This window comes from Varanus komodoensis, unplaced genomic scaffold, assembly GCF_004798865.1.
Source record: "Varanus komodoensis strain SLA01 unplaced genomic scaffold, ASM479886v1 scaffold15, whole genome shotgun sequence".
NCBI lineage: Eukaryota > Metazoa > Chordata > Lepidosauria > Squamata > Varanidae > Varanus > Varanus komodoensis.
This window is the reverse complement of record NW_025335440.1, coordinates 22143637-22278092: the sequence shown is the minus strand read 5'-3', so window position 1 is coordinate 22278092 and position 134456 is coordinate 22143637. Positions and strand designations below refer to the sequence as shown.

The 134456-nt window shown below is 43.7% G+C and overlaps 2 protein-coding genes across 3 annotated transcripts in view; both read left to right on the top strand.

The window, feature by feature from the left end:
* Positions 1-16104: 16104 nt before the first annotated feature.
* On the top strand, positions 16105-121264 carry MYO3A (myosin IIIA). Of its 2 annotated transcripts, XM_044425270.1 has the most exons (35): positions 16105-16272; positions 22187-22321; positions 35813-35917; positions 37147-37246; positions 45976-46052; positions 48747-48892; positions 49465-49530; positions 50597-50752; positions 61721-61820; positions 62582-62698; positions 63401-63505; positions 63598-63681; positions 64486-64688; positions 66659-66757; positions 67451-67565; positions 72916-73042; positions 74545-74755; positions 76915-77062; positions 83918-84071; positions 84768-84856; positions 85766-85895; positions 88250-88329; positions 88466-88507; positions 89115-89192; positions 91417-91622; positions 92690-92801; positions 94686-94848; positions 96375-96461; positions 98137-98260; positions 99156-100407; positions 100722-100860; positions 110680-110789; positions 115575-115615; positions 118275-118418; positions 120877-121264. In XM_044425270.1, the coding sequence occupies exons 1-35, from the start codon at positions 16105-16107 to the stop codon at positions 120989-120991; spliced, it is 5328 nt and encodes a 1775-aa protein (XP_044281205.1). In that variant the 3' UTR covers positions 120992-121264. The 2 variants fall into 2 exon arrangements, with proteins under 2 accessions (XP_044281205.1, XP_044281206.1); XM_044425271.1 differs by lacking the exons at positions 16105-16272; positions 22187-22321; positions 35813-35917; ... (3 more) ...; positions 49465-49530; positions 50597-50752 and adding an exon at positions 51191-51274.
* Positions 121265-127562: 6298 nt separating this feature from the next.
* Positions 127563-134456, top strand: part of GAD2 (glutamate decarboxylase 2) — a 46199-nt gene continuing 39305 nt past the window's right edge. Inside the window, exons 1-4 of the mRNA XM_044424900.1 lie at positions 127563-127638; positions 128572-128631; positions 128943-129095; positions 130492-130725. Of these exons, the coding sequence (XP_044280835.1) occupies positions 127563-127638; positions 128572-128631; positions 128943-129095; positions 130492-130725 (523 nt within the window). The remainder of the gene's footprint in view (positions 127639-128571; positions 128632-128942; positions 129096-130491; positions 130726-134456) is intronic.

The window sequence follows — 134456 nt, the reverse complement described above, 5'->3', positions numbered from 1 at the left end:
GTTAGGATATGCAGAATCTGTTCCTAACTCTCTGTTCTCAGTCCTTTCCCATTCATCATAAACTCTCTGGACAAGCTAGAGAAAAAAGTCAAGCCAAGAGGACAACAGCACAATGGAGCATTGGATACCTCGTGAGATTGCAAAGCAACACCTGTGACTGAGTTGGCAAAACACAACTCAACATGGTCAGCCAGCCCTTGTGGGTCCTCATGCTGTCCCACCTCAGTGTTTTCCATGGGGTGTTTCCAGTGTTTTAGGTAATAAGCAACTCAGAGAAGTGTTCTTCTTGTATAACTCTTCTTGGCCACAGTGGGTTGTCTGTTGTGTCATCTGAACCTGGGAGATGCTTTTATTAAGGTTATTGCAATTGGTTATGGAGTGACTTGGCAAGACTAGCAAGACAGTCCTGTGTCACTTGTGTTTTTGCAATCTTGCCAGTGACTGCCCTTCTACCAATGCCAAAACTTCGGAAGGGCTGTCCATTGTCCCAACTTTTTGATTTTTGGTGCCTGAAATACGTGGAACTAAGCTTATATTTTTTAAATATTAAGATCATTTTTCCTCAAGTGAACAGGTATATACTTATGGCTATCTGTTGTGAGTCTTGACAAAGTTGCTTATTGGTAAAGTTGTGTAGACGCAGGGAAGAAATAACAGTGAGGGAAAGGAGGGACCCTGTGGTGAAAGTCAGAAGCTCCAAAAATGAGGCGGGGGGAGCCAAAGGGTGGAGGCAGCATTGCCCTTTGCCAAAGAGGGTCTTAGTTTTAAGCACAGAACTGACATTTTTCAGTGTCCTCCACCTCCCTGTGTTTCCAGTCACTTCAAAAAGGGGCGATATTAACTGCCCCCTTTTGGCTGTTCCTTTCAGAGCAGGAGCTTTGGTGGTTCGTATGGGAGAGCTGCAGGAAGACCACTGAGGCAGGAGGAGGAGGAGGAGGAGGAGGAGGAGGAGGAGGAGGAGGAGGAGGCATGCTCAATCCTGCCCATGAGGCACCCAACTGTCGATTCGGCACCTCGTGAACTGGGTGGCTTACACACTTGCCTGTAGCAGTCTGGCTACCGTGTTGCATGCAGCCACTCCTGGTCTTCTAGGTATCACTGAGCATTCACAGAGCCCTTCCACAAAGGCCCCTCAGTTCGAGCGAGTCTAACTTCCACAGTGCTGGGCTTCCTGCCTGGGTCTGGTCAACAAAGCTGTGCCATCCGACAGCTTCAGGATGCTCCCCAGAGTCCCCACTCTGCCCTCAGAGATGTGTCCTCAGGGAAGTGGTCTGGTCTCTGATTCTGGAGCACCCAGCCGCTGCCCCGCAGTTGGCACAGCTCTTTGCATGCCAGCTGCAGCGCCAAAGTTGTGCATGTGTGACTTTGCAGCTGGTGTTGGGTGGGAGGGTGGGAGGGGAGGAAGGAAGCTTGACGGACTTGTGCGTGCGTGCGTGTGCGCACATTCACAAGCACATATATAGATGATGTGTCTATGTTCATGGATCTGTATATACATACGTGTACATGCATTTCTGTATAGTTCTACGTGCATGGTTTTATGCATGGTGACTTCTCTACTGTGGGGTGAGCTGTAAATTATCCATTTGATTTCCATACCACCCCTTAGCCAAAAGAGGCACTCTGGGCAGTTCACGCAAACAGGCGTCTCCCAACTGCTCAGGCACAGAAATAAAGCTTTTGCTCTTGAAGAATGATGCGAAACATTTAAGCACCAACAGGCCTCCGCTTTCCTCCAGCTTTCCCATTATCACCCATCATCTGTGTTTTCCATTGTTACTCTTCTGCTTCAGATAGCTGCACCCGCTGGCCCTCTGCCTGCTTGCTGTTAAGAGATTAGGGTCTTTCTCTCAGTCTAGCACCATGATGATCCCCTGCTACTACCACCATTTGTAAATCAGTGGAGCAAGAAATTAAACAGACATACCAGAAGCACCAATCCTAGAATACCAATAACAAAAGCAGTCTAGATCTTGCTTGTTATTGTGCATTTTAACAGCAAATGGAGCCTGCATTTTCCAAAAGAGAAACGTTTACTTATAGTTTCCAATCAGCTACCTAAAATTTAAGGATCTGTTTACCTAGTTCTCCACACACTAAATATTCATAAGGCTTTTTAAGGCAACTTGAAGCAATGAACTAGCTTGGTTTTATTTTTCTGTTCAGGGTACTTGACATTTTGTTTGTATTTTTTTAAAATCAGAGATTGCTCAGTATTCTGATTACCAGTGACCTAAATTTTTACATTTTACAATTTGATATTTTAAAAATGAGTTAAATCAGAAAACTGAAATTTCACCATTGTTATTTCAAAAAGGAGAGCCTGCTTCTAGCAGTCAGGGAACACAGAGAAGGCAAGTATTGTATTAGTTGAAGAGTTTACACCACTCAACTTGTATGATTTAGATTGCTCAAAACATTGGTAGAAATACTGGGCATATACCAAGTTCTTACCCTTGGATATACAAGCAATTTAAGGGTACAATTCCCTGCCCCCTAACAGTCATAACCCCCCAAATGTGCAAAAATTCAGTGCAAAGCAATCAAATAATCAGTCTGAGAGAGCCAGCCTTGAGCTCTCAACATGAACTCTAAACACTGTCTAAATGGCCCTGAGATTTTTCAGATTCCCTACTCCAAGGCAGGACGCCTCTTTGACCTCGGATTCAGGCATCAGAGCTCCAACCCTGGTCCTCCGATCAGGTGGAGTAAGTGCAGAAAGAACGGCACTGGCTACTTTGGAGGTGTGAGCTGATCTGATTTTTTTGAACATTATTGTTCCAAACATATATATTTACGTGCGCACTCTTCACACGTAAAGCAAAAAGGCTTTTGAATGCCTTTTTTGACTGAGAACTCCATCACAACTTTGGGAGAAATACACATTTCTCATGCAAAATAATCTCCCCCCAGTCTCTAGTTATGACAGAAACTTTTGTCATTTGATAAAAACACAAAATGTGTTCGGAGAGATATGAATGATTGTGTCCAACCCCTGTGCTGCAAGATCCTTTCCATCTTTGTTTGAGAAAGGTATCTAAGAAATTGACCTAAAATGACTGTTTTATGAAATTGCATTAAATTGTATTGTATTAAATTATAATTCAACAAATCAATTGATAAAGGCTTAGGTAGGTTCCTCAGTGGCATGCTATCCTATCTGAGAGGTTCTCTGGATTTGGAGACCAAGTCCTTGGTTTTCAGCTGTATATGTTTTAGCGGTCCAGAAGAAACTAAAAGACTTCCATCTTCATGAATAAGCAATGTTTGACTTATTTATTACTGAAACTGAGAAGCTCCTGGGTATTCATTGTAGCAAGGCTTGCGAGTTTGTTACCTGGCCCTACACTTATTATTAATGATGATACATAGTCATAAGGTGTTCACCATCCACTAACAGAAAAGTTCTTTGAAGCCATTTAGTTTCATGTCTTCCACAAATAAACAAAAGGTGTACCTCCCTACTGGGACAGGTTGACCCTAATTCATCATTGACTGATGACAACAACCTATGATGGTCTGCCTGAAAGGTAGCCAAAGGGCTGATACTGGTATCTAGAGGTCACGATAGACTCAGGGAGAAATCCCCTGCATGATTAGAGAGAAAGAAGTCTACTGGCTCAGGTATGCTGGGAATTGTAGGACTTTGGTTTTCATTCTAAACATGCACAGGATTGGTTCAATCCAGCTTTTAAATGCAAAATCGAGTGTTGTTGTTTTGCAGTAAGACTAACATCACCATAGCTCCAGGAAAAGTGTGAAAATGGCATGGAAGTGGCAGTTAATTTGAGAAAAGCAAGCAATTAACGAGATGCTGTAGCATGGAGTATGCTGTTCAGCCATGCTTTTTTCAGGATAGCTGTTCCTTTCCTCCTCCTTTCCACTCTTCCATGGTTTTCTGCAGCCATTTCCTTAAAGATTAATTATACTTCTGCAAACCTTTGGGGACACATCTGAACTGTTCCATCTTTTGAATGGATGGCATCAATTTGGTTGCGTAAAGATTAGTCTTTGGAGAACTGAGATCTTTTTAGTACATATTTTATTATTTTATACTTTATCCTTGTCCATGACATTTAGAAAGTCTGGGATTCCCTTTCAGTTCTCTGTTGATATTTCATTCTGCCTCCAGGAGCAGCATTGTGAATGGATGCTACAGAATGCAGATAAATTATAAAATTACTTTATAGATACATAGAATTGTATATTTAAAACATTTGCATACTGCTTTTCATATAACAGATCCCAGGCAGTGAAAAGCAAGTGTATCATAAAAATATACAGTAAAATCATAGCATTAATATATCATAGTGACCTTAAGATGGACCAGATCTGGTTTTCTAAGGTAATGGGCTGGATTGTCACAGTACCTAATGGCAACTATTGCATCTCTCTCTCTCTCTCTCTCTCTCTCTCACACACACACACACACACACACTCTATTGTAAATTGGTTAAACTAGGCAATGGCAGCCTTCATGCCTGCAGGATCTACTAGAAGCCCAAGGTTCACCAGATGCGAAACAGTGTCCTGGACAGAGGGGCCAGAAACAAGGTACTGGCTCAGGTAGCTTTTCCAGAGGGAAGCCAGTGCACCAAAATCCCCACAGAAACCTCTCTTGATCACTGATCAATTGGCTCTTCCTGCTGGGCCTTTTGCTCGGCTTTGTTTTGGCCGCATCTGTGCTACTCTGGAAAAGAAAGTAGAATTGGGAGAAAGGTTTGTTTAGTCTGCATTGTTAGGTAAATTGTCCTATTCATGCTTCCTGGATAGTTATCCTTCAGACTGAATACTTCACTGAATTTTGCAAGCAATTCTCAGTTCATAAATTCTGTAAAAATTGCATACAAAAGTAAATGCCATGTTCATTTTTTTAAAGTAGACTGGTGCAGAACTGGCCAAAATAGAGTTATGATTGTATATATTGAGAACTGACAATGGATGGAATTAGATTGTTTTGTCCATGCCTTTTAAAATGAAAGTTTGTAAGATACTTTTTACCATGCATACAGGAAATGTCATTCCATCTTTGCTTAGAAAATCTATGAGCTTCTTGGAAATGCAAGCACCATGTTCCACTGCATTGCCTAGGAGGACCTCTTAGTAGACTTTTCTGTAAAAGAATCGTGCATTTATTAGCAAGATTCTCTTCAGGTAAGCGAAAAAGTTGCCCTGCATTCAGATGGATCAAGACGAGGCCCAAGAAAAGGGAACCACAGTGACTTCCACTAGCAATGACCCGCATACAATTCACAATGTGATAGAAGAGCCATATGCTTCACTTAAGCTAATTAGATCCAAGTATTAGTGCAGTAATTAAAGCTCATTACTCATGGCTGCAGTTGAAGAGATCCCACTTCTTGACACAGGGCATCCGGCAAGATGATTGTTACAGGATTGGGCAGTGATTTAAAACAAGAGGAGTTTGTTTCAAATACAAGATGGCTCGTGTGCATTGCAGCATCGCTCAATAAGATCACTGGGAGCAGCCGTAAATGACCCTTTGCACACCTTCTGCAGCAAGTGAAATTGGGAGGCAAAAGAAGGTCAGGTGAGAGGATGGGCGGAGACACCTTGCCTTTCTTGCAGGAGGGAAACAATGTGCAAATGCAATAATACTAATAACAAGAACAGTAATAATAATGATAGTGATAAAAATAATCAGTAAAGTAACAGGAGGAGGGAACGACATCCTTCTTTTTCCTTTTTGCTGGTGCCTTGGAGCTTTCTAGCAGGGGCACACAAGCTTTCCAGGCCTACATCGAACTAGCATGTGTGTGTGTGCATGGGCACCTGTGCATGTGTGTGCACACACACTTGCTGTGGTGAGGGGAGAGATTGCTTCAGGAATTGCTGAGGGACTTGGAAGTCAAGGATCCTCTTGCACATCCTGTCCATGATCCAGTAGGCATTGCTCCTTTTGCTCGGGCACAGGAAGTGGTGAACTTGTGCACCCGTTTTAAAGGCCGAGGCACCTTTTCTGTTTTACCCCAAGTTAGTTGTGGAAAACTGATTCTGTGAGACAGCACCTGCACAAGGCTATTACGTACAGAACTGAAATGCTGGCCTCACAGATCCACAAGTCTCCCATATCCAGCTAAATCCTACCACGCTGCCCTCAACTTAGCTCCTCTTGCTAAAATGATGGCTTAACATCATTCTGAAAGATGCTCAGATGTGAGGCTGACCAGCATGGTGAGGATTGAAAGAATTCCAGAGCCTGTTAAGACTATCTGAAGGGTCACCTCGGCTCTTGCATGAAGCAGCCCATAATTTACAGGTACCATCGAACACACAATTATATACCTCATCACCTATACAGTCTATCTTGGTGGGTACTCAAAACGGGCCCTTTTTCTGAACAGCCCCCCATCTGTCAGTTTTTATCCCTAGAGGGGTTAGATTGACTCCATCTTTGTTGTTATGCTTCACAAGTCCTGAGTCCTGAAGAAGGTCCTGTGATGAGCAGTTTTTAATCATGTTCAGTGTTCTATGTCAGTCTTTATTGATACTCTTTAATGTTGTTACATTGAATGTTGCTATTCCTCCCTCTCTCTCTCTCTCTCTCTCTCTCTCTCTCTCTCTCTCTCTCTCTGATTTTTAATCAATCAATTTTTATTGCTTATCACATAGGGCTCTTGATAAGCAGATGACATGTATAAATCTATTAAATAAATTAATCTGATAGAGTCCATCATGGTATGGCATGATGGACTCCATCCATGGAAAGAGGGAGAAAGAGATTATGGGTATATAGGAACTTGATTCTTCTGCCTTTGAATCACATCATTAGATATTAATACTTCCAATTTGTGGGAACCAAACTTAACATATCCAACACCTGGGACTACACAATTTGGATTTCAGGCCTTTTAGTGTATTAGTACCTTATGGTAGAGACTTGCATTTTATTAATGCTGCTGGCTAAATAAATGGCATCTTTTAATGGCAAAATATGAGAAAAATTATTAGCAAAAAGCCTATTTTCTTTAACAAAGGTCATCTTCTGGCACCAAAGAGCAGTGTGACACACTGCCTACTTTCCCTTTACACTAATTAATGTTTTAAGAACCGGGCATGTATTAGTTTACTCCAAGTTTACCAGGGCGCATTATTTAACACAAGCAGAATAATGCAAGTGCTTCCTTATTATGGTTAAAATACAGCAAAGAGGCAACACTGAGGATCCCGTGCTGCATTTTCCACAATGCTTCTGGAATGCAGACCATTCTTTTCTCACCCAGCTTCAGCTTGTTGTGCTCTAGTGTCCAGGCATTAATCATCTGCATACGTTTCCAAGAGACCACATTCTCAAAACCGGGCTGTGCCTGAACTCCCCTGCCTCAGTTAATTCCGGTCACAATCCAGCCAGGGTGCGCTTAGCCCCTGCACTTGCTGGATTACAGGCAGCCTCTGTAGAGCGGCAGAGGCAACAGAAGTGATGCCCGCTTCCCGGCTCTTCCCACTCTGCCCTTTTGCCCGCTGGCTGGAGCCCTGTGAGGTCCTCTCTTGAAGCTGGTGGTGGCAAATTCTGGACAGATAAACAGTGCTGTTTCTTTGCACAGTGTGCAGTTAATCCATGGAATATACTTCTGTGAAATATAGTGGTGGCCCCTGATTTGGATTCCTTAAAGGGTACCGGACACATTCATGGAGAAGAAGGCTATCAGTGACAGCTGGACCTGATGCCTCCAGGGTGCCCATGTACCCCAGTTGCTGAGGAACATGGGCAGCAGGGTGTTGTTGCACTTACATCCTGCCTGTGGGTTTTGCATGCCAGACTGTTGGGTGACCTCCTCCTGTTACTTTACTGATGATTTTTATCACTATCATTATTATTACTGTTCTTGTTATTAGTATTATTGGATTTGTATAAACTAGAGAGGCACGTGGGCCTTTTCTTACCTACCCATGTGGTCAGCATGGAATAGGAGTCAGGGTGCAATCTGTCCTTTGCCATTTGTCTTGGGCTGGCTCTCTAAGCTTTCAAATAGCTGGCGAATATATTTGTCCTCACTTTCTGAACATTAATGCATCCAACTGAACATATGACAGAACAACTGCTGGACCTGATAGTGGGAAATGCAGAACTCAGCCAGGTAGAGGCGACATGATAGCAGCTGCTCAGAAATGCCAGATGTTGTGCCAAGTTTTGGAGAACAACAAACCAAGGGACAGCTGACACACACACACACACACACACACACACACACACACACACACACACAGAGAGAGAGAGAGAGAGAGAGAGAGAGAGAGAGAGAGAGAGATTAAAAAGCTGATCCCTGAATAGTACCTTTCCACGTGCTCTACATACCAAAATAGACTGCCCTAAGCACCTAAATGGATTTTCCTTTTACAGCCAACAAATGGGACGGAGGCAGTTCTTATGGAAACTTGGCTCTAAACCATCAAACCTTTGTAAGTCACAAGCACTACACTGGTGACTGAACTAGAACCTGGCTCTGCATGTGCCATGCAGGTGTCTCATATTCTCTGCAAGTTCAGAAATATGCTTTGGTTGGGTGAGCAGGAATGAATCTGAGTCTAATGGTAGATCTCTGGGTGGTTGGCTCTCTGATAGATCAGCAAGGGTTATTTTTACTCCTAATTGTTTAATTTGAGCAACAGTAAAATGGCAATGACCCTCCCACCCCACCCACCCATGCATCCCAAAATTATTTAGCTGAATCAAAGTTTATAGTAAGCAGGATTTTTTAAGTAGAAGGATGTGAGCTTTGTTTAGTTCTGCTAATGAAAAACCAATTCCTGTGATAGGAATTCTTTGATTCAAAGTATATATGACTTTTGCACCAAGCTCTGTTTAGTAGACTTCAGGGTTCCCATAAAACCACACAAACAAGGTCATCCTTACAAGTCTTATGTCTGCCGAGCTTAGAAGGACTCCATGTGGAGTCTAAACTGAATAACCAATGGAGCAGATATGTTCTGCTTCTGCTTGTCTCTGCCAGCCAAAAAGTTGGCAACTCTAATGCTACTCAAAAGTCAGTCCATTACGGCTGACAGGAAGTGATGGAATTGCACCCTGGACTATGTTCTCATGGTTTCACCCATCCATCATACAAATCTGAAGTCTTCAGCCGTCAGATCCACAGGCACGCCCACAAATACCCCTAGGTCTTTCACTAATCACTAGAGGATGTTCCAAAGATAGCCATCTGGGGATTTGGATTTGTTGAATTTTCTATCCAATTAGAAAGGGCAACAAACAGTGGCACAAACAAGTTTATGTTTGCTGGATGTAGGAAGCATTTTCATGCGAAGGGTGCATAAGACCAATGGCTTCAACAGAAGTTTGGGAGAGGTACTAGTCTCAGCAGCAGCATCATTCCTGGTGCTTTTCTAAGATGCATAAGATGGCTGAACCATATTCTGTCTCTGGGTTTGGAGATCATGAGAACAGCCCTGCTGGATCAGATCCAGGGACCATCTAGTCCGGCATGCAGCACAGTGGCCGAGTGACTGCCCATGGGAAACCCTCAAGCCTGACACGAGCACCACAGCACCCTCCGGCCCATGTTCCACTCACCTGGCATGTATAGGCATGCTGCAGCTAGTAATGGAGGGAGCATAGAGACATCAGGACTGGTAGAAAGTGCTGGATGGAAAACATCCTCTCACGTGTGCTCAGGCTGTTGTTCTGGCACATATGGGTCCAAACGTACTTTTCTTTAAGTTCTGAAGGGGAAGGAAAAAACTTTGGCTGCAATCTTAACGTGGATGCCTGGGAAGAAGTTGAGCTGAACATGCTAGCCTTCCTTCTGAGTAAATATACATAAAAGTGTCCAGGAAGCTTGTTAGAATTCTGATGCTGCTGAGCCAGAACAGTTGAAATGCTTTCCCTTGTGGTGACCCTTAAACATCCAACAAAGCATTTAGAACAGAGATCCAAAGTTTGTTGAAATTCCAAAAGAATCCAGAGAACTTTTGGAACAGCTGAAACAAATAAGGAATTTGTGGATTGCTGCACAAGTAGTAGCATAAATAATAGACTAAACCATAGGCAAGCTAAGCCAGTGCAGATGTAATGAGCGCTTCAAGCACACAGGAATTTTGTATGGATAGAATATCCTTTATGCAAGGACCATATTTCTTGCAGCATGAAAGATCCTGGGACCTGATCTCTTTCTAAACTTTCAAAGCAGGTACATGAGGAAGGGAGAAAAGAAATGGCACCAGGACTATAGCGCCAGGCGTGGGGCTATATTTTCCTGATTAAAATTGCCTCTCAGTTGTCTGCCTGGTGAGAGCTTCGATTTAAAACTCTGTGCTGCTGGGCTGGTTGATCGAAAGGTCGCAGGTTCGAATCTGCACAACGGGGTGAGTTCCCGTTGCTCCGTCCCAGCTCCTGCCAACCTTGCAGTTCGAAAGCATGCAAATGCAAGTAGATAAACAGGTACCACTTCGGTGGGCAGGTAACAGCGTTCCGTGCACCTCCGTGTTTAGTCAGGCCTGCCGCATGACTACAGAGACTGTCTGCGGACAAGCGCTGGCTCCCTCGGCTAGGAAATGGAGATGAGCAGTGCCCCCGAGAGTCAGGCATGACTGGACGTAACGTCAAGGGGAAACCTTTGCCTTTACCTTAGAAGGGTGCAGTGATGGCGTCAAGCTGGAGACACACTCTGACAGGCTCTTCTAGTTGATGAACTTTTCCCCATCTCTTAGCCAGCCTTTCCCAACCTGGTGCCTTCCATATATTTTGGAACACAATTCTCATCAACCCCAACCAGCGTCGCCCATGGTCACTGGGAGAAGTCCCATCCAAGACATCTGGAAGGCACCAACTTGGGACAGGACTAGTCTGGAGTCATGAGTGCTTTTGCTCACGGGTGTCACCATCCCTCAGCCTAGCCTACCTCACAGGCTTGCTATGAGGATAAACAAGCAGGGGAAAAGCAGCTCACAGCCCATTAACTCCTTCAAGGACGAGAGGTAGCAGCAAATAAATGGGGCTGTGCCAGGTTTTCAACCCGGAGGCCCCGCTTTGCCTTGATGTGTGTTGGAGGAGTTGTGTAGTGTGGCATCCTGGGCACAAACGAGCCACTCTGGACGCAGAAAGGTATTCCCAGCTGGGGCTGCAGCCCGCAGCCGCACCTGCCGCTCGTGCCCGAAGAAACAAGCAGCCGCGCGGGGAGGAGCCGGAGGCGCCGCTCAGGCAAAGCCGCTCGCCCGCCCCGCCAGCGCCAGGTGGGTGCGCGGGCCCCCGGGAGCCAGGGGCGCCGCTTCCTGGCGGAGCGGGGCAATCTGTTGCCTGCTTTCTGACGCAGGAGGCGGCCGTGTCCTCGCCCCGGATGCCTGGGAAGGAGCCTGCGTGGGGGGCGGGGTAAAGCGCTGCCCGTCCACTGACCCGAGGGCTGCGCGGGCACCTGCGGGAAGAGGGTGGGAGGCCGCCGCGACCCGATCCTCGCCGCACGCCGCACGCCGCACGGGAGCTGCCACGAGCCCTCCGGAGGCGCCCCCCGCCCGGGGCGTGCCGGGCAGGCGCCGCTGCATGGGCCGGGAGGGCCCCGCGGGACACGCGCGCAGAGCCGGCCGCGACCAGCCCCGCGCCCCGCCCGCGCCGCGACGCGCAGGCAGCCCCCGCCGCGGCCACGGTAAGCCTCGCTCCGCCGCCCGCGCGCAGAGGGGGGCAAGGAGGCGTCCGCGCGCTGCGCCCCGCGGGGGAGGGGAGGGCCGCCTTCTCGGGAGCGGGGTGAGAAGCGCCCCCTGTCTGCTCTGATGCGCCTCAGCCATTCAACAGCGGGGCGGGGCGGGGGTGAGAAGCGCCCCCTGTTGAAGGGCTGAGGCGCATCAGCCCGGCTTCGGGAGAACAGGTGGCGGCTGCCCTCGCTGGATGCTGCTGGCCGCCCGGGCTACCTGGATAAAGCCTCACGCTTCATGAATGCGGGTTGCCTGCAGACCCGAACGCCTTTCATTTCGCTCAGGTGCACTTTGTGGATGCGCGCTTCTTATGTATTATATTCCGCCTTTTTGCTGCAAAGAACCCAAGGCGGCTTACATATCCATCTTTCCATCTGATACTCGCAGCAGCTCTGTGAGGTAGGATAGGCTGAGAGTCAGAGACTGCTCCAAAGTTCAACACAAGAACACTAGAACCCGGGTCCAGTTAATGCTGGTTTAACACTCTGATCACTGTACTGCACCGGCTCCCTGGTGTAAACGTGCCCAGTGGATTAGGAGTATCGTGCGCTGGTAGGGACGTGCGTTTGTGTGTGTGAACCCTTCCCCTCCGGGAAAGTTTCGTACTCCCTAAATTCGTTTCCACCGACTCGTACGAGGGCGAAAAAGCTCCGTCGGGGCTTTGGAAATCAACAAATTCAAAGCAGGCTGGCTCGCTTAGAAACATCCGTCCTTCTCTGGATGAAGGATGAATCCGGATGGGCTCGGGTTGAAAGGAGCGCGGGAATTCTAAAAGCTAGGAGGGACCCGCCGCGCACTTTTTAAATCCTTTGATTATTATCGGATTTGTGCAATCGGATTTGAGCATGTTTACTCAGAAAGAAGTCCTGGCATGCTCAAGTGGGGCTTTCCCTATCGTAAGCGAGTGGCATTGATGTCTGCTCTCCAAATAAACGGAATTGCTGGCCTTAAACCGAGGTCCAAAACGGAGTAGCGAATTAAGCCTTGTGTGCAAGACACACAGAGATTTGCTTCTAAACGTACCATCTTGCACCTATTTACCTGGATGTAGGACCTATTTTGTTCAGCGAGGCTTACTTCGACTAGGCATGCATAGGAGTGTACTGTAAGTACCTGCTACCATGCAGAATTATGGCGCACTAGTCGCAAATGTTTGGTGGGGCAGGGAAACTCACGTGGGTTCGGACAGCCACAAAGATCCATAAAGTTTGATGGAGACAGTAGCAAGATGGCTCACATCCTTGTGAGGAGGGAAGGATCAAACTGAGCAGTTTTAAATGCCTATTCAGCAACGAATGGGCAACCCCCTTAATTTGATCACCAGTCCACTTCCACACTGAGCATACCTCCATAGGTATACAGGGCCCAGCAAGGGGCTGCGCCTAGAGTCTGCATTTCTAGTGTCTTAACTCTGCTGGCATGTTAATGAGTCCTCACCATGTGCAATTGCCATGAGATTACTAGTTGTAAATCCAACAGGATTATTCACTTCCTAACTCCTCAATTTGCAAAACTCCTACTGTGCATGTTTTGTTTCTTTAACTTTAGTGCTAATCTGCAAAAATAGGCTACAACATGAAAGATATCAGGGATTTCATTTAATAGAGGGGGGTCCACTTTTGCCTCTGGACTGCTAAAATCACATGTTGCATATTTGATTGACTGAATAATGCTGTACAATGTAAGCAGTACTCCCAGCTTGGGAAAAAGTGTGATTTTCCATATAACTTTAAGCCCAGTTTGAAGTCCTTGCTAAGTTCTACTTAGTACTAAGGTCTGCTTAAAAGTAGAGACCACAGGGGTTTTTGATGCAAATATTTATTGTAATTTAATGCAATTTTATTTTTAAAATGTTTTAAATGCTGCTTTATGTATTGTTTTATTTTGTTTTTATATCCTGCCCAGACAGTTTCAGCTAAATGTGGTATAGAAGTGTACGTAAAAATAATAAAATTTCCATAGATGAAAGCTTTGCAAAGCCTGTGGGTGTACAATCAAGTGCACCATGTTGCATATGAAATACATTAAGAAAGCAGTCCTATAGCCTTTGGACAGCATCTGTGCCATAGGGTTCCCATAGCTAAGGTCAGATGCAACTTTATCAGCTTGGATCTGTGCTCCAACCCCCCTCCTTGCCTAGCAAGAATCACACCAGCTGCCACTTGGAGCTTGGGAAATCAGCCTCAGAGAGGAGTGAAAGGACACTTCAGGGAGAGAACAGGAGATCGGGGGCTGCTAGGGTACAAGCTAGGAGCTTTTCCTTTACTAGAGTATGTTATCTGATCTGCTGCCTTAATTTCTAACTTAGAGATCAGTAACAGACAAAGCAAGTGATTCTTGGGTTACAGGTAACCCAGTTCTTGGAGCACTCATGCTTTCTTGCCATCAGTTCTGACAAACAGACTTGAGAAAATGTAATGCTGAATTGATTTTTATGACACTGTAAATGTTTGTTGGCTTGTAATACGAAAATTAAAAGGTGCTTAAACTTTGGGATTCAGCTTCCACTTCACAAACATATTGATTCACCATCCACTTGTTGAAAAATTGCTCTTTATTACTTATAGCCTATTTTTAATTGAATGCCATCATGATGAGAAGGACTGGGCTTCGTTACGTGATTACTAGCACTTAGCTCTTACTTGTACATGCATGAGGAATCCATATGTCAAATGCCCCACTTCTTACACTGGATTTTTTTGGAGCAGCCTTGTAGATAAGCCTACAAAGTGAATCAGCTTTCTTCCCTCCCCACGTTTTACTAGCTGGCTATGACCCACCCTGCTATGGCCAACATGGAAATGCAGGCGGCTAGCCTTGCATAATACTAACTTTTAAAGGCTATCTGCAGAGAGTAATGGGCTTTCCTTCCTCTGTGGAAACCAAGTGGACTCATGGAAGAAAGATTCATTCTTTCTTTCCCATCCCATTCACTCACCTGTATGGATTTCTTGTCATGAATGGCTACCAGGTGTTTTGTGAAACAGAAACAGAGTGAGTCAGAAGAAGGCTCCTGGGCCATCTAGTCTGACCCTCGGCTTCAGCCAGCTCCATTCATGACATGCCTACCATGTACAAATGAAAAATAAGCTATAATGCAAAATTTCCACAGTTAAAATACTGAGGAAATTAAAAAAACACTTTAGCCTGATGTCAAAAGTATAGAGTTCTGGAAATGAGTAGGGATATTAAACATTTTCCTAACATTATCCTGAAGTTACTTTCCTGGAAATAAGTTGACCAGGCAGCTCTGGGAAGCAAGGGATATTGCCATTTCCTTGGTTGGCTGCAAGATGGAATTCTTTGGGATAACTATTAAATCTATGTTATGAAGAGGAGGTTTTCTGGGGTTGCCACATTCACCCCAGAGGATGCAAGGATGCAAAAAGCTGTGCAGGAGCAAAACTTAGGCTGCAGCTTGTTTTTCCACTGGTCTCCTCCCTCCCCGGTGCCATCACCCTTCCTCCTCTGTTGCCTCACTGCAGCAGCTGGCAGGAGGAGGCAGTGGATGAAGAAACTGGAATGAGGACTGCAGGAAGAGCAGTTGACACTGCTGTAGCATCTTTTGCAGCTGGGAAGCACTTGGGACACATCCGTATCCTTTTGGGGTACATGTTGGCTGCCTTAAGAAACCTTCCATACACAGTATGGCGGCCAGCATGGGGTTGCCAAACAGCAGGGAGAGAGAACCCGCTCCAGCAGTTTTGAACTACAACATCCATTGTCCCTGATCACTAGCCATGATGACTGGGGCTTCTGGGAGTTGTAGTCCAAAGCAACTGGAGAATGCTAGGCTGCCTACCCCTATGCAGGAACTCTAGCAAATCTTTTGGTGTACACATAATAGGCCTGATGTACGAACCAATCCTGTGGCCTTTACATCCTCAGGAAGATGCAGGATGACTTGTCTTCCTCCCCAGATCTTTCAGGTTTCGCAAAATTACTTGGGGTGGTCTGAAAACATCCTAAATGAAAAGCAGACTTCCCTGCATCCAATTATAAGTTACTCATTCAGTACCATTGCTATATATGGGCTTTTATTTATTTTACAAATTGCCATATGCAAAAAACAAACAGGTCCTGCTAAAGACCTTGCTTAAAACATAAAATGAGACTATGAGGAAGAAATCAAGGTGGAGACAGACAGGCAATGTCTGTGAGTGAGTGAATGCAATCTTTTAACCCAGCCTTCTGCAGCTGATGCCTTCCAGATGTTGGTAGGGATAAAATGGAAGATACAGCAAAACACGGTTGGAGGGTCCTAGGTTGGGGAAGGCTGTCTTAACTCATTTTTCTATGCTTGCTATGTTCAGTTTTCTTGCTATTGCCATATAAACTTTCCAAGTTGCATGTCCAGTTTCATCTGTAATTAGATGCAGGTTTATTAAGCATGATGGTTTCAGTGCAGAAATGTTTTTTCTATTCCAGGATTCAGTATTTGAGATGTTGCCCATAACTGGGAAAACGATAATATTCGATAGCTTTCCTGATCCTTCGGATACCTGGGAAATAATTGAAACGATTGGCAAAGGAACGTATGGCAAAGTATTTAAGGTATTCAACAAGAAAAATGGGAGCAAAGCAGCAGTCAAAATCTTGGATCCAGTTCATGTAAGCTACTTCTAAATTAATTGCTGTGTATTCTCTGAACTTTTCGCTATGATTTGATCCAGCCAGGTATCAACGAGACAGTATTTTCGTGCAAAAAATGGCAGTATATAAGACATGTGTCACTGGGTTTGTTCAGTGCTTTAGATTTTGAGGTGGTCGCCCTGATCCTTCCACATACTGACATGGTTCCAGAGCCGTTGTTAGGAGATGCTGGCACCAGCCTTCGATGTGCTGGCTGTCCTGCTGAGTCAAGACCACGTGCAGGCCAGACACGAAGGGATGGCATTGCTGGGCGCTTTGTGAAGGACTGTACCACAGCACTCTGGGAATAGGGAGTGCTTCCAGCCCCTGGCGCTCCCTGGCCCTACATTTGCTAATGGCTGCTTCCACTTCCGGTTTATGTGTTGCCTTTGAGTGCATGGGCACTGGTTGTGAGAGCACAGCAGGGGTGGTCATCTCGCTCTCTCCTTCTGGCAGCTGGGCAGCTTGAGCCCAAAGAGGGGGAGCAAAGAATGGACACTGGTGGTAGAGCAGTACAGCTCCTGCTGAGGGCATATTTTTAAAGCCTGCCCACCCTCAGGAAAACCCCTGGAATCAACACTGAATATTATATGGAACTGGTTTTCATGCGATGGGAGCAAAATGTGGCAGATTATATGTTATGCACAGGCTGCTTCTGCTTTGCATGATCAACCTCTGATTGACCCAATTGTAAGAGTCAATCAGACAAGTAAACCAGGACAGTTTGAGTCAGGTTTGACCTATGATTAGTTTTTAGATTAACTTTGGGTTCTTCAACCCACGAACAACTCACAATGTTTGGGTTCACACATCATTCCACAACCTACAGTTGGTCCAATCAGACATGAATAGTGCAAAGCAGACGTGGTTGATGCGTGGCACAGAACCCACCAAATCATGGGTTATTCATGGGTTCCCATATTGTTATATGCATACAGGCCCATATCTCCCTAGATGTGCAATTTAGGAATATCCACAGTTGCATCCAAATATGCATGGCTGTAGGTCAAATGGACATGCATGGCAGTGTATTACAACTTTCCCCTCCGTCCCGATGCTATGCGAAGGGAAAGCATGCAAATACTCTAATAAATAATAAATAAATACCTGGGGTCCTCCAGATGTTTTGGCCATCAATTCCCACTAGCCCCAGCTAGCACAGTCAATAAGAAGGCTGCAGGTTGAAGCGTAAACCCTATGAGAATGGGGCAAAATATCAATATTAAGATAAGTAAAATAAATAAATAGAAAGCAACAGAGAGCATCAAGCTGCAGAAATCTCGGCTGTCTGAATGCCTTTACATGAGGTCAGATTTGATAACTGTTTGAAAGATCCATTTGAAACAAAGTTTCTTTTGGAAGCTATTGAAGATTTTAAAAGTGACTGTCAATATACCTTAAAGAAACCTTCCTCAACAGGATGGGGAAGGACTAGTTTGTCAGTAGCAGCTCCAAAAAAAAGTCTGAGGAATCAAAGGGGTGGCAAAGTTATGTATCAATTTAATGCATGCCATACTTTACTTCAGTATAGACTATGATGGGAAAAGGGAAATTGTGGGAGGACCCGCCAGTACTCCAGGGTAGGGAAGGCCAATTACAGCTCTCCTGGGCTCCCAAACTGACCCCCTGGGGTTCCCCAGAGGGCACACCCCCTTTCCTTGTCCCCCCATCCCCCCCCAACCACTATTGGTGGTTTCCTAGTTTTTCTGTATCCCCCGTACTCTGAAAGTTTGCAAGGACTTTCTGAAGGCTTTCTTACCATCAGTAAGAACTTTAGACTAAAACTGCTGCCATGTGATATACTTGGGCTGCACCCCCTTTGCTTTTGGCTCCATTTCTCTGGTGGCAGCTTCAGCCATCACTGAAATTCGGCCCCCAAGAGCTTCTTGTGCTCATCTGGGTGAAGGCGGCTTCCCCAGCCCCGCACAGCACCCTGGGGTCATTTGTGTGAAGCTTGCCTAGCCTGAGAAATGTAGCAGTGTCCACTGCTGGCCTGAGCGGAGTGTGAACAGTATCCATTTTTCACTGCACCATGTCCTGCTCCAAAAGACCTTTGATGCAGGTCCTATTGGAAAAGTGGGGCTGAGTCAACTTGCACAGAGTTGTGCTGTTAATATCACTTACGGTGACATTTACAGTTGCTTCCAGCTCTGCTTTTCAAAGGTCTTTTGGCTTTACTGAAGTTGCAGGTGGCAGTAAGCAGAATTTCTCTTTTCATCACTTGAAGTGGCCAACTTTGAGGCAGACTATCCTTGCTTTATTACAGCACTATGGTTTGGAATATGCAGAAATTGCTCGCAATCTCATCGAAAGCCTTCTTTGAGATAGGCAACTTTTTTCACAATAAGTTTTATTTTTCCGTGCATTTAAGTGTATGTACAGCAACTTTTATTTAGAAAGTGTCACCCTGTTTCCAAAGAATGTCCCATTTCTTCATCTACTTGCATTTCTTATCAAATATGTTGGTGATCCACAGACCTGAGATTTACAATCTTAATGAAATGGATTTAAATGGATCAAAACAGTTTTGCAGTCTCTCTGAACAGAAAAAAATTGCTCCCCCACAACTCTCAGTTTGAAGTTTTTTGTGATCTGAATTCAAATACTTAAAGATTCAGGTATTTTCTGCTAACAATAGGAAAACAAGGGAGGCTTTAGATTCTTAACAGGTAAAAGCAAATTGATTTGGTTTGCAGATCAAATTACAGTTTTGCTATGTAGATTCACTTGTACAGGAGCATCCCATGCTTTTCTCTGAGTGGGAAATCCTCCGAGTGAGGAATGCCAAGCAGTGCTTGTCTGAACTGTGGCCATTCACTTCTCTTGGAAGAAGGTGAGAAGGAAAGGCTCTGTGGCTTATGGGTCACAGAAAGGACTCAGACAATGGGAAGGTGTCATGAGGTCCACACAGCACCAGGATCGGTCCCCCAGAAAGCTTCAGAGGGTCAGTTCCCTGTATCCAAAAGAAGGTTTCTTTCTGTCTCCAACTCTGAAGGCTCCAGCCATGAGGACACGAGTGGCTCCAGCCACAAGGACATCATGAGGCTGCTGAAATAGGCCAGGCCCCTTTAAGAGACAGAGTATCATTCACTGTGGAGGAGCAGGGCTAAAGGAAAATCAAGCTCTGATTTAAGGCTTAGACCTCGTTGGAGCCACTTATAGTCAACCTGTCTGCCTTCCAGCCCCAGGATCACGAAGAGCGTCCTATGACACCGAACGGTGCTTATTTGGCTTCCCTGTGGAACCTGGCCGGTCGGACCTCTTGCAGAGACATGGCTCCTAGCACAGCCATGCAACCCAGACTGCTCAGCACCAGCAGCATGAGGCCCTCATCACAAGCGAGGCGGTGGCAGAACGCAGGGCAGGAAGTGGTACAATGAGCAAACATCACCTCTAACCCAAGGCCAAGAGAAGTAAAAAGGAGGGGTTAAAAATGCAGAAATAATACAGAAAGAGTGACTGTTCTTTGCAGCTGAGAGGGGCAAAGGAAAGTTTGGTACAATGGCTGTAAATGGAACATACCATGGTACAGGAAACCGTGTCCTCTGTATGCCTCTCGGTCATCTAATGCTCAAGAAGAACAGCTGGTACTGCCACGTGAGGCAGCTGCATTTTCTTTGACGCATCTCTGTATGAACACCTTGAAGTGGGCTATTCAGACTACACAGTTCTCACTGCGGAGGTGTCTGTGCTGGGAAATCAGGCTCTCTGGAGCTCCTGCCCATTCCAGTCTGATAATCAGAAGTGGGCCAGGCTAGGGTTTTTTGCCCTTGAGGTTCTGTATTTAAGATGAGCTGCAATTCGCACATTAACGAGATAAGGAAATTCATGCAAATCTTGGATTAGCATAATTTGTGCAAATGCAAATCCACTAGATTTCTGTTCTAGTTCTGCATGTCCCAGTGCAGATTGCACTAAAATGATGTAGTTTCATCTTTCAATTGGCATAAATTGCACACTTTCATTAGCAGGTTTTTTTAATACACAAATTTTGGCCTGTTATAGAGCTGTCCAAGCTGGCTTGAGTCATGCCACATCAAGCTGGCATCAGTGCAAGGCTGGCAAACCAGAATACTGGAGGCCAAATGATGAATATCTGTTGGGCTTCCCTCCCACTCCCCCCATCAGACACACCGCTAATTCACACAGGTAGTGCAGTTCTTGTTATCAGCTATGCGGGCAGAGAGGGGCAGGATCACTCCGGCCTATGGCTGCCTGCATCCCTCTATAATTCTGAAATGCTCATACTTTGTTGCATGCATCCCAATTTTTTGTGGGATTAATCTACAAGCATAATGTCCCATGGGATCAGATTCAGCATCAGGAAACTTCAGCTCTGTCTTGCCTTCATCTTCACAAACAGTGCCCTACCCCTACTGCACAGCAAGTTTCAGAGTTGCTGCTAGTCCCCCGTCCCCCACAGGCTTCTCTCTCTCTCCTCCCAGGCTGTGCCATAAAAGCCTCATGTTCTTGCAAACCTGAGAAAGGTGGTCGAGATGCCAGCTTGGCTGCAGCTTCTCCTTTCGTGACTGTGAGTAGGATGCCACTGCTGGTGGAAGGCAGTCTGGTTGCATACATTATTCTGCTTCCTTCTGTTTGAGCTGAAGGAGTCCTGAGTGGCTGCAGAGGGAGCCATTGCAATGAACAAAAAAAAACACTTGAAAATGTCCATCTTTCTTCAGGGAATGCCAAGCTGAAAAGACTAGCCCATGATCAAATCTTTAACACCAGTTTACCTTGTCTCTGATGGAACATTAATTGATTCACTTGGATGTTTGCTTTTAAAAAGCATGTTTGATTATTGGTTTGCTTGTTTGTTTTTTAAACAGTATTAGAGGTGTGTGAAATTAAAAGGGAATTTCTTTGTAAAACTAAGAATACGAGGCTAGCAAAGATTCAGGAGCCTTTTTTTCTGTAGCCAGTTGAAAGAGCAGCTTGCATTGTAGAATAACAGGCTTAAAGTGACTGATGTTACACCTTTGCCATAAGTTGCTTTGAGTCTCTTTGGAGAAAGGCATCTGAGAAATCTAATACATAATCATGATATTATTATTATTGGTAGTAGTATTAAAGACAAAGTACAATTTTTCGTATTATGTTATAGGCTGGAATGCCTGCAAAAGCATCTAGTGGAAACAAACATAGAAACTTCCACTCTGATTTCTAAAGCAGTTTTCTCCACCCTGATGTCCTCCTGATGTGTTGGAAGACACAGCATGTCTCCGACTTTTATTAAAAGTCTTCATTTGTGCTTCAAGTTTTTCTAACATCATAAATTCTTCCTACAAGAAAGCTAATATTCTGCATTTCCACTCCAAATCGTATTCAAGACAACTAATGAAAGCAGATTACAAGATGAAATGCAAAATTAACACTGAAACACCAAATGATACCAGGGAAAAGCATGTCCATAAGGAAGAAATACAATGTAGAAGCTGCTTAAGCAAACAAGTCCAGCTTAAAAGTCCAAAGCATGTCTGAAGAAAAGCATCTTTGCCTCCCAGCAGAAAAACAGAAAGATGCAGTTGCATGTCCTTCTTTGACACTGGCAGAGAATTCCAGAGTCTAGGAACAAACACTGAGAAGGTCTTCTCTCAAGTTCCTGCAAAATGTGCTTCACATGCTGGTAGGACAGAGAGAGGGTCTTCTTCCAAGCCTAGCCTAATTTTCTGACAAGACCACAAACACTGGGTTTTGTTCTGTTCTTTCAGATTCTGTCCTCTGAGAATCATTTTGTCTGACCATCAATATGTATAATTGAAAGAGCCATAATTTTTCTTCTCTCTTTTATTTTTGCCATATCTTCATATGTGGTCAATAAGCATATAGTCACAGAGGAAAGGCCAATTTATTTTTAACTTGCTGCTTTTTTTCTTTCAATGTGGGATGCCAGGATATTGATGAGGAAATTGAAGCAGAATACAACATTCTGAAAGCTCTCTCTGATCATCCAAATGTAGTCAAGTTTTATGGACTGTACTACAAAAAGGATGTGAAGGATGGAGATCAACTGTGGCTGGTTCTGGAGGTAGGTCTATTACTTGGTTTCAAATGAAAATTTGAAAGAGACTGCCTGCTTTCTATAAGTTATTATTCCTGTAATGAACATCTTGGGCACTCATTAGAAAGATACGAGATTCCACAGATTGCAGTCACCTAACAGAGAGCGAGTTGGGGGTGGGCAAATTGTAAACCAAAACATCTGGAGGGCCACATACATACATAGCTCCATTTTATCTTCATAACAAGAAACCTGGCTGTGAGTTAGGTTGGTTAGGCTGAGAATGAGTGACTGGCCCAAATTGACCCACTGAGTTTCATGGCCAACTGGGACTAGAACCTGGCTTTACCAGCTCCCTAGTCCAAGACTCTAACCAGCACATGAGACTGACTCTCAGCTGAGGAATGGCCCTCACATCCTGAACTTATGGAAGGAAGGATGTCTGATGATTTGCCTTTGTACTTCAGCAGGACTGTCTTGAAAGTGTTGTGTTTTGCCTTCTGGTTTGCAGCAGCCCTTGAAGTTAATTAATAATGCTAACCACACACTGCAAATCCCAAAGAATAATTATCATGGAGGATTACTGTGATCCATTTGGCAGCTCTGTTTGCTAATTTAAAGCCTGCCCGGAGTGATACAAAGTTATAATATTTGGCTTTGATCTTTTAAAATTTAACATCAAGCATTCCCATTTCGTTCACATTTAATTCAATGAGAACGATGTATAAATATTTAAATGTAACTGTAGATTTCTCAGTTGGTTTGGTCTTTATCAGTCATGAGCTTTGTTTTATCAAAATAAACAAATCAAATGTTCTGTGAAGAATTAAGAATAGGCTCTTGGAATATTTGAATACTGTTGGAAAGGCAGATGCATCTGAACATCTGCATGGCTGAAACTGTGCTTCAGATCTAAACCAGTTGAGAGCCCTCAGGGTGCTTCATGTTGTATTCTAGACTTTACTGTTGCAGAGGAAATTTGACACATTCTATCTTGTAAAAACTAATATTATAATGGACATTTCTAGGTAAACTGGGGTGCTTTATTTGGGAGTGAAGGGGCCAGTGTATGTGACAGGGTTTTCAACTGGATTCTGTGGCTCTCTGCCAAGTTATGCATTATACCACCTACCTAACAACAATCTAAGGGTTATCTGAGGGTTGTTTTCCCCTCCAGTAAGCCGTACTGCCTGGGTTTGGATGACCAGACAAATGGCATGCAGGAGGTGATTAGGCAAATTGTTCATGGCACCATAGCTTAAAGAACCCACCATGGAATGTTTAACCCACAGTGATCATGTGAACCAGGTCACTACGTTGTAGTTCTGGGCTGGGCAACCTTTTCCTTGCCCCTGTGACCTCAATGGGTAGCTTCAGCAGTGAATGGGGCCATCTGTCTTTCTGTTTCTGTACATCACCACCCTCTCTTAAAAACCTTAAGGGTAGTGTCCCACGTGAGAGAGAAACATGGTGGGGTAGTGGTGAATGGTGTTATCACCTCCTCACTCCTTCTCATATGCACACGTTATACGATGTATTGTTCATTCATAGTGCTCCTTCACTGCACCCATCCATGCTCTCAACACACAGAGAAACACAGACCGATGCACAGGAGAGGCTTTGGAAAACACATCAAGGCCAGTATTATTCATGCCAGTGGAGGGGAATGTCTGCTTTTCTAGGTGCCCTTACACAGTATTTCCCATCAGCCCTGGCCAGCATAGCCAATGGTGAGAGATTATGGGAGCGGTGGTCTAACAATAACTGGGGGCCCACATGGTCCCCATGACTGGCAGCAGCTTTTCTGTTTTTGGCAGGAATCTTTCCCGGCTTTACCTGGAGATTCTGGGCGGAATCAATCAGTGCCTTCTGCCTGCAAGGCAAGAGCTTGGCCATAAAACTACAGCCCTTCCCCTCAACAGCAAAGTTCTAGCAATTCTCATTGCCAGGTTGCCTCCAGCCAAGGACTAACATAGCCTGACCTTGTGTAACTTCCATGGTCAGATGGGCGCAGGTGCATTATGGTGCCAAGAGCAGGATGAGTCTCTAAACCTCAAGCAATAGAGTTGTTCTCCTCTACCTTCATCTACTTTGTTTTCCCCACACATACGTCATTGTCTTGTCCATCCCTCCTTTGGGCTAATCTGGTCAGGAGCCCCAGTGTGGAAAGTAGCTGAGTAACCGTGTAGACACAATCAAGTTACCTGAAGCCAGTTTATGCAGGATGACAAAACGACAACTGTGGGACTGTCATTCCTGTGAACTTCAGTCGTGTTGAGAAGAGTCCTGCTTTCCATTTGGCTTTGTGCCCCAATTATACTACATAATATATTGTCTTTCAAAAGAAACTGAGTATGGGACATAAATGTGCAAGCCAATAAAAGACCTTGTCCCTACTCTTTAGGCCAGGGTATTTTTCCATGCTGTCCTTATAATTGCTCCTTTCAATCCAATCCTACCTTCTTTGATCCATTACAGCTCTAAATCAGCCTTGATTTAGCCATTTCTAATCATCAGACCAGCAATGCTTCTTCTTTACTTCCCAATTACAGTAATTCTGCTCTTTAAAAATCACGTCCTTTCCCTGTCTACAAGATCAAAGATTTGTGAGTACAAGTAGGTTTTAGAACACCAAGGCCTGGTAAACACTCGTAATTTTCTGGAGGGAAATTGTATATTACAAGCCCTTGTTTGGGCAGACTGAAGGCATAAATTATTGCCTACCCTGGTGTACAGAATAAAGGCTAGGGCTAGCTTTCTTAACACTTTGTTTGCATCATTACGCAGAGAAGCAGAAGCGAGATGGAAGTTTTGAGTATGAATGCTCAGGAAATACAGTGGGAGTACTGTTGCTGTTAGTAGGTTGTCATGCAGTACAGCTTCTGAAATGCTGCATACCAGGATATGCATTCATGTCACAGTGACCTTCTTCATGCTGGCTGGAGAATGCTGGGAACTGTAGTCCAAAAAATTAAGAGTGCAGCTAGTTGGGAAAGACTGCAATGAGGGATATGGTGAGCACTACTTCTTAAAGGCTTCTTTGCTGGAATTTCTGAAATGTGTGACCAAGCCTAATAAGCATATTTTTCATGCATTCATAGTTGCAGATTGGTTCTTCTGATTAATGCTGGTATATACAGATATAGGTTTGAAAAAACCCATCTTGACAAATGTACTGAGTTCCATGTTGCACTTGAGTCTAGAATCCCTGAATCTTTGCAAAAGGGAAGCAGCTGGAAGCACTTGCGTTGCTTTGAAGTGATCCTGGCTGCTGGCTAGACGTGTTGCTGTTTTTTAAAAAGTAGGAGAGGTAAGGCACTGCAACAATCACCAAGAAAAGTGTCCTAGCACACAGTGGTGCCCATGGGCGCCATGTTGCCTACTCTGCTCTAGAAATTTTGCTCTAGGACTCCCATAATCCTTCACCGCTGGTGATGCTGCCTACAACTGCTGTAGGTTGTATACTTCAAGGTGCCCATGCCTTATGAGTATTCATACTGATGTATGCAGATCTATTCGAAACGTAATTTTTTCCGTAACTGTTTTCCTCCCTTCAAATGAAAAGTTTGCATCCTAGAAGGCATAAGTGGTGTTTGAGGTAGGCCCACTTGGGCTTGCCCCTGGATCTTCTGAGCTGTGCCCAGAGCTGCTGCAGTTTCGTTCGTCTTTGGCTTCTTTGCTCTGAACATGAAGTTCCTAGGGGGTCTTAGAACTCATCCTCTTAGCAAACCAATAGGCAGTGTCACATGAAGGCATTGGACAGTGGAGCTGGAGAGGAGACTTTCTGCTCTCCTTCCACAGTCTGCTCATTATTTTCACTAACTCCACAGTACAAAACCTGCCTGGCAATGCCACAGTACCATTGGCTCTCTTGGAGTGCGCCTGACTCTGTGGAGACGCACCAACCAATTGCCCCTGGGCAATGGCATGTGTGCCTTGGGCCGTTGTAAGCATGAGGGTCCAGGCAAGAGGAAGAGCAGGCACATTGGCTGCTCAGCCATCAGAAGACCTTCCTCCATTGCTTCCCCAAGCTGACCCAAATCCTTGGTTCACAGAGGACTAGAATGAACAACAAGGTCAAGGTGTAGGTGTCCCTGTAACTGGGGAAAAATGGCACCTCAAATATGGTAAAGGAGTCCTGACAATCTCCGTCTCATCTGGTCCCCCGGATAAGCTGGCTTTTTGCCTACATTAATTCACTTCCCTTGAATATTTTTTGCCTGGGTTTCCCTCTCCCACAAAATCAAATGCCCTTTTCTTCTCTGGCCATGCAACCTCTTTTCACAAATAGAGGTGTCATTATCATATAGGGTCCTTTAAAAACAAACACTTGCCCATTTTAGGTCCCCTGGTGTCTTTTTCATCCCTTCCATTTTGGAGGTAATGGCAAAGCACCAAACTATTTGTTATTTAATTGATAAACTATTATTGTATTTTCCTGCCAGGGACGGAGAAAGGTAGGGTTTATTTTTCTGCCTTAAGGCCCAAAATAACTTGACTGGTTGTGGGAAACACCATCTGTTCTTGGGACCAGATCTGTGGAGGGAGAAGGGGCAGGAAATTATGGAGGGCAGGTATAAAGGTAACTGGCATACAGAGAGAGCTGTGAATGGGGAAAGATGCTCAGGATTACTCTGAACTTACTGTGAAGTCCTAAAGAGATCTTCTCAAAGTAAAGCACACTGAATTCAATGGCATAAATGCCCAGGTATAGGTGTGTAGGATTGGAATCTTACTCCTTAGCAAATGTGCTTGGATCTGCAACTTTTTATCCACCCTGAAGATAGTTCCATGAATGGGATCTAGAGAGAAACCATTTGGTACAGAAGCTGAGCCCAACTGTAAAACAATGACAACAACCCTCCAATGCCACGCTCAAGAATTCCAGAAACCAGCACAATGAAGTATTTGAAATAAAATGAAGAGCCATCTTTGGTTCTTTTTTCCTCTTTGGTACCACTGCAAAGCAATGGCCTCCCAGTTCTGAGATCTCTCTTGGTGAACTTTGGGGGAGAGCTAGTGAGGATGTACTCAAAAGGCAATCCCGCTATATTTCAGCAGGATATTTTTCTATGCCTGCAACCTAAAAGCACAGGTTATTCTAGTTTGCAGTAAGTTCCCACAGCTTCCCTAGCCACATTCAGTAAATCAGTTTGAGTTGCCAAACAGCTCCTTGCTGGTTCCAAACATTCCATCCATATTTGGGCTTGAAAGATGAGGAGAAATTTCAGAAGCATGGACAAGAAGTTTTAAGCATGTACCATTTGTAACATTGCAGAGTTCTGTCCTGGAAGCATGCAAGAGGTTAACCACTCGCCTTCTATCACATTTAAATTATAGCAGTTACATCTCATATTGCAGATATGTAAATCAGTATATGCAAATTTGCAGTTTTTTTGCCCTGTGGGTCTGAGCCCTGGTACCTAGCACTGGAACAATGCTAGGTACCTAAAGTGACACAAAGGCCTGATTCTGATGCAATAATGAACAATATTTGTTATTTTTTATTATAGTTATATCCCACCCTATTTTCTATCCTAGGATTTATTTATTTAAACTGTTTTAGACCATTCTGTAGCAAATGCTCTCAAAACAGTTACTGCATCAAACACAGGAATAACAATAACATTCATAGTAATCATAACAATTTAAACGATAATAAGACATTCAAGACAGTTTACATTATTCTCCTCCTCCTCCCAGTCTTATCCTCACAACAACCCTGCAAGGTAGGTTGGCCTGAGAGTCTGTAGCATCGTATGCTCAAGATTCAGGTTTGCGTGCTCTCCTGTCCATTTCAAATCAGCAGAGCATAGCATCACCTCTGGGCCTTTCTGCAATTACCTAACAGGCAGTTATTCATCACGCACAGTCTGAAAGTAGCTTGATCCAACGAATAGCAGTTCAGACTAGCCATAATTTGCCTGGGGCATGGCCAGATTCAGCTGAAGGGCCTGCTTCTCTCCCCTTGTTTGCTGTGTGTTCAGTGAATGCCAGAATGCCTTCTCACCTGGGCACATGCCTCTCGAGTCTACAGGCTCACTGGCTGCCTGATACCAGCATTGAGACATTGGTAGCCTGAGCTGGAATGACTGAGCATGCATTGCTAATGGCTCTGGATGAACAGAAATGTGTCACCTGTACTGCACATGAATGATGAGTTAAAACTGCAAGATGATCTGGACAGCTTTGATGATGAGGTTGCAATTTAAACTGACATCGCATGCCTCAGAAGCAAGTGCTCCATTATAAATCTGTTGTTATTTAAAAGGAAGGAAAGACAAAAGAAAGAACTTCGTCCTTCACATGCTTCTCAATTAGCCTAGCACAGAGCTTGCTGGGCAGGCAAGAGAGGCACAGCTAAGAAGTGGCTATGAGAACCATCATTTTTCCTGGAAGGCATGAAAAGAGAGAAAAGCACTGTGAATTGGCGATTAGCTTGAAAACAGATGGCCATTTACTGGTGAGGGCTGATAGACGGTTAACACTGAGCATTAACTGGAGATGTGTTGTGAGCCGAGTTCTTCCTCCCAGCAGTAGCAATCTCACCAGCACTTCTTGCCAAACAGCTTTATTTTACCTGCAAGCCTCTGAGCATATACAAAGTGCAATGTTGAACACTCTCTGGCCTTCTTCACCCAAAGCTTTGCTTATGAATCCTTCTGCACCTGTTTCTGGGAGGAGGAGCACTGTGGAACCAGGTACGCCCTGGCTCCTCCCTCTGGGATCCCAACTGGGCCACCCTATGACTGAGATGATGGACTATTGGGTCCACCTGCTCAGGAGGCTGGAGCTTCTCACCTCTAAATCTTTCCCCTCAGCATGTTGTTTCTCTTCCTCATTTCCACAGGTGGGTTGACTGGGCCCTTTGGGTTGCCCTTGAGCTAATCTCTCCCATAGCAGGCACAGGCAGGTATCCAGGGCTTTGGACTGCAACTGAAGCTAAGTCCATTTCGTTATCAGAGCCTGAGCTGTCAGCCCTACCAGGACAGGACAACTTTCTTTGTGCATCTCATTCTCAGAATCCAGCCAATGTTCAGCCTCTTGTGCATGCCCCTGAAGTTTGCCAGAACGTGCACACACAACATGGTGGTGACAATCTCTCAAGCCTCACTTACAAGCTAATTGGTTTATTAAAACCCACCTGTAAACTCAGGTGTCCTTTACCAGCTCCAGAATTCTGCAAGCCATAATGTAATTTATCCTGTAGGAACCCACCCAATTTTTGCTCTCTTCCGTTTCCAAAAGCTATCCTTGGCAGTCATAAATGCACAACCAGCTCACCTTAGCCTGGCAGTGGCAGGATTGGTGGTGAAGGCACAGAGAGTGAAGTAAGGTGTGTGTGTGTCCCAGCTTCTTCTTTTCTCCACCATTATGCTCACTCATAGCGTAAAGGGGTATCGGAAGCAATGGGAGATGCAATTCTCTCAAAGTTTCCTGCAACTGCATGAGTCCACATCTCTGATTTTAGTTCCTGATTTGTATTCCACCAGCACTCATGCTGACTAAAACAACAAAGGTGCAAAGCAATCCCGATAAGAACTATGCATTTCTGGATTTCTGGATGAAATGTGGGATACTTTAGGCACTTGCATGTAGAAAAATGTTATGTTCATGAATGTAATCATGCCAGTAATTGCACACCTCAATCATCTCTGCACCATGCTCACCTTAAGAAGCTTTATTATGGGTAATTCCACAGCAACATCTTTTCTTCCCTGGCAACTTGACAAAGTCCAGAGCTAGGCATCTTCTCTAGAGATGGTGCATGATCTTCCTATCTGTACTGGCATGCAGTAACAGGAGTTAAATTGATTAGGGGCACAGAGTTAGGGCTTGTTCGGTTTGTTAGGTGGGGTTCTCAGTGTACTATGAAATACTGTAATCACTAAGGATGAATAAATAATGCAGTCTGGGAAGAAATAAAATTAATTAAACAATACTTTGTTCTGTTGCTCTATGGAAGCATCATGCCATCTGCTAAAGACTGGCATCCTGGAAAAAGAATAGTTCTTATCCGAGTGCATTCCCAAGTACGTATCCTTTGCCCATGGAAAATAGTCCAGGAGTGTCAGCCGGTCTGAAATAGGGCAGAAGACGGGGGCGGCTGACTTAGTCATATTATGCCAGTGTTTTATGATCTGCACTTCCTGCCAGTCTGTTTCCAGGCCCAATCCAAAGTGCTGGTATTACCCTACAGAGCCCTAAATAGCTGGAGCCCAGGTTACTTAGAAATCATCTCATTCCATATATGCCTTGACTCTGAAATCACCTTCAAAGGCTCGTCCCTGCATGCCTTTCCCGAATGAGGTGAGGCAGGTGACTATTAACAAGAGAGTCTTTTCAGTGGAGGCATCATTGCTATGGAATGCCCTTCCCACAGAGGCTCACCTGACACCTCTGTTCCAGCCTTTTTGGCAGCAGGTTTTTAAACTTTTTATTTTTCCAGGCTTTTTAGCACTTCAGTTTTAAAGAGTGCATGTTAGATTTTTGGACTGTTTCTGGCTTTTATTTTGATTTTGCACCAATCAGAGCTGGTTTGTTTGTTTGTTTTCAAGTCCCAAACTATGCAACTCCCCTGCAGCACCATTAAAGCCATTTGGATTAGGCAGAAAGGCACGTAGGAGACACAGCAAGCATGGGAGAAAAGGCCCCTCTGGTCTCATGAGATCAAACTGGATCGTCTTGGTTTTGCTGGAGACACTGTGTATGGCTCAAGGCCCACAGTGTTCATCCGCATCGTGAAGAATAGTGGTGGATCAGGTTGTGGGGATGCTTTTCCTTGGCAGAGACTGAGAAAGTGCTCGGGATTGAGGGCAAGTGGAGAGAACCAGATTCAGGACAACACTAGAGGAAAACCTGCTTCAGTCCATAAGAGACTTGGGACTGGGGACACTAACCCTAAACGCATTGCCAAACTAACAGCAGGGTAGTTTAAAAACAACCTGACAGTCTCAGAACGGCCAAGTCAAAGCCCAGAGCTCAATCCAAATGAAGATCTGTTGCAAGACCTGAAAGTTGCCAGTTACCAGGCGTCCTCTTCCAACTGACAGGGCTCGAGAGTCTTGCCAGCAAGAATGGACAAACAGCATGGGGAGGCCGGTAGACTTCCCCAAGAAGACCTGCAGCAGTTTTTGCTGGCAAAGGCGCCTCTACCAAATAGTAACTAGGCGGATAAGTGCTTATACAACCAAGCGCCAGTTTGTTTTTGTTTACTTTAGTGCCACAAGAAAAATATGTTTGATATTCACACTGTTGGGTATCTTGTATACATCAAGTGGTAACGATGTCAATTCAATCCATTTCAGTTCCAGGCTCTATCACAAAAACATGTGGAAATGTCAAGCAAGGAGAATACTTTTACAAGGCTCTGTATCACTCATGCTCCCTTGTAAAAATAAGCTTTTGGTAATTTGCAATGTCTTACCATGGGAGTGCCTTATTATCCCTCCTGTTCTAATTGCAGCATATATTTTGCTGCTACATATTACTCACTTTTACCTGTATCCAGATTTGGAGGTTGCCTGGCGGGGACACTTTAGTTTATGCAAAATTAACAGCCCCTTTTCCATGTATAGTTTTCCATCTCTAGTTTTGGGTCTGAAGTGCACTTACTGGAAAGCACGATCTGTTACATTCAGTGTAACCTACTCCCAGGCAAATCTGTTTAGGGGAAGGTTGTGTTGGTAGAGAGTTTGTCTCAAGAGCAAGGTTCTCTTGAGAAAACCTGAATGTGTTTATTTGCTTGTTCAGTGAGCTTCCTACCTTTTCCACAAAGAGCAATCAGGGTGAATTCACAGCAAAATTAAAAGTATATGAAATGATAATTGAAGTATGAACATGTCAATACAAGAATCAATAAAATCAATGAAAAGTCAGTTGAGGAAACTGTGACATTTACTGTGAGCTGAAGCATCTGGAAGGCTTGTCCAGCTCTGCCTCAGCTATATCTGGCTTACATGACTTCTCTGTCTTTTAAGTGTGGGCGCTCTAAATACCACTGAAATGATATACCTGGTAGGGGTTACTTCAGTCAGGTTTGTGACCACATTCTCTGTCTTCTGGGGAATATGTAGCATCCCTGCCGGATCCACCAGACCGTCATCCAGCCTGATTCCAGGCCCGGTTCAAAGTGCTGCTGATCACCCTTTCAAGCTACATATGGCCTAGAGCCAGATTATTGGAAGGATACATTTGCTCCCATGGTCCTACCCATCTGTGTAGCTCATTAAGGGAGGTCCTTTTAATTAGCTCACAATTCAGATGATGGTTAGGATGAGGGTTTCTGCATGGCAGGCTAAGGCTGATAGGAGTTGTAGGATTTGGTTCTGCCTAAACAAGCCTGAGGTTGCACCGTTAGTTCATTTGCTAGACCCTTGCCTAGCTCAGGCATGGTTGTGCTGGCTGGGGCTGATGGGAGTTGCAGTCCCAACCAATCTGGAAGACTGCAAGTCAGTGATCTATAGCTTAGGTCAGTGCTGGTGAACCTATGGCATGTGTGCCACAGTGGGCATGCAGAGCTCTCTCTGTGGGCACGTAAGCCAAGTCGCCCCAGCATCGCCCCAGCAGCCGAGCATCAGAAATCAGCGCACATAGTGGCCATGCGCATGCTTGGAAAGGAGTAGTGGTGACAGGCAAGGACGTCACGAGCCATGGCTCATTAGCTGCGACTCGTCCCAGCTTTCGCATGGCAGGTCAGTGCGCTGCCTTTGCTTGGACTGTCTGTGAGGTGTTTTTTCTCAGTTTTCAAGTTTTATTGCACTAGTGACACTTTGCGATAAATAAGTGGGCTTTGGGTTGCAGTTTGGGCACCCAGTCTCTAAAAGGTTCACCATTATTGGGTTGGAGTTACAAAATTGAGGTGTCCTGGCATGATTTTGATGGTTGGAATGTGTTTAGCACGGGCCGAATTGATGAACTCTGCAGAAAAAGCTACTCAAGGCTTTTTCAACATTGCCCTCTTTTCAATGAAACTTTAGCCCTATGTTAGGGTTGGGGGGGTGCACCAGGGTAGGGTTAGGGTTAGAAAAATGAGGTATCCTGGCATGATTTTGATGGTTGGAATGTGTTTAGAATGGGCAGAAATGTTGAGCTGTGCAGAAAAAACTACTCAAGGAAGGCTTTTTCAAAATCCCCCCTTTCAGTGGTATTTTAGCCCTATGTTAGGGTTGGGGGTTGCACCAGGGTAGGGGTAGGGTTAGAAAAATGAGGTGTCCTGGCATGATTTTGATGGTTGGAATGTGTTTAGAATGGGAAGAAATGTTGAGCTGTGCAGAAAAAACTACTCAAGGAAGGCTTTTTCAAAACCACCCTCTTGTCAGTGGAACTTTAGCCCTGTATTAGGGTTGGGGGAGTGCTCCAGGTTAGGGTTAGGGTTAGATAATGAGGTGTCCTGGCATGATTTTGATGGTAGGAATGTGTTCAGAATGGGCAGAATTGATGAACTGTGGAGAAAAAGCTACCTAAGGAAAGTTTTTTTCAAAACCACCCTCTTTTCAATGGAACTTTAGCCATACATTAGGGTTAGGGGAGTGCACTAGGGTAGTGTTAGGACAGTGGTGGTGAACTTATGGCACGCGTGCCACAGCGGGCACACAAAGCCCTCTCTGTTGGCATGTGAGCCAAGTCGTTCCCACATCACCCTAGCAGCCAGGCATCGGATAACAGTGCACATAGGGGCCATGTGCATGCTCAGAAAGGAGTAGCGGTGACAGGCGAAGAATTCACGAGCTAGGACTCATTAGCTGTGACTCGTCTTTGCTTTCGCATGGCTGGTCAGTGTGCTGCCAAGAGTTTATGTATATTGGACTGGCTTTAGGTGTTTTATCTCAACTAAAACCTTAGTTTTCAGGTTTTATTGCAGTGTTGGCACTTTGTGATAAATAAGTGGTTTTTGGGTTGCATTTTGGGCACTTTGTCTCTAAAAGATTTGCTATCACTGGCTTAGGTGCTTGGTGTATGCTTTATTTTCTCTCTCATATTTTATTTTTGTGGATGGGCTTTTTCCCCTCAACTTAATTGCCATGCATGGGGAGATTTTCAAAGTGTTTTGCAACTATAGAGTGATGGATTTACACTCCCTTCCTACAACACCACCACTACCACAAACGTTTACTTATATGACAATTAAGCTGAGAAAAAACCTTTTTAGCTTTTTTGGAATGATCTGGGGGGAGCGCAAATTAACTGAGGCATATATTTTTTTTGAGATTATTTGGATGCTAAAGTAGTTTTACTGGCTTTTCCGTGTGTAATACTTAAGTGAATCCTAATAATTAGGTCTAAATTTACATGCAGGGGTAAAAGTACCACATGCAGATGTGTGTCCTGTGAGCTTGGGTCCCGTCTCTTTTAAGTGTCTTACAACACCCTTGATTAGAGGAATGGGGGACTAGAAATGCTTAGCCGTTAATCTCCGACCACAGAGATAGTCGTGGTGAAAAGAATGTTGACACAGTGACTAATTATAGAGAGAGGAGTAGAAAAATTGAATCGGAGGGACACTTAGCCCGTGAGGTTTGCCTCGGGCTGTGAAGAAAATAGAGCAAGGTTAATAGTAACCATGGCAGTGGCCGTGGTGTGTGTGGGTGCGTGACATTTGGAGTGTCAAAGGAGGGCACCTCAGGCTGTTTGCTCCCTGTACCCACGCCAAAAATAACACTTATTTGCTACAAGCAACTATACTAATATAAGGGAAAGTGCTCTGCGTCTTTTCCTGCTTGTGCGGGCCTGGATGCTTCAGTTTACTTTCTCAGGCATAAGGATGAGTTTAACAGAGTCAGGAGTGCCGACCCTGAGCCAGGCTTGGCACTCGGGGAGCCCTTCTGAGCAGCCTGTCAAGCTGGCTGAGCCTGGCTGTTGTCCAAGGCAGATCCTCAGGTATGCTAAGATGCAGCTGGAGGAAAGAGAGCCAACTCTGCTCCGGCTGGGGAAGCATGTTTCTGCGGCACAGGAACCTTTCAGTGAGGGACTGGAAGCCCTCAGCCCTGACGGTGAAGGCCTCTCAGCCAGCAGTCTGCTCCATGCATGTGGGGCCTCTAAGCCGTAAACCTCTGGCCCAAAAGCTTGTCACTACATCTCGATTCTCCTTGCCAAAATCGACTGATTTCCATCTTCCATATTCTACCCTCATTATTACTGTTAAGTAGAAGTATGCAGAGGTTTGTGGTTTTGTTTTTTGTTATCTAGATATGTATTAATTTTGCAAAGCAAGAATGCATTTTCCAGTGACTGATCCCTCCATAGCCAATTCATTCTTCCTTGAGTGATTCCAGCCGATCAAGGATCCTGCATCAGTCATAATCATGCTAATGCGAAAACAAATCTTATTTTTCCTTTTCTTTGAAGCAGAATTGCTATGGTCTATTGCTGAGCTGTGGGAGAGAGATCAAAAGTAAATAATTTAATTTTTTCCCATTCAAAAATTAGCAGCCAAACCTTTTCATAAGAGTCTAATCTACTGAAATGCAGAATATGTGATAATTATCTTTTTTCTTAAAATTTCTTTTCTATATATAGCTTTGCAATGGGGGATCTGTGACTGACCTTGTCAAAGGGTTTTTGAAGAGAGGCGAAAGAATGAGTGAAGTTCTTATCGCTTATATTTTACATGAAGCCCTTAAGGTAAGTTAGCATTTATAAATAGTTCTGTCTCTCTGTTTGGGTACAGAGTTACGTTTGCTAAAATAATCAGTTGATTTCAAGGAGATTAAGGTCTCTCACCTCTGGGCTGGATTGCGGATTGTGGTCTTTTGTCTGAATTTGGCCACTGACAATACATGAATGGAAACTGCACAAACAGTTTTTCAACCCAAGCCAGCTGCCAGGGCAGAGCAGCCACTGTCCTGGTTCTGTGCTCTGAAAATCGCTATTTATCGGTATGAATTTCAGCTTCTTAGGATAGCAAGCAGGTGGCTGGATTTTCCTCTTCCAGCTGGACTGCTTCATACTGATATTCAGAATCTTTAACAAAGCGACATGCCTGCAGCCTCAGAGCAGGTACATTCTATTACTTAGAGGAGGCAATGTTACAAAGTTGCATAGCATTTTGTATACACTTAAGCATGCACTTCTTGCATTTGAACACAACTTTCATTTAAATAAATGCATGTGTCAACATTTGCCAATATATGTCAGTGCAAAGCCTTTGTAATAAAAAAGCAAACTACAGACTGGACATGTTTAGCCATTGCGATCTTACATATTTGCCTATAACGCACTGTGTTTGGAGTGCAGTGCAGTCCTACGCCTATCTGCTCAGGTGGAAGTCCCCCTGAGTCCAATGGGGCTGACTCACAGGCAAACTGGTATAGGACGGCAGACTTTAGTGGTACAACTACATTCCCATTCTTCTATCCACATATGACCATTCTTAGGATTGGCCTTAAAAGTATGTGAGTTCCACTGACTTGGCAAAGGTATTCTGGGTTTAATTCATTAAAGATGTATATACTTTTGTCCAGAAATTAATGATAAGGCTAATTTACACAATACTAATATGGTGAATTATTAGCACCAATGTATCCCTGAATTAGATTTTAAAAATATATTACTTATACTCAGGGCACCTGGTGACACCTGTGTTGATGGAGCTTCCTTATCCACTGCAGCTTCTGAGCTATTCATGGTGCTGAACTCACTCCCCAAAATAGATTCACCCCTGAGGAGCACCATAAATATCTCATATAAAGCTCAGAATAAAAGCTGCAATGGATGAGGAAGCCCTGCAGAAGTAGGAGTTACCTGTCTTGCCCGATCAGACTCTGCTCTGGCAGTGCACAGATTTGTTTGTGATTTCTTCCTTTTTGGTTGTGCAGATTAAGGAGTTTTATAACTGTAAACTTTCTTTTCAGGGACTTCAGCACTTGCATGAAAACAAAACCATCCATCGTGATATCAAGGGAAATAATATCCTGTTGACCACTGAGGGAGGTGTTAAACTTGTGGATTTTGGTAAGTTATGCTATCTTTTTTTTCTCGTTCTGATAAGTTTTATTTGAAATTATAATCCTAAAAACAAAGAAAAACTAAAAACAACATCAATCATCAAAAACATCGGGCCTGCTGGGTCAGCCCCCACATTTTTTTCCATTTATGATAACTTAAAAACATATTTAAATCTATACGAAGTCCTGTTTCTCTAGCCAATAATAAAAAGAGTCCCAAGTTTGATAGAAGTCAGTATCTTCTTTCTCCTTCAATGATAAAGTCAATCTATCCATTTCTGCACAATCCAAGATCTTTTTTAGAATCAGTTCGTCAGTGGGTAGTTCTTCATTTTTCCACTGTTGAGCAAATGCAATCCTCGCTGCAGTAATTACATGTAAAATCAAATACATTTCTTGTTTACTAATGTCCACAGGTATAACGCCTAATAAGAAGACTTCAGGTTTAAAAGCTAAAGGTTTTTGTAACATTTCCTCAAGCCATTTATGTATTTTAATCCAATACTTTTTCGCATTATCGCAAGTCCACCACATATGATAAAAAGTACCCAATTTATGTTTACACTTCCAAAGTTATGCTATCCTTATGGCCTAAAGGAATCATGCATGCACACATGCACACACATATATAATGTGGGGGGAGGTTTACAGGTCACAACAAGGAAGTTTGCATCGTTTCTGATGTAGTTCTCATGTCTTTGCCTCAACCTACTGATCATGCAGTCATGTAGTTTCCTTGTAAATGCAATGTCCACGCTTGCCTTCCATCTCCCGATCTCATGACACATCCCAGAAAAATCATCTTCCGTTCTGTACTGTTCTCTGCCAACATCAGATGCCTTTTCCTGATTGGTCCACACCAGAGGTTTTGAGGTGGATTCTCCTTCTTTCCCTTCCTGATTGGACTGCATCTCTATAATGTTTCCTAGCACCCCCTGTGTGTGTGTCTGTGTGTGCGTGTGTGCGTGTACATTAAAATAAACACCATAGCTACATTACCTCCCTTCTCTTTCTGTGCATGTACCAATAGTGCATTTACCAATAGGAACTGAGTGTTCACATGTGTTTCTAGGAATCTCCTGGTTATGGCACTGTTGGACAAGGAGTTGGAAGATCTGGGTTCTAGACTCCACTCAGTCATGAAGCAGATTGGGTGACTTTGATCTACCACTTAGAATGTTTGGACTGTGAAGACCCAATTTTAAGTCAAGCTTTAAGAGGCGGATACTTTTGGTACTCATAAAACAATGGATGGTGAAAGCGAGTAGAGCGTTGTGGTTAGAATGTTGGACTGGGACTCTGGAGATCCAGATTCTGGTCCCCATTCAGGCATGAAACTCATTGGGTGTCCTGGGATCCATGGTGGAAGATTAGGGATATATGTGTAATGACAAATGACAAACTCCATTACTGCTAAATATAATTCTTCAATGTAAGACACTAGTCAAGGGTAGGAGACAGACATCTGGATTATTTTGAATTCCAGGGGCAGTCCAGGTTTGTTGGGGAAGCCCAGGTCTTGAAAATCTCTTGCCTCTCAGGATATTGTGCCTGCTCAAGCGGTCTTGATGTTAACAAGGCTGGCCATATCACTCAGATTTAATTAGGTCAAGTTCCATGCGATAGTGTCCCATTCATAATAGCAAAAGAACACCTCATTCAACTGTTAAATAAATCAGGAATGTGGAATGAATTGGATCGGTCAGGAGGACACCAGTTGACCATGAATTCATTGAATGACAGTGCAAATATTCATTTAAAATCTCCTTTAAGGGCACGAAGCTTGACAACCTAAAAATGAACTGGGCTGGTTTGTGAATTGTACAGACATTGACTTCAATGAAATTTACCCTGGAGAACATCAGATTTTTGTTACATACACAGTGCTTTTAGTAAATATGGTTCTTTACATTCTAAGTTAGGGGCTGGATTTGGGGCTGTGGTGCATGTACATGGCACAAAGGCATTTATATTTCCTTGGCTGATGGAAACAAGATTTGAATTGGGGCACTGCCTTGTCAGCCTTCATGACAAGCCTGTGAGTTAGTTCAATGTGGATGCTTTAAACTGGAGAACTAAAGCTGAAAAACCAGGACTTATCTTTGGATACACCAAGGCCAGCTAGGTTCATTTTCCATTATTGGTACAGTACCTGAAAAGATTTTCCTAAAAACCCCATAGTGCACATGTGGCCCCAGGTGCTTCCCTTTCACGAGATTGTGCCAGTACGGAATTTGACGTACAGCAACTCTGTGGCTAGATTGGATGGGAACTCAAATCTCCCAGGTTCTTAAGGCCTAAGTGTTGTCTAAGTTCAGAAGTTTGCTCTACTGGGCTTTGCCAAAATCTGCTGGCAGTGTGCATGTGCGCACTGCCAGTTTACATCACATGTTACAGCTGCTGTTTATAGATGAGTTAATTGGCCATTGATAATAGAATTAGCTTTTCTTCTTTTGGTAGTGTGTGTACCTTTGAATTTCAGAACATAATATTCTCTTGTCCTGCTAAGCCAATTTATTTTGCACTGCAAAGCGAATGCTCTGGATGGTACGCTTCTTTAATAACCTGCCCATTTCGTGTATTTCTTTCTGAGCAACAGTGTTTTTCTGGCAGTCATTCCAGACACTTTCAAATTGTAACTCTTGTGCTAGACAATGCCACTGTTATAGCTCTGCTTTGCCGTGCCCTCTCAGACACACACTTTCAGGCCTGTGCTAACCCCGTGTTCAGAGCCTTCTGTGCTATGATATTTATTCTCTTTCAGACACTAGTGAAGTGGCAAGCTTGGTAAGCATCTCCCAGGCTGCAAATATGCCAAGCTCTCCATGACAGGCTAGTAAGATCCCAACAGAGAGATCAGGGTGTACCTCCTCTCTGCATCCCCTATGGAACAACCAGCCCCAAAGGGATATCGCATCATGTAAACCTCATAATACACCTGTGACACCAAGCTCACCCATCCCATAGTAGCCCTTCCCAACTTGGTTCCCTCCAAATGTTTTAGACTACAGCACCAGCTGAAATGCCAATATTTGGAGACCTGCAGGCTGAAGTGTTTGGTGGCAACCAGGTTGGAGAAGGCTGCTATGGGATAACCAAAGGTGCCACAAGTATGTTATGGGGATTTACATGATGTGATCCCTTTCCCCACCTATAGACAAAAGTTGGATTCTCTATATTCATTGCAATAGCACCCAGTTTTCATGAACACTGTGCATTTTTTTAAATTTTGTAATCAGATTGTATGTCTCAAAACATGGGTGTATTTCCCCTCAAGTCTGGGCCTTGGGTTCATTTAACTTGTTAAATTCTGCTCATGTTCACAATTCATCTACTGTGATGTTGTTTAACCTTGACTTATTTAATGCAGCATATGTGGCACACAGATAGCACCATTCACAAAGAATTAGGTTTGCCTTTCTTCATTAACTTAATGCAACTTCGTTAATTTTATTTTGTATTATGCACATAGTGCTTTAGGTCTGCAAGATAAAGAAAATGGGTAATATATGCATGCCAAAGACATAAGAAATTGCTAATTAATTTGAAAGAATAAACTATAAGTGGAGGAGTTTCTGAGGTGACTGAACTTTAAATATGAAGTTGACAGTTATGAACATGGGTTTGCAATGTTTATGTTAATATGGGGTAATTAAAATACAAAGTTGATGTTATAAAGGGCATATGATACAAAGCATAATACTGCCAGAGAACTTTCGACTGCAGTACATTTTCTTAAAATCAATAAGAATGTCTAAATATTAGACACTGGGACCAATACCTAAACTATATTTGTTCAAGTGACTTCATCATCTGTTTAGTCTATGACATATTTCTGTTTTGACCAATTGCTCTGAAATTCTGAAATTGAAATTCTCAATTCTTGAGCCTCAACTGTTCTGGAGGGTCTCCCATCCCACAGGGCCAACTTTTTAAGAGGGCATGGGAGCTGCTACAGATGGGGGATCAGCAAAAATCAGGGGTTGTACTTTCTGTGAACCGATGTGGTTTCTGCCAGCACAGAGCCACCCATGGGCACAGGCAGAAGCAGTATGACAGAACATAAGCAACACCTCCCCGTACCCCCCCCAAAAAAAAAAACAAAACAAAACAAAAAAACAAACTCTGCTGGATCAGAAGAAAGGACTGTCTAGTCCTCCAGAGTTGGTAAGCATGGCTAAGAAGTTAGTGAAATAGGACTTCAGTTTGTAGAAGCCATATTGATACTTCCTTATAGACTTGGCCTTCTATGTGCTTGATAATTTTATCTTTAGTTACACTTTCTGCTATTTTACCTTGAATGGACCTAGCCAATTGCCTGTAATTTCCTGGACTCTTCCTGGAATCCTTTTTAAAAACTGGTATTACATGGGTGAGAAAAAGAAGTGAACATAAATTTTGAATAGTATATGTCTGAGCATAGCTCAGCCCAGGAAGTTTTTAATACCAGAACTGAGCTTATGGGCCTTTCACACAAAAATCCATTCTTGGTCTCCCCCGATTTTTTATTTCAGCAGCCCAATTTTATTGGGGGTGGGGGTATTGTTAACAGCTGGCATTCAGAAATCCTTGAAGATCTACAGCAAATTACCCAGGGATCTCCCAGTGGATCTGGAGCTATCTTCTGCCCACCCTAGAGCAAAAGAGCAGGATGAATCAACAGAACAGGAATGGACAGCTTTGCTTGTTGTGTCAAGCAGCTTGACTAACCCAGGGGCTAAAATTCCACTGTGAGTCATGGCTGAGAAACAGAGGGGGAGATAATTGGCTTTTTATTTAGAATATTTGACATTGGCATGACACAAGCACTGAATGCCACTCACTCCACTGAACTGAAATAATTCGTTTAAACAGCTTGTGGACCTCTGTGTGAGTGGGTGCAACGGACCTGTGCGTATGGGTCAGATTAGTGCCAAGTTAATATTAGGTAGGAGAGTAGAGAGAAGTGGGCTCTTTGCTTTGTGCTTTAGCTCTCCATACAGCACACACACACACAGGCAGCATCACTAAATTCCAGCCGGTTCTTTTCTTGTGGGTCTCCAACACTGGGAAAAGCGGTCCCTAGAGGTGAACTGGCTAGAAGGGAAATAGAGGCAGGAGAGAGTTCGACTTCCCCCTCTTCCCTATCCATCTGCTTTAATTTGCACCCACAGCATCTCTACTGAGTACCTGTGAAACATTCGCTTTCCCTGTTGTCCAGACTTAGTTGAAATTGTTCATTTGATCCATTTTTCCACTTGTCCTGAACCTGCTGGCAAATATTTAAAAGAAGAGCAGAGATCATTGAAGAGTATTTGGCTCCTTTGCTTTTCCACGTAGGCAAACAGTTGTACTGAAACCTTCCATCATTTTCATAATGGCCCCATCATTAGAATGGCCCCATGTGTCATGTTTGGATATCATGAATGGGCAAGCAGAACTGTAGCCTCTTAGAAAGAACGTACAGCATCACTTTTTAGACTCGAATGGGTGGAGAGGTTTAAGAGCTAGTTTTCTGAGGCGCGTTTGTTGGGATATCGCCTCAGGAAGTAAGTAAGTGAGCGGTGAAAAAGCACAGGGTTCTGATGAGGACGGTGATGCAGAACCGGTCATTCACAAAGAGAGCAGTAGGGATAATGACATCTTGCCTGCAATCCCTTTGCAGAATATCCCCACCCCCACCCCCACCCCCTGTATACAAGAACGGCTGCACAGATGCTTTCTGGACTGAAAGAGAAGGACAAGGTTAATAATGTTAATAATCCATTCACTGCTGACAACAGACAGAAAAGTGGAGGTTTGGGGAGAGTGCTGTGTGTTTGCAGTGTGCCACAATTCGGCCGTATGATCAGGCGCATGCCAAATGTACAATGTCATCACACAACTTGCACTACATATGGGGACAGTATTCTTGCTGTTGCCTTGCTCACTCATTACACACACAGTCCTGTAAAATGACTGTCCACCTAGTGCACAACTTTGCACTGCAAATGGGTGGTCTCATTTTTGTGGTTGCCTTATTTACACATGGCCTGTAGCCATGCAGGATCACACTGTGGGAAAGTAGGATTCTGCTTGGCTCTTGTAATCTTGAATAACTGGGCGAAGCTGTGTCTGTCTGGATGTGCGAGGAATGTTTTATCTACGAAAGATACACTCTGTAGTTTCACTCCATATGGCTCTGTGCTCTCGCTATCTCTCCCCTCCATTACACACGCTATATATATATCCTCCAAAAATAATTCTCGCACACTGCCATTATTAGAAAACTTGCAAATCGGTCTGGTTTCATGTTTGACTGGTTGATGAGCTGCAAAAAGAGAGAATTGCCAAGTGTCATGGCATCAGGAACCTTTTGTAAGATGCAAAAGCCTAAGGAAATGTTCTACCAACAATGAAGACTGAAATGCCAACTTGCTGCCAAGAGTAAAAGGATAATAAAGATGATGATAATGATACATTTTAAAAAATAGGCCATACAAAAAACGTGCTATGATTAAAATTTGCCTTTAGTTGACTCCAGGCAGGGTCCTTAAAGGTTCTCATTCCTTTTGGCAGCTTAGATTAAAGTGGGGTGTGATTTCAACTGTACATCTGCTGAAAATTAATGCTAGTTTTATGTTTGACCTTTTCTCTGTGAAATATTTTATGGTAATGAAATCAGACAATGTAGCATGATAAGAGTTCAGTCACTGCCATTTCATTAGCATGATAGTCCAAGTCCTTTTGCCCAGCCTAAGCAAGTGAAGTGAATTCAGCAGCAGCATCTATAGGTTGCAGCCAAGTATGGAAAGTTCTTCTCTCCAAATCATACATATGTCATTCCCGTGTGTGGAAAAGATAGAATAATTTCTTTGCCTTCCAATATTGGCACAAGGCTGCATTTTCTGTCGTGGTGCCCCTCTCTGAGACATTTTCTTGACCATCTTCACACAAAGCAGTAGGGAAACATTTTGAGGAATTGTGACTTATCTTTTCTGACAGCCCACTCGCTCATGCCACCCAGCCGCTCCCAGCCGCTCCCACTCCTCTCCTCCCACCAGCAAGAAGAGTCTCCATTAGGTTCAAATGAGCCCTGTCGGAATCCATCCCTCTAAGCATCTGCGGGCTTCCTCGTAGGCCAGTCTTCCAAAGCAAGCTGAGCGGAGAGGGAGGCCGTGAATGCTCACAGAGCCCCATTTGCACAACCAAACCTTCTTTTGTGTCAGCAGCCACCCAAAAGGCAGCAAGACCTGGCATAGAAGAGGAAAGCTACTGCTTCAGCAGTGGACGGGTGGGGCTGCCTTCCGGGAGAGACCCGCACAACCGAGTGCCCTGTGGCCAGCCGTCTTTGGTGTCAGGAGCAGCCGCCATTTCTCCATCCATCCATTTATGCACATATTTATATGCTGCCTATAACTGCCAAAAGGCCTTCCTGGGCGACTTACAGAAACATATTAAACAACACATTAATATGTGTTTATTTAAAACCATTTAATAGGTTTTAAATAACAGCATATTTAAAACATATCAAAACAATTAAAAGATTAAAACATCAATATAACAATAATATAAAAAGGCCACCAGCATTCACAGGGCTAAGTATTATTATTATTATTTAAAAGGTATGTCTTCACCTGGCCAAGAAGAAAATAAATTTGCGGGCCTTCTCCCCACATACAAGGGAGGTGCTGCCTGCACTGCATGTGCAGCTTGATTCCTTGTGAGCACCCCATGAACACTCGGCGCACTCAGCAGGAGCTTGGACTCTGGGCTGTGGGGCTGCGCCCAGGGAATTCAGTGGATTCCCAGCCCTGTACTGATTCCTCATACCTGGCTAGTTTCAGTAACTCAGGACCTCACTGGGAAAATGAGGGTCAAGAGCAACGCTGTGTTGGAACATAATTGTGAGAATAAGAAATGGAATTCAAGAAGCATAAAGGTAGCATTCCTGGCCTAGGCTCCAGTGCTGCTTGGGATGGCCCGGTGGTCTGCACTAGACAACGCAACAGAATAAGAATTTCCTGCAACTCAAAGCTTTGCAAAGCACTGACATGGGTGGCGTTGCAGGGTTTAGTATTTCTGTGAATGCACTTTCTGTGACGTACACGTTTAGATATACCTCAACCAGTCACCTCGCTAGCAGAAAAGTAGAATGTCACACTATAACAGTTACTCATGTTCAGGACATACATCTCACATGCTTTTTAATATGCCATTTATTTATTTAAAAGTGTTTGAATCTCGTCCTTTACTGTATCTCAGGAAGAAGGATGAATCTGATTCAAGTACTTTCTGAGGCTGAAATGAATAAACACATCATAAAGCTATTATTTTTTTTTAAACAATGCCTTTAAAAAGAGTAGTACTGATGTGTTTCTTTAAAGAAAGTACCTTTAAATAAAAGGGTATTTTGAATCTCTCAAATGCTCTTTGTGGCTTCCTTCTGCTGCTAAGAAAAGGATACAAGAATACTGTAATCATCCATCCAAACAATGTGCAGTTCGGCTGCCTGTAAAAACCTTCATTTGGAACTAAATTCAAGCCCCTTTCAAGCCACTGGAGTGGAGGAAGTGCGGAATGTGCAAGGGGGGTATTTACCAGCTTACATGGCAAGGCCGTGCTGCTGGACGCAAAGTCCTAAACATGCTGCTGGGCTTCTGAACAAGTAACGCTGTGTTGGGAGATGAGTATGGGAATAATAAGAGCGGATATCGCCTGGATGGAATTCCTGAAGCATAGCCATTGCTCTGGTGCTAATGTGCCTCTTTCCATTAGGTGTATCGGCTCAGTTGACCAGCAGTCGTCTCCGTCGGAATACCTCAGTAGGGACTCCGTTTTGGATGGCTCCTGAGGTTAGATGGCATTTTATTCATTCTTAGCTTGGGGTCTTCTTGGCTGTTTGTGCTTCTCTGCTGCTCTTTCGGCTTATCACTTTTATGTTCCTGTTCATGTTTCTAGTTCTGTTTATGGCCTTTGTAGAAAAAGCCTTTACATTTTGATCAGTGCTACATTATTAAAATAAAATATGGTCAGGATGGTATTTGGCTACTACTCATAATAAAATAACTACCTTGCACTGAAGGGACTTTCTTCCTCTACATGAAATGTCAGTGGTTCTGTGCTTTGTAACCTGAATGTTTATAAGCACAACAGCAAGATTCGGTGTTTTTAGGTCTGTCAGAGAAAATTGTCGTAATACTGTCAGCTATCAAATTCATGGCACATATTTAATACTACATTTATCTCTTCAGATCATAATTGTGCATGCCATCTTTCCCATGTAAATTTCCCTTGAAAAGATATAAACAAATCTGTTCAGTGTCCTTATGAAAACTGCTAAACCAAACATGTGATTAAACATCTCACAGGATTTTATGAAAGGATATAGGTACTGGAATGTATAGCCAAAGAGACATTTAACAAACAGTCTGTTAGTTTTTGTTGCTTATTTCCTGCTAAGGACTGTGGGATTATTAAGTAGGGAAGAAGCATAGAGACCTGTTAGTTTCAAATGAGCAGCTTCAGTGAGCATCTCTGGCAATGCATGAGAAATTAATTTCATTCATTTTAAACCAGGATTTACATACTTTGCACCTTGTGGACTAAACAGACTCACATGCAATATGTGGTTGAAATCAAACATTTCCATGCTTGAAGTATGATTCATGTCCCTCCCCATGGGTTTTATAGCACACATAGATTTGAGGAATGCACTTGAAAAATTGTATGCCTCTGAAAAATGCACATAAAATTGGATACCTTGAAAAATGCTTTGATCAATGAGAAAAGAATGTATATATTCCAAACATGCACACAACTGATGTGCCTATTTGGAAAATGTGCATGAATTTCCATCTGAAATTAAGAAAACAAAGCTCACCATCTGATAAGGACTCAGGTGAGAATGAGTTACAAGATGGAGGGCTTCTGTGAGCTCAGGTTTTGCTGACTGATGCATACCCAAATATGTAAGGATTTGGATGGTTCAGTGCTAGAAGAAGGTTGCATGTAAACGGTGAAATGTATTGTGTCCCCTTCATATTCCCCTTCTCAAGCTCATTTAGTTAGTTCCTGACTCAAGCAAACTGTAGCTGCCCTTATATTTGAACCAGCAAGCTATGGTCTGAAGCCAGTTTGAATGTGAAAGCATTCAAGGTAAGAGGAGGACACATAGACACCGGCCTGGTGGTGGTTGCTCTTCAGCCCCACGGTTTTTGCAGTACCGGTAGGCAGCAGCAAGAGGAATCTTTCTGAGCCCTTGGTGGGTCTCAAGTTACTCAGGCCAAGCTTAAGAAGGCAGCATACACCAAGGTTGTATGTCAGCATACCCCATTCTGGACCTCCTGGATCCCCTGATGGCTGTGCCCCTCCCCCTAGTGAGAATGAGACACCTCAAGCCATGGCCCTCGACTGCAGAAATGCACAGAAGGTGGAGGCAGGTACTGCTTGTTTGATAGCTTCCCAGCTTTTGTGCCATTTGTCCCTGCTTGAAAGGATGAAACACATCCATGAAGGTTTGAGACAAGCATCAAGAGCTCTGCACTGGCATTTGTTGGAATTTTTACCTCTAACCCTTTTGCCTTCAGTTCTCCCCCCACTGGAATGCATTCCGCAAACACTCCTCTAAAATGTCCTTCATCCTTCAGTCTGAAAGTGGTTCCACTCCCCTATTTTAGGCAGTACTTGAACCCCAAGTGCTGAGGAACATCAAATATCTCAGCCTCCTTGGACCCCATCCCTGCAATGTGATGGAGTGGCCAGCTGCCACCCCTGAGTGTGTGAAATCAGCACCAGTCCTGAAGGAAGTTATTTGAATTCCTTTCAGATGCTAAGGCCAACACTTTCTTCCTGTGACAGTAGCTCCAGAAGTACAGGTGGGCACTTCTACTCACCCTTTGTGAATGCCTGTAGCACACGGTCATGATTTGAGGTGTCTCCATCTCACTGTTGCCTTTTTCCTTCTGCCTGGCTTCCCTTCTCAGGCAGCATGGAAGATGGGAGTACTGTTAGAATTAAAAGCTTAACTTTCTGAATATTTCCACTTCACACATCATAGCATAAAATGGTTGTTTTGACTGCTTCACTGGAGAAGGTGAATAAGAGTTTCACAGGGATGGATCAGTCCATCAATGGAGATGGATTGGTTTCATGTGTGTTCCTGAATATGTTTCTTCTGTTCTATATCTATATCAGTCTGTTATTTTTTTAAAGCAAAGATTCACATTTAAATACTATTTTTCACAAAATGCATATCTTGCATGCATTTTAATCTAAAACAGTCATTTAGGTACACTCATCTGAAAATAATAAATTTTATGTGCATGTTATTTTAAAATATGCATTTTGAATTTTGCTTTTAAATCCAAGAGTTATATCACAAAACTCAGGGAAGGGTAAAAATAAGAGGTTATGTTCTAATCCACACTTTAGCCTAGGGAAGTACACATGAAGTTTCAAAAAACAAAATCCTCATCCATCCCTAGTTGCAAAATTCCTATCTAATAGAACTGTTGGTCTCCTATACTTGTTTATTCCTTCCTTAACAGGTGATTGCATGCGAGCAACAGCTGGATAGTTCTTACGATGCCAGATGTGATGCATGGTCTTTGGGTATCACTGCCATAGAGTTAGGTGATGGAGATCCACCTTTGGCTGATTTGCATCCCATGAGAGCTCTGTTCAAAATACCAAGGTACTGCCTCAGTTAATTATCTCCCTTAGTGTAACACAGAACTGGAAGTTGGCAACATGAACTTTAGGCTCCAGATTGTTAAAAGAGCCAAGCAGAATTGAGGACTATTAGATAATGAAGTTAGGTTGAATAGTTGACCAGTAGGCAGAACAGACTGTGATCCTGGGGGGATTAGAAGTAATCTTTTTCTCTAATACTGACAGTGTTAAGGAACCCAAAGAATTGTAAAGTCTACTGCTTTTACAACTGCGAGGAACTTGTCCTGATACATAAATAATGATGAATAGGCCATTAGCCATATCATTTTCTTGGAATGCTGGAAAATTACAGCACTTTTGATTTATTTGGGAGTAATTTTAAAATCCACTTTTTCTTAAGCCTTTGCAACATTAAGACAATCAGTGGTGCATTGTATTTTTCTAAACAATGCTCCTTTTAAACTAGAGGATTTTTTTAAAGGTTCTTCCACATAGTCATTATTCTATTGGAATTCTCTTACTCTTTTTTTGTAAAATACTTTTGAAACAATTGATATTTTATGTATTAACCTTTTTTAATGCTACCTTCTACAGAAACCCACCACCAACACTAAGGCAGCCAGAGATATGGTCATCTGAATTCAATGACTTTATCAGCAAGTGAGTGACAATCAAGCCATTTAAAAATAAATCGATGTGTAAATGTATAGAATGCAGTTAAAACAATGTCACCTTATTTACTCAGAAAGAATCAAACATTCTGATGTTCTGATAAACAGGAGTATTGGTTACATTAACTTATAAAGGATCTGCTGTATGGAAAATATGGAACAAGCTTCAGTTCCTAGAGATTATGAGTGAGACATATTTCTGTAATTTTTAAAAAAGTTAATACACTATCTCTGACCTTTCTTCAGTCATAGAACACAAGGTAGTTTCCCACCGAAATGGAGGCCACACACAGACCTGCCTTGCCTCAGCCGTGTGGCTGTCCCTGGACTCTTCTGTACTATTTCCCATGCACTATGCCCATGTTTTCACTCTGGCTTTGATCCTAATTAGGCTTCTGAAAATAGAAGGGTTTCTTTCATTCCCAGATCAGGCCAAGATTATGGAGGATTGTTCCAGTGGAAGGGAAGGAAGAAACAATGTCCACTTCATGCAGCCCTTCTGTCTCTCCTGGAGGGTCTCCAGACTCTTTGGAGCATATTTTCAGGGTGTGAGGCAGGCAAGAGGCTACACAGGGAAGGGGCAATTAGTGAAGGTCACCTCACTGCCACTAGCAGGAATATCCCATGAGCAGGACTCTGCTGAAGGGCATAGGTGACTGTGGGGGCCATCTCAGGTTTCCAGCCTATATGTGTGAGTACAGAATACCCACTAGAGATGTAACAGTAGGCTCAGCATGAGCAGGGATGAATCCTTGTTTTGCTGGACACAGAAGCTTTGTTCCCCTGAGAATTGGTATATCACACACCTCTTCCTTTGGACTGGGGAACATGGTATGGGTCCACTCCTAAAGACTGCTGCTCTCGTTAGTTCAGTGGATGTATAAAGAAGGGTGAAGGACTGGTAAATTATGTGATTACACTGCCATAGTATTCTTGTTCCAGATCTTCTCATGAAGATGTGTCTTTGTATAGGTGAAAGGACTTTGTATATGACTCACTGGTGATTGCAGTTCATAATTGTATTTCCAAACACTTGTTCTTTTCTGCTAGTCCAGGTGTTTGACAAAAGATTATGAGAAACGCCCCACAGTGTCTGATCTGCTGCAACATGATTTTGTGAAGCAGGTGGAAGGCAAGGAGAGCATTCTGCAGATGCAGCTGATGGAATTCATCGATGTTCATCAGCAAATGGGAGTCACGGAGAAAGCCAGGTACCTTTTTGGTCTTCTGGAAGTAAGATAACTTTTGACTGCCTTTTCATGTTTGCAAATGGGGTCCTTTTAACTAGCTAGTATCTCTCTAAAGCAGACTTCCTCTACCCAGAAATCTTGAGATGTGTTTGATGACACTTGACCTCACCCCAAATTTTCATCTTACGGGGGCTTATGGACTTCCCTACAATGTTCTATCCTTTAAGTGTTAGCGTTAGTTTAATGCTGCAGCCACTCTTCAGCATGAAATAGCTGGCAAAAACAGCCCCTTATTTTGCATGTGACAGAAAACACCAGCACCTGACTTGAATAGGAGGGTATTTTCAGTTTCGTTCCAAGGGTATTTAGCGATCTAATCTATGCCTCACAAAGCACTCTGTGGCATGTAGTCTTTATAAGAAATTACTGAGTGATTTGGCTCAGTGTCAAGTTTTCTGGAGCTACTTCATCAAAGTAATGTACTGAATCTGAAATTTAGCTGTTGATGGCTATTGATGTATTTCTATTTGCTTCTACTTCAAGGTAAGGCATAATAGATTTGTTTTTTAAAAATGGAACATAGAATATAAAAGGATTTTAATATACTTTCAGTTGTTACTGTCACGTATTCTTATCAAATGAACTACACAGAGAAGTCTTGTTAAAATCAGCCACAGTTCTTTTTATTGATGTCTATGAAAGTTTAATGCTTTGTTTGGTTTCTTTGCAGTCTTCTGGTGAGATATAGGGATTTATTTTGCCCTTTTTCAAGCCTGACATAAAGATACCTTGCTTAGAAATGAAAATAGCACTGTTCCAGCATTTTAAAAGAGCTCTATGCCACCCTTAAAGACCAGAGTAGGGCTCAAATTTGTAGGAATACATGGTCCAAAGCACTGCACTTATGAGAGGGTCTGAAGCTCACAGCCAGGAAGTCACACTAGATGCATGAGTAGCTGTAAGCAATAAATCCAAATGCCTTTCCAAATGAGTGCCATATTACTGCATGTTTGTTATAGGAAATTACGATACCTGCCTTTTCTCAAGAGTGCATGGGCATCTTATCTTCCCAGCACACCATCACTGATAAAATGGCTTCTCTCCTTTACCCAGTTAGTGATCGTGAGCCTGAATGGCATAGAAATGTTTAAGCATAGATAAGACCTGTTAGATTTTAACTGTGGGGACTAGAAGACTCATCTTCCCTTCTGAACCTCAATACATGAAGCTTCCTTGTACAGATGCAGGCTGTTGGCTCAGTACAGTCCATCTAATGCTGTCCTCCAGGCTCTCAGATAGCTTTTCTGGAACTACCTACAGAATCCAGTGTCTGAATTAGGAGCTTCGGCCTACAAATCATAGGCTCCACCACAGGGCCCTTTTCCAAGGCACGGCCTGCTCAGTAAAGCTGGAAGTGGCAACCTTCTGTGCCACTAGCAATAATTCTGACCGTCTAGCCAAAGAACTAGATATGCAGCAGTAGATCTTCCTTCCTTTCGGGTACTTTTACATAGGTGTGCATGTCAAAGAATTAAGAGACTAAATGTCCTTCTCCTGCAACCACTTCAGATCAAGTAAGTAGACAACTACCCTTCAGAAATGTAAAAGTGGTAAGTCTGCTAGTCCCTAAACAAACACATTCCTTGTCGTGGATCAGGAATCCCAACCCTCATCTTTCCAGAGTGAATAGTTCAGGGAAAATTATCTGCTGTGTAAAGGTGTCAACTCCCTGGGACTATTTCTTTAGAAGGACTCTAGGGACTGGCTTCCTTACTTCCGTGGGAAGTTGCATGACCATCCTCAGGTTCCTAGGACTTGGAGCGCAAGAAAACTAGCACGTCACAATTATTTCCATACTGTCAGAATATGAGATTTCAAAAACAGACCCCCCCACCCATTTAGAGGCAAAACTTCACTCAATATGGAGGAGAAGCCACCAACCAAATGCATCCACATCCTTATTTAAGACTAAGCCTTGAACTGCTCCTTGTCAGGAGCAACATACAGATAAGCTGGCCTAGCTTCCACCTGGAGCTTTCCATGAAGCTGACCTATTTCTGTCAGGCTGTTCAAGACTGGGCTGTAGCAGAACCTTGCAACCCAGTCTGTGGTGCAAGGCATCAACAGAGTCCACATACTAAAATGTCCTATATCACTACTTGGGCAGGTGCCAGGGCCCATTGCTTATGGTGATGCCTGCTAGGGCCTCCATGCTGGGTGCTGACAAGGCCACCAAATGCAGCACTTTAGAAGATACGTTGTTCTGTAGAATTGTGGGTCAAAAAACTGACAGTCAACATGGTTTTTATGACAGCTGGCCAGATAGTTCATGAAAATTCCAAGGCATTGCATTTGGGGAAATATAAGGTGTGGCTACAGCTTTGGCCACTAGGGATCTATCAGGCCCACCCTGCCAAGGCCACCCTCCATCCTGGAGTTGGCAGTTAACACATAACTGATGGCCCTCTTGCTGCACCTCTTTAGTATTTGAATGCCCAGATCCTGTCGCTTGAAAATAATAATAAAATAAGAGACGGAGCCATGAACAGGAAGCATAACCTTTGCATACATACTTACATACATACACACGCATATATTGTTCTGGTAGGCCCAGAATATGGCCTTTGAATACTAAAGCCATAAGGGTCTGAAAACTTGTATTTTCTCCCCTGTGATTCTGAGGATGTCCACTTCCTGCTGTCCAATATCCAAGTTAGCACTCTGGGGTAGAACTCTCTTCAGGTTAGGCTGACCTCAGCGAGACTGACCTATGTCTGCTCCCCAATTGGTAATACCTAGAGTGGTCCCATCACATCTGAATGCAATAGGGCTTCATGTTATGCCTCCCCTAGTATTTGAGGCCATCCTCCTCTGTAGGAGATCCCTGAATTACCTTCACATCACTGTTCTGATAATGCCTACCATAATGAGCCCAGCCTTTTGGCACTCTCAGGGCATCGCAGGAGGCTACTGTCTGCTTGCCAACATTCTTTCTCCTCCACTTCCCTCACAGCTCACCCAGATAAAACAGTTTTGCCTGTCCTAACATGCTCCAGTGCATAGCAATTAGATGACTCAAAGTGACACTCAAGCAGAGAGGTCATCCTATCAAGCATTATCTGGCAAGATCAGCTTGTCTTCTGTTGCCTCGTCTGTCCATTTATGTTTGCCAATCCAGGAAGAATTGTAGTGATGCTTGCGGTTTTTGTAGCTGATCCAATTAAGTCTTACAACAAATACTTTTCACACACAGAGACCAGCCCTACAGGCATTTGGACAGAATTTACAGGACAACCTTTAGCAGCAATAAAAGGTATAGAAAGCATGTCACTGAAGGTTGTCTTAAAGAAGCTGATAGGTCTGGACAAAAGATATTTTGAGAGACAAGTAGGTGATTTTCTATCCTTTTAGTGATCCAGGACATTGCAGATAACCTGCTTTACCATGGTTAGAGTTATCCTTCGCTGTTGCTTTAATCTATCTTAAGAACTTACAAGTACAGTGAAACTATGATTGTATGCCCAACAGGGCTTCAGAGGGAGACCCTTCCAAGGAGTGTTTGTCATCTTGCAACCAAAGATCCTGAAGAGGCAAAAAAACTCTCTCTGTCATGGGGCTTTTTAGTATAGATTTCAGGGGAATTCAAGCCAGAGCTTTCCCTAGAAGCAAAAATGACAAAACTGAGACTGTCATACTTTGGACACATCATGAGAAGGCACTCTAGCAGCAGAATCTCCAAACCTGCCTGGGCTTTCCAGGTTGTAGCCACTAACTGACTAACACAGGGGTGGGTACTCTGCAGCTCTCCAGTTATTGTTGAGCTCCCAACTCCTGTCATTACAACAGTGGTTTGTGATCATTCAAGTTGGAGTCCAACAACTTCTGATGTGCCACAGGTTGCCTGCACCCCGGACAAAAGAAAGACTCCTGCCCCTTTACCTTCTGGTGCAGCATACATTCATTTGAGGAGAAAGAAATGTGGTTTATGGACTCCAGCTAACCTTACAGAGCAATAGACAATGGCAGCTAGTTGTCCTGGGGATCAATAATACAACTGTACTTTGCACTATTATTAACTAAAACCAGTGACACAAAATGTCAGATCTGGGTGGCAGGCAGTAATAGGGGTAGTAATAAAGACTACTTCCATCCAGTAATAAAGATGCTCAGACCATTTGACATCAACCTGCCTCTCCTTATTTATTTAGCTAATTTATGAATAAGTACTTCTGAGCAACTTTTCCAAGCTATGAGTTCACAAAGTGACATAACTCTCAAGAAATGATGCCTATACAATAGATGTGTAGGCACACCTGAAAGCTGTGTGGGTTGTTAAAGAAGTGCTGTAATAAAAGGCAGATGCAAAGAGAGATGCCATCAAAGCTTGCTTTGCAGCTTGTGTTGATGAAGATGTAAGACCTCCTCTCCAGTGATGTTGTGGTCGCGAAGTTGTGTCTGACCCATCGCAACCCCATGGACAACATTCCTCCAGGCCTTCCTGTCCTCCACCATCCCCCGGAGTCCACTTAAGCTCACGCCGACTGCTTCAGTGACTCCATCCAGCCACCTCATTCTCTGCCGTCCCCTTCTTCTTTTGCCTTCAATTGTTCCCAGCATTAGGCTCTTCTCCAGGGAGCCCTTCCTTCTCATTAGGTGGCCAAAGTATTTGAGTTCCACCTTCAGTATCTGGCCTTCTAAAGAGCAGTCAGGGTTGATCTCCTCTAGGACTGACCGGTTTGATCGCCTTGCAGTCCAGTGGTAACAGCCTTTAATAAGGGGAAGTCATCAAAGGGTCATGGGATTGCCTTGAATTCAGGCAGCACTATGACATGTGAACAGAGACGAAATGAGGAGCAGGTTCTTGGAAACCATTGGTTTTGGCTTGGCCATCTCAGCCAAGGCACAAGAAGGGAAAAATTAGAATGCAGAAAGAGTCCTGGCTGTGTTGTACCATCATTGGATATAGAGGTTGCTGGGAAACAGATGGAAAGTCTGAAGAAGCAGCTGAGGAAGAGGGAGAGATTCCAGTTAAGAGTCCTGGAGGCAATAATACTCCCCCATGTTGAAACCATTTCTTCTCATTTCCTCTAGAGCCCTGATTAGCCAAGCAGGAGTCCATACTCTTATATAGCATGATATAGGTGGCATGGGTGAACCTAAATACTATATTGATTCCAATTCTTATGGTAATGTGGGCTTTCTAGATAAAGTATGGGGAGCCAGAAATTGTTTACTGATCTCTAGAGAATCTGTATGCAGTTTTAGAATGATCGATACAGAGATTTTGAAGAATCCAGGTTAGGTTGCTACACCAAGCACAAACCCTCCATAGCCAGCTCCAAATTACTAAGGGATACCTGATGTGTTAACAAATCAAATGGTTCTGGTAAAATGGCAAGGGGAACTTTCAGGTTTATAAGTCAACTGGGAGCTGGTGGGGGACTATAGAAACAACAACAACAAAAACTACCTAGAGCTAGGTCACAACATTTTTCAACATACTCCAGTATTGTCTGCTTTGACTGGTAGTTGCTCTCTGCTGCCTCCATGGAAGTCTTTCGTATTGTCTGCTGCCTAATTCTTTTAATAGGAAAGGCCAGGGAACCTTCCGGTTTCTGCACCTAAACCTAATATGTCTTGTTTTAGGAAAGCAAAACCCAGTCATGAGGTTTCTGCAAATAAAATTATTCTTAGCATTCTAGATCAACTTGAGTAAAACAAATAATTTCTCCATGTCCTGTACTCCTTCTGTGGTGCTTTAGCATTGGCTCATTTGATTTTTCTTTTCTATTTTTTATGCTTAAAATTGCCTTTATCATTGAAATCATTATGAATATGGCCGTTAAAATTTGAATGCACATAAAATGTTCACAGATGATAAACTTTTCCGTGCTTTAGTATGGATGACTGTATAATTTGTTGTGTTCACATTTTTATGTGGGAAAAACCCATTCACACCTTCAGAATGCAATCCATGGAAGGAAATCCATTCTGAAGTTGCAAAGAATTTTGTCCCCTCCCAAAAAAAATAAAAAATGTATATTTGAAGCATGCCCACAGAAAAATAAGTACCTTTCAAAAATGTACACAAAGACACACATGTACAAAAATGCATCCATTTTGGAAGAAGTAAACAAAAATACACGACTTTCAGTATGGCTGGGAGAAAGCCTCATATCCTGATGTGAGTCGGATGAGTATATTGGTAGAAAACTGGGAACAAATGAGACTGAACTTAACAGATTCACTCATCCGTAGGTGTTGACCATTTCATTCAAGAATAGGAAGTCATCCTTCTAGGTACGTGGATTATTGAGAGCCAGTGTGGTGTAGTGGTTAAGAGTGTGGGACTTGGACTAAGGAGATCTAGTTCCAGTCTCTGTTCAGTCATGGAGCTCCCTGGGTGGCTTTGGGCCAGTCACAGACTCTCATCCCAACTTATCTCACAGGGTGGTTGGGTTGTATAAAGCTAAGCGTTGTATAAGACTGAGAGGAGAATTATGTAAGCTGCCTTGAGTTCTTTTAAAGGAAAAAAGACAGGATATAAATATGATAAAAATAAAATTAAGGGAAGGTACTGGTACCAAATAGGTTTCCTTAGAATGGCATGTTAATATGTCACGGGATATTTTCCCCAAAGGAGAGTGTTAAGACGTCAGCTCCTCCCTTTGTCAAGTGCTACAAAAGGGGTTCTTTACCACCCCCACCGCTACCCCCACACTCACAACTCTCTCTGTGAAGCCTAGCAGCTGCATCAGCTAGAATCACGACCATGTTTTTAATCCTTATTTTAATCTCCAAGGTGTGCTTTTTTGTGTTTTCTTGCCTTTTCTTTCATAACACCAAATAGTAATTGCTTAACTGATCTAGTAATTTTCCCTGTCAGATGAACTGTTCTAATTACCTTACAAATGACAAGAAATTACCTAGGAGTTGCCATTTTCCATGCTATTTTGAGAGCCATCAAAAATCGCATTTGTGCATTCGAACAATTGGACCAAAAGAGCTCCAGTGACCTCCATTTGCTTTGACTGAGAGACAGGGACGAGGTAGGCAGCTGGGGGTGGGGAGAAAATGAGCAAAAACAATAACTGTCTTGAGTCATTCTGTGGAGAACGTCGCCTTGATGAAGCAGCCTGTCAGGATCTTGAAACTGCCTGTGGAACTGAATGTCTGCAGCGAATACTAAGAATAATAATTTCACTGGTGAAATGAGAACAATGGGTAAATACAGATATTTCTGTTTCTAGCACCCATGAGCATGCTGGTCAAAGAAAAGACATCCACTGATGTCAGATAGGAGAACTAATTTTTTTGATCACTTCGGGGGCTAAAGAAGTGAAGCAGCATTACTTGCCTTGAAGGGGTCTGTGCCCTTTGACTCTGAAATAGGCAAAATACCACAGTGTTCTCATATCTGTCTCTTCTATATACATCACTTGGGGAGGAATGTAAACTGTCGTATTCTCCATCTGTCCATAAGATAATCAGTATATGGACTTAGATTTCCTTCTAGAAGTGTGTGTGTGAATGTATATAAACCTACATAGTATAACAACACATACACATATACATGTATACATGAAAAACATTAGTGGTTGCATGGGAGGAAATGAAGCAGGGTGTTTGGAAGACAGATCCATAACAGGAAAAATGCAGCTGGAGAAGCAGATGACTGGCCTGGTGTCTCAGCTTATTTTATCTTTCTCCCATTTCAGCCACCGCTAAACCCTGTAGGCTGAATGTGAGACTCCCTAGCAGTCCTTCTAGCCACACATTTCTCTATATTTGGCAACGGGGTAAAAATAGCTTGTGGTGTGTAAGAGTTAACATCGGGAACAGAGAATGACAAGTTGGCTCCAGGGTTCCTTGGGCGAGGAGAAAAAATAACATGTCAGTTTTTTGCATCTGTCATTCATAGCCTACATGCAAAGACTTGGTCAAAGTCACCCTGAAAGAGGGCATGTGTATGAAGGAGGGTGACCTTTCATGGAAAGTGCTGCCAAACAAATTGCTTCAACAGTAGAAGGCCCAGTGTAAAGGCCCAGTGTAATTTGCTTATTGAAATGCCTGAAACCTGATCCAAAAACGTTATGCTACCCAGTGATGCTCAAAGCATGGAGTATTTCCCAGCATACCTATATGATGCCATACCATGACTTTCCTTAGACTTACGGAGTGTTGCCATGTGTCAGGGAATCATAGACTAGTAGTGTTGGAAGGGGGCAAAGTGTTATCAGGTCCAACTTAACCACCCCTCCCAGATGGTTGCCCAGTGCCATTTCACACCTAGAACACCGAGGAATTTTTTTTATACTGTTGGGGAAAACATGAATCGAATGTGGATCTTGTGGAACTGTGAGGCTGGAACAAGGGAAAGGTGGATGATCGAGTAAGTCTGACCTGGAAGTCTGACCAGGAACAACCACGGACTATTCTAGTCCCATTGCTATGATGAAAGGCTTGTGTTGGTATGGGGTTCCTTCCTTTGGCCTTGCTGGCTGGTGGCAGAGGACAGCTTGAATGTCTTTCTCAAGTGAGCAGTACAAGACCCACTGGGGGTTTGATTCCTGGTGCAAAAATGGCTGTGGAGAGCCAGACCACACAGTGGCCTGCTCGATGCTTTGAGAAGTCCACAAAAGGACAAGAATGCAAAAGCACCCTCCTGTTCACATCCTCAGCAGCTGATATAAGAGCAAACCTCCTCTGATACTGGAGATAAAATACAGGCCTCTGCTCAAGTACCATTGTTAGCTTTACCCTCCATGAGCTGTCTAATTCCCTTTGAAAGCTCCCCAAATTGCAGCCATTACTACTTCTTGTGGCAGCCAGTTCCCTATTTTAGCTATGTGCTTCATTTTATCTTTCCCAAAATGCTTGTCATTCAGCTTCCTTGGAAGACTCTGTGTTCTTGTTGTGAGAAATTTTCCTTGCTAGCCATTTTTTCCACACCATGCATAATTTTGTGTACATTTTGTACATGCTGAATGATGTAGATTCATATGGGGAAAGCAAACCAATTTAATGTGAAAAATGTCCACAGACATAGAGGTACAAATGTTTAGAATTTATGTATTTGTTAGATTTATATCCCACCTTTTTATTGTTTAAAAAGTCAAAGCAGCTTACATCATTAAACCAATATACTTATTGGTCTCCATTTCATTCTAACAGGACATTTTTGGTATAGCACTTTGAAAAACAGGTTACCTTGTTTAGTCTGATAGAGATCAAAGCACATGACTGTGATCTAGTTGCTAGGAAAAGCACTGCTAATATCATTGTGAAGAACTGCACATTTACTTAAGCAAGCAGCCCTGGGATGCAGCTGAGAGCTGCCTCACCTTTGGAGGCCATGGATTCTGTTGAGAGAGGGCGTCCAAAATCAGATCCATCCCCTTTGCAGCCACTGCAGAAAGCATTGTGGTGGTTGCTCTTTTGAAATTGTAATGGCAACATTGGAAGGGTTTGGGGAGAAGAAAAGGGGAGAGGGATGTTGGGAAGGAAGGGATGAGGAGAGCCCAGGACTTTTAGGATCCTAAAGCATCCCACCTACAAGGTAGGTCAAATAGACAAAGTGAGAAGCTCATCTAACTGAAAACAAAGGAAAGGAGGGAGGCATTCTCACCTCCACCCTTCTCCCACGTTTTCTGGCTTGTGTCATGTGGTATCAGATGGAAAGATGCCACTGAATTTGGAGCCCTTTGGCTGTCCAGTGGCAATCCCTTAGGCTTGCACTCTAAGTGATGTAATCGGGCAGTGGATTTTAGTAGATTACTGCTGGAACTATAGAGGGTGAAAGTGCGAATATTCAGGGTGTTGTGCAATTAAATCAATTGGCAGTCTTGTCCACACCACTGGCAGTGGCAAAGGAGGCAGTAGACTGGAGGGACTGGCACCATTTTTTCCCATCCCAAAGATGCGCAGACTTTTGTTTTGTGTTTTTATTTTTATCTTTTTGAGTTGGGTTCGTTCACCTGTGGGGCTGTGCAGTTCCATCATCTGCAAATGGGAAGCTACACTTGAGCAATGCCCCAGGGGCTCCCTGCTGTCAAAGTGTAGCAGGTACCAGCTAAACCCAGAGTGATTCCAAGTAGGATTTTTATTCACTTTGCTTTAATGTAACAGTTGTCAAAGGAAGGGCTGTCAAGTCAAACTAAAGCCAAGGGGGGTAGGAACCTTTCCCCCCTTCACAGTGAACGCCTCATAGTTTAGAAGCCATAGTTTAGATAGGGGAGTCTACATAAACCAGTGATGGTGAACCTTTTAGAGACCGAGTGTCCAAACTGCAACCCAAAACCCACTTATTTATCACAAAGTGCCAACACTATAATAAAACCTGAAAACTGATGTTTAAGTTTAGAAAAAACGACTCACAGCCAGTCCAGGCATATCTATCTATCTATCTATCTATCTATCTATCTATCTATCTATCTATCTTTCCTTGGCAGCACACTGACTGGCCATGCGAAAGCTCGGACTAGTCACTGCTAATGAGTCTCAGCTTGTGACGTCATTGCCTGGTGCCGCTACTCCTTTCCGAGCGTGCTCACGGCCCCTGTGTGTGCTGTTATCCGATGCTCGGCTGCTGGGGCGATGCTGGGGCGACTTGGCTCGCGTGCCGACAGAGAGGGCTGTGTGTGCCTGCTGGGCCACGCATGCCATAGGTTCGCCACCACTGTCATAGACCTTCTGGAGGGAATGAGAAGAGAATAGCCCATAGTGAGGTCGATCATACATTGTCCCACAATAACCAACCCACCACAGCTTATTTCCAGGGCGCGTTACTCTAATGCGCAGACCTGCCCAAAGAGAACATTCCTTTTGTTTATTCCCTTATAATTAATCAAAAGCAGTTTATTTTTTCATTGGATTTCTAAACCATACCCAATAATCCCACACAGCACTCCCCAGGCAGTAGACAACCACTTTATTTATGGATTTCTTTCTGTGTGCTTATATTCCCCCAATTTTTCTTTTCTTGTACAGATTTGAGCGTATTCATACTAAAAAGGGGAATTACAGTCGTTCTCCAGTTGCAAACCAGGAGGATGTAGACGATCTGGCAACCTTGGAAGTATTAGATGAGGTAAGACATATATTGACCACATGTGAATGCACAGGGGGAGCGTGAATGGGCTGGCACTCATGCAAGCAGAGGGGAGTGGTCCTGGTCCATTGTCAGCACTGTCCTCTCATGTACCTCCCTGTGTTCTTTTGCACTTCCTGGAACTGGTGGAGGTCTAGAAAGGGGATCCCTTTGCTTCTTGCCGTCTCCACATTATCAGGAGTTCCAGGTGCAGGGAAGAGTCTATGCAGGTGCTGATAGTTCCCCCTTCAGACTTTTGCGTAGTTTTTGTGTTACACATGAACAAAGAGTGCCGTAAGTGTTGTTGCACAGAACTGAAGATAAGGGAGCATAATAAACCTGCTCCAGGTGTTCAGCTGCAATACAAGTAGGTCTAAAGTGAAAATGGTGTCCGAACACACACTCCAAACTACATCATTCAGAACGATGATCTGAAAAGATCTCACAACTGTGTTAGGTTAAATGTGCTTGCAAAGCTCCCACAACCAGAAACCCTAATAGGACAGGACTTATAAGCCCCTTTTCAGATTTGTACCAAACATGCTAAAATCTGTGATGTGGCCAAGGGTTCAGGGGTACTTGGGGGTGGAATGTGCATTCTCACACATAGCCTGTCTGCAATTTTAGCCCTAGTAGTGTTGACACGATTTCTAATTCAGAATGCTGGCTTTTGAGGTAATGTTTCTGATAGATGTACAAAGTCAAGATGCATGCAAATACATAAATGGGTCTGTCTGTCTGTCTGTCTGTCTGTCTTCCAGAATACAGTAACGGAGCAACTGCAAAAGAGCTATGCGAGGGATCAGATCTACACCTACGTAGGAGACATTCTCATAGCAGTCAACCCTTTTCGGAACTTAGACCTTTATGCTACCCAGGTGTGAAAATAAAAGCTTCTATTTGGCGTGAAATTTTGAAAGGCTGCCACATTTGTACTAAGCTCTGAGGCATTTGAGGGGGAAGCTTTCTCTCCTCACTGTACACTGAAGAGGTCAAGAAAACATTGCCCAGGGGGAATAACTAGCCGAGCCTGTAATAAAAGCCTTTCCATATGCCATGGGCTGTTTGGGTTGGGAGGCTTCCCAGAGCTTGGTCAGCCAAGCTCAGAGCTGCACAGCGTCTCCCCTAGGGCTGTGGACTTCACTGGGCTTGCCCATGTGTCCCTCCAGCCTTAGCAGTCCTCCTTTGGGAGGTTTGCTTAGTTCTGCCAGAGCAGTGATTGATGTCCAGGGATTCAGCTAAACGTAGACTGAAGCTAATATATGGTGTGTGTGCAAGATCTCATTTCCCGTTCCAAGTAGAAGAGCTTACAAGACAAATGTTTGATTCATGCTGCATTCAAGCTGAATAGGCCAGATCAGTAACCATGCTGGCTGCAGGATGATGGGAGTTGCAGTCCAACCTATCTAGAAGGTGCCAAGTTAGGGAAGACTGGAATAGGCAAATTAGTATTCTGGTCCAGGTAATTACAACTTTGGGCAATGCCAGTACTCAGAACTGGTCTATCTTAGGAGACCAGAAATGCAAGAGGAGAACATGAACGAATGGAGACAATGATGTTTCTGTGCTCCTACCTTCAGCACTCCAAACTGTACATTGGGGCCAAACGGACTGCCAACCCCCCTCACATTTTTGCCGTGGCTGATATTGCGTACCAATCCATGGTCACATATAATTCAGACCAGGTAATGACCTTGTTCTAAAAGGCCAAATTTGATCCTCCCTTCAGTTGTGAAGCAAGGTAATTCTAGGCATGGTCTCTGGCTCTCCTCTGCAGTGTATTGTCATTTCGGGAGAAAGTGGAGCGGGAAAGACCCAGAGTGCCCATCTTCTGGTTCAACAGTTGACTGTCCTTGGAAGGGTAAGAGAACTTCTAAGCCTAGTTGTGAAAAATGTTTTGGCTCGCAGCCCCTCCAAAAGTTTCTCTGCTCCACAGCTATAGGAAGGAAATATACTCAGTTCACCTTTTAATGCAAACTCACCTTATTTTGCACTTTTGAACCAATATGTTAATCAAAACTGGGCTTACCTTTGAAATTCACACTTGTACAAATTTTGCAATGAAATTCTCCAATTAAAGGGTACATACACGTGTGACTAACAAGGGTAGGTGTGCACCAAATTTCACGTGTTGGTAAAAATTACTTTTCAAAATGCACTATATTGAAAAAAAAGTTACAAAAATGTATATTTGGAAACATTGTATTCAAAAATATGTGCATTTGGAAAACTGCACACAAAATGTGTACACATTTTAAAAAACTAAACTTTTAAAGACTCAAAGTTCAGGACAAATATTCTTAAAATTCAGGATGAACCTTAATCTTAGGAAAACAATTAACTGAGAGACACCAAGAATGACTGGTTTATCCTTCCCTAATGAGGCATAATTATTTTGAATCTGTAAAAGTCTCCAAACTCATCTGAGGTATCCTATATTGAGAGTTTAAATGAATGAGATCCCTCATGTATAAAGTTAACATGTGCATTAGAGCTTATTTTCTCTGAGTTATTGATGCTAGCTATTATCATGGTGATCATAGAACCAGGAGGGTTACCAAAAAATGGATCACCTATTGTGGGGCAGAAGACAATTCTTACTCCTGGTTGTATACAGAAATTGCATTTTTTGAAAGTTCTCCATCTGTTTTTAATGTTTACCCAGGCGAATAATAGAACTCTTCAAGAAAAGATTCTCCAGGTCAACAATCTGCTGGAGGCTTTTGGAAATGCAGGCACTATAATAAATGATAATTCCAGCAGATTTGGGAAATATCTAGAAATGAAATTCACTTCCACTGGAACTGTTGTAAGCGCTCAGATTTCAGAATATCTTCTAGAAAAATCTAGAGTCATACATCAAGCTGTGTAAGTAGAGGGAGAACAAAGGGGGCACTTTCAGAGAAGAGGGCGGGAAAGTGTTAAATTGGGGTTTAGTTCGGATGAATAGCAAGGGTGCTCTGCATTACCTGCATGTGGCCAGCTGGTGGGATTGGCTGTAGCAAGGGCACAAGGCCACTTAAATTGCATTGTGTACACCACTGAACGGTGAAGTTATTTCCTCAATGATTTTTCTAGCGGCCACAAAATGAGGACTGACTTGTTGAAATGTATGAGGCAAGCATGGTAGAGCGTTCATCCCAAGTAACACTGATGGTTGCTATCTATTGCGCTTGTTAGGTGTGACTCTGATTAAGGGAATCACTGCAGTTGAAGGCCCCCTTCTTAGACAATGCAGCCTTCAAAGTTGCTGTGTCAGATTCAGAATCAGAACTGGAAGAAGTGGCATCCTGAAATGCTTAGCTGAGATTTCGACTAAGGCAGGCAGCTTGGGGAACCGTACAGTTTCAAGTGGAGAGCCAGTGTGGTGTAGTGGTGAAAAGCATGGGACTGGGACTCAGGCGATCTGGGTTCTAGTCCCCGCTCAGCCATGGAGCCAACTGGGTGACTTTGGGCCAGTCACAGACTCTCAGCCCAACCTACCTCACAGGGTTGTTGTTGTGGGGATAAGATGGAGGAGGAGAATGATGTAAGCTGCTTTGAGCCCTTTGTAGGAAAAAGGCAGGATACAAATCGAAAAATAAATACATAAATAAAATAAGTTATGTGGTTGAGCATTCAGAAATGGTCAGAAATGACTATACATCTTCAGCCCAGTTGTACAGGGTAAGGAAAAATGGCCAAGCAATTGAGAAGCATCAGATGTTCTCAGTTATTGGCCCAGCAGCAGCAGGAACCTCCCTGAAGGTGGAGACGGTTCCTTTTGCTTTTCTCTGGGAGGACGAGTATTTAGTTTGGAATGAGTATTTAGTTTGGAATCAACTTTGTATCATGAAGCTACATTTCCCTAATGACTAGTAGTCAAAGTCACTAGTGCCTTTTGTTAATGGCTGCTGCAGTATTCTTGCATCACAAAGCCAGCCTAGCTGGCCAGCTTTAACATAATAGAGATGTTGGTTAGACAGCTTTTTGTCCTGATTGCTTGGGAGGAGGTGGAAGGGTGGGGAAGGTTGTCCCATAGCAACAATGTACAACAGGAGTAATAGGAACAATAGGCATTCATCTGTACTGGGTCAAAGTTAGAAGCATAGCTTACGTATAAGATTTAGATACAGAGAGTTGTTTTTCTTTAAAACAGAAAATAAAATCCTTTATGGGTGCGATTCTGTGGCTGTTAAATGCTGTCTAGGTGGGCACAGGAACACTGAGGACCAGGTTCTCTCCATGCTGGATGCAGCTCGGAAGGCACAAGTGCCTCTGCTGTGAGAGGCGAGTTCAGGAGGGCGGGGCTGGCATGGAGGGAATGAGAAAAGGTCTCCCGTAATGTAAGGCAGGGCTCAAACACTTGGGCCACTGAAGCAGCCAAGGGTTTTAAACGGCAAGGGAAGCATGGAGGGAATCCTTGGATTTGTGCAGCTTCTACCCCCTACTGGATGCTCTGAGGTCAAAGGATTGTGGGCAGTCGTGCTGGATGGAGCCTTGATCAGTGCTTGTGTCAGTCTGTAGAAATGTGTGTGCATGCACGCACAATATACCTGCACGCACAATATAATGCATAGCGATGCTTTTTCTGTTCATGATCTGCTTTCAATCCTGGCCTCCTGCTCTGCTTGTCATCTTGTGCCGTGACCACACCTTTCACTTCTTCCTAAATTCTTACAGACTGATGGAGCAAGGCCTAGAACTGGCTAGAAGATTAGCTGAAGTGTAAATAAGAATGCTTTTGCCATGCATTTTATCATAGCAGACAACCAGATGTTACGCATTCTTGGCTCCATGTTGGTGTTCTGTTAATAGCTGCCATATTGTGGCTTGTTGCTTTGCTTTTCATTTTTCAGAGGAGAGAAGAATTTTCATATTTTCTATTACATCTATGCTGGCTTGGCAGAAAAGAAAAAACTGGCTCATTATAAATTGCCTGAAAATAAGCCTCCCAGGTAGGAGTGGCTTCTGTCTGCATTGTATTTTTCCCCCCCACCACACATGTGGCATGTGCCCAGTTTTGCATTTCTCAAGGGGAGTAAGAATACCATTCCCATGCTGCCTGGGGATGACGGGAGTCCAACTTATCAGGAGGGTGCTAGACTGTGATGGGTTTCACTAAACTAGTGGTGCAAAGATCTGGCCGGAAATTGCCGGTTGTGGTCACTAGACTTCTTTCCTGTACTTGGCCCTGCCTAGGAAGCAAGCCAAGGTGGGTTCAAGTCCTCAAATGCTCAGGAACACTAGTGAACCACTTCATGGTGCAAAGTACTTAGGTCTTTGCACACAGCACATGAAGTCCACAAGTCATGTGTGTGGAAGGAGATACCCACTTGCATAGTTGTGTGTGGGCGACTTGTGTACAAACCAGCCTCAGACTCACTAGGACCTGCGTCCTGCCAGACACCCTTGCAAACTCCGGGCACAAGGCAGACTTAGGGCAGAGAGAAAGTGGGCTGAAGTTTGGAGAGCTGAACTCAGGAAATATATCAAAGTCCACACCCCCAGGCTGAATTTCTCACACATTGCTACCCTAAACTCATTACCTGTTCTGAGTTTGTTTCCCCCCAAGATAAATACCTAAGTGGACTGTCACTTTTTCTTATATGAAAACTTCCACACTCTTTCTCACTCCTTTATTCCCCCAGGTATCTACAAAATGAACATCTCAGGACAGTACAAGATTTCATGAACAACACTTTCTACAAATCCCAGTTTGAATTAATTGAGCAGTGCTTCAAAGTGATTGGTTTCACAATGGAGGTGAGTGCCCTAAACTTCTGCCATGTTGCTGTTACTTTTTAATAAAGCATTTTTGAGGCATATCATATCAAAGCGGATAGCCACAAAAGGAAATTTCTGCAAGGATGTGTGAATAAATGAATACTGAAGCAGCTTCTACAGGGCTTGCTTGTTTTGGGCAGTTATCTCACTGGGCATTTTCACGTGTCACACTAACCCATCATGGCAATAAGCCACAGTCGATTGGTCATTCTGTAATAGATGATTAGGCTCATGAACGCTTGTTTCTTCTCTCTCTCTCTCTCTCTCTCTCTCTCTCTCTCTCTCTCTCTCTCGCACGTGCGCGCGTGCCCTTGGGCCTCCCAGGGATCCCTGTGCAGGACTAACTTGTCTCCTACTTCCTTCCAAAATCTATGGAGGAGAAAAGCCATGGAGAGCAAAAATTACTTACAATCATGGCAGGGAAGGCAGCAAGCCAACTCCAGCCACGCCAAGTTGTGGCACTGGGAGGATGCTGGCACTGGGAGGGTGCTCAAGCACATTTGGCAAGGGTGGCAACATTTTTCTCCAGTCTTGCCAAGTGGCTTGGTGGCCCATTCCTGGTACCCACAATGGGGTTGTTCTGTGGGGTTCAGATGCCATAACAGCCCATCATGGTTTCAACAACTCCTAGAACAACCTTGCAAGGTTCTTATGGCTCTACAATCCATTGTGGGATGCAACCCATAATGGGTTGGTGTGTTGTGCAAACCCTATCATAGATGAATATGCATGAAAATGCTATTTTAGAATATGTCATCAAGTTTTATTCAAACATGATCTCAAGAGTTGGATGTAGAAGGGATCAAGAATGGTCCACATCCAGTCACCTGCATGAAACATTTCCAGGGTGGGGGGAGCAGTGAAAAGTTCAGCAAAATAATTCTAAGGTTCATCCTGTGAAAGGTGTCATGTTAGAACCAGCTCTAAATGTTCATAAAGCCAAACAACTTATTGCTGTTGATGATACGGATTTATTTCAAAGATTGATTAAACCATTAAAATACCACTGAAATAATAATAACAAATTAATAGTAATTAATAGTAATATCATAATCAGGCATGGTGGACAACGCTAGCGGTCAGGGAAATGCCTGGGCAAACAAATTCATTTTAGGCACTGTGCTGGGAGCCGAGCAGCTCTCAGGAGGGAGACCGTGCTGCATCGTGGGCGGGACAGCTGAGGCAACTGATAGATTTACACAGTGTTCCATTTCACAGAATCACAGAACAGAAAAGTTGGAAGGGGCCATGAAGGCCATCAAGTCCAACCCCCTGCTGTTGCAGGACACCATGTTACACCATCCCACTCAGATGGCTGTCCAGTTTCTTTTTGAATGTCCCTAATGTGGGAGAGCCCACCACCTCTCTAGGCAGCTGGTTCCACTGTCGTATTGCTCTGACAGTGAGGAAGCTTTTCCTGACGTCCAGCCTGAACCTGGGTTTTCACAACTTGAATTAATTATTCTGTGTCCTACATTCTGGCATCAGCAAGAAGAGATCTTGACCTTCCTCTTTGTGACATCCTTTGAGGTACTTATGGAGGGATATCATGTCCCCCCTCAGTCTTCTCTTCTCAAGACTTAACATGCCCAGTTCCCAGTCTCTCTTCACAGGGCAGTGTTTCCAAACCCTGGATCATTTGTCATCTGCCTCAACTTCAAACCTAAATATTGTGGACAACGCAGATGGAGTCAGATGAGTGATTTGTTTTTTTAGTGTCCTGCCTTTCTTTTCATCCTCTGTATAATCCTTTGAGGGCACCATCTGATGTAACTCATCAAACTCAGAGGACTGCAGGCATCCAGAGAGAGCAGGGGGGAGCGGGGGAACATGGAGGCAAGGAAACGCATCTTCTGCGATGCAAAAAGCACAGCCAGCTTCATCCGCCTGCGCCTTTTGCCCCTGCTTGGGAGGAGGATCGGCTGGGGCCCCACTCGGATTTCCTCCACATGTGATTTGGGAGCTGCAGCCAGCCAGAAGCAGCACACTGGCTCAGAGGGAAGAAGGGGAGTCCTTCGAGGCCAAAGGAAGGCCTTGGAACCCATCGCTTTGGTTGCAGGTGGGACTTAAACCAGGCCTGTGACTGTCTAGACAAGCGTCTACAGCCATAGCCATGTGTGCAAAGGGAGCAGTGTGCCTTTGCCTACTAGATTAGCAAGTGCAGAGGGATATAATTTTTGTTATGGACTTTTCACCAAGCAAATTGGTGCTGAAGGCTCTAGAAAGTAGAAAGTGCTAACTCATACGTTGATTTTAGGTTTAAGTCTTTGTTTCCACATGTAGAATGCTGGTTTGTGTAAGTTACCCTCTCCTGAGCTCCTAGGAAAGTGCTTGCAGCCCATGCTGGGCTTTTGTCACCACTGGCAGCCTCCTTCTTACTAATTGCAGGTAATTGTTTAGACCCATGAAGTGAGGTGTGGGGATAAAATACATGGTAGCCTCCTGCATGGAAAAAATGAAATGTGCAGCAATGACTCCTTCAGGCCTAAATTTCCTTCAAATTCTGCCACATCTAGAAAGCATCCAGGGCAGAATCTTGTTGCTATATAGTCAAATAACCCCCTGAGCTTTTCAGAAAATTACTCTTTTAATCGATAAGCTGCATGTTCTATTGTACATGCACTCACAGCTTATGGTTTACTTTGTATCTTAAAAATCAAGCTAAAAACTACATGGCAAAACAGATTTTTAAAAAGAATATATAATGGAAAAGAGCTGCTGGGAAGAAACGGTAATCATGCTGTGCAAGACAGGTCAAGACATATTTAGCAGTTACAGGGAGCTGGCACAAAGATGTCAGGTAACGCAGCACAATGACAGAAGCCAACATAATGATTTCAGTCATCTCTAGAGTAATTTTAGAAATAGACATTGTGGGCAATTTTCTTGAAGGAAGCAACCGGGGGGTGGGGTGGAGGAGGAGGAGAAGAGGGAGGAGGAGGAGGAGAAGCAGTAGCAACAGCAGCAAAATATATTACAGGATTTGGCCAGGAAACAAATTAGGTCAGTGAATTCTGTTAGGTCAGTGACTTTCCTTTTTTCCCCTTTTTGAACAACCAAAAGCCCCATTGCTACTGTAATAAACCTCTTTTGCCATTTATTGATTTGATTTATACCTTGTCTTTCCACGCACACAAACACACGCACCCAAACACACATGAACTCAAGGCTTGAGGTTCTGTCTCCTTCAGGAGTCATTTTTCCTGCAGCATGAAGGACATTCTGCTCAAGAAACAGAACTTCAAATGATAGTTTGTTGTTATGAACATGAGCAGAAGCAAGTCTCAAACGTTCCCTCCTCATTTTTACCCTTGCATGTGGAGAAATGTCCAAGAATTTGGTGTGTGCAAAAACTTCACAAATAGTTTTCAACTAGTAAGCTATAAGTATCTGTGTCTTTTTTATAATAGTGCTCTCTTCACAGTTTGCCATTTTCTACAGATGCAGAAAACTACGGTTTGTGTTAACTTGCCCTCTCCAAGTCTGAATCTCATTTAGGATTCTGGTTCGACAGCAAAAAAATTGTTTGTGCAAATCTCAAGATACTGCATTCAGAAGCAAAACCAAACATTGATTTGCTATGGACTAAATATGAGTGTATATATTTTAATTCACTTTTATTTGAATCAGGAGGCTGGCATGGTGCAAAATGAAGGGCCTCTCTCTAGCACCATTTTGTTTGGGTTCAAAATGGTGGTTTTGTGTTTCAAAGCTCAACCACTCACATTTGCTTAGGTTTTTGGGCAAGGTACTTTTCTTTTAGTCTCACTAATCTGCCATCTGCAAAATGAGTGTTTTCTGACTGGCCATTCCCAGCATGGCAGTCATGTTTTGAAAGTGCCGTGGCATTTTCTCAAAAATCCAGATGTGCCCACTGACCCAAACAGGTTGCTACCAATATAGCTTATTGCTGAGTCTCAGAATAATAGGGAACACCTTTGTTACATTTCCAGAAGCTATGATATGACCAGGTTTGCCTTAATAATGAACCTGGTAGCTGCAGAGGACTGGATGAAGGGCAGGGAAGTAGAGCAGCCATGCTGGCTTTGCAAGCCTTGGCATTGAGCTGGGCTGCTTCAGGCCTGTTTGGTCCAACAGGAGGAGTTAATTAAATGTAGGGGCCACTGCATTGCGAAGAACTCCTTGTGTCACATTAAGGAACAGGGCAGCGGTCTTAGTAGTTCAGTTGTGAGCCAGTTAACAATCACATGAAATTCCTATTGTGGATAGAAAGCTCAGGACATTATGCAATAGTTATTCAATATGCAGCATGCAGTGATGTATCTTGTATACCCTCACTATGAAGATATGGAGGAAATGTATCCTAACTAGCACATGAAAGCAATCATATGTCTCTTCCTTCTGCAGAACAATCAGGACCAAAATTAAGCTCCCAGCAGCTGCTGGAAGGCTTAGCAATCCCATCCAGTGTGGGGACCCTCTACATGTTATCCACAATAAATTTACATTTATTTAGATTTATTTATTTACATTATTTATATTATTGTAAATAAATTTACAATCTACCATAAAGGTTCTGAAGTACCTTTGACATTAGCAGAAGGAACTGAGACTGCTAGGTGGATACAAAACCCTAAAATCAGGGCCCGGATACTTGACTGTGTACTCTCTACATACTTAGTTGATTCCTTCCAAAGATGCCTTGTTAGAAGCTCCATGGCCACTACAGAGCCGCCAGGTAACAAATGAGCAGGTGGTCTTCTTTGCTCGTGGTGCCCACCTTCTGGAACACCTTCCCAAGACAGAAAGTGTAGTGATGTTTAAACACCTCTTGGCATGTTTGTTTACCCTGGCTTTCCCTGTCTTGTAATGTCTCACAATGTTTTTAATTATTTAGTCTGTTTATACTGTTTTACATTGGTTTTATATTGCATTGCATGTCTATTACAAACTCCTTAGATATTTTAGGATATTAAGCAGTATAAAAGTAGCATGTGTGCATATGTTGAAGAGTAAATAAAGTTGAACTACTCAATGAGAAAAAATCACGCCCTGCTGTTCAGGGCAGGTGTTGAGCAGTAAAGCACCTTCGACATTAGGAAGAAGGAGCTGAAAGAGTTGCACTGAATCCAGAGGTCAACTTAGCAGTAGGGATGGTAGTATAAATAGCCCTGCACATTTAGCTATGCAACCCGAAATTTTCCAGGTGCACTGGCCAAAACAGTTCAGGAGGTTGCAACCACTGGCAAAATGCTAATTGGTGGTACGCAGTCAATATTAAAATGAAGAAAGGTAGCACTATATTGACAGCCTGACATGTCAGTTATAAGCCTGTAATCTGAAATGTTTGTCTGCATCTGTCTTTCAGGAACTAGGAAGTGTATACAGTATCCTTGCTGCTATTTTAAATGTTGGTAATATTGAATTTTTGTCGGTGGTAACTGAGTACATGATTGACAAGAGCATCATTTCCAATCCAACGCCTCTTGAGAATTGTGAGCTTCTTTCCTGTTTATAATAATTAAACGCTGTTTGTAATTCACAGGGCAACCCTAGCCATGTCCACTTGGAAGTAAGCCTTGCTCAGTTTAATGGGTCTTGCTCCCAGGAAAGGTTGCATTGGACCATTTCCTAAATGAACTGTCGAGTTAATTATGAACCGTGGAATTACCCACGTCACACCAAAATGGCCTGTCGTTGCTTGTAAAGCTCTTCATATCCTGTTTCCAGTCTTATCAACCTTCACATGTTAAGACAGACTCCCCCAAGCTGCCATCTTATAGATATGTTGAGTTACAAGCCCCATTATCCCCAGACAGTGTGTCCATATACAAAGTTAAGTATCTGAAGTCTTGGAATGGAGGTAGACCCTTTTGTCTTGTGATCCTCGGTTTTAATGTTCTTTCCTAAGTAAAGCCTTCCTCTGTCTCCTAATCCAGCGTTTAGGAATAAAACAAAAATTTTAATGCCATGCACACTTGCAAGGGTGTCAGTCCCACAGAACTTAGCAGAGCTGACTTCTTAGTACATCTGCGAAGAATCACAAGGTCAACCTCCCCTTCCCCAGCATTTCATGTATGAAATTGCTTGTATGGTCCTGGTCAATTCATTGGTATAGAAATGGTCAAAATAAATTGGATCTGGACATATATAGGGTAGTGACACTGAAATAAATGAGACGGCACCTGCCATGTCTAAATTAAGTTTCCCTGATCTCAGTAGAACTACTTTTCAATGGATTTAACTCATTTTCTATGCTAGATTTGGGGGCATATTTAGGTTACTGCAACGTGCTTTATATATGGCTGCTCTTAAAAAGGATTGGGAAAGAGCAGCTCATACTAAATGCTGCAGACCAAGTGCTTTTTGGTATGAGTTTCATACCCCATGTTACCTGTGATCATTTAGAATGTGTCAGACATTTGGAGCAGGTCCCATAAAGCCCTTTATTTTTTGAATGTCAAGTTGACAAATAGGACTTGCAACCAAAATGTTGCACTGTAGAGTATTCCTATATCCTTGGCAGCAATGTCTTCTTGCAAGATAGTCCATATTCCAATTCCTTCCCCTCTCACACACACAGAAGGGGACGGGGAGGAATAGAGAGAGGCAGCACTCCGTTCCCGTTAGAGTATCCTCGGTTCTTACAGTCCTTGTTCCTTTTCCATTTTGTTCTGTTTTGTGTTGCTGCATACCTCTTTTGGTGTCCCTCCCAGCCTGCTGACACCTGCCTTTTTGTGTGGATGATGCCATTTTGCTAATGATCGATAATTGTGTTGGTTATTAGTATACACAAGAATCTTAGAAGTGCTATGTATATTAATTAATTGTTTTCTTGCTGCTTCTTCTATGGGTCAGCATGTTATGAATTCATCCCTCAAATGTCCTCAAGCTACATTACTGAAGTACGATTTTGCAAAACCTATCCATGCAGCATTTCTCTCCTTGACAAATCTGTGTGAGAGATAGACATTAACACCATGTCTTTGTTTTCCAGCTGCTTCCTTGCTTTGTATTCAGGCAGATGAGTTGCAAGAAGCATTAACCTCTCATTGTGTGGTGACCCGAGGGGAAACAATTATACGACCCAACACCATGGAGAAAGCGACTGACGTAAGAGATGCCATGGCCAAAGCGTTGTACGGGAGGCTTTTTAGTTGGATAGTCAACCGTATCAATGCACTGCTAAAGCCAGATACATTTTTAAGGTATGGAATTTTTTTCTTGTGGGAAATGGTATCTTGCCGTGATGTTTAGCCTTTTGTATGAGAACTCGGTAACCAGGAAATGCACTTCTTAGTGATAGAGATTACTAGTCATTTTGAAGCCTGGTAACATATTCCAATTTAAGCCCTCCTATAAAGTGCTAGAGCAAGCAGAGTAGAACAAGACTACCAGATGATTCATTTGCTACTGTGCTTCTTGGGCTTAGAGACCAGCAGTGCAAGCAGTTCAGCCTTACCTTCTCTCCCCCATAGGGTTACATTTACAGTCTTGGCTACACCCATCACTCTGTGCATCACCTCTTCTTCTATGCATCTCAGCAGGTGAACATCAAGAGTTGGCTTGCACATTGAAAAAGAGCACGTGACAATAGCTTGGAGCAGCATGTAATAGCTTATACCTGAGTAGGCTGTAAAGATGGTGTGGATCACCTGTCCAGCAGGTGTTTCTTTTGACTATTGACAGGGTGCAGAAATGTGGCCTGTGACCAGAGTGACCCCTCCGGTGCACTGTTCTGCAAGACGCAGCAGTTGCATGGATCAGCCGCCACAGGCCCGCTGTTTTGAGCTGTGCGTGCGCATCATTTGCAACCTGCAGGCCTGCTCTGAGGACACGCCGTGCATTGCTGCTGTGTTAGGGCAGACACTTTCCTGGGTGGTGATAATCTTGTGATAAGGGAGCAGGCACACAAGCGAATGAATGGAGCCACATGAAATATGAGGCTGCCTTCTCTGTGCCTGCCCAGGTTTTCAGATCTTCTCAGGAGGCCCTTCTCTTGGCTCCTGCACAATTAGAGGCAGAGTTTGTGGGAATTTGAGAGAGGGACTTCTTGGTGGCGACCCCCACATCCTGGAGCTCCTCCAGAGAGTTGCCCTCTCTCCCTGTGCTTTCACTATTCATTTGGGGTTGCTGCAAGTTCTGCTTTGCTGCTGTATGATCTGCTGCTTTTGGTCGTATGGTTGACTTTATTTTTTTATTTTTCTACTTATTCCAGTGTGTATTTAAACTATGTTTATGTTTATTTATTGTTAGTTGCCCAAAGAATGTTTATGTTATGGAAAACTTATGCATGTCATAAATTAGCAAAGGAATAAAATGTTGTTGTTAGTCGCAAAGTCATGTCCAACCCATCACAACCCCATGGACAATGTTCCTCCAGGCCTTCCTGTCCTCCACCATCCCCAGGAGTCCACCTAAGCTCACACCAACTGCTTCAGTGACTCCATCTAGCCACCTCATCCTCTGCCATCCCCTTCTTCTTTTGCCATCTATTGTTCCCAGATGGTTACAAATGGATACACCTACACCAGCGCACTTGAACGTGTGACACCACTTTTGCAAACGGCCTTGCCGCCTCCTACGTAACTCCCCTTTGAAGACACCCTCGGGATGATGTTGCAGTGGGGTCACATGTCTCGTGATTCAGCCCGCCTATATCGGGCATTCAAGTCCACTGAAAAGTAAACTTCAATTGATTTGGCCAGGAACAAAGTGACTGTGTGACTCAGCTATGGCTCTAAATTTAAATGTACCATGGCTGTCGGCTAAGGTTTCCATCTTCTCACTCAGCGGTTTATGAAGGAACTTTCTGCCACTTGGGGTAAAAAGAGAAAGCAAAGCAAGAAGGCAGTTGCTTTATCACTGATGCTATCTGAATTCAAGAAAAAATAGTTTCATTTCTGGTTAAAATGGTTTGACATGAGTATGATGCTATTCAGGCTTCATGCTAGCCCTTATTTTTCAGGATGAGGCCAGTTCCGCAACGCGAGAGCCTTCTGCCTTCGGATAAGTTGCTGCAGGGCAGTCTGTTTGTGTAAATGCAGATCTGCAAGGCAAATTTACCCATGGGATATGCAAATATTTACACACTATAGGAGCACTCTTTGCCCAGAAGCAAGGACAACTTGTCCTGCAGCCCCCTCTCTTTCAGAAACGAGGGCTTGCAATTAGGCTTGTGGCCTCTGACAAACTCCCCTATAGCACAGGATGCTTGGATCTGTCAGTCTCCCAAACCATCGCATAGCACTCCCAACTGTGCTAACTCAGGCATATTAGTTGCATCCTTGAAGTAGCTGCAGAGTTGAAGCTAATGCAGAATAACCAAGGGAGGCGATAACAGAATGCCCATGTTGTGCCTTTTCAGCGGAAGTAATGAAGGACTGAACATTGGAATTCTTGACATCTTTGGCTTTGAAAACTTCAAAAAGAATTCTTTTGAGCAGCTCTGTATCAACATTGCCAATGAGCAGATCCATTTTTACTTTAATCAACATGTCTTTGCATGGGAGCAGGTATGCACTATAATTTGTACGCATGCACATTTTGTTCCTTCATTGTATGCTGCTTTAATACAGCTTTTGTTTAAACGATGCTGCTAGATGAAGCAGATGTTCCATTTTAAAAGGGCACGAAAGCAAAACAGTGAATGTGGGCCTTCTCCCTTGTCAGTCTGCCTGGGCGCAGGTGTTCCCTCAGGTTTTGTGCAGCCCTGCAGGCCATCTACCTTCCAGTTGGCGTAGAGCTTTTAAGGGACGGGCTCCCTCTCTGTGCAACTCCATGTCAAGAAGGGGCTGAGTTTGCTCTGCTTTCAGCATCCGTGAAAGACCATTTTATTCAAACAAGGCTTTCCTGAACTACCAGCCACAGTTTTCTGGATATAACTTCACTTTAAAGTCTTTCATTCTTTTCTTTGTTGCTCCTCCATCTTCAGGAATCTTTTCTAGATAAAAAATAGTTTATAACTTTTGTACATAGCAAAATAAGTGTAACTATTTGTTGTTATTTTGTGTGATGAGCCAGTGTGGCGTAGTGGTGAAGAGCAGGGGACTGGGACTCAGGTGACCTGAATTCTAGTCTCCGCTCAGCCCTGGAGCCACCTGGGTGGCTTTGGACCAATCACAGACAGCCCAACTGACTTTGTAGGGTTGTTTATATTTGTTTATTTATTAAAAGCTTTTCTAATCCATCCACCACTAGTGTCAAGGGATGGCTTATAATAAAAACAAGCAGAATAAAACAAAACACAACACCATCCAACAACTGAAATACTAAAACCCCAGTTAAACCCAATTAAACATTAAAATGATGGGGAAATAAAAAGGGTTGTTGTTGTGGGCGTAAGAATGAGAGCAGGTAGAGGAGAAATATGTAAGCTGCTTTGAGTGGTTTAAAAGAAAAAGGTGGGATATAAATCAAATAAACAATCTTGTAGTAGAGGGCCTATTACATTTGTGTCTGCCTAGCCCTGCACACCAAAAGCCAGAGGAAAGGGTGTGCCATGCAGCCTCTTCTAAAACTGCATAAGGGTGTGGGACTCCCTGCTGCCGCCCTGGCATGTTACGAAGGGAGCTGGCCCGCAACTGTCGGTGCCATGGCCAGCCAGTGATGTGCCCCGATGGACACAGGCTCAGCAAGTGTGAGAAGGAGAGCTGCATCCAGAGCCAGAACACACCACCAGTGGAGTACGTAGCTGGTGAATGTGTGGGCAGGTTTGCAGGTAGGGTGCTGGCAGGTAAGACACTTCCCCATCCATGAACATCCCTAATTAGGGGGATGCCATTTTTTAATGCAAGAGGCTATAAGGTGAAGGAAGCAGCGTGATTAAAAAAGAGAACAAGTGTAAGTTGGGTCTTTCCAAACACAACAGATTCTGTGTAACAAAGATAAGCCCCAATTCTTTGGGAGATGCTCGTTCTTCCCGCTCTCACCAGCCAAAAGACAATAAAAATGCTTTGTTTAGATATGTTTCCTGTACAGTCACTTGATTGCTTGCTGCAATTTAAATGTCCATCTGAAAATGCATTAGCGGTCCCATTTATAGTATCCAGGCAACAGAACATGGTGATAATAGGCTTGATGCAAATGCGATGTTGTTTTGATGAAGAATAAGGTTTACAGTGTAATTTATGGCTCAGCACTGAAACAAAAATTTGTTGGAGGTGGTTCCAAACAAGTACTTACAAAGAATCTCTAAACATTAGAAAAAAATTAATAAACAGTAGTATTTTGTCAGGAAACCTAAAAACAGGTTTTCAAATGGAGTAGGGCAGGGATAAAAATGACCTCTTTTGTTCTATTTCAACCAGGAAGCTTGCTATCTAATTCAAAAGGTAGTGAATTTAATCTAGTAATACCGTGTCATTAATTCCTTTTAAGATGGGTGAAAAATAAGAGCATGCAATTATGATTATCATTATGATTTCATGTCCGTGCCACCCAATAGCTGAAGTTCTCCAGGCTGTTCACAGCAATTTGTAAAAAATACTAACCACAGTATTATTATTATTATTATTATTATTATTATTATTATTATTATTATAACATTTCTATGCCGCCCCTTGCCGAAACCTCGGGGCGGCTTACAACATGATAAAATACATTGAAATACAATAGTACATAATAAATTACCATTAAATATAACAATACAAAAAATACATTGATTTACAAATACAAAATTAAAATTATCAGTATAAAATAAAAATATAGGAGGAGAAAGAGAAGGAAGAAGAAGTTGCCCAGGCCAGATCATATGTTTTAACAATTGAAATGATGTTTAAATAAAAAGGTCTTTACCTGGCGCCAAAAAACCAGTAACGACGGTGCCATGCGGACCTCTTTGGGGAGTGAATTCCATAGGTTGGGCGCCACCGCAGAGAAAGCTCTCCTCCGGGTACTTACTCTCCTAATTTCTTTCATGGAGGGTTCCCGGAGAAGGGACTCTCCCGCAGATCTCAAAGGGCGGTCGGGCATATACGGACGTAAGCGCTCGTGCAGGTAGCCAGGACCCAAGCCGTTTAGGGCTTTGTAGGTCATAATCAACACCTTGAATTGGGCCCGGGCTTCAATGGGAAGCCAGTGAAGCTGATGGAGGACTGGAGTCATGTGAGCATAACGCCCTGTCCCCGTCAGCAACCTGGCAGCTCTATTTTGCAGTATGAAAACAGTATAAAATGACCATATATGAATTTAAAACAGACTTTAAATCTGAATGGCTAAAACAATGTTTCACATGGCTAGACCAAGATAAAAGCCCCCATGTGCCACTGAATGCTTTGGAAAAGATGACAGTCTTAACCTGACACCAAAAAGATAACGGACCTGACACCATGTGGGCCAGCACTGGAAAGGCCGCCCTCCAGACATAGCTGGCGCTCAAGAGGGAGGGCTCCACTGGCGTCCGGGCAGGTCCTGGTCAGGGGAGGTGCTGTGCCAGGTATTCTGGTTCCAACCATGTTACCAAAAAAAGATGAATTTGGAGGGCTAGTGGGTCAGCTTCAGGGTCCTATTAAAAGGCTTAAAAATGAAAATTTCACCATTTAAAATAGCCACAATACTTGTTTAGGACAATATTCTTTATGGGTGCCTCCACCCACCTCATCAGCCAAGGCACTGTAGCTTCTTACTGTGCAGGCACCCTCTCCAGCTCTGTGCATGGAGGTACCAGTTTAACCATTGCCTTGCTCACGCTCCAGAATCTGATTAGATGAGGAGCAATATGCCAAGCAGGGCAGAGAGAATTCAGTTTGAGAGAAGCTCTCAGCAGCTGCATTCCAGGGATGACCAGGGTTGGACATAATGGGGATGAGGCAAAAATACATATTTTGGCTAATAAATAAGTTTAGACGAATGGGAAAGAAATCACACAAAAGCTGGGAGACCAGCATATGATAATTGTGGTGGTGGTGAGGGGGAAGGAGAGACAAACAGAGCTACTCAGGAATGGCAGGTGGCCATCTGAGGAGCCAAGACTGGGCCCCAGCCAGACTGGATTTGCCCATTGAGCCTGAAGCTTAACCCAACTCCCATAATAAACCATGGGTTAGAGTATTCCTAATCAGTAGCCTAATCAAGGTATTTTTAATCTTTCCTTTAAATAAAATTCTATTTTTAACTTTGATCTTATTGTTAGCTGCTTTGAATATCTTTTTTTAGATGAAAGGATGGATGGATGGATAGAACTCATCCTTTCTGTTCCTCATTCATTACAATGGTAATGTTTAACTCTGAAGAAAATCAACTTCTTTGCAGCTTAATAATAATGGTTCTCCTACTTTACACTCTGCTAGAGCTAAATGTTGCTCAGGGGAATGAGAATATTGACATTTTTACTTGTAAGTTTAAAGCTAGCCCTAGGTCAGCAATCACTGGGTGTATGTATATATTTTAGAGATCTGACATCATTACCTCAAATCTTTGCATGGCCTATAAATCAGATGAACCAAATTAGACCCCATACATCAAATTAAAACAGGGAGGCAGTAAAAAGGATCACAGAGAGGGAAAACACTCAGGTCTTGTGAAGCAAAGCATTCTACCACCTGGATGCTTCCACAGGGAAGCCCTTCACCAAATGTACCTCCGCACAGAACCTCTGCAGCTGATCTTGAGGGGTTGGACAGGATTCTACAGAAGGAGACTGTCTTTTGGGTATTCATGGCCTGAAGTTTACAGGCCCCGTGGTTACACTGCAAAAAGCTAGTGACTAGTGACACCCTGTTGAAGAATAACAGGCAGCTGTTGAGGACATATGAAAAAAACAAACCCAAACATTGGTCACCAAAGACCAGATATTATGGCATCTCAGAGGACTCCTCTACAAGTTTCTTAAAGAGGCGGGCAATAACACTCCAAACCTCTTCACCACTTACTGAAGTGTCCTTCTCCTTGCAAGAGAAGGTGGGGACAGGTAGCTTTATTTAGGTGTTCAGAATCAGTTAAAACTTAAGAGGGCCTTGCCCACTCTCCATGGAGGACAGCATTCTGAAGAAGAGCCTCCTGAAACTGTTGAGGTTCTCCAACGAATTAAGAGTAGTATGGATGCTGAAGGGTCTCATCTTCAGACCATGGCCCTCTATGAATATAGGTCTTGGGAATGCATGGAGAGTGGGGCAGGGCTGGCGCACTCTCCTCCTCATACAAACAGCCTTCATGGATGGAGTGGGGCTGCTGTGGCAGCCATTTCATGCCGGTAGATCAGTAGGACTCTTGTCAAGCAGTACTTGGCTAAATATTTCTAAACGGGTATATTCCACTTTTCCGTACTTTGTCTTGCTTCTAGGGACATATTTATCCGCAAAATAGAGGGATGCTTTTTTTAACAATTATACCTCTTATGATCAAAACTGTATCAGTATGCAATACTTAATTGAAAGATTTTGGATAACAGAAGGGTCTCATTGGAAATGGACTTTAATTTTAAAATGAAGCAGTGACTGAAAATGTACAACAGGGCAGACATGTCTGAGGGATGTTGACAGCTATCTTCAGAGCATTTACACTAGGATAACATTGTTATCTTCCATGGGAAAACTCTGAAGTAAAATACTTCTAATTAATTTTTGTTGAGTTTCAAAATCTAAAACAAAAAAATGAAATATTTCAATTTTCTTACATGAAATTGGAGTGAATCCATTACAATGAATACTAGTATACTATGTAGCTTATGCATAGCAAAAGTACCCCTTTTACTAGGGATAATTATGGATAGAGTACACAATGGCAACCAAGATATCCATGTATTTGTCCATTTGTAGTTTATGCCTAATAACACCCATTCAAAAACTGAAAGCTTCATTAAGTCCTTAACCCACTGTGTTAAACAGGTTTGTCCTACCAGACTTGTAATATTAGTCTTTTAGCTGTGAAAGGGGCAGGGACTTTCATACTCCAATGGAATCTCATTTATGTTGAGCTTCCATTAAATTCCAAGAGTCAGACTGATAGTCAGATTGATAGTTACGTATATTACTATAGTTATGTGTATAGTTACATGCATATCCGTAAATATTCAAGAATTTTCCATCACAAAGTTTATCCATATTATTATCTCCCCAAAAGAAGCAGTCATTAGACATTGCCAAAACATTTCAGCAAGAATAAGATTAGCTGAATTACACTCCCATCAACTGGCCAAATTGGATAAACTCTTATTGAAAAATTGTTGTGGCAACCCATATACTTGAAACATCAGTTTTTGCTTAATTAACCATAACCTAAGATCCAGTACCTCTTCTGTGATAGATGCCAACAAAGCAATGCATTGACTAGGCAAAATCAGATACTCGTTGTTTCATTCTTGCTTAAGACTCAGTGTATCAGATTTATTCACCAATAATAGATATTTATAAACATAGATTGCAGTTTGTATAGTTGTTCAGTAAAAGGAGCTCTGAAGCTGTAAAAGCACCAGGGCCAAACCTAGATTCTAACAGACAATTCACTTGCCCAAATTGCCACTGGCTGCAGTTGGAAGGTCACATTTGGCAACCAAAGCAGTGGCAGAATGTTATCCCTGAGACCTACAACCTGATACAAAATAAAAAATCATACTCTCTGTCCAAGTCCACCAAACAGGCATTTTCTTGCCATTCTTTGAATCTGGTTCACTGTAGATTTAAATTTGTGTGCAAAAATAAATTGAATTGTCTGACAGTTAATTTTACCTTTATGCCACATTCAGCTCTCTGCTCCACAATTAGCACCTCTCTAGCTTTAACTTATTGCACTTCTCTACTTCCTGGAATTTCTTTTGAAATAAGGAAGGAAAATATAGAGAAAGGATGCACAGGCCAGGCCAGTGTCCAGAACCAGACTGTGTGGTCCAGCTGCCCAAGTAAAGTCACCTGCTCTTCTGTGCTTTGCATATACTTTGGGGTGGGGAACCTTCTTCCTGCTGAGGCAGCATTCCCTTGAGGGTGCTCTCTTGGGGCTGCCTGTGGTGGTGCATGGCAATGATGCCAAAAGTGAACAGTGCTACCACCTCTCTTTGTTCCTCTTCTTTTCTTTCGAACAACACCTACTCTGTCCACTCTCCCTCCCTGTCCAGCAGACTGCTGGAAAGGAATAGATTGTTCTCACCAGAGGCCTGAATTGCTCATCTTCTGTTACCCTGTCTGATTTGTCCAACCCCGCCCCCTGCCAGCCCATTTCTCTTATCATCGGTCAGAGCTGATTACTTGCAGAGGGTCATCTCTCAGTCCCTTTTTTTACTACTTAGCCTTTTTCAGCACCCTATTCCCAGCTCTTTTTCTTCCCACCACCATCTGGGCGGCCCCCTCCTACACAAAATTAGGCCAGAGGCTGCATTCATGGTTATATTTCTCTTTATGAAGTGGCATGGCAAGGTATATTTTCCCCATCTTTTACAGAATGAATACCTATACGAGGGCGTTGATGCACGAGTCATTGAATATGAGGATAACAGGCCCCTGCTGGATATGTTCTTGCAAAAACCAATGGGATTGTTGTCCCTGCTTGATGAGGAAAGCCGTTTTCCCCGGGCCACTGATCAGACACTCGTGGGTAAGCTCATGGCATTGGGAACCCATGTGTTACATTCCCTATTGAAGGCATTTGTCAATGACTCATGCATGGAAGTATTCAGATTTCAAAGCAGGGTTGCAGAGCTGTGGGAGAGCAGTGGAGATATGAGATGTCCCAATTCTTTTCTTTCTCTCCCCCGTCTTCCGGCCAGGTTGAGAGAGGCCTGAAATTCTATACACCCTTTCAACACGGAAAAAGAAATGTGGCCAGCACTGGGATGAGCAGCTGCTTGACTTCCAGTGGTCCACTTCACCTGCATCTCAGACTGTCCTCTCTTGGATGCTCCTCAGGCTGGATTGGGGAACCTGGCAAGCTGGAGGCTCTGAACCGAAGGGTGCTATTGCCACTTGTCACTTAGTTTATTAGAAAATGTCAAGTGTACCCATGCAGGTGATTAGCTACACCCATGGAAGGTGCTCACTTAGAAGGAAGACAAAATAGAGCCAGAAAATATGGAACTGTCTTGCTCAGCCTTGCCCAAAGCACTGAGAAATTCAAAGCACCCTTTCTAGAATCATTTCCTTCAGAGTACCATGAATCCACTGGTATTTTTTGAAAATATTTGCAATCTGAGAAAGAATTGGTGGGAAGAAGCAACAGTTGGCATAAAAATACATGACTCTAGTAAGCACAAGTCCATAGGTTTCTGTTATTACTTGTATGTTTCCCTTACAGAAAAATTTGAAGACAATCTGAAATCAAAATATTTCTGGAGACCAAAAAGAATAGACTTGACATTTGGGATTTACCATTATGCGGGGAAGGTAAGGAACAAATGCATCTTACTATTATTATTATTATTCCATTCCAACAACATGGGTTGGACCTAATGTCAATCTATTGCAAAAGTCCAAAGATTTAGTGTTACTTGGATTAAATAAAGTTGATTCCTGTATAAAACTCATTTAGACCCCTCCAAACATGTAGCAAATTAGAAACCTTCCTTTTGCATCATAGCAAAAACAAACAAACAAACACCAAACAGAACAGTCATGACATACTTTTAAAGACATTCATAAGTAACACAGCAACTAAGGCGGCCATCCAGTGTGGCTGTCCATTACTTTCTGAATGCAGAGGGTCACAGGCATCCAGTGGAAGGTGAGAGGAGTGCAGAGGCTGGGATTGTCTCTGTGTTCCCCTCACCTTCCAAAAGATTAAAGGGCCAGTTTCAGCCCCATCCCCACAAGAGTCAAGAGTGAAGCACTACCAGGATTCTTCAAAGGACAGTGGGACCTCACTCCTCCCCTCCAGGATTCCATCCCCAACAATCAGGCTCTGAAGACACTTCCCCATCTTCCAGGCCCAGACAGTGCAGAGTTAACTGTGGAAGCTGTGAGAACAGAGGGAGGGCCCTGCAAAGGTTTGATCCCAGGTGCATGAGACTCCAACCCCCAGACAGATTCAATGCCCCTCTGTGATTGGGAGGCCATAAGATTATGCCCCAAAACAAAGCAGTAAAACTGTGAATATGGAAACTGTCTGAAGTGACTCCTTTCTCCAATCCTTGAACAATTTTCCTTTTACTCTCACTGCATATAAAGTTACTTGGTGGGAAAGTCTGTTTATGCTTATGGGGCAAATAATTTCCCAGTTCCCCAAACTTTTAATTAGCAATAAACACAACATTCTCATAAATGCCTAACTTTTACTGCCCTCTTTTCTAAAAACAGGTTCTTTATAATGCAAGTGGGTTCCTAGCCAAAAACAGAGACACTTTACCAGCTGACATTGTCCTGCTCTTGCGATCCTCAGAAAACTACCTGACTAGACAGCTGGTGATCCACCCTCTTACAAAAACAGGTACTATGTTTTGCCAAACTCCTGTTGGCTTGGTCAGGTCCAATGCTTGTTGCTGCTGCCCAAGATAAGACCACTAGATTAGCAACCTTCCCCCTCCCCTTTAGAGGGAAGCAAGCATCTGCCATATTATTGACCACCATAGGAAGGGAGCAATGGATTGAAGGGGTTGTGGCCAGTGTGTTCTTTTCATCCGGGTGCTGGCACTGCAGTGTGATTTTCAGACTAAGTGGATCAGGCTCCTGCAGAAGTCCAGCGCCTCTACCGCAGCACCCTTGCATGGACCAGAGGAAAGGAACATTACAAAACAGCCTTAGTCCAAATCAGCGGTCCTGAAACATTTTGGGCTGCCCCCCTCTTTCCTCTTGCGAGACAATCCCAGCACCCCATGCCTCTTCCTTTGTATTAGGTCTATTGCTCTATTGCAAATTTAAAGCAACCAATCACCACTGCCCTGGATCTTTCCACCACCCCCAGGGGAGCAGTACTGCCCGCTGGGAATGACTGGTCTAAATTGAGCCTCTGATCTACCTAACTCAGTCTACTCCAGCCTCCCCTTTCTGGTGCCTTCCAGAGCTGTCAGACTGTAGTTCCCATTGTTCCTACCAACATAACCAGTGATCTGAAGTGATGAGAGTTGTAGCCCAAAATGCCTGGAGGGTACCCGGCTGGGGAAAACATTGCTTGCCAGTGGCTCTCTGAGGTTTCAGGGGCGAATTTTCCCCTTCCTTACCTGGAGATGTGAGGGATTGAACTGGGGACTTACTGCATGCCAAGCATGAGCTCTACAGCTGGCCCATGGTTCTGCTCTGAGGCTTGTTTGAAGGTGCACACTTAGTACTGCGTGCTAAGGAGGACTGTTAAAGCGCACCACTGCTCTGCATGAATAAAAGTGCATCCTGGAACATAACACATGAAGATTGCCACTTCTTTGTTGGTCCTGTTCCCATGCTTTTATCTGTTAAAGTTTAGCAATTTTCTGACATTCAGAAGCATTTGCTTCATCTAGGGATGAAATAAAATTAATCTTTATTTGCTTAATATCCAGTAGAATAATATGATGACAACCCTACATTCAACCCCTGTGCAGCTGTGTAGTTCAGGGGATAGTGGCCTTAGTTATGGCAAAAGGGCTTCCAAGAAAGATGATGAGCATCCTTTTAAGATCAGGTCTCAGCTGCAGCCCTGCTTCCCAGGCATGTTCAGGGTGTGATAAATTTGTATTATTCACAAACAACATGTACATAAAGCAGCACTTTTGAATATTTCTTGCTATTTACTCAAAGGTGGTATGAGAGCCACTGAAGAATATGCAATGTCCTTAATGCATAAGGACCTTTATCAGTAATTTTAGTTATTGCATTTGCCAATTATTTCAGTAACCAGCATATTATTAATTTTGCTTTTTTCCAAGTACCCAACTGCAAGGTTCATTTATATTTAAATTACATGTTGGTACTTCTTCTGGACTTGTAATGCAGATGCTGCTCTAAGAAGGCCTTTGGGACTGGAATCCTTTAGGTCAGGGGATTTTAAACTCCAGTTCAAAGTTATACCTGGAATCTCTCATGAAGTGCACAGTGTGGACCAGGCTTTGCTAGGTGAATTGCAAGGTGTAATGAAAGCCTTTTTGGCTGGAAATGGCATCTGGAGACAGCAGCTGTTCTGTTTCAGCCAGCCAACAGGGCCACAATAGTGTGATGTATCATTTCAGTTGAAAACCTGAAATAAAAATGCTTTCAGAGCCTGCCTAAATGGCAGCAGGGAAAAAGATGATTATACCTCCCAAGGTGTTGGCATGGGGATGGTAAAAATTTCTGGGATTATGGGATGAGACAAGCTGAAACTCAAAACTTAAATGTAGTTTCTCAAATACTTGCACTTAGAAATGTAAATACATTTAAATAGTGATGATGGGAGGCTCAGTACAGGTTCAGCCATTGGAAACCAGCACCCTTCTGAATGTCAGCACAGTGGCAAACCTTTGGCTGCTTGCCTGTTTAGGAGCCATGCCCAGTGGCGTCATTCTGCAAACTCAGAGAGCTCTCCCAGATCTTTCTATTGCGCAAGCAGTTGCACATTTTGATTGCATGACTGACTGTGCAAGCAGTTGCACAAAGGACCACACAACTGCTTGCAGAAGGGGCTGCACAATATGCAACCAGTGCCACAATGGATAGCCCAGGCGTAAGGCGTGCCCACGCAGTCAGCTGCGCTTCCGCAAACAGAACTTTAGTTGGATTCTCCTCTTAGTTCAGAACTTAGTACAACACCATTTGCACTGGTGGAATGGCAGTGGTGGCCCTATTTAGAGAGTGATCCTTTTTAGCCGGGTGTTTTGTTCCCTTTCTCCATAGGTAATTTGGCACATACTAAAAGCAAGAGTGCAATAAACTACCAGACATGGACTCCACAGAAATCAATCAACCAAATGAAGGTAGGAAACCCCATGGCAACTGTCCAACCCACCTATTAAAATAGACAAAGGGGATATTGTTGATGTAACTGAAAAAGGAAGCAAGTAACCCCTTCCTCGGTTTCTCTCCCTCTCTCCTATTTTCTTTTCTGTTTAGCTGGATATCTTTGTGTTGTGCAATTCGTATTCCTTCCGTGAGGTAAAAACCTGCATTTCCCTTCTTTCTGACTCTAGTATTATAACTTCTTCGGAGAAAGCTCAAGTAATTACTGTCTAACACTGTCTGTAGCTCTCATTGCTAGGCACACTTACTTGTAAGTATGTTGCATTCAATTCACAAGTGTCTTACAAGTAAAAGTATTCTGAAATGTAAAGAACGTTACATTAAAAAGAGAAACTACAAAGATGCTAACTTTGGAGTTCTGTAAGGTCTGTTAAAAACAATGATGGTAACAGGAATTATTATTATTATTATTATTGCAGGATGATAATTCCTGATCTAAAAAAGGAAACTAGATAACTATTTACACTGTCATTTATGACAAATATTTATATGCTCAGCTATCAAACTGTGCCCAGTACGTCTGTGTCTTCATGTGTGTGAATAGTGTGATAAGTATTGTAATGTAGCCAGTGTAACCAGCTTTAACTTCCCTAGTGGGTACTTGATAGCATCCGCAACTTAGGATGGGCATGTTTCTCTTTTAATTGTGTTCTTTTAAAGAGAATTTTGCTGAGAAGGTGCCATAAGCTTCAGATGCTGTACAGATAAGAAATCCCCCTTTTCTTTTTCTTGCTGCATATAGAACGAGCCGGAGGATTCCACGCATCATCCAAGAGAAACAACCAGTATGAAAACACAGACAGTTGCTTCATATTTCCGAGTAAGGCCTTAGCTCTCCTTGGTTTTTTGATACATTTGCTTGATGCAGCAATGAAGGATTCATTTCCTGATTCTTTCCCCCTTCTCTCTAAATGCATCTCTTCTGCTACTTCTTAGGTGGGAGGATGCAACATGGTATTTATGAGCATCCACATGCTCCCATGGTCCTTCCTTGATGGCCTTTGAGGCATGCTACTCCCTTCAGTTTTTATTATAAAAATTATATAACTATAGAAATAGTTATATATTTTGTTTCTTGCAGCTGGGACTGCTCCAAAGCAGGTTGCTCTGCTCTTTTTGCAGGGCTGTCTTTTTTCATTCCTGGGTGTGGTTTCATTCCCAATCATACTGACAATTTCCCCTTCTCTCACAGAAGCTAAACTGGAAACTGTTTCTATCCCTGTGCTGCTTCACCACCTTAGCTAACTGGGAATCAGAGGCTTCACTGCCACAAGCAAACTACAATCTTGTGGGCATTACTGGTTGAACAGATCCCACCTTATATGAATTGCAGAAATCCAGGGGGACAGCTGGGTTTAGTTAATTATATTTCATATTCATAATGCCACTGAAAGGTGTTCCTGCCAAATCTTTGATCAGGCCCATTGTCCAAGCTAGTTGAAGTTTGCCATTATGTCATTGATAGTATTTTAGTTCTGTAGTGCCTGCTGAAATTGTAATTGTACATTCAAGGAGTGCAGTAAGATGGTCTTTGAATTTACATTTGAATAATGCACCATCAAACAGTAATACACTATGGCTGTTATATTCTGTTGAGTCACCCTGTATTGCACAATTAGTTTCTCTGTTTTGAATAAGAATCAGCATTAAAGCCATTCTGCAGAACACCTGTCAGAACGCCGCTTTATGCTGCAACTGCCATTAACAATTTCTTGCCAATAGGCAATTACATTTCCACCTGCTAATTAGGGCAGCAGAGTTGGCAGTGGGCACGCCATAGGTGCCATTTTCAGTGTTTCGTTTCAAGGCATAGGATGTGACAAAATAGCATTAAGAATCCTGAGCATTAAAATCCTGATCTCTGTGTCTTTAAGCATAAAAGTACGCAAGCAAGGAACAGGTTTTAAAAGTAACAGTTTGGGAGCTAACCAAACTTCGTCACGATTATCTATAGGAAATGTGGGTGGTAAGCTACAAGAACAACTTGCAGGAGACCGTTGAAAACCTCCACTGCAATTTACAGCATTTACCTTCACACATTTCAGAATTGTTCAAGAGGACAGTTCAGTTCATAAAGCAACTCAAGGATTTACAACCTTATTTGCCGGAAAAGTCAGGAAAATGTATGAGCTCAATCCCTCTGAATAAGCAAGAAGCTCATAAGCAACTTATTTGAAGAAGCCTCTTCTTACACAATGCATTTATTTGTTTGATAAATAAACAAATCAATCCCGTAATTTCTGCCACTGAAGTTCCAGAGGTAGCAAGCCTTGCTTATTGAATCTAGGATCATGTTGCAGCTGAAGCCATCGACTAATAATGGAATTCTGTGCCTTTGTCATATTGAAGGGACCTTTCAAATTCAGCCTGTGGTAAAGCAGAAGAGGTATTGGGATGGATAACTGGAAGAAATATAGTATGATTCCAAGACCCATTTCATCCTACCATCACATATACTTTCAAGGCAAGATAGAGCATGTTAAACAAATTTAAATAAGTGTTTCCTATTATTCTAGCATACCCCAGTGTAGATTAATCATGTGAATTTCACATGTGGACTCTGCCAATTCAGCAATCTTGCCAAATTCCCTTTTTGAAAGGATTCTTTCATCCTAATGTATTGGAGGTTTCAATTAGTATTTTGTCCAGCTTTGCTCTTACAATATATCACCAACTAAACTTAGATATTTGACCCTTTTCATTCTGGTATTGTTTAAGGATTATCAATATTAGTGGATGACAATAAAGAACTCTGCTCCTAGTGCAAGAAGAATAGGTCACTGCATTTTTGAGAATATAGAACTAAAGTTGTTGCCACATCCTTTCTATGGTCTGTATGCACAGTTTTAATCAGATGCCTTCAATATTGTGTAATTTCCAACACCAACCGTGGGGAAGCCCATAATCTCATTAGGTCACGGTAAAAATTAAACTAGATTGGCAGTAATACAAACTTGGCAAAACTCTTACTTGCAAGGAGGGAGGCATAGGTACAGGTACAGAAACATATATGTTCCAATATTTCTTCCCATATCTCCTTTCAGTACTCATTAATGGATTTACTATCTAAAATGGTGGTTGGCCAGCCTCACTTTGTCCGTTGCATTAAGCCAAACAACGATCGGCAGGCACACAAGTATGACAAAGAAAAAGTGTTGGTTCAGCTGCGCTACACCGGAATTCTAGAAACGGCACGGATTCGGAGGCAGGGTTATTCTCATCGGATTCTTTTTGCTAACTTCATTGAACGGTATGCCCTTTACAGGTGGTTTTTGTAGATAAGGGATAGTTTTGCCCCACTCTCAGTTTAGTATTGAAGTTCTCTGCAGGCAAACATTCAACCTAATATTGCTGTACAGATTTTTCTGCACTAGATTATTGTTCATTGGAAAACTATGTGAAACTGACTTCACTGAGAAGTATTCTGTATAGGATAATGAAAATATTGTCTCTGTGATGTTAAGATTATACACCAAGAGGTATCAGGATGCCTGTTCTCTAGTGTTTTAAAGTGAGTATCCATGTGAACATGGTTGCATGATATAGTTAACATTCAAATCTCTGAAATGTTCTTTATTTTATTTGGCATTTTACAGTTTTTAAGCTTGACTTTGAAGAATCAGGATGAAAAACAAAAATGATAGGAGGATTTTAAGTTTGGATACATTGGAATCCATATTGTCTATAAAAGTACTAGTTCAAAGAGCGGCTGCTAGCAGGCTCCCCATGCCAAAAACTTGCTTCCTGTGCAAAATCAATATGCTGAGGATTGTTTGCCTCTCTGGTCTGGTATGCTTAAATAACAAAGAATTTTGTGGCTTCTGAAAGACCAACACATTTTATTAGTTTTCTATACACAATGTTTTGTTTTGATATTGGAGAGCAGGCTGACATTCTTCACCTACATGCTGAAATGGTACAGTTCCAAGAAGGCTGTTGCAAATGGTTTTTCTGAATGGATGAATCAGCTCACCTAATTAAGCCAGGCTGGAGCCCTATGAATGCTAGACAGTAAAAAAAAAAAGTCCTACGATTGCTTGTATTCCCCAGGACATTTTTCTTTCTAAACATGGATAGGATTGTGCCCTTGAAAGCTTGGACGCTTTGTGGCAATTGTTATCTCGGCTGCTTTTCTGTGGACCCATGGCTTTGGAAAGCCTTTTAGCTTGAAGTCTAAAGGTCATATATAGAAATTCACAGGGGCTCTGAGCATTTCAGTTCATTTGTACAAAAATCAGATAAAAGCTAACTGATCAGCACTAAATGTTTTCTTTAAGTGCAATATAAAGAAATAGGTTCTCTCACTCTCTTTCCTAGATACTATCTACTGTGTTACAAATCAAATGATACCCCCCCTGTAAGCCCTGAAACTTGCGCTGCCATCTTGGAAAGAGCCCAGCTTGATAACTGGATCCTTGGGAAAACTAAGGTAGTATCTTCTCACACTGGGCACAGTCCACCAGGAGCAGATTGCATTCAAGAAAATGGGGTGCAATGAATGTATTTTATTGTGCTGTGGTTTGCAAAAAAAGAGCAGCCTTTTGAGCAAATCTGGTTTCCAGTATGAATGGGGATTCCTATGTCTTGCTCTAGCTAGAGGATCCAATACCCATAATAACATGACTCCAGAAATCCAAAAATCCTTGTCCACTTCACAGATCCTTCCACGCCCCCAGTACTACCTATTGTTGCCACAGTCTTTGCCTCTATATTGTCACAGGAGATCAAGGAGAGGGGGCCAGTAAAAGACAGTTCAGTCTTGGTTCCATCAAGGCCAGAGTAACAGCCCGCTTCTGTGTAGCATCGTATTAAGCAGCCAAGGTACTTCTTTCTCCCCAATTTCCCATTGCAGAAGACAAGGAGTGCGGGTGCACTATTTGCTCTTATCAGTCCAGTGAGCCCTTACCTTCCATAAAGGGTTATCTTATACCCTAGGGATGACACATGGTTCAGGGATAAAGCGCGTTTTGCATGCAAAGTTCCCAGTTTGAGATCTTCTAGGAAGGGCAGGAAAAGCTCCTGCCTGACACCCTTGAGAGCTACTCCCAGTGTGTGTGTCAAAGGGGAGGGTAAATGTTAAGTAAACCAAAAAAATTGTCCGAACTCAGACAGATGCTGGGAGTTTGAAACAGAATTCAGTTCTGTTGTCCTCAGTGGCATCTATACTATTGGATGCATCTATATGGTTTTCCCAGTCTGGTGTCCACCAGATGTGTTGGTTTATAACTCCTTTCTGCCCCACCAACATGCCCAGTGGCCAAGAATAATGGGAATTTTATTTCAAAACATTGGGGTAGCACCAGGGTGTATGGGCTGTTCCAGAAGAAGACCTGCCCAGAGTCAGTAAGTTTGTTTGTACAGCCTGAAGCCAGTTGTCTCTGGAATCCTGTCTTATTCTGTACCTTGGCCTGCAGCCCAGCCACTTCCACTTTGAAGTTATTCACTAGAGTGACTGCCAAACAAACCAGGCTTACTTAATGTGGCACCCAAATTGGTTTCATGGCTTGTCACTCTTGAACAAACCAGGAATTGTAAGCCAAGAGCAGAGCTAGCTGTGCAATTCTGACTTGGAAAAAGACTTGTGACAAACCATAGTGAACAAACCATGAAGGTCCCAATACTAGGAAAAAGCAAAGACAGTGCAACTAATGCATGATAGGCCAGGATTCCAGAGCATTCTGTCTTAGTCTGGTGGTGCTCCACCACTACAATCAAATCCGAGGGAAGATGGCCTATAACTTTAGATCTATAGCTCAGTGGAAAGAATGCATGGGGTGAAGCAAGTTTTTAAAGGAATAGAAAATATAAATGCAAGCCAGAGTCTTCTGGAATAAGGGCCATCTTTGGAGGCAGTTTAATGTATCCAAAAGCTGGAGACAAGCTGATGGTACAAGAGAAGGAGCATCCTTTCTGTATGCTTGTTTAATTTATTTTCAGCATTTATTTGTATAAGCTTGTCCCTGCTCATTTCGAAATGCCTTGGCATATACTGAATATTCATCATTCACATATTTCTGAGAATGTGTTTCGCCACTTGCATTCCTTCTGGTTTTGGTGCTGCCCTTTTTGATTTTGCTTGCTGTAATTCAGTAGAAAACGTCAGCTTCAAAATGGTCTCATAGACATTCAGCCACCCTGGAATTAAAATTCTTGGGCTTCTCAGTAGTTTCCCTGGACTAATCAGTCCAAGATTGCCAGAGATCTGAAAAACTATATTCCTCTTCTTTTAAACTGTGGAAGCCTCAATATTGACAATGTCATCTATGAAAGCAAGTGTCTTAATTCTATAACATGTAGTCTTTTTTTAAAAAAGGTGTTTCTTAAGTACTACCATGTAGAGCAGCTCAACTTAATGCGAAAGGAGACAATCAACAGGATTGTTTTGATTCAAGCATATGTCAGAGGATGGCTTGGTTCAAAAAGATACAGAAAACTAAAGGAGAAAAGAGAAGGAAGTGCAATTAAAATACAATCAGGTAATAGTCTGAATTAATATATAATTATGTGTGCATATAAGGTCTGCGGTGTATGTGTGTGAGTGTCTAGATATCAAATAAGACAATCAGATGTAAAATAAGAGATGGTTCTGCTGTTTCTAATCTTTGCATATTATCCAGTTATATCATGTTTACCTTGCTTTATTTTAGGATAATGTAAGCCATCTTAAGTGGGTGCTTAGCCTAAAAATGTGGGAGATAAATGTTCATATAAGCCAATGAATAAAACATAGAGTCAAATCTACAGAGCCTTGAACTTGTGGTCTGAAGAGAGAGATCTAGCACACTTGCCAAGAAGAATTCCTCACACCAATATGCTTGGGAGGACAGGTGATACTGTCAACTCCTTTCAACAACCCCGAGTCACCAGCATAATGATCCTGCCAACAGCAGCTTGGAGAATCTGTTGCTCTTGCCGTCTAGGGACAGCGTTTATTCTGCTTCTCTCTGCCTTTCCCTCACTCAGCATCAGTATTAGCGGATCCTTTTGCCCCTTTAAGGTGTTTGCCTCGTATACGTTACCTTATAGTTCTGGTCGAAGTTATTATCTGGCCAATACACTTCTGAAAAGTAGACTTTCTCAACTGAAAAATGCCTAATACTAAATGATTGGCACTAGAGCTCTACTAGAGGAGAGCTCTTTGGCAATGATGCCAAATGAACCTGAACAAATGTAAAATAGGAGTGATCCAAGGTGATAATGAAACAGTCAGCTGGTCACCCATATGAAGAACTTTTGCTCAACATGCAAGCATCTTCATGGCTGTGTTTAAAGCTATTCATGCATTTAGTATAATGAATGGCAATTTGATCTGGTAAAAGGACATAGTCCAATCTAGAAGCTGTTGAGATAGTCATAGCAAGAAATGTGTCCCAAGCAAAGAGCTGAAACCCCAACCTTGAAATGTCCTTCCATTCTTACAGGTAGTGCAGTTCTTTCCATGACAGCTGCGGCTCCGAAGTTAGAAGGCCACCTTGGGCTAGCATTGGGAGGTGGGAGGGTGGGGTGTGGGAGTGGGGAGTAGGGCTTTGTTAGGTTATGATATGCTGTAGTGGAGCCTCAGTGTCTCCTCCTCATGGCAAAACACTTAGATGGCCAAAATCAGCCATCCAAATGTTTTCCGGGGTAGGAGAAGCATGAAGGTCATCTTTGCCTCGATACTCCTTCTGTCTTCTATCAGAACCTTGTGATCCTCAAAATTCCCCCAACTTGGATTGTGCTGTAAGAATTGAACTTTGATTCTATTAAAACAAATGGAACTGGTTTAATAACAAAGTAATTGCAATTCTTTAGTCCACATTTCTAGCATAGAATGCTGTTTTTTCTGTTGGGTTGAGCCAATTTGTGCTTTTGAGTCATCACCTTGGAAACTGCCACAAGATCCCATTTTCATTGCATATCCTAAACACTCTTCATTTTCCCTCCAGGTAGGAATGCAGCAGTAGTTAAGCAAACAAAAAAAATCACAACAACTTACTTTCAAAGTTATTACCATCTTCTTTAGCTTACAGGGGATATGTCATTCGCAAAGAGTATGCAAGTGCAAGGGATGCATACAAAATGGAAGTGTGCATTACTAGACTTCAGGCTGGTAAGAATTGATATTTTGAGTCCCTTAAACTTTTACTGAAGGCATGCACATAATTCTTGTGTGTGGATATGTATTTAAATTATTGGGAAGAGATCAGCAGCCTTTGTTTTTAATTCAGCTTCTCTAACCTGGTGTCCTTCAGAAGTTTGGAGCTGCATTTCTTATCATCCCTGATCACTGGCCATGAAGGCAGGGGATGATGAAAGTTGTAGTCTAAGCCATCTGGAAGGCACCAGACTGGGGAAGCCTGGTTTAATGTGTTTCTGCCTCAGAGAGCCACAGGGATTTGTTAAGCAGTAGCTGAGAACAAGAAGTTGGAATCAAATCAAGGGGGGCAACCAGGAAGTCAGAGCCAGAAAACCTTAACGTTGCCCAGGAAAAGTCCTTGCCTGAATAGGAAATGTCATGCCCTTCCTGCTGAGGACAAGCAGCGGCCTGCAGGGGCAAAACTACTCCAGTTCTAGGAACTCTACTATGTGGGAAAGGCTCCACCCTAATATTCTGGAACCTCAGCAGAAGGGGCACAGTGAACTAAGGCTTTCCCTCCAGTGACTCCTGGCAGTTCTCTTGTTTGGAAGTGCGATGGTGTTTTGTGCCTCCACCTTCCCTTTTTGCGTGGTCTGGTATGTTGTGCAGAGGCTGCATGTTCAAGAGCAGGTGGCTCTTCCAGATGGAAACGTTTGGTTCATGAGAGTGAAATGCATTCAGAGGTAGACCTCAGAGAGTTTCTGGTAGAGCTTGGTAGGTGGCCAAGGTGGTTCTGATGAGTGAGGCTGCAGAATGGAATGACAGGGCAGGAATAATCAGTAGGGTCTGTAAGCAGCATACCCGTCCATCCCTTGTTTCGCAAAGATTATTCACAAGAAGGAAAATGTGATATGGAGCAGGAAGGGACATGGGGAGCTGTTGAGCAAAGAGAAAAGCCAGTGAAACCAACCTGAGTCCAGGAAAGCAGCATGAACCTAGAACCCAGTCTTTTCGCTCTTCCCTTGGTGCTCCTTCCCTTGATTGAAATGCTGGCTCTTACAAGTCTTGCTTTCTTCATGTTCCTATGGACAAGAAGAAAAACAGTTACCTATTTTCTCTCTGGATTAGTCAGATCTGTAGATGGTACATGTTACTGAAAGATGTGGCAGGATCCTTAATTGTAAGAATGAAGCTATTATTTCACAGGAGGGGGTTTGATGTTTGAGAGCTCCTCTATTGAAAACTCTCTCCACAAGTAGAAAATTAGCACATCAGAGAGTGAGACTAGAAAAGAACCTCCCCACCCAAAATACAAATGTGCTGTTTTATTTGCTGAGTATTTGTAGGAGAGAGCATTCCTTTTCTTCACTCTACCATGTCAAGACTTGTCCCTCTCACTCTGCTGCATCTGTAGACCAAATCACTTGATGTAGTGAATGGGCTAAATAATTCCAACTCTGCGGGAGGGGATTGAACATATTTCAGGTAAACAAGCAATTATGTAAGAGGACCTTCCCATAAAACAGCCCTCCATTTCGGAGAAGTTGGACAAATTGTTAGCCCACAGAAATACAGCTTATGAAAAGACCCCTTAGCAGTTATTGGGTTGCATAAATTCACCCCCCAACCCTGTGGTCACAGTGTGGCCATTTAATACTTTTGGTTTATGGCATTTAAAAAAAGTTTTATTGTTGTTATTATTTGTCAGTGGCAAGAGGATACTTAATCAGGAAGAAGATTAAAGAAGAAATGGATGCAAATCATAAAGCAGCAACAACAATTCAATCTCACTACAGGGGATACAAGCAGAGAAGAAGTTTTAAAAGGAAAAGGTATTGTTTGCTTTGTTATTATGATTGTTCCATTAAATACCATCTCCACTTGCAATAAAATATAGCCAGAAAGTAGCAATATATCCTAGACCATGACAAACTGCAGTCTTCCATGCGGCCAGGGTGAGAGATATCTCATCATATTAACCGTTTTCAGTAGACATTTCATGGAAGGGTATGTGATTTCCATTAAAAACACTGAAGGCAAATAAATAAAAATTCCACTACTAACTCTGTATCCACATCTGATTTCAAAAGGGATTTGGTGGCTGTAAGTCCATGTATGTTGTATTTCTGACTCTATTTGTTAAGGAACCAAGAATGTTTTTAAAAAGCCAAGGTTGGATATTATACAGATGTTGAGAGTCCAACCTTGACTTTTTAAAAACATTCTTGGTCTGCAATTGAGATGAAGGAATTGTCTGGCTAGGGTGGAAGGCTAGATTGGAATGAAGGTCTAGGCCAAAAAAGGATTTCTGGAACAACAGAGACACTTTGGCCCATTCCCATAACTGGATAGTTGATCCTAAAATTCCTCAGATATCTCAAATAAACAACAACTTGCATGAATATGATGGTATCTCATAAGTAAGCTACTTATTTGACTTCAGTCAGAGTGTACTGACTTGAGTAATTTGTTAGTGAATGCTTTGTAAGCCATCAAAATGGCTGAGTTGGAGATACAGAAGAATAGTACTCTTCAGATGTCTGTATCTTCATTTTTCAGCCCCTGTTGTCTGCTGTAAGCAGAATAAGAATAAAAACAAGCTTCTATGGTTTTTCTTTTTAAAAAATTCTTCCCACTGACATGTTAATGTGTCCACAGTGCCCTGAGGGCTCTTGTAAGGTTATAACAGCTGTCTCCTGTACTATCTCCTAAATGTGTCTGTTTCAGGGAATCACTTCTCAGGAAGGAACAACCTGAAACAGCAGCTAGTCCAAGCAAGGAAGAAAATGGTGAACAAATGCCAGAGTCTGAAGCTTGTTCAGCTGTTGAACAAAACCATCCTCGTACTGAAGTGGAGGCTGCTATTATTCTTCAGAGTAACTACCGGGGCTACAGAGAGCGGAAAAAGGTCAAAGAGCGGTGCCAGAAAACGGGGTGTGCGGATGCTGTAGAGAGCTCATCGTCAGAGGCTGAGTGTGATGCAGCTCCTGTACAGAAGGCCCTTCCTCATACAGAAGAGGAAGCTGCTGTTATCCTACAGAGCAACTACCGTGGTTACAGAGAGCGTCAAAGGGTAAAGGAGCAGTGCAAGACTATTGGCAGTGAAGAAGTTGCCCAGAGCTCACCTGCAGAGGTCGAGGGTGGTGCTGCAGAAAAGTCTTCTGCTCCAACTGAAGAGGAAGCTGCTGTTATTCTTCAGAGCAACTACCGGGGTTACAGAGAGCGTAAAAGGGTAAAGGAACAGTGCTGTAAGAAAATACCCAAGCAAGTACCAGCTTCAGTGCAATTGGCCCCACAAAATGTTCAGAACAGAACACAGGAAGCAGAAGCTGACACGGACCAAAACAATACGGCTCTTCCTCAGGACATCTCCTACCTGGATCACAAGACACTGGGGGAGAAAAAAGAGATGCTGCCCCAGGGAAAAGGTTCTTCAGTGAAGCACAAGCTTCCAGAGGAAGACAAAAAACAAGCCACTTCCAATCGCTTGTCTAAGAAAGCATCTGTCAAAAAAGTCAATGAACTTAGCCAGCAGGCTCCTCAGGAAAGAAGCAGTGCAGGAGAAAAACAGCAGGCTTCCATTGTTCCCCATGATAGCCACCTGGAAAGAGGGTCTCGGAAACAGGGCCAGTTAATTCCCAGTGAAAACAAAGCCAGTCTAAGGAAAGGCTCTGTGAGAGGCTTTCAGAAACATATTGAAGCCAGCAAACCAGCCTCAGCAGACAAAGAGAAGGCAGCATTAGTCATCCAGAGCAATTACCGAGGGTATCGCAGACGGGGACAGCTCCGAAAAGAAGGGAAGTTGCCTTGTGAGAGCCAGGAGAGCACCCACGGTGACCCAAAAGCTGGTGGAGGGCCCAGTCAAAGTCCTGGTTCTAAGGCAACAACAAAAGGGAGGCAGAGCTTTGGCCCTCAGGCTGGGGACCCGAAGGAGCGGCCTTACACGGAGAGGTCTGACTTGGCAGCTTTCTCCAGGCAGGTAAGAAATTTGGGGAGTAAATGTGCTTCTGTTGCTCACCCTTAAGGAATAAGCTGCAGGTACAGTTTGCATTAAGTGACAGTTCACTGAAAACGCATGCACTGAATCACACCATCTTAGACCACAGAATAATAATATCCTATTTTTAAACGTAGCAGGAAGGATTTGCTACACTGTAAGCATTTATGAAGGATTTTGAGATAGCTATAAAAGCAGATTTTTCTGCACAGAAAAGCATTTGTTTGCATTCTCCTGTCATGCCTTGGCTTTGCCTTTTAACATGCCTTTCTTCTCCCTGTATGTTTTCCCCCTAGATCTCAAAACTATCAGAAGACTATCTGGTGCTTCAGCAGAAACTGAATGAAATGATTCTGTCACATCAACTGAGGCCTGTGATGCTCTCCAAAGACAAGCAACCCAATAGCCACCTTGCCCCTCGTGTGTGTCAGCCTGGTAACGAAACTCTATCTCCTTCCGTAAAGAGAGCGTTTCTTTGGCTCAGGGGGACATCCTGCGCTCACGGCTGCTTCTGTGGCTCAGACAGCATTGCTTTGTGGTCATGGGGGAGCCCCATGCATGGGAAGGTGAAGCTTTACACCAGTAAGAAAGCCAGGGTGGAGGAGTGGCAGGAGTGTTGGGCTAGGACTGAGGAGGTCCACATCTCGCCCAAGAAGCCCACTTCGTGACCTTGGGCCTGCCACTGAGTCATGCTGAGCTACCTTCCAGGGCCTTCCTGAGGATAAAATGGAGAGATTCCTTGCAAGAGGAAAAAAAGAGGGATGAAAATGCAATCATCCTCATCTCCGAAATCAATGAGGCAGAAGAATCCCAAAGGCCATCCAATCCAACCTGTTACCTTAAAGATGGGACCTTCTGCCATCTCTGTTCAAGCCCACCTGGGACAACAAGGTGCAGTGTGTCCTAGAGTGCAGGTCCATTGTGGGTGGGTGTCAGCAAACTGATAACCTCAGATGAATCTAACAAGGAAATCAAGGCATGTGTAGAAAAAAGGCTTAGAGAAAAGGTCCAATTCATACCAATGGGACCATTTTTTCTAAATCTGGTTACAGCAGAGGGGAGGGGAAAGGACATCCACATGAGCTTTTTATTTATTGGACAGAGTTATATGCTGCTTACTAGACTTAAATACTTATTTCTAAGATGCCTTCTGTCCAAAATTGCCCTAACCACATTAAGCATACACAAATGGAAGAAAATGACCAGCCCCATTCTTTGCCCCTGTTTGGCTCCACCCTTACCCACAGCTGACTCCAGCCTAATCCCAGCCTAGATCCTCCCAAAGAGCTAAGTTACTATTGCTCTTGCAATTAAAAAGGTTCCCTGTCCAAGAAGGGAATCAGGGCAGCTGAACCAAGCCATTACGAGGAGTGGACATGCATATCATCTAAGTGCTATTGAGCACGGACTGCCATTGCCATCAAGTGAGTCATGTCAAGCTCCTCAGTTCTTTTGAAAACTGCAGTTTACCTGCTTGGTCTCTTAACTTCTCCTAAGTGTGTTCCTGACATCAAAACTGAAAAGGATGCTGGATTAAAAGTTTGCCTTCACTGTCTCGGCCACTCCTCCACCTTGACCGTACCTGGTTTCTCCTGTTCATGAGCTGAAATGTTAAGCTGGATTCTGGTCAAAGTCTAAGAGAGGCCTGACAGCATGAGTGGTGCTTCTTAGCTAATATGGATTAACGGTTCAGAGATGAGTTCAGGAAGTAACAAATCCCTCTCATTACAGAACACTCATGAGAGAGGCTAGAGCAAAGACAGCTGCACCTACATTTCCTCTTCTTTCCATTCATATAGGATTGGAAATGGGGAAAAAAGATGCAAAGCACTTAGTGCTTGGAAATCTTAAGTGTGGGATGAGTCACTGGTGACATCAGTCCTGCAGGCTTGCAGGTCTGAAATGGGCAATTCTAGAAATCTGCTTTAAATCCCACAGTTGGGGGACACCCAATATGGATCCCATCGCGCAGTGTTGTCTTTTGGGATAAATGTAAATGCAGCTATCCAGCGACATGGCTTATGCAGTGTAGTGGTTAAGAGCGTGGAACCGGGACTAAGACAATCTGGGTTCTAGTCCCGCTCAACCATGGAGCCACTCTGGGCCACTCACAGACTCTCAGCCAAACCTTCCTCATAGGGTTGTTGTTGCTGTGGGAATAAAATTAAGAGCAGCAGGATGATGTAAGCTACTTTGAGATCTTTAAAAAAGAAGGCAGGAGAGAAATCAAATAAATAAATACTACATGGTTACATACTGATGTACTCTTAACATAATGAAATATTTAAGCAGTAAACATACACATATGAAATCATGATTTCTATTACATTATTGAAATAATTTCAGGTACAGTAACAATAAAAGGCAATATGAAGAATAATGAGATGGCACAGCCTAGTAACTCCAATTAATTATAAGACACAAAATGCCTAAGTGAAGCTAGTGGTTTGTTTGTGTTTTTCCTCAGGAGACATTTAAAACGCACCACATTTTCTGCTTCCCAAAATGTGTGGGGGAGAGTGTTCCAGAGCATGGGCAGTGTCACCAAGAAACCTCATTCAAGATATTATGTGGTAGCATTCCACTGGTCATAGAATAACTAACTAGATCTGAAGATCTGAAGCACTGGCTGGGTATAGATAAGGCCAGGAAGCCTCCCAGATAAGGTTTCTTCTGTTTCTAATAATCCTATTCAGGACTTTGGACAGCACAAAGATAACTTTAGAATGATTCCTTCCTGATCCCTTTCTGCCCCTTTTCTAATTTATTTATTTATTATTATTAGATTTCTATCCCACCATTTTCTGTTAAAGAACTCAAAGCTGCTACATCATTCGCTTCCTGCTGCTCTCAATCTTATCCCCACAACAAAAAAATTATACAAATTTAATAAGCAAACACACAGTCAGGCCATACAAGGTAGGTTGGACTGAGAGACTGTGATTGATCTAAGAGCACCCAGTTGGCTACATGGCCGAGCAGGGACTAGATTAGTGATGAGTATGCAAACTGCAACCCATAACTCATTTATCGCAAAGTGCCAACACTACAATAGAACCTGAAAACTGAGGTTTTAGTTTAGAAAAAACAACTCAAAGCCAGTCCAAGCAAGTGTGTGTGTGTGTGTATCCTAACAGCGCACTGAGTGGCCATGCGAAAACTCAGATGAGTTGCGCTAATGGATTGCAGCTTGTGACGCCATCGCCTGGTGCTGCTTCTCCTTTCCGAGCATGCGCATGGACCTATGTGCGCTGTTATCCGATTCTCAGCTGCTGCAGTGATGTTGGTGCAACTTGGTTCGCATGTTGCCAGAGAGGGCTCTGTGTGCCCACTGTGGCCTGCATGCAATACGTTGACCACCACTGCCCTAACCCTATCCTGGTGCACTCCCCTAACCCTAATATAGGGGTAAAATACCATTGAAAATATGACAATTTTGGAAAAGCCTTCCGAGTAGCTTTTTCTGCACAGCTCATCATTTCTGCCCATGCTAAACACATTCCAACCATCAAAATCATGCCAGGACACCTGGTTTGTGTAACTCTAACCCAGAGATGGTGAACCTGTTATTTAGTTATTTATGTATTTATTTATGTATTTATTTATTTATTTAAAACATGTTAGGCCGAGTGCCCAAACTGCAACCCAAAACCCACTTATTTATCGCAAAGTGCCAACACTGCAATAACACCTGAATGCTGAGGTTTTAGTTTAGAAAAAACAACTCACAGCCAGACCAAGCAAATAGATATATATCCTTGGCAGCATATTGACTGGCCATGCGAAAGCTCAGATGAATTGTGGCTAATGAGTTGCGGCCGTGACGTCATTGCCTGGTGCCGCTACTTCTTTCCAAGCCTGTGCAGGGCCCCTGTGTGCGCTGTTCTCCTATGCTCGGCTGCTGGGGTGACTTGGCTCGTGTGCCGACAGAGAGGGCTCTGCAGGCCCACTGTGGCATGTGTGCCATAGGTTCTCTACCACTGGACTTGATCATAGAATCATAGAACAGTAGAGATGCAGGTGGCGCAGTGGTTTAAACCGCTGTGCTGCTGGGCTGGTTGATCGAAAGGTCGCAGGTTCGAATCGGCACAGTGGGGTGAGCTCCCGTTGCTCCGTCCCAGCTCCTGCCAACCTTGCAGTTCGAAAGCATGCAAATGCGAGTAGATAAAAAGGTACCACTTCAGTGGGAATGTAACAGCGTTCCGTGCACCTTGGTGTTTAGTCATGCCAGCTACCTGACCACGGAGACTGTCTGGGGACAAACGCTGGCTCCCTCAGCTAGGAAACGGAGATGAGCAGCGCCCCCTAGAGTCAGACATGACTGGACTTTAATGTCAAGGGGAAATATTTACCTTTAGAGTTGGGTCCCCTGAATCCCATGCCTCTTCTCTTAACTGCTACACCGTACTGGCTGTCCCTCATGTGGTGGGTCCCACCAATTCCACTGTGCCAGTGGGACCCACCATTTTAGCATTTCAATGGGGGGGGTGGCTTATGCAAGCTGCACTGAGCTTCCTCCTTCCATAAATGAGCACCACCATTTGTTGGAGGTTGCCCAGGAAACACTAACTAGCCTTTGCACAAGCTGTGGGAGCTGCTTGTGCCTCAGGATTGGCAAGAGAATGAGAAAGGCATGTGCACCCAGCTGAACTCTGCCTGGTGTTCCTAATTGTGGGAGGATGACTTTTAGGGCTGGGGACATGGCTGGGGAGGGACATGTAAATAATGTGACAAATCTCTGTGAATCCAAAGGTGCTTGATTGGACTCAGCAGCAAAGTTTCTGTGATTGAATCAATGCACTTGTGAGTCATTTGTAAATTGGATGACCTTTTATTTTATTTTTTAAAGGAACCATTACTATTTGTCTTGCATTTAACCTTCAGAAATGTTAGCTTTCCCTTTTCTTTCTGCATCTCAGGGGGGTTGTCAGTGGCCATATGACTAGAAAGTGTTCTGCAAAATGGAATGATGTTTCAAAAAAAGAAGTCCAAAAATGCTGCTCCTTGCTTGGCTATGGGACAATTTAATTACGCTTTAGAATGGAATCAGGAACATTATAATTATCAATAATAATACCTTTCAAACATTTTGTCTGTGGCAAACACAGCTTAAAAGCCCCACAGGCTTTCAATCACAGGCATTTTTCTTGTCATGTTACAAATTTTCAGAAAGACATTCACATTTTGAAAGGATTTTGATTAGCTTATGTTCAGTGAACTTTCAAGACAAATTAATTCAGTGCAGTCCTTTGCAGGAGAGCAAGGTGAATCTGTAAACTTCAGATGCTGGCATTTCAATTATTTTTTTAAAATTGCAAAGAAAATGAACAGCAAAGTGCTGTACTTGTCTAGTCAGAAGTAAAAACAAAAAGTTAAATGACGCTTACTCCCAGGAAAATGGATGCAGTAATACAGCTTTTATTTATTTTATATTATCAAGAAGCTATTTCAAATCACAAATTTTCTCAAAAACCCCCACAAAAACCCTCAGGTACCAGTTCTTGATGTTCTACATATCTTATGACCAGCTGTAATACAGTGGTGAGGTGAGCCAGCTGTGGCCCTCCAGATGTTTTGGCCTACAATTCCCATCATTTCTGATTATTAATATGCTGAGGCTTGTAGGCCAAAACATCTGGACAGTAACAGCTGCAATGCAGTTAGAACTTGTGGACTTTCTTAGCACAACCAGCGGGAATAGGTATGTAATATTTTGCTCTCCAGATAAGACATTCTCTGGAAAAAGCTGCAACCACATGCTATCTTAGCCATGCTGAGATGTGCTTCTAAGTGGAGGTGATTCATATAGGACAGAGAGATGCTTCAGTGTTGCTTATTGTTGTATTCCAGAAGTACTTATCACATTCTTTTTTTCTGAGTTTTGAAGTGATTGCGAAAGCCAGTGAGCATTGAAGAGCAGGTAGCCTGAGTCCATCCTTGAAGTTCTGAAACCAGGGAGCAGCCAATTTCACTCATTTGCACCTGGCTCCCAGCCTAGGTGCAACAGTTCAGACGAATGGGAAAGGCAGGACCCAGAAGTCCTGCAGGCATTAGTGTGGCAACTTCCTATAATTAGCGCTTACATCCACAAATAGGAAATGTTTCAGGAAGGAAAGAAAGGCATTTATTTCTTCTTGGCCACTGCATTGTTGACTTGGAAAAACTGGCATGGAGAAGTTGACTGAACGGCTTCTTGCTGTACAAAGTAACCGAGCATCTGAGATGGACACAAGGGATGAAATGTGTAGCTTGAGTGTATCCAGTCTCCCAAAATGATGCTACATAGATGTGTTCTTAAAAAAGCAGTCATTGAGGGTCATTTGATAACTTAATACTAAATTAAGCAGAATTTCTGACGTGTTTCTCAAGGTTCCCGAGGCTACATCATAAACATGACATAAACAGTATCTGCCGGTTATTTTCATTCTGCATCACTCCTCGTGGGCATCAACAGTCCAAAAAGAAAAAAAAAAGGCAGATGAAGTTCTATACACACAACCAACCTCTGTGGTCTTTGCCAAAGAGGACTTTGCTGTGAGCACAGAGCCCTGCATGCTCAGCCCTCCATGCCTGAGCTAAGTGGGCATGGAGGAGCTGAATTCAGCTACAGAGCACAACTTGATGGAGCACCTGGCAAGCCAAGATTCCCAGGCACAGAGAGCAATGAGATGCATCACAGACTGTCTCCCATCAGCATGGGAAGGTTGGGAGCCCACAGCCAGGATAAGAGCACCCCTCTCCAGCAAAGCCCTCTGTGGAGATGGCATTATAGTCATTTCTGAACATGCACAGGTTCGAGTTCTCATCCTACTGATCAGTTGTCTCTTCTTTCTTACTACTGGGGCCATCCGGGGTCCCTGTGGATTTTTTAAACATTGCAATAAGAAACATTAATTATCTAGAAGCAGTAAATAAAATGACATTCTGACCTTTTCTTCATTAATAAAGAAAATGCTGTGTTTACCTCCAGCAATGTTTCTGCTTCTTCAGTCAGAGATTAAAACTTGTCTCTGAGTAGAGTGTTAATTAAAACCAGTGCATCTTTTCCCCTCTCCTTTGGAAAAAATATATATTTGAGAGAGATTTCCCACAAAGACACATGACTGTGGGCTCCCATTTCCAATATAGGCATTAATCAGTGAATGACAATAAAATTCGATCCTTTGTTTTCCTTTAAACCAGTTGGTATTTGGGTTTCTATAATTACTGTAATAGTTCAAGTGATAATTGTGCATGTTTCCTTCAACTTCACTTGTTCAGTTTGTCATCTTACAGATGTGATAGGGGAATCCAAAAATAGTACTTTGTATGCCAAACAGGAATGCTTGTCTGCCTTTAGCTATGAATAGAGCCACATTATTCATTTTTGACAGCCCACAGTGGCTCTAGCAGTTAACTTTTGATTTTAGCTATATTTCCTCTAGATTATTTTTGTTGGCCACCCAAGGTGAAAGTGTAGTGAGAAAACTGTCTGATGCATTATAGGCAAGCATTTAATGTTTTTAAGGAGTCACTTTCAGGAAGCAAGAAAGACTCGGGGTGTTGTTATCCAGGACACACTCTTCTGCACAGGGGCACCATCAGCACATACAATTGGTTCAAAGAATGCTTATGTATGCACACCGCTTACTAGGCTAAATTTAGACCCCTCCACCTAGAGCTTCTGTGCAAAGTTTGGAACAAACCACAGTTTCCCATGTCATCTGAATTAGGAAAACTGTAGCCTGGACAAACCATAGTTAACAAGCCAGGATGGCACATCAGCATTTGCTATCTTGGTCTGTGGTGCTGAAAGTGCTTCTAGTGGTAAAAGAGGGGAAGCAAGTTAGAGCACCAAGCATGGGGCTATCACCAGGGCATGTTCTTATTACAACAAATAATGGTTTGTTGCAATGCAAGCTTAGCCATTATACCATACCACACACACACACCGCTCTTTAAAAAGAACACACTGAAGCATTTTTAAGGGAGATTCTAATCTGGCTTTGTGTATCTGCTTTAAATGGAAGACTACAATTATATTTGCTTTCAGTGTGGAAAAATGAATTAATTGCATTGAAATTTCATTGTTTGTAGCAAATTGACAGCACCTTGGTTCAGAAAAGCACCATTGTTCTTCAAAAGGCAAAATGTTAAGAGATAATTGCCCATTCATTAAATTAGGAGCTGTCTTCATCTGAGATAAGAAGCTAGAACAATAAAAGCAATCATTGCTCAACCATATTATAAATTAACATTATTCCTTGTGGTCCTCCAATATATCAGTGACCTTTCCAAGGCTTTATTTATCACACACAACAAAGAAAAAGTTATGCAGCTAATTGTGCTGCTGCTTACACTGATGTATGGCCGATCATTTCTGATTATAAATGCTTGTGCCACTTTCTTAATTAAAATGGTATTAAGGTGGTAATAGAATAGCATTTTCCATACCACCAGGGATGGCAGGCTGCTGTGAGACATCAGAGAACAATTTCTTCTATTTCCTACCCATACAGGTCAAATCAAGGTGAATGCAATAAATACCTGTGGATTTTGCTGGGAGTTCTCATGAGCTGGTTCTTTAACGTGTCACATCTTTTTATTGGTAGAGGTGGCAGGGTCACAAAATGGACCTCAACCATCATGTAGCTCACTTAGATGGTAAAGCCAAATGGGGGATCATTCGGCTAGTGGAATGGTTAAATGCCCTGGGTCTATTCAGCCTGAAGGAGACATGGTAGCTATCTTCAGCCACCTGAAGAGCTGTTGGTCCAAAGGTGATGCAGTCTTGTACCATCCCGAGACATTGTAGTGGATGGTATATAAAAGCTTTGAATAAATAATAAAATAAAATAAAATAAAATACACTTGCAGTGGCTGGGCTACAACAATGGTTGCAGACCAGTAGGATGTAGGGCAGGCATCCAGAGGGACTTCCCAACTTGTAAAAGTTGTTCAACTGTAGAGCAGACTGCCTTGGGAGGTGGTGGACTCTTCTTTGCAGGAAGTATTTAAGCAGAGGTTGGGTGGGCACCTGGTGTCCTTACATTCTTCATGGCTGATCCTCCATTGAGCAGAGCTTCAAATGAGAAGACCCCCCCCCCCAAGGGATCTTCCAACTCTTTGATGCTGTGAATGGATAGTCTTCCATGAAAGAACAGAAAAAATGTTTCTGGAGAGCCCTTGCCTAGCCCTTCTCCCCATGATTATACTTCTCTTTGTGTATGGTTCATGAGGAAAGGGAGGTTGCAATGTGTATGCGCAGTCTGAAGCATTCCAGCCCAGAAACAAGCTTGCCACCTCAGTGAAAGCTAGCTTTATGTTTGCAGTTAAAAATGACGCTAAATTCTGTAATATATGATTTTCAGATTGAAATATTTTAGACTTTTTCTTTTCAAAGTGGTAAATGCAAAGCTGCATATAAATCTCCAGGAAGCTCAGTATGGCAGATCAGCCACATGGCACTCTTGGAGTTTATGGCCTTTCACCCTAGCTCAGGAAAACACTTTGAACTGTAGCAAAGTGCTTGAGGGAGATACATAAAGAAGTGGACTTCATTCCAGGACAATAACAATCAGATCTTAGGCTCTGTACCCATGTTAGGATAAAGGCATACAAACATGCCTGCTTTGTGAAAAGGCACATTCCAAGGTAATGCATCATCCAGAGGGCCATAACAATGTTCAGAGTCCTAACTCCAACATCAGAAAAGGGCACCAACTTCAGAGTTGGGGCTACATGCTTGGATTCCCCTCTCCCACTTCTTGCAGCGGAAGTGCAAAGAACTCTGCCAGCTGCACATCCCAGCTCGAAAAAGCAAATCAGAGAAGGAATGAAGAGAGTATTCTGGAGGATGGGGAGGAGATGGGCTCCACTGGGTGATGACATATTCTGGTGGGGCTCTAGCCTGCCTACCTCTCTGGCTGGAGCACCTTAGCTAAACAGCCAAAATCAACCGTCTGACTGATTCATAGGGGAGTACGGAGGCGTTCACAACTCTGTGCTCCTCCCACCCTCTGTAGGATGCCTGCAGCCCTCTGAGGTCAGGAGCTCATGGACATCTCCACTGAGTGGCACAATCCCATGCACCATTAGACAAAACAGTCTTCCAACTCCCAGAAGGCTTGGGGGCTTGTACATTTTTTCACCTTCTGAACATGCTTAGGATTGCATCCTAAAGGGGTTCCTGGATCTTGGCTATTTCTGTTTTGTAAAATAAAGACTCACTCCTTTTGTTAACAAGCTTTTGTTTGTGTTGATTCTTTCTTGCAGTCACCTCCAAGCCAGAAGATGCTCACCCTGTGCAGAGAAGCCCTAGGAGGCCTCAGAAACCGAAGATGCTAAACAGCCCTGAGGATTCTACATATTATACTATCATGCATGTAAGCAGGGGAGTAACAACTTTAGGTGTGAAGCCAAATATCCCCCACTGAGCCCTTTGTGAGCTATGATTATGGTGGGTGCATCTGTGCCTGCTGTCCTAACCCCCCCCCCCCTTCTCATTTTGCCTTTCCCCATGCTGAGAGAAGCACGGAATTCCATGCCGAGAGGGCCACAGGGATGGGGTTTGGCAGGGAGGGACAGGTGATTTGGAACAGACCCAGCTGGACCATGGAAGAGCCCCTGCTTCTTCCAGCATTTGCCAAGTGCCTCAGCTTCAGGCACCCCACACTGGCAGGGGTTGCCACACAAACAGTTTTGGGCAGAGCTGGAGGGTTGTTCCAAGTTTATTTTATTTGGGACTGTCTCATTCCATTTGATAGAAAGCAATTGCTTTTGGAAAGATCCATATTTATAACTCCTAGTGATTTCTCATGGGTAGGTTACCGGGCAATTTTGCTTACCTTAATTGCAAGGAGTCCCAGTGTCCTGCCCTTCATTGAACAATCCTCTTTCTAGCTTTCTTCAGCCTCCCCAGGTCAGTGAAGACCTGGAGGCAGATGTCCTGAAGCGACTCCTCCCTTGGAGATTTTTTCAGAAACTGTAGGCAGCCAGAGAGGCTGCAGTGAGGGAAAGAGGCATGTGATAGAAAGAAAGGTCACGTAACTTACTTGGCCACCTTGCAACAAGGTAAGCTCAAAGATGTCACCAAAAGATATTCTGCCTGACAAAGAGACAGAAAAGTAGAAAAGTTCTTGGGAGGACAGATTTTGGTATGGCTGTCACTTTAACATCTTTAACATCTAGTTCTTAATTTACAGCAGCCAGTTTTTATTCAGGGCTGTTCTGTTCAGGACGGGCTGAGTCCACTGCTCCTTTTGGGTGCAATGTGGAACCAGTTCAGCAAAGGGAATTGTTTTCAGTGGATCTGAATTGTACCCTGAATCCAAGCATTCATTGCAACTCCATCTGGGATCCCCCCCCCCACACTTTTTTCTAAGCAGGTGTGTGGCTGTGGCATTGTACTTGGCAACACCTTCTCCCTAAGTGCAAGGAGATGGCACCCAGGGAGGGGGATGTTCTTAGCCACTGGAAGCTCTCCTGGTCATCCCTTGGTGTCAGGAGCTAAGGCTTCTCCTTCACACATTCAAGGCCACAGACCTTTTCCTTGCAAAGCATTTTTATTGACCAAAAACACAAAACACCCAGAATGAAAATCTTTGTATGCACAGGATAGTTGGTTAGACCCAGTCTAGTATTCTCCTCCAGGAACTCTCCTTATGCAAGTGCCTGGGTCCCATCCCTTCTGGAGGGGTCTTCTGAAAATGAGCATGCCTCCTTCTGAAAATGAGCACGCCGATCCTCTAACTGGGACACCCTCCCCTGCTGTCAAAGTGCCATGGGATCTAGAGTCCCCTGCTCCAAGTGCCTTCCCACCAACCCAGCCTCCTGGTTATTCCCAGAGAGTGTCTGTCCACCTGGCAAGTCTGCCCTTGAGACCAGCATCTCCACTTCTCTCATCTCAGTGTCTCAGGATGGCCCACAATCCCAGCCCCCCAGCCCCTTCTGCTCCCCCTTCTGACTCTTCCAAATCCCAGCCAGCAGCCCTTGCAAACAGGTACCCAAAGCAGCCCTCTTTTTCACTCCCAGCTCTTGGCTGCAAGGTCAAACAGCCAGGGTAGCTTTCCAAAGCTGACCTTCCTGCTGCTAAAAGAAGCGAGAGCATGGAGGTGGGGCAGGGGTGGGCCATGTCAGGAGGAAATGGAGGGAGCAGTGTCCCTGGGTTCCTCTTAAGAGCAATTAAGCCCCCTCGCTGGAGGCATCTGCATACTATTGACCTACTTAGCAGCAGGTGACAGAACGCATTTGCTGAGTCAGGCTGCAGCTCTTGCTGGCACTCAAGTGAAATTATAGCAGTGGCTTTGAAAGAAAAATTAGGGTGCACATTTAACAAAGAGACACAAAGTGGCTGCTTTTTCAGGTCTTTTTGCCCCATCTTTCTCCTCACATCTCCTACAAGAAATGCGTGATGTGACATCTTTGCACTGTGTGCTTTCCCTCCTCTGCAAGTCGGAGAGGTGAGGTAGGGCCGGGACTCAGAGTCTGCAAAGTACATACAGTGATGTAAGAACGTGCCTGTGGTTCGGTAAACAAACCAAGAAAGGGGCGTGCAGGTACCGGGCAGTGACAGCAATGCTGCATCCACTAGAATGGCTGAGCCCCCTCGACATCTTCACAGCTGCAGGGCAAGGGAGAAGTTGACAGAACTGGAGTCACGAATGCTTGCAAGAAAGCAGCTTTGTCCAACTAGGTCTGCTATGTGAAGAGGCTCTTATGCTCTGAACTCTTTAGCCTGCTCAGGTAATTTGTTCTATAAAGTGTGAATTACCTGTGTCAGTTGCATTGAATGCTTTCATGTGCATAACATGGAGATGCCTGTTTTGCAAGGTATGGGATACTGTAGATGCACCTGAAGAATCTCTCCTTGGCCACAGGTTCTTGGAAAATGGCCATTGCATGATTATATCCCTTTCATACTTGGGAGAGTTTCTTACTGCAAACATAGGTATATATGAGCAAATATACCTCCCATATAAAGTGGGAATCAGTCCTAGCTGTAGCTGGCAAAGTATTTTATTCCCATAAATAAAATACTTTATTTATGGGAATAAATAAACTGGGTGGATCTAGGCTTAGTCATCCATAGAATAAACCCATTGCTGCTAATGGGATTTGAATTAGTTATGATTAAATTCCATCAGTTTTAATAAGTTTGAGTAGAGCTGAGGCTGGAACCAATTTAAGTTCTAGAAGGCAGTGTGATTCCTCCACTCTTAGGTTGGGTCTGGTTTCAGGGGTTTAGGAACAGATATATCCATGCAGCCCACCTGTTCCCTGCTGTCCATGTCTCTGTTGGTCTTACACTCACCAATCCAGTGACCAGTTTCGTCATGAGGTTATCCTGCATACATTTATCCCCCAATTTTGTGGGATCTTCTGCCAAACATTTGTTTTGTCCAGTGCCCTAAAGGCATGCTTAGGATTCCTCAAGACTCACATATCTGGAAATGTTCAAGCAACTGTATGGTAAGCAACTGTAAATTCCAGAGCCACAGTTCTTAGAAAATAGTTTTCTGCACTTCAGTTGTCTTGACTGAAGAGTCCGTGTGGATTTTAGTTTCATTGACTTAACCTGGCTTAATTGCAATTGCCAGCACAGCGTATTTTATTTATTTATTTATTATTTATTTATTAAAACATTTCTATGCTGCCCCATTCGCCAAAGCCTCGGGGCGGCTCACAACATAAGATAAAGTACAAAAATAACAATATAAAAATAACAATATAAAATAAATAACAATATAAAAGAAGTCGCCCTGGCCAGACGATTTTGTAGACCTTCTTCCTGTTACTCACTATGCTGCACTCTCTCCACTCTAATGTTTATATTATCCTTGTTCATCTCATCCAGTTTTTCTTTGGGACAAAGAGTTTGTGGTAGAGCCAAGGCATTGGCAGAGGTTGGCCCTCCACTCATGTAAGGCTGATTACAGCATTTTCTAGACATCATAATGACATAAATGAATGGATACATTTACCTATCTACAGTGAATATATTTAAGCATGTTGCATAAGCCATTTTTTACACTCTGCTGCAGCTCAGTTAAATAACCGAACTATCAGTCAGGTACCTTCTGCCCCATTGCTCTTTATGGCCATAGGAAGCTGCCATATACTTGAGTCAGACACTGGCCCATCTAGCTCCATATTGCCAACACTGACTGGCAGCAATTCTTTCCTATTCCCACCTGAAGAAGCCAGGAATTGACCTTCTGCATAGAAAATACATGCTGCACTCATACATTGCCTGGCCCTTTGCTCTGTATTTGTACACTACAGAGCAAATAAATCATGTTGCTCTTTCTACAATAAAGCAAGTTATTTTGATAAACTCACATTGGTTTAAACCAGGTTTTAACCTCTTATATTCAGTGCAATTTAATAACTCTGATGTCAGCAGGTCAAGCTAGACACCTACCAGCCTCAGTTGTCATTGGACCCATCAGCCTCAACTGTTTATATTATGGGAGCTGACTAGGAATCATGAAATCTCAGTCAGGCTCGTTTTGTACTTCAAAATATAAATCCCCCAAACCTAGCATTGCTTTGCATGGAATAAGTTAAAAGCTATTGAAGAGACATAATTGTCCAAAAATTGTCTTATCCCATATGTCTTCTCTAACAGTTTCACCATAGTGGTAAGTACAACTAAAGAGAAAGCAAAAATGGCATCCAGGAATGTTTGAGCATTTTCATTCAGTCTGCATTTTTAAATGAACCAATCTGTTTTGCAATTCCTAGACTGATATGCAAATACAAATCCAGTTATCCTCCAGATTGTGTGTACTTCTTCACATTTTATAATATCATTTCTAGCTCAAAAACATGGCCAGATCATCCAAAAATGAGCATTTTAGAAAAAATGGGGTACAAAAACAAGCATTTTAAGATAAAATGCATATAAAGCGTATGCTTAACTAAGCATTTGAGTGCAATTTTGTCTATGTGTTTTTTAATTATTCATCTTATCTTTCCTAAAATTATCCATCCATTCTTACATGGATGCAGAAACAGGACTTACAAATGAATGTGTGTAAAACTGATGTGAGCTGGATTTGAATGATGTATCTCTATTCTATAGATGTAAGAAAAATCAGGAAATTAGCATTTGTAGAAATCATGCAGTGTTCATCATAGTTATAACCACTCACAAATTACGCTTTCAGAAATCAGTCCAGGATGAAAAACGGAAACCAAGAAAAAACAGGTATTTTTTTCTTCTCTCAGTAATTTGCAGTAGCATTTTTGTGTTTCAAGAAGTTTTTGTTTTTGCTTGATCTTTATCAATATGTGATATCCAGGGTCAAATTCTTCCTTTGGAAGGCCAAAATTTATTATTGAATTCTGCGCAACCAGGCTAATCATGAGTCACACTTCCATAGGAGTATCAGGCTTTTCTGCTTACATTAGGCTAAGAATTTAGACGCAAGCAAAAATATTGTTAAGTGTTACATTTAACCTATCAGTAAGTATTTAATTTCCATTTCAGTGCAAATGCACTTTCCATGGTCAATGTTGGTGTGCATTTTTATTTGCGCTGCGTGGCTAATACCAGCTCAGGCATGGATGCTGGCTCTTGGAACAGGGTTGTGGCACAGTGAAGGAGAGGTGCCATCTCCAAACACACACGCTCTCTGCAGCCCTGAGCTTCCACACCCACCTTTTTGCTGCTTTTTCAAGGTGAAAGCCATGCTGGGAGATCCAGCCATGGCACTTCAACATATCACGTGGCTAGGCCCTGCCTGGGACAGCCCTCTCCCTCAGTTAGCCTCCTAGTGCGCCGCTTCGCATTCCACTGAGAAAGCACACTGTGGACCTGATGTAACTGTGCCAGCTTTCGCACTGGTGTGGTCTCCACTGATGTCTGCTGTGATCTTCTAGCAGCCTGAAGCTGATGAAACGTAGTGCCAGGACTCTGCCAGGAGAATTCCGAATGCTGAACCAAGCCCGTGTTCTTTCCTCTTATCCATGCTTTTTGGCCCAGCACTGAAGCAGTTAAGCATATAATCTCTGTGTTCCTTATTGATCAGCCTAAACCATTTATTCACTTCCAAGCCTGACATACCCCTGATAATGTCACATTTTCACTGATATTGCAAAATGCTGGCGTCTGAATTTCAATGCCCTGCAGCCTTGGCTTAGCAGAAGCCTGGCCTACAAAATTGCAATGTAGAGTGCACATTGGTGTTAAATGCGTAAATCCTTCTAAATAGGGGCTTAGAAAGGGAGTACTAATACAGTCCTAATTATATCAGTAAGAATAGCATTGCGGAAAATTGCCCAGTAATTGTAGAGCCTTTCAGGCTTGGTACAGCTCTGAAGCAGCCCTGGTGCACGTTCCCTCTGTACCTTCCCAAAGCTGCTTCCCTGGGCACATCAAAAGACATTTAGAAAATTGGCATTTTGGTTTTCTACTTTGTGGTAAAACCTGGGGCTGGGTTGTTTTTATTTGAGCTTCTGTGCAAGCCACTGACACTTCAAGAATACATTTTAAAGGGCTAATAGAATTTTCCCAGAGTTTGTTCTAATGGGGGTTCCTGAAAACCATAATGCTCAGAAGCAGATAATAAGCTCTGATCCATTTCCCATAGAACAACCTCAGATCCCAACTCCCATTTGGTGTGTTTTGCTTCCTTGGGACATACACTGTTTTTTATGTTCTGAAGTTGCTAATATATCCCAGAGAATCAAAGCACACTGGCTGCATAAAATAAAGTGATAATGTGTTATTGGATCTGGTGAAAAATTCACCATTACTTTGTAAAAAGTCATGTGAAACTCAGAAGCTAGCCTGTTTTTCTCTCCCTTGTTAGAAGTTCTGCTGCTAGACCAGATATTGAGCTACAGTTCCCTCCGTGCCCAGTCACGATGGCTGATAGCCAGGGATGACCAGAGGCTGAGCATCTTGAAACCCAAAGCTGGGAATGGCTTCTCTACATCCCATCTTATCCTGCATTAATTGTGTTTCATGCTGCAGCACTGGGACTAATCAAATAATTTACAGAAACTTCAGAACATGAAAACTATGGTCAAATAAAAACAATAAAATATAGAAAAACTTGAAGCCATATCATTCAGCATCTAGCACAAGCTCAAGAAACACATCCTGCACATAATCAGAAATACAATTTCTCACTTGATATTAAAAGTAGGTTCTGTTCCTGAGCCCTGATGAAAGCTGTGTACCTAATCCTATTCATGGAGGATAATTTTATCAGAAGCTGTTAAGGGACTTTCAGATTCTGAGGATGTTGCTCTCATGGCCCACTTGTAGGCATCCTAGTTATTCTTTTTATACGTAACTCCTCAGTCTCAGCCTTCATTATCTCTGACTGTCCATTGTGGAAAACTGACGCTGGACTTGATGGACCTTGGGTTTGGCCCTGTAGGGCTTATGTCCCGATGTCCACCGTACTGTAAATATGGTTGAAGGTGCAGTTTTAGGCCAAACTGTATTTCCTATAATGGGCTTAGAACTTTTGCGTATATTGGGTTGTGTTCAGGCATAATGATGGCTGCACTCCTTTCGCCACTAACCCCGGCATAGGCACTGAATTACTTCTTAGTAGAAATGCATAGCATCTCAATTTAAGACTGCAGTCCTAAATGCACAGGCTAGAGAGAAAGCTACATGGAAGATAGTGGGATTTTTAAGTGAGCCTACAACTTACGGTCCTTGCAATAGTTTGAGAAGTGGTCCCCGTTTATCTCAAAGGCTGCATTTCTAGTTGTCTTTTGTTGTGTTTCACTGTTGATCTATAGATGAATTCTATCTATAATACTTCGCTTTTGAACCTCTTTTGGTTGATAAGATGATGCAGAATAAGAATTAGCTTGATTTCTAATTTATGCATTATGTTTAATAGTCTGGGCAAGATACTGGATGTAGAAGATCCATATTACCAAGAATTTTTGTCTACCAGTTTCATCTCAAATGATAGTCATACCAGCCCAAAAGAAAAGAAGCCACCAGACCAGCCTAGAAATGCAACATTAAAGATTAATGAAGGGTGAGTAAAGCAGACAAAAGCTAAGTGCTATAATGTGCCACTGCATTCACTTTTCCATTGAAATCAGAAGGTAACTGCTGAACTGGAGCTGGATCGTGCAAATTATTTGGAAGAAGGAAACATAACCAGCTTAAGGAACAATCTGATGCATGCTTGGATAGAAGAAAGGTTTGCAGGGGCATTCTAGGAACTCCAGGCCATTTTAAGGGTTGCATAATGTCATATACATTAAGGCACCATTCTGTACAAGCTTAGGAGAAGGCCTACAACTCCCTTGCTGGCTAGGACATGCTAGGAGATGTGGGACTTTTTTTCTGTCTAAACAAGACAGAAGTTTTTCTGAGAGAATTCCAGAATTCTATAAGAACCTATAAGTAGGTGAAGTTTATCTCTGTTGTCGGGTGAGTTCATACAGGAAGAGCTGGTCTGCAAGGAAAGGAGCAAACGGTTACCTGCTACCACTATTGACATAGCAGAAACCAGCACTGGCTACTGAAGATGCACAAGTGTTGGGTTCCACTAGCACAACTTCAAGAGCACTATGAGCCAGACAAGAGCACTATGAGCCAGTGGTTAAGCACACAGGACTGGAACCAACTGAGTAACTTTGGGCCAGTCACAGACTCTCAGCCCAACCTATATCGTGGGGATAAGACTGAGAGCAGTAGGAGGAGAATGCTGTAAACTGGTTTGAGGTCATTTTTAGAAAGCAGGATACAAATCTAATAAATAAATAGGATCCTTCCCAAAGATTTCTAGGTCCTTCCAAGTTATAAGTAATTATTATGATATGTTATTACCCAAAATTCTTCTTGTTGAAAACACCAATACCCTTTCTGATGTCATTGACCTAGCCCACCATCCTAGAATCAAATGCAGAGTTAAGCATGTTTTATTCTCAGTCGCAGAAGAGATGATGATGATGATGATGATGATGATGATGATGATTATAACATTTCTATGCCACCCCGAGATCCCCATGACACCTTCAAGCTTAACAGATTTACTGCGGTATAAGCTTCTGTGAACTTCAGCCTGCTTCATCAGCTGCTTGGTGTTATCTTCAACTGGCAGATACATAAATACATGAATATAAAGATCCATATCTGTTCACAAATATAAGCATGGAGGATGGGGACTCAAATCTCAGCGGGGCAGTGTATCCGCTCCAGGTTGCAGCCTGAACTTTGGAGGAGCTGCCCATGGCATTGTTCCTACACTGGGGCCAGGTTTTAGCATCATTGACAGCTCCTTTAAAGCTCATACAAGAGCCAGAATGAATGCACTGCCCCACAGACATCTGAACCACCAGATCTTGCTGGAAATAAGCCTTGACCAAACGAAAATAATGTTTGCCAGGTGAAAAGGGCTCCAGTTGAAGTGCAATAGTCTGTCTCTGGACTGTGCTTTAACAGACTAACACAGCCACCCATCTGGAGTTTATTCCCAGTTCAGAGGATCAGGATGGTTGTAGAGTGTCGGTGATTCCTCCAGCATTTTGTGAAGGAAGGCACTGCTGCCTTGGATTTCTCTGTGCTTATCTTACAGCTGGCGTGCAGCCTAGATGTTACGAGCGAATCTGGCTCAAGACATCTGCTGGCCTGAGCGACAGGGTCATGCATTGTGACCCTTGCACTCCATCATCGTCTGCACAGGACTCAGCTCGAGTGCACATGGCTTCAGCACTCCCGAAATGTATTGCTACCCTGAAAGGCCAGCTTGGGTTGCTGACCCAGTTGCATGGGTCTGATCCTGAACAAAGCCAAGCCCTGAGCTAATGCTGAGACACCAGCTCGTGCGTGCATCATGCTGCTGGTGTGACAGCTGGAATATCATGCGCTGACCTGCATGTGTTCTTACTCTGCAGAACATTCATATCACCCCAATGTCCTTTCCACTGTGGTCAGTTCACACGTTGAGGTGTCAGTTTTCCACTGCAAACTTCCACTGTTGCACATTGAAGGCATCCCTCCCTCGTTATGTCTGGATAGTGAGTTCTGTATAGGGTTGGAAGGACCCAGCTGGATCGTCTGCTCAGCCCCCTATTCCAAAATATTCTAGCCTTCACCTGAAACATCCTAGACCAACACTTTCCAGCCCTGAGTCTGTTGCTGTACAACACTGGGAATAAGACATGGACACACAGCAGCTGAGGAGCACCTGGAGGGTCATTCCTTATCGATTTGACATCTTAAGTACTATCTCCTTTTTCATTCTCAGCACCCCACCTATGAAGCAAAGCATGTTTTTTCTTTGTTGTTCTGCCACGTACAGCATATTTTACCTGCTGCAAAAGGCAGCAGAATGGGGGAAGTCAAACTTCTGGTTTGGTGCGTTTTGTTTTATTCTGAGGGGTTTTTTCCTTGATGGTGGAGGTTAAGCAGTCAGTTAGCAGTGTTTCCCAAAGTAAATCTTTTGACTTCTAAATTCAAAAGTTCTTTTGTATTTTAATCCCTAGGTCAAGAGTAGGAGGGAATCCACTAGAAGAGAACAAAAGCAAAGAGAATCCTTATGACTATCGAAAACTGCTGCGAAAAACCTCTCAACGCAGACGCCTTATCCAGCAGCATTAGCTGCTGCTCTTCTGTTTTCTCCTCATTTTTTGCATGGTTTTATACTGCATCCTTTTATTTTTGATGCATATCTCTCTATCTATTGTTCTGTCTCTGGCATTTTAAGTCAACTGTGTGTTTGCATATGTGGACGCACAATCTTACAGAGCCTTACAGGGAAAGATGACAAAGTTTCGGTAGTAATGTGTGGATTTTTTAAAAAAAGAAAACATATGCACATGGGAAAATTATTTTATTAGTATGCCATAACTTATTAAAAACCTAGATCATCAATTTACTCTTTTTCATTTTTCTGTATTTTCATGGTAAAAATTTAAATGTTATTACCTTTTGATTGTTTCTTTTCTATATGCTTTGACCTTTGAAACTTCCATGTGCACACTTTTAAAATGAAGCTAATTCAGTTAATGAAAATAAATACTCCCCCATCCCCTGTGCACACATGCGTGAGCACACGCACACACTTTTAAAATTGGGGGATTCTGCTGAGGCAGCTCACCACTGCAGTGTGGACTGCTGTTGGGCATCCAGTATACCAGAGAGACCCCCACAGAACACAACATTGATTTTAAATGTGTGATTCTACTGTGGCTTGTGAGGAACCGATGCAACACCACCATTCATTTTTATAGGGGATGTACTGAGATTCGGTGTTTACACCCTTGGTGGAGATTATGGGGATACATGCCTTTTCCTTTCAAATGGGTTTAATGTGGATCTGGATTCCCTTTCATTTTTGCACGAGATGAAAATTCAGATTCCTTCTTCTCCCTGGTTTTAGGAAGAGAATGGAGAGAACAGTCTTCAATAATTCCCTCTATTTTGAACTGAGCATTGCTAAAATTCCAGTTTCTGCATCAGTGATTTATAATTGACTGCTGGGTTCTTTGCACAGCAGGGAGTAAAGATCTCTCCCATCATACTCAGACCAGGTGCCCCTCAGCTGGTAGTCGAAATGGCTGGTTTAAGCAAAACCTTCCATGCAGCAACATTTCAGAGAGGCAGAGAACACACATCAGGTTTTTTAAAGCACTTTTTAATATATTTGCCATAGATGTGCAACCCAGTGAACATCCTATTTTTTTCTCAGTGGCTTCAGTTGAGTGTTCCCTTTAAAATATCCGCTTTTTGAACATCTTTCCCCATTTCTGTTAAAGAAGCAGGATAAAGTGAGGAGGGGGCAGACAGGTTCAGTAGGATGCAACATGCAGACAAACTTAGAGGGTGTTTTTTAAGATGTAGCCCCCCTCTCCCTCCCTCCCTTCCTCGCACAGACCTTATTTCTTATTTGTTATCTGGCAATTTTTATGAATGGCCTAGATTATAGGGCTGCTGTAAGGATGAGTGAGATGAGGATCATAAAGCACCTGGCACACTAGAAGTGCTATAGAAATGCTGAATAAATGTGCAATAAGGAGGAACCTGAATCTTGATTTTTTGTGCTGGTTTTGATTGCACCTCATGGAGTGAGAGCGGGATGTGTAAAACCTCCTCACACTGTGACTCTTGCCCCATTACTTTTATGTGTTTGTCAGCTGGAATGCACCCAAGCCAGGCCTTCCCTTTCAAAAAGAAAGTGTTAGGTTTTTTCCCTTGAGGAAGATTTAAAAGGGAAGCAAGGGACTGCCTGCCTCAGGTAGGGGAGGTCAGAATGTGTGCTAGGGATTCCCTTTGAAGAAGTGCATGCCATCTGAATCAAGGACCAGAGCTACCTGCAGCTTGGAATCTGCAGGGACCGGAAGCGGGGCCTTTTCCAAGATGGGCATGGGAAGAGAAGAATGACCCTAATGCCATATTAAGAAACCACCATATTCTGTGTTTATTTTGACGTGTTCAGGATCCACTCATGATCCATCTGCTTTACCTGGAGCCAGGTGCATCAGCACCTCTTTTTCATTCCTACACTGACTTCCTTGCATCTACCTGTCAGTTGAGCAACCTCTTCTTTCTCCATTGAAGACTCCATTCCCAATAAGGTGATTTGTCAGCAGTAAGTTGGACTAGAGATAGCACTGGACAGGGCTTGAGTTCAGTAAGGATGGACCACCCTTTTTCTCTTTCCTCCACATCCTTTTCCTTTTTCCTTCCTTCCTTCCTTCCTTCCTCTTTCTTCCAATGCAGCAAGCTGCCTGGGAACAAACGGAAAGCTTGCTATTGAGGACAACCAGAGGGCTTTTGAAATTAAGCCACGGGCCACATGGTGCCCACCCTTCTTCTGTGGTAATCGCCAGCCAGCTCCTGTGAACCTACCATGCAGCATAGACAAAGTCCTTTCCCTATGTGGCTGCTGGTCTTAATGTATCAGTTTGAATACAGAATTGCTGGTCAAACAACACAGATTGCCTGTTTCAAAACGTTAATACTAGGCAAGAGGGAGCTGTTTTCATCTAGACCACAGCACATGGCAGTGGGGTAGATTTAATCCTTCCCTTCTGGGCCATTATCTCGCACCATTTCGACAAGCACCTCTCTCCTGTTTTGACAATGAACAATTTTTGCTGGGAGGGAGGAATGATTTCCACTGGGATTGTTGCAGGGGAAGGTCCAATTGCACTTCTCTGCATGCTACAATCCTGCTGAAAGCAGGGGACTTCTCCCCTGCACCTGGCCGGCTTTAAAAAATCCAGATATGGCTGCTAACCACCAATTAGAGTGATGTCTAGTTTGCCCTTTCAATTGTGCCTTTGAGTTTAAGGGAATATATTCATACTTGAGATATCTTCATGCTGACACATAAGATATTGTTGTGGTTGTGACACTAATATAGAGAACCCACCATTCCGCACTGGATCCCACATCCTGTTGGAGATGGATACAAAAAAGTCAGAAAGGAATATCCTAGATCAGGGACCAGTGTGCTTGCTGCACATATCTAACTGGCTTCCAATCATTCCAGAGCTAGTCCTTAATGCCTCCAGCATAGCTTGATGGAGAGACTAATACATTTGTCTCTTCAGTTCATTAACTCACAAATGTGTTCCTCGGCCTGCCAGCTGAGGTCCTTCCTCGTGCCACTGGTTCACTGACATAATGAGCTGGAAGCTACCTTGTGAACAATGCAGAAAGAGGATCAGATAGATTCTCCACTTCTCTCTCAGGCTGAGGTCTTCAACACGGTGCATGTGGGTGGAAAAGTCCCTATGGACACCTGTTGATGCCTGCCATGTTCTCAGTCCCTCCTGATTTTTATTTTTTCAGCATTTTCAAACTTACAAGATTAACTGGGAGGCTGCTTTGCTGCAGAGAAAAGTGCTGCCTTCCAGCAACACCTTTATTTGTGTGAGAAAGAGTCGCTTTATGTTTTGGAGCTCAGACTCCACTTCTGCTTTGTGTTTAGATTCTTGGACACATCACTTTTCTTTTAGTTTCATCAGCTTGGCTTCAGGGAAATGAGTGTTCTGTGACTGGCCATGCCCAGCATGGCAGCCATTTTATGTACGGGGAAAGCAGCCCCATAGCAGTCTTTTGGGAGACTGCCCAAAATATTTTCACTTACCTTGGAGATGGCCACCAAGCCAAAAAGGTTGGGGACCCCTGTTCTAGGATGTGTGTGGAGAAGGTCTAAAATTTGCTTCTTCCCCATTCCTTCTTTATATGTATTTACTTTCTGGTATTTTTATAGGCATTTGCCCTTTATGGTATTTGCTCTCAACTACCAATGATTGAGCATGCATGCACGTTTCTTGGTGTGCATTGAAATACTGCCCTGACACTGACTTGGGATGTTGTGAGCTACTTATTCAATTAATGCACAGTCCTATGCATGCTTAGAAGAGATGTATACTCCACCTTTCCCCTCCGAAAGATAACTATCTCATGTACCTTCCAAAATATTTTAAAAAAACTATGTGGCTCCAAACATTCAAAGTCAGTGTCCTCCTCACTGACACTGTGAATATCATGAAACAACGCTGAATGGATCATCTTTGACACACAGACTGAAAGCTGCTGTCCAAAGACAAAACACACTGTAACTAAGACTTACCACACTTCCCGTATCTGAGGAACATCCAATTCCAGTTTGTCTGTGGCTGTTGCCATTTTTACAAGAAAGGAAAGGAACGTGATCAGGACCAAGTTCCGGAAATTAATAGAAATAGCCTTGAGGGATTGGAAAGCTGTAGAAATGCTTTATGTAATACTGTTTGGGCTTTCTCCATGTTACAGCCACCTATTCAGTTACTTTAAACCAGTGTTGCAGAACCTCAGTCCTGAAGACCACATGCAGTCTTGCTGGTGGTTCTCCAGATGACCTCTGTCCCTTCCCCTGGAACTTTCCCCAGTGATTGGATGGTTTCCTGGCTTGTGTGCAGCTTTTCCCGCATTCTAAAAGGTGAAAATGCCACTTCTGAGGCTTCCTTACTGGCAGTGAGATCTTGAAGAAAATATGCTGTTCTTTGGGGTATTTGGGCCCTGCCTCCTTTGCTTTTGGCTCCACCCTTTTGCCATCAACCTCTAGCTTGCAGCCCCAAGACCTTTCCCAGAACTGAATTTGGGACCTGACTAGAAAGAACTTCAACAGCCCTGCATTAAACCTCCTTGTCTCCATGGCAGCCAACATGTGTAGGGCAGCTTCAGCCACTTGCTGCTTTCTCCACAGCTGAGGACTGATTGGTGCAATTGGTGATGTTCCTCCCCTGCACACTCACACTGCTGCTCTCCCTGGCTGTTTTGGGAGCAGCAGGCATCTGAACTGTCTCATCAAAGCGGCTTACTGTATGAATCACTGACCTGTGGCAGTGGAGACTTGCCACATCGCCACAAGCCGTTCCTGTTGGTGGGTTGTCAGCAGTCTGGAAAGGAACTTCTCTCTGCATAATGCGGGACACTCTTCACGGTGAGCGATGCTACACTTTGCGGCAGCTCTGTGAAGAACTGCATGGCCAAACTGATTTGATCCACTTGCATTATGGAGACTGGCATGAAGGTGTTCCTGGGACACAAGCAAGCCAGGTAACCATATAACGAAGGGGTTTTCAGCAGAAACTGATCATTAAAAAAAAAAAAAAAACACTCAGCCTGCCATCCATCTGCAATATAGTTTACCCTTTAGCTGGGAGAAGCTAATCCCCTTGGTTCCTGTGCCACCACAGTTCTCTGAGAGGGAGGAGAACTTCAAGCTGGTTCCTGGAGAAGGGCTATGCTGCAGCAGAGCAGTGGAATGCAGGTTTTGCATGCAAAAGATTCCATCCCAGCTCTGCACAGGCCTGGAAAAGAACCTTGCCTGGAACCCTGAAGATTGGTGCAATTGGTGATGTACACTGCTAGTCAGTGTAGATCAGCCTTCCCCAACCTGGTCACCCTGCCTGGGGCTGAAGAGAGCTGTAGTCCAAACATCTGGAGGGCACCAGCTTATGGGAGACTGGAGCAGCTTGGAGAAAGCAGCTGCTTAGGTTCCTAAATGGCGGTTGAGCTGAACGTGAGCCCAGAAAGAGGAGAAGGCACTGGGACACCTGCTTTGGCTCCAGGTCTATTCAGCTTTGCTTCTTTGCACAAACGTACTCTGCTCTTTTGCCAGCTCCTGTTTAGGTGGGCAGGATTTGGTGTGCTGCGTTCAGCATTTTAGGGGCCAGAAATATCTTCAGATTTAGACATTTCTGCTTTCTTTCAGTGCCTAAGGGCCGGTGGCAGAATTCTGAGTCTCAGTCTTTGGGCAGAGTCTAGCAGTGGTGCTCTGGAGACCATGAATGGCCCATGAACTTTTCCAAAAGTTGGCCTTATGTAATGTCTGATTTACTTTTTCCTGACACCTCCTCTAGTTGCATCTTGGATAAAGCTCAGCCACAACTACTCAATATACCATTTGTAATGACATGGAGAGCTCAGCTTCAGTCATTCCTGAATTTCAAGAGTAGACAAACCTGCTTACTTATGACCATCCAAGAATGCTTGATATCCATGTATAACGGATTGGATGGATCAAAGGATCTCTCTCCTCCTGCGAAGTCTGGCACCTTCCAGGACCTCTCAAGGCTTCCTCCCTGCCCAGATGTGTGAATCCCCCAGCTGAACACACGAGTCCGGGTCTCCATGGGGTCTTTCCTCTCTCCCGTTCTCTCAGACACGCTTGCGCCGCCTGTGGAAGTCAACTCTTTCAGCGCCGTTTCAGCGTGTCTTGCCGGAGCCCAAGACGGACAGTCCTCGCGGCCTCCCAGGGAGGCGCCCTCCTTCCCACGCAGACGTCCTGGGGCCAAAGGCGCTCTGCCGCCCCAGTGCAAGCAGCGGCCGCCTGCCCTCGGCAAGCCAGCGGCTACCGGATCAGCACCACGGAGAGCTCCCCGGAGCGCCGCCGCGCGCCCGCCCAGCCTGCCGGAGCAGCGTCGGGGGGACTGTCTGGCGCGCCCGAGAGGCAGCCGCGCTCGGCTGCTTCCCCTCGCGGCGCCGTCATCAGCTCCGGCCCCGGTCACGCTCGCATTCACACGCACACGCGCGCGCCCACCCGCGCCCCCGCGCCAGCACTCCCGCTGCCTCCTCTCGCCCTGCCTTCTTCCCCCGCCCCTGTCCGCTCTCCTTGGCGCACACAGCCGAGGCGCGCTCGCTGCACTTCGCCGGCTCCTCACCAGCTCCGCAAATGGCAACTCCAGGCGCGGGATTTTGGTCCTTCGGGTCTGAAGAAGGAGCCGGAGACCCGGACAACCCTGGTACAGGTAGGAGCCCACAGCCCCCAGGAGGAGAATGTCCACCAGCACCGACGCATCTGCCTCAGCGAAGTTGCCCGCAGATCCCCAGGGTGGGGTCGTCTAACCCTGACCTTACTTCTTCATCGTCATCAGCATCACCACCAGAGATCGTCTGGTCGCACCGTTTCTGCTTTTGATCCTCCTGGAAAGCTCGAACGGCTGTCGCATCTGTCCGGGGAAGGCGCCCTCTAAGCATAGATCCCTCCAAAGGGCACCTGGGCATGGCCGACGCGAGGCTCAGCCGGACGGCTCACCTGTGCACCATGGAGCGACTGACCGTGCCGCTGGGGGCGGGGAGGGGACTTTGAGAAAGGCTGCTGGGGCCAATTCTGGATCCTGGACAGATATCAGGATCCGACCCAGATGGGAAAAGCTGGGGATGCGCCAAAATGCAGTTGCCCCGCAAAAAAGGGAAGGATAGCGGGAGGGGAAGGGGGGAGCTGAGAAGACCAGCGATTGTTTCATGTCAGAGCGCTTAGGAAGTTGCATGCGTTCCCTTCTAGATCTGAGGACTCTAGCCATAGATAGAAGACTTTATATGCTCCTTATGTATTGCTTTGCCTATTCCTCCCTAGCCTACACCCCCCCCCTCAATATCGAGGGCACTCGGGGCAGAGAGGAGCACATGCGCAGCGCAATCCTAAACATGTTTGCTCAGAAGAAACCGCCGCCTGGTTTCATTGGGATTTACTCCTGTTGATACGTGCAGCCTAACACAATGCCCGTAACCCTTAGCAGGCTCTGCATCCTAAGCAAACCTTGGACAGGGGAACGAGAGAACAAAGCCACTGCTGTTCTATCGTGACCCTGCTGTAGTGGCAGGAGCAAGGGAAGATTTCTCGGGGAATCCACTCGAAACGACCTGTCTGATCCTGTGTTCTTGTTTCTCCCATCCCTTAGCCAAAGCTTGGTGTCAGGCTGCCCAGAAGTTTACAGGAGGGATTTCAACCAAACTCTGCGGTAAGCTTTGAAAAGGAAGTGGGTATTCAAATCACAGCAGAAAGCTTTAATCAATATGGGGGCGCGGGGGGGGGGGGCGGCGGTCTTCAGTAAGGAAAAAGCAAAATAAAGGGGAAAAAAACACCTGTTCCCCCAAATAATGGTAAGGAATCGAGTACTTCCAGAGTAAGCTGAGCATTAGCTGATGTCCATTTGTGTAAATCATTGGGAGACCGTCTTTAACAAATCGGGCGGTGGGTGAAGGAAAGCACTTTGGTGTTTTGAGTCTCTGCTGGTGCTATTTAGCGCTTCGCCCTTTGTGTCTTTGTTAGCTTTGCTGTATGGAGATGGGGATAAGCCCACGGAAACAGGGGCTACTAAGGAAGACTCGAGCTCGGTTGCCAGAAAGGCCACGTGCACCTGCAATAAAAAGCCCTGCGGTTGCCAGAAAGAGAATATTAATTACGCATTTTTACACTCCTCAGGTAACAAGCCCCTACGCGGAAACGGGAGTTAGAATGGGGTCAGGCGACTGAATGGTTTGGAAGGCATCTATCACTTGGCATGCATTTTCCCCCAAAGAAAAGGCTTTAAGTGAAATGCAATAAAAGCCAGTTTCATTCAGGTCCATGGGAACTTTGGCCATTGACTCGATATGGGCAGACTGTTCCCTTTAAGCAGGTAGGAGAGAAACTGGTAAACAGCTCTGCGTGAACACCACGAGCTCTCTCCTTGCCAAGATGTGGTTGTCGATTTTACAAGTCTGGGTAATATGCATACACAAATGCCTGGGCAATATACACGAACAAACATGTTTGCTTCAAGGAGCCAACTCGAACCATGCCAGAGATACTAAAGATTGGCTTGATTTGCTCAGGGCTTAGCAAAGCAATATTTCTAGGATAAGATGTAGATTCTAAGGGAAATATCCCTCTTTCTCTGTCCTACACAGACACAATTATCTGAGTAACCAAGAATGTTTTATGATCCTTCCAAAGTGTTTATTTCAAATTCCATCACATCTTTTCTAGTCCAATGAATTATATGAAGTTTAAAAAACAAAAAACAAAACAAAACTCTGTGTGTGTGTGTGTGTGTGTGTGTGTGTGTGTGTGTGTAGAGAGACTGAAATCTAGGAACTGGAATCAGGCTGTTAATTTGTAAAGTTCATGCCAAGAATATATTTATGGGTTATGAATCTTTCTGCTTCAATAAATCACTTCAAATCCTTCTATGCTGGATGGCAATATATATAACCGATAAATAGCCTTCTTCAACATCACAGAAGCTGCCTTGACATTGTCAATTACTCAGCATGGGGCGGGAGGGGAGGGGGGGGTCTGAATACTCTACTGTCTGTTCTTTTGCCAAACTTATGGTGATTTCAGCACCACTCGGAGGGACAGTGACCAAGAATGATTTACATCTATTTGAGGAATGATGCATAATCGGTAAAAGAAAACAGAATTAAAAGAAAATTCGAGGAGGAAAAAAAACCTCACTGCAAACTGTTACTGGTGCATGATATAATTTATAAAATTCATAATTTTCATATTTGCTTATTTGGAAGATGGTTCATTTTAAGAAAAAAATGACCAACTGAAACCAATTCACACATACAAGCAGAAATGTAGAGATTTTTCAGGGGCTTGTTTTCTGGAAATAAATGGATCCCTAGCTACAGCATTTTGTGTGTTAACAGGGCCATACATTTAATTTATATTCCCAGTATGCCATTTTGATTCAGTGACTTTTCCAATGGCATCATGCACCTCTGAATGGAGATTACTTAAAATGAATGAGAGAAATTTTGACCGTTCGCCCTAAATGGGAAAGGTGTCCAAAATAAAAGTCATATTTCATTCCTTTCCATTTCTTCAGATCTTCTGCCTGCCTCTGATGGAGAAGTAGCCACTTTGTCTTTCCTCCAAGATGTAATGGACATTTTGCTCCAGTATCTGGTGAAAAATTTTGATAGATCAACCAAAGTTATCGATTTCCATTATCCAAACGAGCTCCTTCAGGAATATAATTGGGAACTGGCTGATCAGCCACAGACCTTGGAAGAAATTCTGCTGAACTGCAGGACCGCGCTGAAATACGCCATTAAAACAGGTAAGAGCTCAGTTCGGAGCTCGCACACCTGCCCCGCTTGGTGCGTGCGGAGGCAGGACACCAGCCCCTGGCCGTCCTCCAATATCTCTTGTCTTGCGCTGAAGCAATGTCGCAATCTTTGACGTTTGCCGTAAACAGCAGCAATTCCTGCTTTCAGGAGGGGTGGGGATTCTTTATTGGGGCAGGAGGATTTTTGGTGGAAAGACGTTGGCTGGGTAAAATACTGTCTTGTTTATGGGAACGTGTGTCTTTGGGGAGTGATAAGCCAATCGAATCTAGCGTCCTAATCTCGGTACACAGGTCCGTAATCGCTTTTAAAATGATGCCTTCGCTTCTTGTAGAAATTGCCTCGCGATTCTTTGGTTGTGTTTGTGTAAACAGAGCGAGGATGAAGGAATGGCGCACTCCTTTTAGCAACATACCCAGAGCCATAAGGGAGGGTCCCAATTCTTTGCTCGCTCGTGTGAAACCCTGGAATGAATTCCGAGCCCACGGCTGTGCCAATCTGAAAGATAACCAAAGTCACCCCGCTGATTAGGGTGGAGTGTCTCTGCCCCGCCAAGAGACATACCCGAGGAACGATTTGCCCATGAGGGGGTGTCGAACCTCCGGAGCAAAGGGAACCATCAAAGAGAACCATCGGGCTTGTTGTGGGGTTGGAAGCAGTCTAGAGGGGCCGGAGGGCAGAAGCCATAGGGCAAGAAACTCCCCGAAATTGCGCGGCTGCTTCGCTGCTCCTAAAGGCAAAGCTCGGCATCCTAAAGCAGACCTAGGCGGGCTGCAAGTTCCTCGTTCGCCTGATCGGACAGTGATTCCAGAAACTGGTGCTGAGCGGCAGGTAAGGGCCAGGCGGCCTTCGGGTTCCACGCTGTCGCCCCATTGAAGAAGAGGAAGAGGCCAGTTAGCCCGAAAACGCGAAACGGCGCTCTTTCACGGGGAGGCGGCGCGCCCCAAAACCGCCTTTGGCTGCGCTCCTAGGCACCGACCTCGGGCTGGGGGGCCTCTGGGGTGATCCACGTTCGGGAGCTTCAGCCCGACGCCCTCGGGAGGACGCCTCGATTGCGGAGGCGCAGCGAGGGCGGGCGGGGAAGGGTTAATCCCAGGCAAGCGCCCAGTCGATTTCAGTCTCACCCCGCCACTCTGGGTGTTCAAGCAGGCTTACTCCTGAGTAGGTGCATCTGGGATTGCAGCCGAAACCCCGATTTCATGACCTCCCCAAACCACAAAAAATATGGACTCTGCAAACACAGTTCTGGATAGGCTCGTGTTACGTCCGCAATGTACTTGTTCATCGCTTTGGCTTAGCTGCCGCCTTTGGCCACAGCGGAGGCTCCGGCCGGGCTCATTCGAAGTTCGCTTGCTGTCGCGGGCGGGTGCCTTGCTTTGGGAGGCTCCCCCAGCCCGCCCCCCTGTGGTTCGCGGTTCGCGGGCTGACTTGTCGAACCCTGCCCGCGGTCGCTGGCTGCTTTCGGCGCGTGACCGCTGGCCCGGGAGCAGAGGAACTTAGCCGGCTTCTCTTGGCAATAAAGCGCGTTGGTTGCAGCTGGATTCGCACGCCCGAGGCAGTGCGCGGAGGGAGGCAGCTCCAGATTTGGTCATACTTGGGGCAGACCAGTTAAGGTCTATGGGACGTCCCGAATCTGCATCCAATCCTTAGTTTAATAGCTAGCAAAGATAATGTAAAGGGGGAAACTAATGCTGCAGTCCTATGCCCCCTTACCTGGGTATGAACCCAGTACACTCAACTGGATTTACTGCTTAAGTAAACCTATATAGGATTCCACTATAGGGCTCCCGTCTGACAGCAAATAAGGCTCATTTAATTCAATGGAACTTACTTCTGGTTAGACGTACATATGTGATTATTATTAATATTATTATAGTAAACAGCAGCATCTGCTATGCAGACTTGCTGCTTCTGGACTCGAAGGACTGTAAGAAACGCAGATGGATGAGAAAATATTTTTGTTCGGAAAGAAAGAAAGGGAGAGCCAGAAACACCTTGCCTGATTAAAGCATTGCGAGATGTAGACAGAAAATAAACACACGCGCGCGCGCGCACACACACACACACACAGGGAGGGAGGGAGGGAGCAGACAGATTTATTGCGGCATCGACTTCCACGGACTAGAGTCCGTTTCATCAGAGGCATGAAACGTTGGGTACAGTTGTTGTGAGGCACGCGTATGGTGGAAAAAACGTAACCAGTGAAGGGCCAAGCAGACGCAGAGGAGCGAAGCGGCAGCAAACGGTGCCGTAGTCACGGAGGCATCCGGCTCCAGACTCCGCACGCGTTTCAGCGGGGTCGTCTGAATGTGACCCAGTCGCATTCTCTCCCACCCGCGCGGCCGGGGTAGCCTCGTCCCGGCAGGAGAGCCGGAGCAACCGCGAGGGCCCGCTTTGGGAGGCGTGCCTTGCCCGCAGGCCCTCCTGGGGCAAAGGGACCTGCCTGCCCCTCCGCCCGAAGCAGCGTCGCTGATCGCAACGCGCTGCCCGGAGAAGCGGGAGGGCCGCTCGCCGCCCGCGCGGTGGCCCCGGAGCCAAGTCCGCGAGCCGCATGCGGAGCGGCCGCCGGATCCCCGGGCGGCGACGCGGCGAGGGCTGCCGGCGAGTGGCGACGGGGCCTCGCGATCAGCGGGATTTGTCAGCCCTTGGCGACCATTTCCAGAAGGCGTTTATCGTATCATTTCGGTGCCTTGATCGCATATCAGTCCTTCCAAACGATGCCGGTCTTTCCCCGGTATACCTGCAGAAATAGAGGCAGGTTTTTTGAAAGCCCCATTTATGAGTCGTACTTGGTCAAACTTCAGCTGCACATAAATTAAGTCTGTGACGCCCGATATATGAGGAAGTATTGTTAGTCCGATCCATTGTAACACACGAGAGTTCGGCACTCATGGAGAAATGAGCGAGCGACAGATCCGCAGGCACGACTCCAGGAAAGCTTAATCGGGCAGGTCTTGGCTGCATCTTATATACAGAATGCAAGGAAATTTAGTAGCTTGTTGAAGGATGCTGGTCATGGGTAAGGGATATGCAATAAACAATTTATGCACATTCTATAAACACGCGGTGCGATCTCAAAACCAAATTCTGGATCCTTTAATGGGGAGGAGCCTGTAATATTCATCGACGATTATTTTCGACCTGGTTCTTTAAGTCATTTGGGCCGAAATCGTAAACGTACTCCCTAGGATACTGAACTCTGTGGGACTTGCCTATGAGTACAGGTCCACAGGAACCCGATATAAAAATACAGGAACATCCAGTTGACATGGAAACGGGCTAACGAACCCAATATTTGCGTTTTACTGGGCAATCAGTCACCCATAAAGAACTGACTTGTGTGAGTAACATTTTAGTTCGAAAGTCAGCTAAACCAGCAAAACGGGGAAGCGTGAAAGCCCGAATATTCTTGCATAAGCATCTTGGAAATGTGTACGTGTAAGGTGGATTCTTCCCGAGTAAGTACAGCTGAGGAATTATTTAGAATGAAGTTGAATTTATCCAAACGGAATGGAAACGCAGATCCCACTGAAGTCAGATGCACATTCGTTTTTGTTGGTTTGTTAGTGGTGCAAGGGGCTTGCCTTTTTTTCCTTTCCCATCTACCGTCCTCTAATACCACAGGTGCATATCCAGATACTCTGGTTTAACTTCTCTAGAGGAATAAAGTAGGGAAAGAAGGGGAATAGGACCGGGATGGCCGAGCCAGGCCGTCGGGTCGTTG

What these genes read in the sequence shown, in the direction of transcription:
- MYO3A (XM_044425270.1), top strand. Translation starts at nt 16,105, where the DNA reads ATGTTGCCCATAACTGGGAAAACGATAATATTCGATAGCTTTCCTGAT. An exon ending in GGAGTCACGGAGAAAGCCAG is followed by an intron (nt 50,753 to 61,720) that starts GTACCTTTTTGG and finishes TTTCTTGTACAG; the next exon opens with ATTTGAGCGTATTCATACTA. An exon ending in CCTTGGAAGTATTAGATGAG is followed by an intron (nt 61,821 to 62,581) that starts GTAAGACATATA and finishes TCTGTCTTCCAG; the next exon opens with AATACAGTAACGGAGCAACT.